The 112,709-nt window shown below is 40.9% G+C and overlaps 1 protein-coding gene, 1 long non-coding RNA gene and 1 pseudogene across 2 annotated transcripts; 1 reads left to right on the forward strand and 2 right to left on the reverse strand.

The window, feature by feature from the left end:
• Positions 1-1,764: 1,764 nt before the first annotated feature.
• On the reverse strand, positions 1,765-15,617 carry LOC113903502. The gene is made up of 2 exons (XR_003514144.1): positions 14,757-15,617; positions 1,765-2,478 (listed from the first exon to the last, which is right to left on the reverse strand). It is a non-coding gene; the product is annotated as an uncharacterized LOC113903502 (long non-coding RNA).
• Positions 15,618-17,639: 2,022 nt separating this feature from the next.
• On the forward strand, positions 17,640-46,528 carry RAB18 (RAB18, member RAS oncogene family). Its single transcript, XM_027559703.1, has 7 exons — positions 17,640-17,893; positions 23,123-23,178; positions 35,567-35,628; positions 39,617-39,689; positions 41,330-41,448; positions 41,523-41,589; positions 44,626-46,528. The coding sequence occupies exons 1-7, from the start codon at positions 17,742-17,744 to the stop codon at positions 44,799-44,801; spliced, it is 705 nt and encodes a 234-aa protein (XP_027415504.1). The 5' UTR covers positions 17,640-17,741; the 3' UTR covers positions 44,802-46,528.
• Positions 46,529-57,569: 11,041 nt separating this feature from the next.
• LOC113902728 lies at positions 57,570-59,026 on the reverse strand (annotated as a pseudogene).
• Positions 59,027-112,709: the final 53,683 nt, after the last annotated feature.

The following is a 112,709-nucleotide window of genomic DNA, read 5'->3' on the forward strand; positions in this document are numbered from 1 at the left end:
AACTGGGGGGAAAAAAAAAAAGCACAACCTAAAAATTGAGTTATGTTTTATTCAGCAGATACCCTGAGGACTTCAAGCCTGGGAGACAGGACTCTCAGATCACTCAGTGAACACTCCGAGGAGGTGAGGAGACAGCCAGGATAGACAGCAGTTTTTGCAACAAAGACCAGGTAGTTGGAACTTCAAGAGATTACTGGTAACTAAAGAAAATCAGACAACTTAAGGTAAATAATTTAGCTCTTTTTTTTTGTATGCTATGCTATGCTAAGTCACTTCGTGTCCAACTCTGTGCAACCCCATAGACAGCAGCCCACCAGGCTCCCCCATCCCTGGGATTCTCCAGGCAAGAACACTGGAGTGGGCTGCCATTTCCTTCTCCAATGCATGAAAGTGAAAAGTGAAAGTGAAGTCCCTGGGATTTTCCAAGCAAGAGTACTGGAGTGGGGTGCCATTTTTTGTATGGGAAGATGCAAGAGTTTGGGCTCGCTGAAATCACTGCTTTGATCTGCACCTTAGCTAATGGGGCCAATATCCTATGGTTTCTCATCCTGAGTCTCCTTGGGATACGTTGTTGAGGTGGGGGACAGGGGGTGGCTGCTGCAGTTGACCACTAGATGGCAGGCATCCTTTTTCCAATTGAGTTCCCTCAGGGTTCATTGTCATTGGCGGTATTATGATGACTTGATGACTTCAATATCCTTTGTTCACTGATATGGCAGGCGACATTTTTTCCATGGACAAAGTAGATGAAATGAGAACAAAATAGTTTTATTTTTTCCCCAGCTGAAGCTCTCCTATTACAGGAGGTAGTGAATGAATCCTATGTCTTTGAAGCTATGAGTTTACAAAGTACAGTAGCAAAAAGGAGTAACAGGATAACTCTTGAGTTGTGTTTCTAGAAGTTGTTGTTGTTTAGTTGCTAAGTCATGTCCAATTCTTTGCCACCCTATGGACTATAGCCACCAGGCTCCTTTTTCCATGGAATTTTCCAGGCAAGAATACTAGAGTGGGTTGCCATTTCCGTGTCCAGGGGCTCTTCCCAACCCAGGGATGGAACCTGTGTCTCTTGTGTCGCTTGCATTGGCAGGCAGATTCTTTACCACTGAGCCACCAGGGAAACCCATTTTTAGAAGTTAGACGGTGCATATTTTTATTTCAGCAGCTCTCCACTGCTGTGGAAATACTACATTCTTGGTTTTGTTCTTCACACTTATAAAGCTAAACTGTAATTTTGTAACTATATATTTAAAAAAACTGTAACTTTAAATAGCACTAAGAGTTCACTGTGAAACTTAACTCCCATGAAAACAAACAAAAATAAAACTAAAACTACCTTCAAACACATGAACACAATAAAACCCTCATCAAAATGACTTCCTGTAACTGGAACAAATATGACTCTACATTCTAAGAAAGTAAAAAAGATCTGTATGTTCTGTTGAAAATAATCACATTGAACATTTGAGTAAGAGGAAGTTAAGGGAACTACAAATCCTTTCAGGGGAGAATAAATAGCTAAGAGAGTTAATGAAGGGTAAGTTTATGCATTCAGGCCAGGATATTGCTAACTTAGAACAAGCTGTCTTCAAATGTTTAAAATAATCATCCTGGAAAAAATAAATTAAATCACTGTAATATGGTTTAAATTAGAGTAGTAGAGTAAAATTAGGCAAAAACAAAATTATATATTATTTTAAGGTTAATTGAAAAAAATCCTTCCAGGATGATTGATTACAGTATGAAAATGACTTTTTAGGAAACAAATAATTTTCTCAAAGATTTTTATAAGACTGCTCCTTTCTCGGCTTGGAGAACACCAATGAGTTAAAGTCTGTTTGTTCTGGTGAAGGATTTTTTCCCCTTTTTTGCATCCCTACTATGCCAGGCTGGAACCTCCAGTTCTTTGCCACTGAGATGAGGAACTCAAATGAAGAGAACTTGAAGGAAAGGACCGTAAGGTAAACTTTACATGTTTGTGTACAGAACTCCAAGAACTTCAATCTGGATCCTAAGCTCTTAATAGCCACATAATTTAGAACAAGACACTCAAACTTTATAGGTCTGTTGCTTTGATCTGTAAGCTAGGGATAAAATTACTTATCTTGCCTACATCATTGGGTTGTTAAAAGGATTCAATAAATAATGTGCTATGAAAATACAAAGTTAAGGAGAGGATCATTATTACTTCAGGACAACTCCAGGCTGCCTGTTTCACCCCACTTTCTCAGCATCCTTTGTCCTGATCCAGCTCTGGTCTTGCTGTTGGAGCTCCAAGCTCTATCACTTGAGCCAGTCATAGGACAGCAGCAGTAGTAGTCTTGAAGCCACACTCCTTGGATGGGATTCAAACCTGCTGCACCTCAGATGAGACTTGAACTCACAATCCCTGGGCTTAAGAGAGCACTTGAACCAACAGTCTTCTGATTGAAACTGCATACCTGGTCTCAGGACTTACTGAAGCTCAGATTCTTTATGTTTCTGCAAAGAAAGAATTCATTCAGAGGCAAAGTGACAGGTAAGAAGTGCACTTAACAGTATAGGATGCTTGTGAGAAATACAAGAGGGCAGGCAAGTGGGTAACGCACCAAGAGCTGAGTGGACTATAGTTTTATAATCAAGGGAAAGTGGAGAGGGTGAGAGTCTTTCATCATTTTTGGAGTCTTTCATCATTAATTCCTTCTTCCTCATTCTTGGAGTCTTTCATCATTAACTCCTCCTACACATTGGGCAAGGGAGTTTTTGACCCTGTTTGGCCCAACCAGGACTGTTTTGGGGCTCTAGAAATGAGCAAAAGGGCGGTAACATATACTAAAACATGATAAGTTATCTCAGGGTTCAGGTATAATGCCACCTTTGCCCTATGTTTCTGCTCTTAATACATGCAAAAGAAGCCTCTTCCCAAGGATCATTAGCATGCAGACTTCAATGGGCTAGATGTAAGTCTCATTCCATCATTGTTTTATTGTTTGGGGTCATGTCTCCTGCTTCTGCTGCATGATTTTGTTGCTAAGCAAACCTGCTTTCTTGAGTGATCATTATACAGATTCTCCCATACTTTTCTCTCTACTTGTGATTTCTTAGTGGGGTTAACTATTTAATCACCCCCTTTGTCCATTTAATCTGTCCCTATCAGTCTGGACAATTGGAGATGAAGAAGCTGAACAGAGCAGTCCTAATAGCTAATAGCTAATAGCAGTCCTAATAGTTCCTTGTAGCTCAGACAATGAAGAATCCGCCTGCAGTGCAGGAGACCCAGGTTTGATCCCCGGGTCGAGAAGATCCTCTGGAGAAGGAAATGGCCCACTACATTATTCTTGCCTGGAGAATCCCATGGACAAAGGAACCTGGCAGGCTACAGTCCTTGGGGGGTCACAGAGAGTCGGACATGACTGAACAACTAACACTACACTACTGAATGACTCAGTTACCACCGGTTACCAGCTATGCTCTGTTAGATTCACAACCAGAAAGAACATTCCTGACAATTATTCTCTAATAGTAGAAATGTTTCTGAAGAATTTTTTTTCTAGCTTGGAGTCCTCTCATTCTGATCTCTAAAAATGAAGACCTGGGATTTTTGTTATCAAGCGCAACTCTTCACTCTGGTAGAGAAGCCATCACCTTCTCTACCAGAAAGAGCTCCATCCTCATAGTTGAATCATGAAATGAGTAGGGGATGGTGGAATTTGGTCTACTGAGTATTGTTAGAGATAGGCAGCGCTGTTCAGGCCTACGAAATGGTGACATGTTACAAAATAAAATATATCCTCTAGTGGGTTGTGGAAGAGTGTCTAATGGCAGTGTTTTCTAGACTTTTCTGGGCAGAACACAAGCTTTGTATTGGTATTACAGGTAAAGAATTTATATGCCTAAATATATAATTACAGGGGTCAATTTAGAAAGGAATTTTCCCATTCATTATGAGAGTTCACAGGCCTAGGAAGGAATACATTAAGGTTCAGGAATGTTAATAGGTACTTGGGCATCAACAAAGTTGAAATCAAGACTAACCAGACTAACTTGCCTTACTGTTAAAACAAGATTTCTCAACAGTGGTGCTGTCCACATTTTGAACTGAATAATTCTTTGCTGTAGGTCTGTGTCCTGTGTATTGTAGGATGTTCAGCAGCATCCCTAGCCTCTGCTCATTAGATGCCAAAAGCATCTCCTACTTGTGACAACCAGAAATGCCTCCAGATATTGCAAAGTCCACTGGGAAGCAAAATCAATCCTGGTAGAACACCACTAGACCATTAATTTCACTTACTGCATAAAAATACTGTTTTTACTTCTGGAAGTTTTCTCTCCTAAAGTAATATACTTTACAAATAATCAGCAAATGTTAGTTCTCACTAATTTAACCAACAATGTTTATGACTTTCTCTCTCTGTAATTGCTAAATCGTGTCTGACTCTTTGTAACCCCAGGGACTGTAGCCCACCAGGCTCCTCTGTCTGTGAAATTCTCCAGGCAAGAATACTGCAATGGGTAGTCATTTCCTCCTTCAGGGGATCTTCCCAACCCAGGAATCAAACCCAGGTCTTTTGCAGGGCAGGCAGATTCTTTACTGTCTGAGCCACCTTTATGACTTTACAAGTTACAAAATACTTGTAAAAAATACTTCTACATACAATATTATGAGGTGAAAGAAGGAAAGGAGGTAATGTTTCCTGGGTATTTACTATGTGCCATTTGCTACAAATACATTTTGCTACAAATACATGTGCAATTTGCCATTGTTTCAAATACATTCATCTACTTCAGTTCAGTCAGTTCAGTTGCTCAGTCATGTCCGACTCTTTGCGACCCCATGAATCGCAGCACACCAGGCCTCCCTGTCCATCACCAACTCCCAGAATTTACCCAAACTCATGTCCATCGAGTCGGTGATGCCCTCCAGCCATCTCATCTTCTGTCGTCCCCTTCTCCTCCTGCCCCCAATCCCTCCCAGCATCAGGGTCTTTTCCAATGAGCCAGCTCTTCGCATGAAGTGGCCAAAGTATTGGAGTTTCAGCTTCAGCATCAGTCCTTCCAATGATCACCCAGGACTGATCTCCTTTAGGATGGACTGGTTGGATCTCCTTGCAGTCCAAGGGACTCTCAAGAGTTTTCTCCAACACCACAGTTCAAAGGCATCAATTCTTCAGTGCTCAGCCTTCTTCACAGTCCAACTCTCACATCCATACATGACCACTGGTAAAACCATAGCCTTGACTAGATGGACCTTTGTTGGCAAAGTAACGTCTCTGCTTTTGAATATGCTATCTAGGTTGGTCATAACTTTCCTTCCAAGGAGTAAGCGTCTTTTAATTTCATGGCTGTAATCACCAATCACCATCTACAGTGATTTGGGGGCCCCCCCAAATAAAGTCTGACACTGTTTCCACTGTTTCCCTATCTATTTCCCATGAAGTGACGGGACCAGATGCCATGATCTTCGTTTTCTGAATGTTGAACTTTAAGCCAACTTTTTCATTCTCCTCTTTCACTTTCGTCAAGAGGCTTTTTAGTTCCTCTTCACTTTCTGCCATAAGGGTGGTGTCATATGCATATCTGAGGTTATTGATATTTCTCCCGGCAATCTTGATTCCAGCTTGTGCTTCTTCCAGCCCAGCGTTTCTCATGATGTACTCTGCATATAAATTAAATAAGCAGGGTGACAATATACAGCCTTGACGTACTCCTTTTCCTATCTGGAACCAGTCTGTTGTTCCATGTCCAGTTCTAACTGTTGCTTCCTGACCTGCATATAGGTTTCTCAAGAGGCAGGTCAGGTGGTCTGGTATTCCCATCTCTTTCAGAATTTTCCACAGTTTATTGTGATCCACACAGTCAAAGGCTTTGGCATAGTCAATAAAGCAGAAATAAATGTTTTTCTGGAACTCTCTTGCTTTTTCGATGATCCAGATCTTGGATAATTTCTATAGGAGAGTTATTTCCCTACATTTGTAGATCAGGAAACAAGCTTACAGATGTTAATCTTTTCCTAGAACTCTAACTTAGCATCTTGACTTCAACTTTTACTTATCCCACATAACAGCTGCCAGTGAGACACTGATCTCTTATACTTGAGGGTGAAAATAGCAGTTATAATCCATGTGTTAGAATTAACTGTCACGTTAAGGGCTCACTTCATTTTTTTATGGTGGTGTCACATGGAGAAGGAAATGGCAACCCACTCCGGTGTTCTTGCCTGGAGAATCCCAGGGACAGAGAAGCCTGGTGGGCTGCCGTCTATGGGCTTGCACAGAGTCGGACGAGACTGATGCGACTTAGCAGCAGCACACTTTTACAGCGTAAGAGTCTGGCCTCAAATCACCAAGTTGCAGGCATGTAGCACCCCACTCTAGTACTTTTGCCTAGAAAATCCCATGAACGGAGGAGCCTGGTGGGCTGCAGTCCATGGGGTTGCTGGAGTCAGACATAACTGAGCGACTTCACTTTCACTTTTCACTTTCATGCATTGGAGAAGGAAATGGCAACCCACTCCAGTGTTCTTGCCTGGGGAATCCCAGGGACAGGGAAGCCTGGTGGGCTGCCGTCTATGGGGTTGCACAGAGTCGGACATGACTGAAGCGACTTAGCAGCAGCAGCAGCAGCATTAAAAGAAAATTCAATTCAGTGTCCTGCAACAGGCCAGTTAACCAAATCATCCCACACTCCCCCTGGATCAGTTTGTAACACTAGAGGGCAAGTGTAACTAGGGTAGCAGATGTTACTGGGGATTTGCAACAATGGAAGGGGTTTTCATTGCAGCCACATGAACAATTGAGCATTAAATACTAGATGCCTCTTTTCTCAAAATTCCTTTGGCTGATGCATCTCAGAGTTCATCCCATTCTTCCTGGTCATCCTTTCCCCGGTCTTCAATCTGCCATCACACAGGTTAATCAGTCCTGTCCCTTGGGTATCCCCTCGTATTCTCCGATTCTCCAGATCCTTTCACCTTTGGCTCTCTCCTAAATTAGATTTCCTTCATTTGCAGAGCAATTAGCTTTCCACTTCCTTCTCAGGTTGGGGGCCACCTTCCTGGTGGCTCAGATGGTAAAGAATCTGCCTGCAGTGCAGGATATCCAGGTTCGATCTCTGGGTTAGGAAGATCCTCTGGAGAAAGGAATGGCTTCCTACCTAGTATTCTTGCCTGGAGAGTCCCAGGAACAGAGAAGACTGGCAGGCTACAGTCCATAGGGTCACAAAGAGTTGTACAAGATTGAGTGGCTAATACTTTCACTTTTTTACTTTTCTGCATATTCAAAGATGCATCTGTCACTCTGCCAAATGGAAACCCGTCTCCTCAGGAGCTCACCCTGTGCAGCTCTGAAGGACTCGAAGTCCTTGCACTGTCCGTGTGTCCTGTGTCCCCAAACCACCCCCATTTTCCTCCTCCCAAGCTCTGTGAGCCGAAGAGTTCAACACAGACATTTGTTTTCCCATCGATAAGAATTATCTAGCCACCCCCATGCACATAATGAAAGGAAGCAACGGTCATTTGGTTTTCATTTTTTTAAATACTTTGTTTTGAAGTATAAAATACAAACTGAAAACAGTGCACACTTTATACATATATATCCCAATTAATTTTTATAAACTGAACACACTTGTGTAATCAACACCTAAAACAAGAAACAGAACATCACAAGCTTTCCAGAACCTCTTTGTTCCCTCTACCAATTTTTGTAAATGACAGGGTTTGTATATGCCAGCATGTGCTTTCTATCCAAGAGCATTGCAGTGAGGAACTTGGTTTTATTGCTGTGTTGCATTTGATCAGAAGTTTACCATATGAAGCAGAAAGGTTCACATTATTTGCACACAAGTTACTGAGCATGTAGTGACTGTGTTAATATTGTGGTTTAGGGGTTCAAGAGGACAGAAAGACCTCCTAGGTCTTCTTCCTGGGGTCTCCTAGAGCCTCAGTCTTCCCTTGGTGGGGTTCTCTCCTAGTTACCCAAGAACTCCCCAATGTCTTTGAGTTCTATGAGTGTTATCTCTTCTGATAAGTGATTACAGCTCTTCCAGCAGAGCTCACACTAATTCCATGTGAAACTATTGCTCCCAGAATCACCACCACCACCACTTTACACTGTCTCAATGCACACGAGACCCTGAACTTGTAGAATTCTCTCCCCCACATGAATCTCATCCCTGGAAGCCTATGAGAATTATCTGAAGAATTACTACCCTCCCCCAGCTTCCTTTGTGGCCCAGCTGGTAAAGAATCCGCTTGCAATGCACGAGACCTGGGTTCGATCCCTGGGTTGGGAAGATCCCCTGGAGAAGGGAAAAGCTACCCATTCCAGTATTCTAGCCTGGAGAATTCCATGGACTGTATAGTCCATGGGGTCACAAAGAGCAACTATCATTTTTCCCAACCCCCAAAACAAAAATCATGGCCACCCCAAACCAATGATATCAGCATCTCTTGAGGGATAGGGTCCAGCATCAATAGTGTAAAAATTCCAGGTTTCTGGAGGGTTGGAAAGCATTGCAGCTTCTCTACTGGAGAAGTTGGAGCTCCCTTCCATTTCAGTTTGAGGCATCTCAGAAACTACACTAATGTTCTGAAGGTGACTAAACATGCAGACTAAACTTGATTCCCTAGCCACCTTTCAAACATAGGGTAGGGCATTTTTTTTTTGAAAGCAAGGGTTTATTTAATACTTAAGTTATCAGAAATTGGCAAAATATCTCCATTATCTCCCTATGGAAGGATGAGCTTAAAACTGTTTGCCTTGGGCCCAGTTTCAAGGCTGGGGCTTAAAGGTAAATTTATCAAGTGGTATACACTTACTTCCAGCAAAAACATCTCTTTGATCATTCTGAGCAGATCACTCAATGTATTCTCCTAGCGTTCAACAGAGAAAAATATTAGATTAAAAGGAACATGAAGGGCAACTGAAATGAGGGGGAAAAGAAAAGCAGCATGTAGAGACGAGGACAGAAAGAAAAGGTGGGGATTTCCAATTCCTTTCTTTGAAACTTGTGAAGAAAGATGTAACAGGGGTCAGAGGTATTTGGGGCTAAGTTCTTATCTGTATATGAGCCCCAGGCCAGAGTGACAAATCACCTCTGAGATGCTTTCCCACCACTGCCCATCCTTCAGTTACTGCATCACTCAAGTGGTGGAGGCAGGATACAGTTCCAAGAACATCTTCTGGACCCAACATGTCCTATGGTAGAGAAAGCCTCCAGAGAAAGCAGGCGCATGATGACATCAACCGAAACAAGGACTGATTGTTTTCTGTGAATGATGTCCTCCATGACCCTGTCAGTGCTCACACCTCTCTCTGGATGCTCTGAGCTGAACTTCCGGGATGAGCTCTTTCCAGCCAGCCACCTGCAGCAAACCCAGTCTCCTCACTTCGCTGTCCCCCTCCCATCACCACTGACCGCTCACAAGCTACCAAAATGAAGCTGGTGAGTGACTGATACTTGTTGACAGTAAAATCGCCTTCAGAGACAAAAGAGAGCCACTTGTTTCCTGAATGGGTCAATTAAGGACTTTCTGGTTGACAAGTAAGGGAAACTCAAACTCACCCTGACTTGAGAGAAAAAAGACACACTAGCAAAATACCAGAAACACCAGAGCGAGAACGATAACTACAGTATTTGAAGTGAGCTACAGCTCATCTCACCACGTAGTTAAATCTCCAAAACATAACACTGAACATAACTGAACGTAAATATAACTTGATAGGGTCAAGAGGAAGAACTGTCTATACAATTTGATAAAATTATACAGTTATAAAAAATATGTTAAAAAAAAGAAGCTTAAGGATAGATAGGTAGTAAAAAATATAATATCATGTGTGGGCATGATGAAGCCTGAATTTATGACAGAAACTGTCTCTGGGCTGAGAGGTGGGATCAGAGTATCTCAAATCTGTCTTTAATCCTTTATTTTTAAGACATCTAAAGTATGGATGCTTAACAGATTTGATTAAGCTGGCTTTCATCATACAATTCTCTACTCATATCTCTATGTTTAAAGTATTTCATGATTTTCTTTAAAAGGAGGAACTACTGGCTTACATGGCTTCCCTGAAAGGTCAGTTGGTAAAGAATCCATCTGCAATTGACCCTTGGTTGATTCCTGGGTCAGGAAGATCCCCTAGAGAAGGGATAGGCTACCCACTCTAGTATTCTTGGGCTTCCCTGGTGGCTCAATGGTAAAGAATCCACCTGCAATGCAGGAGACCTGGGTTGGATCCCTGGGTTGGGAAGATCCCCTGGAGAAGGGAAAGGCTACTCACTCTAGTATTCTGGCCTGGAGAATGCCACAGACTGTATAGTCCGTGGGGTTGCAAAGGATCGGACACGGACACCACTTAGTGACCTTCACTGGCTTATGTAACAGAAGTAATTGGCTCAATCATCTTGCTCAGGAGCTTTTTGTTTCCATATCTTGGTTCTGCTTTCTTCTTCTGGGTTCTATTTCTTATTCAAATTCCTTATTCCTTATTCAAGCTGCCAGTAGCTGCACCCCCATGTCCTAACCTTTCAGCATCTCTTGTAAAATGGATTTCTCTCTTCTGAAAATTTCAATAAGAGTCCTAGAATTTCATCCCACTGAATCGTGACTGGCCATGAACTAACTCACTTTGACTAGGGGAGTGAGCTGATTAGCTCAGCTTTGGTTGTGTGCCTCCTCCTAGAACTGGTGATTTGGAGATCAGCTTTTCCCAAATGACATTAAGGGAGGCACTTCATTAGAGTTTGAGCTTCCCTGGTGACTCGGTGGTAAAGAATCCATCTGCCAATGCAGGAGACGCAGGTTCAATCCCTGGATTGTAAAGATCTCCTGGAGAAGGAAATGGAAACCCACTCCAGTATTCTTGGCCTGGGAAATCCCTTGGACAGAGGAGCCTGGCAGGTTATAGTCCATGGGCTTGCAAAAGAGTCAGACATGAGTTAGCAACTAAACAACAACTTTCTGGAGGAAATTAGGAAAGTGCTAACAAGAAGGGGAAATTGTTTAGGGGTAGTCAGAAACAGCATATGTCTACCACGATAAATCTGCCACAAAAAATTGCCTGCATGTGTGCTATTAATATATCTATGATTATCTTAGGACAATGTGTCGTGCTCCTTCATCTCTAAGTGAAAGTGACTTACAGGAAAAGATAAATCAGTCTCACTTAGGGATATATTTATATGTGCAAACTCACAGATGAAGTGCCAGAAAATATAATTGAACAGAAATAGAGGAATAATTTACCAAAATCAGTTAACATTTACCATGGCATAGAATAATATAACAAAATCCATTATTGCATCACATTGATAAGCTATGGTGAATAATAAACAGTAGGTAAAACTCTATAGATAGTCCTATTAAAATTGTTTAGTTGCAAAGTCGTGTCCAACTGTTTGTGACCACATGGACTGTAGGCTGCCACACTCCTCTGTCCATGGGATTTCTCAAGCAAGAATACTGGAGTGCATTGCCAATTCCTTCTTCAGGGGATCTTTCCAACCTAGGGATCAAACCTGAGTGTCCTGCATTGGCAGGCAGATTCTTTACCACTGACCAACCAGGAAAGCCCCCTATCAAAATGAGGAACTAGAAAAAGTAACCCACATTATTATCATTATTATTTTTTTTCTGAAATGCTACTCAGTGCATTAAGCACATATAAAAAGTATCATAGATAGAAGGTGGGAGAATTTTTATAGCAATAAAAGACCAAAACTAACAAAAGGGAACATATTCAGTCCAGTTTATCAACAAGGAGAACCTGATCTAAAGGACAAGGATACAAGCTTGCTTTGGCACGAGGACAGTGGGAGTACAGATACAGAGTCAGGTTGTTCTCAGAATTATCTCAGAACTAGAGAGGAAGAACAACCAGACTCAGTCTCCTGGAAATGGGGTTGGCGGGGATGAAGCAGGAAGCAGGTCCAGCCAGCTGGCTAGATAGCCAGAAGACACTAACACCCTAGCATTGACAGTAGGAAAAGCCTGAGCCCTCAGGCCTTTCAGGTCAAAGAGAGTCAGGTTGGGGCCTAGTCCTGCCACGTTCTCTGTGTGTCAATGACTCTGGTGTACTAGAACTGTAGATACACCTAACATAAGCATGCTCAAGTGAAAGCAAAGGGCAAGAGGTTTTGATGTGGTGCTGGGCTGGCAGCCTACTCCTAAATGGACGCTCCTTTGACAATATAACTGGACTGAGAAGTTTTCTTCTCGTGAGACGAGTTTGGACAATGTCCTCCATGTGTATCAAAAATGTGAATTACATATTATAAACTCAATCTATTTATGAAAGACATTCTGTTGAAGTTTGAGCTTTTGACAAAGGTGGTCCTCCTCTTACTCAATAGTGCTAGCCCTGTGAATAGAGAGCCAGAGATTCCAAACTCCAAAGGTCAAGGGATCCAGTTTCAGGTAAGAGGGAGTAAGTATATTCTACCGTTTCCCTCCCACTGAATGAAGTTATAAAACTTGGAATGTATATTTGGAGCAGCTATTTGAGGACTCTGAAAAGTAAATAGTTCCCAGGTGCTGCAGTGGTAAAGAATCCACCTGTCGGTGCAGGAGATGCAAGAGACCCAGGTTCGATCCCTGGGTTGGGAAGATCCCGTGGAGTAGGAAATGGCAACCTGCTCCAGTATGCATGCCTAGAGAATCCCATGGACAGAGGAGGAGCCTGGCGGGCTGCAGTTCGAGGGTCACAGAGCCGGACACGACTGAGCACGTGACACACACGGCATATGGCTTGGGGAAGACCTCAGGTCAAAGGGCCATGAAGTAAATATGTCAGCTCTCACACCACTGAGGTAAAGGTGAGTTCCTTCTCTGGACTTCATTTCTTCCCCTTCTCCCTAGATAGGAAGCAACAGCAACAGAAATGGATCCAGAATTGGAAACTGTAACTTGGTATTGGTCAATCAACCCTACAGCTTGGGTCTGACTTGCTATCTGGAATACAGCCATCTGCCCCCACCCCTACACCCCTATTACCCAGGTCTCTTTGAACTATTAAGTAGGAAAGAAATTAACATCTTTCTTATCTGAACTACTGTATTCTGAGGTCTCTTTATTATAGCAGCTTAGACTGTACTCCCTATGGGCTTCCCTGATAACTCAGTTCATAAAGAATCCGCCTGCAATGCAGGAGACCCTGGTTCGATTCCTGGGTTGGGAAGATCTGCTGGAGAAGGGATAAGCTACCCACTCCAGTATCCTTGTGCTTCCCTTGTGGCTCAGCTGGTAAAGAATCCACCTGCAATGCAGGAGACTGGGGTTCAATCCCTGGGTTGGGAAGACCCCTGGAGAGGGGAAAGGCTACCCACTCCAGTATTCTGGCCTGGAGAATTCCATGGACTATAAAAGTTGGATACAACTGAGCAACTTTCACTTTCTTTCACTTTAGCCTGTACTCCAGCTTACATATTCCTAACATGATCAATGGATTCTTCAAGGAGTAGGTGCTTGTTATGTTTTGCTCTTCAACTCAGTTACCAAGATTAATAAAATGCTGAGTTGGAAGGGACGTAGGAGAGTTTACTGTAAGCTACTTGTTCTTTTGAGGCTAGGCTTAAGGACTGAAAAGCACAGTCTTGTGGCAGTAAGCCATTTTAAGACCCTGGAAACAACCCCTTAGTATTGGTTAAGATTCCTCCTTAACCTGCCCTTCTCTTCACCTATGCCAGTTCTCTGATCTACTCTGGTTGTCACCATTTCAGTGTCCTGCTCCCTCCCACCCACTCATGTGGCCTCTCAATGCCTTTGTGCTTCACTTTCTCTTTTATTTCTTTGGCTGTGCTGTAACCCTCCTCTTCTAATACAGCGTTGATGTGCACTGTCCTTTTATTGATTAACTTCTGGGCTCGATGCTGAGAATCTTTAAATCAGAAACTATAAATACTCTTTCTAGTGACCAGTCCCAACCTTAAGCCATCCAGGAGCCTACAGAGTATTGCCTCATTAGAACAAAAGACGTGCCTATTGCCTAGGAAATCCCACAGGGTTGGGTGACTCTCTGTAAGGGGCTCGTATTGGTCTCACCACTCAGGAAGTTACAAGCGGTTTAAGAGCTCTGTATCAGGAACTGTGGGTGGAGACCAAGCATGTATTTCTTATTATGTCACCTTCCCAAGTCTTTACTTTTACATGAGGAAACATGTCAGAAAGACTAAGTGACTTGTCAGTAGTTACAGAGTCAATGTGTAGCAAAGCCAGGACTAGAATTCAAGTATCTTCACAGGACAAGAGTTTGGCCACTCTGTAATTTTGCTTCCAGGTATATCCATACTAGTTTATCTCAATTTTAGATTCTCCTATTACATTGATTAAAAAGTCACAATTAAGTTTACATTAAAAAAACAAACTCACCTCTAATACTATATTCTCTGTTGAAATACTTTGCTAGCTTATCTTTAGTTGGCTTTTTGTACTCTGAGTTATTAGCCATGGGCACCACGGTTGTCTTACTATTCAGTCTGAATTTTAACTATTCATTTAGTATGACTTCAAGAAAATCTACTGCCTGCCTTGAATCGTGGTCCATCTATTCTGCCCCATGTTCACATATCAGACAGCTCACACAGCATTTTGAACTGAAAATATTATCAACATGAAATATCTAAGAAGCTCTAGTCAGTGGTAAAAAATGAACATAATGCAAGTATCTGCATAGCCCAGAACTCATACCCATTGAATCAGTATTCTCCAAAGTCAAATTCTCTTCCTTTCTGGATTGTTGATGGTTAAAGGATGAAACTAGAAAATAACCAGAGGAGTTAGGACTTACCTTCCTATAATCAGGAACGGGTGAAATAAATTCTTCCAGTTCAGCTGAAGTGTGCACAGCGATGATGCTAATAGGCGTAATGGAGCCTATTAGGACAGCTGCACTCCGTTCTCAGCCCCCAGTCTTCTGACCCAAGGGAAACCACTTCAACCCTGTGAGGCTCTGTCTCTTTAATTGTAAAGTGGGATTATTAGGTGTTCAGTTCACAGTGAAGATGTAAAGAGACTGGCGGTATCAGTCAGGGTCCCAGCAAGGAACAATCCAGTTCAGATGTCTCAAGACACTATCATTAAGGGGGCTATTTACAGCATTGTGGTCAAGGGAGGGCAACCAGCAAAGGATAAACTCAGAGATGAACAGAGTAGGAAGTCTTCCCCACTCTAGACCTGAAGGGGAAGAGGCAGGAAATAGTGCTACCAGAGCCCAGACAGATCAGGGGCCATGGTGGGAGCCACATAGGAGGAACAAGTAACCAGACCTGGGAAGTCAGATGCTCCCCGTGGACTATGAGCCTGTTAGGAAAGCAGAAGCATCATTGGTAGGCTGCATTCTGTAGGAGAGCACCCCAATCTCACCAGATACCATCAGGATATAGTGCCTGCTGGCACTACAATGGAGCCTGCATTAGGCCCTTCCAGTCTTACCAGCCCAGCTGCTTCTGGGTGGTGGGCTATGGTGGCAACATGGGTGAAGTCCAAGAGTGCACATGAGCACACCTTTTGTTGAAGAATGAATCCCTGAGTAGGAAGTGATATTGTGTGTGTTGTAACAGATATAGGGTCAAATGAGAATGAGATGGTTGGATAGTATCATCGACTATTCAGTAGACATGAACTTGAGCAAACTCTGGGAGATGATGAAGGACAGGGAAGCCTGGCATGTTGCAGTCCACAGGGTTGCTAAGAGTCAGACATGACTGACTGAACAAGGGTCAAATGTAGAATTAAAACACAAGACCATCTTCCCAGGCTCAGGTATACTGTCCCGTGGGCCTTGAAACAGCACTGTCTGCATCAAATAACAAAGCCTCATCTGGCTCCTCCAGCTCTTGATCCTGACCTCTCGTCCTAAGGGCTGGAATCTCATCCAAGGGGCCAAAGGGGCAGGCCAGCTCCCCACTCCTCAGACTCTCCCTCTCACCCATCTCTCCCAAGACCCCAAGTGTTAGTTGATCAGTCATGTCCAACTCTTTGCGACTCCATGGACTGAAGGGCACCAGGATCCTCTGTCCATGGAATTCTCCAGGCCAGAATATTGGAGTGGGTTGCTGTTCCCTTCTCCAGGGGTTCTTCCCAACTCAGGGATCGAACTCAAGTCTTCTGCACTGCAGGCAGATTCTTTCACAACTGAGCCACCAAGGAAGCCCCCAAGTCCCCAGGACCTTATCAATACAACTAACAAAGGAACAATCTCCTCCTTCACTGCAAACCAAAGTTCCCGTGCACAACAATGGAGGTAGGAAGATACCCGGAAGGTAGGGTGTTGTTCTGGAATCTCTGCTTAGCCAGGGGCCAATGGAGTTTATGGGGAGGGGAGGGGAGGAATGCTGTAGGACTCTTTCTCACCAGTAGCACCTGAGCTGTAGCCACAAAGGCCTCTCATACTTGGGTAGGAGCACCCCTGGACAAGCTGTGACTCACAATGCTCATGCTGCCACCTGTTCAGAGCATGCGAATTCTGCAAGCAGCATTTCTAAGTCTTCTCTTCCCTGATGCTGAGAGGAACAGAAAAAGAGGCAGAAGAGGCAATGGTCCAAATTTGATCATTTTTTCCCCTTTGCTGACCTGGCCCCTTCTGAACCTGCTGCTGCTGTGGGAATGTTTGCAGACAGCACAGATTTAGGGCGCCCTCCCGTCACACTTCTAAGTCGTTTCATAATTACAATCCCTTCCTCCAAACTAGGCTTGCTCATGCTGCTGCTATGCTGCTAAGTCACTTCAGTCGTGTCCGACTCTGTGTGACCCCATAAACGGCAGCCCACCAGGCTCTCCTGCCCCTGGGATTCTCCAGGCAAGAACACTGGAGTGGGTTGCCATTTCCTTCTCCAATGAATGAAAGTGAAAAGTGAAAGTGAAGTTGCTCAGTCGTGTCCCACTCTTAGCGACCCCATGGACTGCAGCCTACCAGGCTCCTCCACCCATGCGATTTTCCAGGCAAGAGTACTGGAGTGGGGTGCCATTGCCTTCTCCGAGGCTTGCTCATAGGTCATCCCAAACTTCAAGTCTTAAAAATGTTCTCTTATGACTATGAGCTTCCTTGATGGTTCAGGCAGTGAAGACTCCGCCTGCAATGCAGGAGACTTCGGTTAGATTCCTGGGTGGGAAGAATCCTCTGGAGAAGGGAGAGGCTACCCACTTCAGTATTCTTGGGATTTCCTGATGTTTAGACGGTGTAGTAAAAAAAAAAAAAAAAAAAATCCGCCTGCAATGTGGGAGACCTGGGTTCGATCCCTGGGTGGGGAAGATCCGCTGGAGGGAGGAGGGCACGACAACCCACTCCAGTATTCTTCCCTGGAGAATCCCCACGGACAGAGGAGCCTGGCGGGCTACAGTCCACGGGGTCGCAAAGAGTCGGACACGACTGAGCGACTAAGCACACAGCATACACGGTGGTTGGAACTAAAATTAAGATAATCATGCCTTCACGCACAAAACTTCCCACTGCAGTGCAGCTGTTCTGAGAAGCTACTGAAATAAAAGAGCACTATACGCCCCTAACTCACACCTCTTCCAAGCACCAGGAAAGGACGGTTACGTTAACTTGAGGCAGGAGAAATACTCTTCAGAATTGCGTGAAACCGAACCAGGGCTCTCTTCCTCTGCGCTTGCGCAGGGGAAGACGGTCCCTCCCCGGAAGGAAGCCCGGTCCTCCGGGTTTTACGCAGACGCAGAGCTCTACCTCCGGGCGGAACTGGGGCGTCCCGGGCCCCTGCAAAAGCTAAACACCCGGTGTGAAAGGAAGGTGGCCCCGGGCGGGGCGGGACGCATGCGCGGCAGCACGCCCCGGGGGGGGGAAGGGCTGAGGAGCGGAAGGGGCGGCCGGCTGCTCGCGGTGCGGAGCAGGGTCAGGATGGACGAGGACGTGCTGACCACCCTGAAGATCCTCATCATCGGCGAGAGCGGCGTGGGCAAGTCCAGGTGAGACGGGTCTGCGAGCCGTGACGACAGTGGCGGGCTCTCCTCCTCCGTGGCGGCTTGTTTCTTGGGGCCCCGGCGGGAACGGTAAACGGCGGCGGGCCGGGCCGGGCCGGGCCTGGCCGGGGCGAACTCGGCTCGCGGCCCCGCGGCCTCGGCCCGGCCTGGTTCCCTGGATCGCGTCCCCTGCTGTCGCACCGGGAGAAGAGCGATTCCGAGGGCGCCGCTGGGCCGGCCGGGTCGCCGCCGCAGAGGCGCCTAGGGCGTGGCGGGCGGGTCGGGGCCCGAGTCCCGCGGAGGGAAGAGGCCTCCCAGCCCCAGGGATCGAGCTGCCTGTCACCCCGCGAGCGGAGAGCTTGTGACTTGACCATCGTGGGATTTCTGTCGGGCTTTCTCTAAATACGTGAAGTTCTGCACAGGAAGTTTCGTGACGCCATAGGTCACATTCCTGGCCTATTTGGGTGCACCCCGTAGCCAATTATTCTTTTTTTTTTTTAATGAGTCAGCTGTGAAAGAACTCGTAAGTCTTCTGACTGCTTAAATAATTCACTTTGGTCTAAGATGCAGGAGCTTAAGCTATGGGCCACTTTTGAGAATCCAGTGTAATTGTTGTTTCTTGCTCTGCCACGTCATATAGAGGTAACGAAACACGTTAGTATGTGTCTTTTCTTTTTGACGGTTTTTGCTGGGGGCGGGGGGCGGGTAATAATGTTGACAGTAGTTAAAGTTGAGTATTAGGGAAGACGTGGAGCCTGCTGGGTGTTGGGCAAGAGCTCTGATTTCATCCAGGTCTTAGAGCAAAGTTCTCCAGGTGATGTTATCCTTGTCATCCGATTGTGAGTAGGGTTAGTAGGGTGTGTCCCAGGCTGCTTTGATCTTTAAATGAGATCCAAATTCCAGAAGCTGTAAACAATTTCATATTTTAGCTATGCCTCCTTATAAGCTTATCTTTCAAATTACTTCGTGAGATCTTATTTTTTTTAAGATATTTAAGCATTTGAAATCTGTAATGTGTTCTGCAGCTTTATGTACTTTTAAAGCATGACAGTATATTTTCATAGTTTCCCTCTTTTGATGTACTTTGTGTATTGGAATGAGGAATTTGTACGTAACAAGGAATAAAGAAATGAAACACTGCAGACTAAAAAAAAATAGTATGTGTGTGTGTATGTCTTATTTAAAGGGCTGAGTAATATTTTCATTATCACTATCTAGTATATGTGAGAGTTAAAAAGTTAAGTAATACGTAAACATTGTCTTAGGAATTCCCTGGCCACGTGATCTTTTTTTCTTCTTGAGATGTGACTCTCGTTTAGGTTAAGGCATATGAAATTGCTGATTTTGAAGTCAGGAGTGGTTGGATGTTGTTTTGTGTGGTTCAGCCCAAAACATGATTGGTTGGTGCCTATTCTAAGTGTATTGGAGGGATGATTGAGTGAAGCTCGCTTTGTCATGCCCCACTCTTTGCAACCCCATGGACTATACAGTCCATGGAATTCTCCAGGCCAGAAGACGAGTGGGTAGCCCTTCCCTTCTCCAGGTGATCTTCCCAACCGAAGGATTGAACCCATGTCTCCTGCTTTGCAGGTGGATTCTTTGCCGTCTGAGCCACCAGGGAAGCCCAAAGTAAACACTCCTATTGTTGTTATTGTTCTGTAGTTGCTAAGTCACAGTGAAAGTTGATATTCTTTCTCTGGAGTAAAATCTGTTAAGTGGATTTATTGGTTTCCTTGGTCCCCTCCTGGCAAACAAATTTATTTGGAGCTTATCTGCTCCAATTTTAACACCCTTACCTCTTTGAAGAAAGGATTACATTTAGGGAGAAAGTTACCTTATCTTTCCAGCTGGATATACATTACTGGTGGACATGATATGCTCTGGAAAAAAACTTGGAACGCTTATCTTCCTAGATAAAATGAGAATAAATGACTCTTTAGAAGCCTGGGCTTCCCTCATAGATCAGTCAGTAAAGAATCTGCGTGCAACGCAGGAGACCCAGGTTCAATTCCTGGGTTAGGAAGATCCCCTGGAGAAGGAAATGGCAACCCACTCCAGTATTCTTGCCTGGAGAATCCCATAGACAGGGGAGCCTGGCGGGCTACAGTCCATGGGGTCGCCAAGAGTCGGACGTGACTTAGCAACTGAACTACTACTTAGAAGCCTATGCTTTTTAAGGGGCTTCCCAGGTAGTGCGAGTGGTAAAGAAACCTGCCTGCCAGAGCAGGAGACACAGGAGACTTGGGTTCCATCACTGGGTCGGGAAGATCCCTATTCCAGTATTCTTGCCTGAAGAATTCCGTGGACAGAGGAGCCTGGTGGGCTACAGTCCATAGGGTTGCAAAGAGTTGGACATGACTGAAGCCATTTAGTGTAGCATGCTTTTTAAGGTGAGTTAGTACAAAAACATTTGACATCAATACAATTCTACAGGATTGTTCTAACCAATAGTTTCTATTTCTCTGTAAATCTAGAATTAATGAAAGTGAGGCATCACGTATGTTGTTGAGAAATCATTGCGCAACAAAGGAGATCTTAACTCACTCAAACTAGTGGGTTATTTTTCCAGTTTATTTTATACTTAGAGTTAATCAAACATGTGAGAGCAGCCAGGAGACCAGAATGATGAAGCTGGTGCTGCCACTTGTGTGACCTTGTGTGTGACACTCAGACACTCTAGGCCTTCATCTCTTTGTTTCAAAAGTGAGGTTGGAGTAGAAATCTCTCAAACCTATCTAGTGTTAAATGTGCAGTATTCTTTGAGTCCATGGCTAGCGCATAGTGAAGTAAAGAAGTAGCAAGGTGTTTCAGAACTGGAAGGGATTATAGAGACCTGCTGTTATTTACTTTGCTGTCCCTTCTGTGTCTCTTACATCCCTGTCCTTTTTGACCAGTTTCATTTGTAAACTGAGAAATGCACCTTAGTGATAATCACACTGATTAATTATAGATTTGGTCTCCTCCAAGTGGAATGGCAGGAGTTATTCCTTCCATCTACAGCTCAGTATTTTGCTCCTTAACTGTTGAAAATGAAGGCTTAACCATACATGCTTTAGAACGGTGTTGCTTAATCATTTTCGGGTTGTGGATTCCTTTCAAAATCTAGGAGAGAAGTAGACTCCCTACCTAGAAAAATGCACATGTAGAATTTAGGATACATTTTCATCTGACAGTGTACCCATGGCTAAGATCTGCTCCCTTATCCTCAGAGCCTATATTAAAATTTGTTGTTTTACCTCCTTGCCTTTCCTGACAAAATACCGTTAATGACAAGTGATGTTTTAAGGATTAGTAATTATATAAGAAAACCCCCTGGCTCAGTATCTGGCTCGTTGTCCAAGTTCAATGAATAATAGCCCATACTGTTCTTATCAATTATGTTATTGTTATGGTATCATTACCACTAGTGCTAGGTAAGGGTCTACATTTTTGTAATATTTTCTTTGGTGACATGAGTATAAATACACAACTTTTCTATTCTTAAATTATGAGTAACTGAAATTTTTTGGCTTCCATAATTTGAAGTTTAATGTTGGGGAGAGAAGAAAATTTTTATGAGTAGTCTTTTAAGATTCTTATTAGTGCTGTCACCTAATTCATGTTGGAATTAAATAAAATTAGTTATAGTTCAATGTTAAGTAGAAAAAGCTCCAATTTGATTCTTTTGTCTTACTTTGCTTTTGTCGTGCTGGTTTTGTGATCACCAGAAAGCAAAACTGGGAAAGGGAGAGTTAGTCCTTCAAATTGAATTAATGACACTGGGTTTGGAAAGTGCCAGGAGGCCATTATGTTTTGCAATATACCCTGTGGACAAAAAAAAAAAAAAAAAATCTTTAGCAGCAGTAATTACAGTCTATAGAAATAGTCATACATTTTTTTGTCCCCTGAAATTCAGACATAAGATAGTTATTGTCTTGATTTTATTAATACAATTAAGTCAATAGAATGGTGTCATCCTACTTAGGGATAATGTGAGGGGAGATTTATTAATTTTATAAATCTAAAAGCAAGGAGATCAGACCAGTCCATCCTAAAGGAGATCAGTCCTGGGTGTTCTTTGAAAGGACTGTTGCTAAAGCTGAAACTCCAATACTTTGGCCACCTCATGCGAAGAGTTGACTCATTGGAAAAGACCCTGATGCTGGGAGGGATTGGGGGCAGGAGGAGAAGGGGACGACAGAGGATGAGATGGCTGGATGGCATCACCGACTCGATGGACGTGAGTTTGGGTGAACTCTGGGAGTTGGTGATGGACAGGGAGGCCTGGTGTGCTGCGGTTCATGGGGTTGCAAAGAGTCGGACACGACTGAGCAACTGAACTGAAAGGGCTTTAATAAAAACTTAGGTTTTATTTTTGAAGAACTTCTAATAACTGACATTTCTGCCTTATATTAAATAAAATAATTCTGGAAGATAAAATCTTGGAATACTTTTGTGATTATCTTTTCCTTTCATTTCATGCCTTCCTTCCTTTCTTTACCATTTCCTAGGTGTACTCCTTCATTATCCCTTACTATAATCATGGCAGTTGTCTTCTGTTGATTTTCTTAGGGTTTTTTTTTTTTTTTTTTTTTTTGCTGGCGTTAACTTTTCAAAATATAGAGCAGTTCCTGCCATTCCTTTCTTTGACAGCCTTTGGTAGCTGCATATTGCCGACTTGTTTCATGTGCCTTACCCAGCATTGCCAGAGGAAACCTACTTCAGCCAGCATGTGACCTTCAGCCCTTACTTTTATTGTATCTCTTCTTCCCACTTGGTAATAGACTACTTGTTTCAGAATGCTTGATTTCACACCTTTCTGTTTTTACCTGAATTCGGAGTGGATGAAGCATTAGATTTCTTAAAAATTTAATTTGTTGCATTCCAAGAGACTTCCTCTTCCCCTTTTGTCCATGTCGGTTAAAGCATTACATGTTTGCTAATACCATTTTCTCAGAAGAGCATACCAGTAGTTATATAAAAAAAAAACAAAAACCTCTTTTCACACTTAGGAAATGGAGCATAGGAGATAAGTTTTCTAGTAAACTACTTTGCTTTGGGGATTCTTTAATTGCCTTTCCAATAATATAATTCCTCTGAATATACCTGCAATGAGGCCATGTTTCTGGAAGCTGACTACATTAGCTCTTTGAAGTTGTGTCTAACTTGTGACAAAATAGAGCAGTCAGGAAGATTTATCAAATGTTGAGAAAGAAAAGTTGAATTACTAATCTGTCTTTTTGACATCTCTTTTAGCCTGCTCTTGAGGTTCACAGATGATACTTTTGATCCAGAACTTGCAGCAACAATAGGTAAGCCCATGTTTAAAATTTTAGTAGAAATGCCAAATACTTTGTTGCCTTCAGGCTGTTTTATCTAACTCCCCCTACCCATCCTCTCACTACCCCACTGCTTCCATGTCTGTCAAAATCTTACTTGTCTTTCTAGTGTTACCTTTGGTAGTCATTCAGTTTCCAAAGTCTTTGTAGATCTAATCAAGCAAAAATGTAACTTCCATTGCTGTTGTCTTATGGTTCTTTGTTAACACTGAGGATGTTATGATTATCTTTATACACATTCTTGTGCTGTGGGACGTCTTTTATTTAGCAGCATACAGTCATTTGAATGTTTATTGTATGCCAGGCACTGTCCTAAGAGGTGGGTTATGGTGATCAATAATACAAACGTGGTGTCTGTCATAATGGACCTAGCAGTGTCACTCACAGTAGAGTGTGTTGGTTTTGTATTTTTAGCATTTCATATAGTATCCAACATGTTTCTGGCAACATATTTATTGATATTAGTTATTAAAGACTGTGTGCATAAATACCTTTTAAAAACTGAAGTTTAGATTGCCTGAAAGTGGTTTGCCATACCAGCTTACTAGAATATATGAGAAGATAGAGCTAGATAATTTGGTATCACATGTTTAGGGAGTAGATGACAATGTAAAGGTTCAAGAGACAACTTGTAGTAGTAGAAAGAGCTGAGTCAGAGCAGTATGATCATCTTGGCTCTGCCTCAAACGTTGTCATCTTGAGGGAGTCATTAACTTCCTTGTCCTCATCTGTAAGTTGGAAGTAATTTGGGCGAGAGAATACATTTTTCTTCCAGCTCTAAAATTTGATGATCTGATGAGTAGAATGTAGTAAGGATCTGATCTTGTATTACAATTAGGGAAAGTGTCTTTATCAGATTCCCGAAATGTTCACATTTATAACATATGCTTTAGCATTCTCTCCACATACACATGCACAGTATTCTTGCTTTTTTCGAATTGTTTGAGAGAAAATTGCATTCAGTATCTTCAGTGTCTTTAAGTACTTTAACGTATATTTCCTTGATGAGCATGGATACAGTTCTCCTGTATGCAGATAGATTTTTATCAGTTGTCCCGCTAATATCGTATATACCAAAGGAAAGAATTCTTTCTGGTCCAGAGTCCAGTCCAGGATCCTACATTGAATTTTGCTGTCATTTTTCCTTAGTCTCTTTTAATCTGAACATTCTTCATTCTTTCTGTGTCTCTGTGGCCTTGGCATTTTTGAAGAGCGTGTGCAGGCCAGTCATTCTGTAGAATATCCTTCCACTGCAGCTGTCCATGTGTCCTCATGGTTAGATTCAGGTTGTGCATTTTGGGCAGGAATTCTCAGCAGTGCTTCTCAGAGCGTGGTGTGTATCAGTGCCCTTAGTGGTGACTGGCCTCCGTTACTTGGATGAAGTGCACCATGTCTCTTCATGTCCACTGTCATTCCAGCTCCGGTGGTTGTTGAACTGTGGTTTTTCAAATCCCATCTTTCCATTTCCATTTCTTACTTAGAATTCTGTAAGGAAGAGCTTTGGACGTGAGTCTGAGCAAACTCCCAAGAGATGGTGGAGGACAGAGAAGCCTGACGGGCTACAGTCCTCGAGGTCACAAAGAGTCGGACAGGACTTAGGGACTAAACAACAACAACAGAGGAAAGGCTCTTCTTCGTTTCTATCAACATGATCTCATGGTGCCTCTGAATTTAATACATTATATCAGGCATTACTTCTCTTTTGTATGACATGTTAGCATTGACAGATACACTGTTATGTATGAAAATGGAATCATTTAAAACACTACTAGTTCAAAATCTGTTTAATTTGGTTTTGGTATATTATTTGCTTCTTTAAAAAGTGAGCTATTAGTAAAACTTGATTTTACTCAGAACATCCCTGGTATTGGATAAGCAAAGAGTAGAAGAATAGTAACTGGCAGGAAAAAAAATGTACCTAGAGTTAAATACTGGCTTCCCTGGTGGCTCAGACAGTAAAGTGTCTGTCTACAATGCAGGAGACCCGGGTTCAATCCCTGGGTTGGGAAGATCCCCTGGAGAAGGAAATGGCAATCCACTCCAGTACTATTGCCTGGAAAATCGCATGGACAGAGGAGCCTGGTAGGCTAAAGTCCATGGGGTCGCAAAGAGTCGGACACAACTGAGCAACTTCACTTTCACTTTCAGAGTTAAATACTAAGGGAATGATCCTATATATAATATAAACTTGTTCTTTAAGCTCTAAGTCTTGTCTGACTCTGAGACCCCATGGACGATAGCCTGTCCTCTGCTTGGGATTTCCCAGGCAAGAATACTGGAGTGGGTTGCTATTCTTTCTCCAGAGATTGTTCCTGTTCCAGGGATCGAATCCTCAATTCCTGCATTGGCAGGCAGATTTTTTTATCACTGCCAGGGAAGCCCATAGTATAAATTGTCTTCATTTCAAACCCAAATGTCATTGGGTTCTTAAAGATTGACAGATGACTTGTTGTCTTTATTACTAAAAAGGTTCTGCTTTAAAAACAAATACTAAGATTAGCATACTGAAAGAACATTCATAATTTGTTCCCCCAGTCGACCCTGGGTCTTGAAAAGAATCTTTAACATTTTGGCATCAGATAATTTTCTGCTCTAGGTTATAACCAATATACACATGAGGTTTTGAAATAAAAATAATTATCTTAGTTGTTAATGGCCATATGAAAAATAGTATTTTGTGGAAAGTTAGTATTTTACCTCACAATGTAATAGTAAGTAAAGCATACCTTGATCTTTCAGTAATGTAGTGAGACATTCAAGTTTCTATCATGTATAAAATACTAAGGTTAATTGTTGGACTCTGGGTTTGAAGATGGTACTGTTAAGTTGGCATTTTCTTCTGCTTTCTGGGAATTGGCTATTAACAACAAAGAGGGAAAAACTAAAATACAAAGCACATGGTCTGCTAAGCCACAAAACTGGAATGGCTGCCTGAAGCAGTGGAGACCAGGCAGGCCACCTATGAGAGAAAGTGGACGATGCCATGGCTGCAGAGCTTGGAGCCAGCAGGAGATGCTTCATGAGTTTGAGAGGCCCACCGTGAGGTGCAAAACCTGTTAGCCTTTGTAAAAGCAGAATGGCTTCTCAAGCCAACGGCAGGAGTTTCCCTGTCTCTGGTTTGATTTTGAGAAGTTGGGAAATGAAACCAAACAAGGAGTCACACAGACAAGGGGAGGTGATGCCTTTGACTAATGTTAAGGCCTTCCGTCTGCTCTGGATGTTGAGAAGTAAATAGCTAACTGATTCTCATGTAAAACCCTGAATCAAAACAAAATTTTGCTGGTACAGAACTCATCCCACTGTGGCCTTCTGTATTAGCTTCCTGTAGACAGCTTGTCTAGGAAAACCTCATCACTTTCAGTGATGAGTTGGCAGAAAGAATCCAGCTCAAGGCCGCTACTGCCATTCGAGAATTGAAAAAGGAGAAAGGAATGGAAAAACAAAGGACAGGTGAAGAATATTCATCAGAGGAAAATATTGCTGTAAAGAAGATGAAAATAATGATCCAACATCTTCCATGAATTTAAGACCCTTAATGGAAATATTTATCAGTGAGAACACAAAACAGTGGTATGAGGTCAGGGAAGAGACAGTGTGACCACATGAGAAAGTGCAGTGTAAGCTGACTGAGTGGAAAGAAAAATAAGATAAAGCTATGGCTGAAGTGAAGATGAAATTGGAGGGCTCACAAGGGACAGTAGAGACTGTGGAAAACACAGTAAAGAACAAAAGCTAGAAATGGATGAGTGGTAGAATTTACCCAAATGAATAAGAATGTTAAAACAAATTAGAGTGAGAAAACATGGGAATCACAAAAGAAGATTGTTACATAGTCTGTTTTCATCTTAAAGAAGAAACATAATGAAACAGCCAATATTCAATGATATAATCCAAGGTAACATTTCTGACATAAAAATAAACACACACACAGACAAAACTGTAAGAATATTTGACCAGGCTTTTGTTACATGGGAATGTTTTCGGGGGGGGGGGAAACATTAGATTTTTCTTTTTTCCATGGCCAGGCCATAAGATGATGCTTAATCATGTCTTTATCTGAAGTACTTAATCAGCTGCATTAGATACAGTTGGTTGAATTTAAGCGTGGATGTTAGATCTAGTCTGAGTAAATAGCCACAATTTTCTTCATGTATTCTGTTTGTTTTTTTAATTTACCCTTCCTAAAGAAACCTTTGAATACAAAAAGTGCTTTAAGTAAAACCTTTCAAATAAAGAGAAAATTTAGAACGCCTTCTCTACTTAAGACAGGTTCACAAACTACTTCTTAATTTGTAAGACTTAAAGTTGTTACAAATGCTAAATTATTTTGTGAGGGTTGATGCATTTCAGCTAAAGTTACACGAATTCTGGTTGTTGTTGGTTGACTTAGGTCAGTGATTCTTATTACCTCCTTAGTAGGTTTTTAAAAATACCCATTTTGGCTTCTCAGTAAAGCGTCTGCCTATAATGCGGGAGACCCAGGTTCAATCCCTAGGTCGGGAAGATGTCCTGGAGAAGGAGATGGCAACCCACTCCAGTATTCTTGCCTGGAAAATCCCATGGACGAAGGAGCCTGGTAGACTACAGTCCATGGGGTCGCAAAGAGTCCGACATGACTGAGCGACTTCCCTTTCACATTTTGGCTTCTAAGGGCAGATATAAGATCTCCATCCACATGTTACTTTATCGTTTGAGCTTACGTAACAGAAAGATGACTTAATGAAAATAGAAAGCAGCTAATACATCTTATTTAATGCCATAACATAAACTTGTTAAAATACTTGGAAATGTAATATAACCTAAAGAAAAAAAGAACTATTCTATTTCATATAATTTAATTTAGGTAAACATTTTAAATGGAGTAAAGCAATAAATACGGCTCTGACATTTCATTATTTCAAATAATGTCAAATGGTCTTCATCATATATAAATTGTTTCTTTTTTCCAGTCTACTTAGAGGCTTTAGTAGGAAAGGTTGTGATTTTTTTTTTCCCATGTGCTTTTCAGCTCTAACTTAAGGTTGATAGACCTTTTTATACTGAAATGTCCTTGCTTTCCTAGTTAAGTCTTTACTTTCTTTGTTTGATGTATTTCTGGATTTGGTATATTGCTTTGGGTGGTGTAGTCATTTCCCCAGCACTGATTCTCCCAGTCCACGAACATGGTATGTCTCTGCACTTGTGTCACCTTTGATTTCTTTCATCCAGTTTCTTACAGTTTTCTGTGTGCAGGTCTTTTGTCTCCCTGGGGAGGTTTCAGTTCAGTTCAGTCACTCAGTCGTGTCCGAGTCTTTGCGACCCCATGAACTGCAGCACGCCAGGCCTCCCTGTCCATCACCAACTCCTGGAGTTCACCCAAACTCATGTCCATTGAGTCGGTGATGCCATCCAACCATCTCATCCTGTCGTCCCCTTCTCCTCCTGCCCTCAATCTTTCCCAGCATCAGGTCTTCTCAAATGAGTCAACTCTTCGCATGAGGTGACCAAAGTATTGGAGTTTCATCTTTAACATCAGTCCTTCCAGTGAACACCCAGGACTGATCTCCTTTCGGATGAACTGGTTGGATCTCCTTGCAGTCCAAGGGACTCTCGAGTCTTCTCCAACACCACAGTTCAAAAGCATCAATTCTTTGGCACTCAGCTTTCTTTATAGTCCAGTTCTCACATCCATACATGACTACTGGAGAAACCATAGCCTTGACTAGACAGATCTTTGTTGGGGAGGTTTATTCCTAGGTTATTTTCTTTTTGTTTTGGTGGTAAATGGGATTGTTTCTTCAATCTGTCCTTCTTATCTTTCATTGTTAGTGTATAGGAAGCTAGCAATTTCTGTGTACGTATCCTGGAATTTTACTAAATTCACTGATGGTCTCTAGTAGTTTTCTGGTAGCATCTTTATAAGGTTGAGGAAATGTCCTTCTATTTCTAGTTTGCTATTTCTACCTTCTGTCTCTATGAACCTTTCCTGCCTTCTGTCTCTATGAACTTGCCTAGTCTATAGAATCCTTGTATTAGACTCATATAATATTTTTGTAGACTCATACAGTATTTGTCAATATTTGTAGACTCATACAATATTTGCCCTTTTGTAATTGGCTTATTTCACTTAGCATAGTGTGTTTAAATTTCATATGTGTTGTAGCATATATCAGAATTTCATTCCATTTCATAGCTGTGTATATCAGAATTTCATTTCATTTTATGACTAATAATATTACATCGTATGTACATGCCACATTTTGTTTATCCTTTCATCTCTCCGTGGATACTTGAATTGCTTCCACTTTTTGCCTTTTGTGAATAACAACTGCTGTGAACATTGTACAAGTATCTGTTGAGTTCCTATTGTCAGTTCTTTGGGTCTGTACCTAAGAGTAGAATTGCTATGTTATATGGTAATTCTATTTTTAGCTTCCTGAGGACCCACCAAGCTATTTTTTACAGTGGCTGAACCATTTTACATTCCTACCAGCAATGCACAAGCATTCTAATTATGTCCTTGTCAATGCTTATTATTTTTTGTTTTTTAATAATAGTTTTTAATCCATTATGATAGTGTCTCAGTGTGGTTTTAATTTGCATTTCCTTAATGGATAATGATGTTGAGCATCTTATGTGCTTGTTGGCCATTTGTGTTTATTATTTGAAGGATTGTCTGTTCAGATCCTTTACCCATTTTTGAATCATGTTTTCTGTTGTTGAGTTATAGTCATTCTTCATATTAGAAAGCTTTCAAATATTTTTTCTCTCTCTCTTTTTTGAATTTTTGGCTGCACTGGGTCTTCGTTGCGTCGTGTGGGCCTCTCTTGTTGTGGAGCATGGGCTCTGAGGACGCAGGCTCAGTGTTGTGGTGCGCTGGCTTCTCGAGTTGCAGCACAGGCTCTCCAGTTGTGGCCGCTCCCATTTTGTGAGATTTTTTTTTCATACCCCTTTGATGTTGTCCTTCAATGCACATAAGTTTTTAATTTTGATGAAATCCAGTTTATCTACTTTTCTTTTGTTGCCTGTGTTCCTGGTGTAATAGCCAAAAAAATCATCACCAAATCCCATGTCATGAAAATTTTTTTCCTATGTTTTCTAAGAGTTTTTAAGATCTGGGTGTTACAGTTAAGTCTGATACATTTTGTGCTAATTGTATATGGTGTAAGGTAAGGGTCCAACTTCATTCTTCTGTTTGTGAACATCTAATTTTCTGAGCACCATTTATAGAAAAAACTGTCCTTTCCCTACTGCATGTTCTTGGGTTCCTTGTTTACAAAGTCAGTTGGCTGTATATGTGATGGTTTATTTCTGGCCTCTGCCATTGGTTTAAATGTCCTTTATGCTGGCACTGTTGATTTTAGTTATTGTAGTTTTGAGTCAGTTTTGAAGTTGTAAAGTTCAAGTCCTCAATTTTTTTCAGTACTGTTCTGGTATTTAATGCCTCTTGTAATTCTGTATGAATTTGAATGTCAGCTTTTCCATTCTGCAAAAATGCTGTTAGAATTTTTATTGGATTGCATTGGATCTGTAGATTACTTTGGGTAATATTGTTATCTTAACAATATTAAGCCTTCCAACTCATGAACAGAACATGTCTTTCACTTACTTGTGTCTTCTTTAATTTCTTTCATCAGTGTTTGGAAGTTTTCAGTGTATAAATATTTAAGCTCCTTGGTTAGCTTTATTCCTGAGTAGTAGTATTGTCATCATCTATTTTTAAAATATTTTATTTTTTTGATGCTATTGTAAATGAAATGATTTTTTTTTTTTTTTTGGATTGTTTATTACTAGGATATAGAAGGAGAAGGCGAGAAGGCAATGGCACCCCACTCCAGTACTCTTGCCTGGAAAATCCCATGGGCGGAGGAGCCTGGTGGGCTGCAGTCTGTGGGGTTGCAAAGAGTCGGTTACGGCTGAGTGACTTCACTTTCACTTTTCACGTTCACGTATTGGAGAAGGAAATGACAACCCACTCCAGCGTTCTTGCCTGGAGAATCCCAGGGACAGGGGAGCCTGGTGGGCTGCTGTCTATGGGGTCGCACAGAGTTGGACATGACTGAAGTGACTTAGCGGAAGGAGAAGGCAGTGGCACCCCACTCCAGTACTCTTGCCTGGAAAATCCCATAAACAGAGGAGCCTGGCAGGCTTCAGTCCATGGGGTCGCTGGGAGTCGGACACGACTGAGCGATTTCACTTTCGCTTTTCACTTCATGCATTGGAGAAGGAAATGGCAACCCACTCCAGTGTTCTTGCCTGGAGAATCCCAGGGATGGGGGAGCCTGGTGGGCTGCCATCTCTGGGGTCGCACAGAGTCGGACACAACTGAAGTGACTTAGCAGTAGCAGCAGGATACAGAAATGCAGTAGATTTTTGCATGTTGGTTTTATATCCTGTAACTTTGCTAAATTCACTTAATAGTTCTAACAGTATTTTTGTATGTGTGTGGAATAGAGTCATTAGGATTTTCTACATATAAGAAATGTTGTCTACATGTGGTCTGTGAACAGAGATAATTTTACTTCTTCGTTCCCAATTTGGATACCTTTTATTTCCTTTTCTTGCCTGATTGCTCTGGCTAGGACTTCCAGTACTCTTGATAATAGAAGTGGTAAGAGTAGACATTCTTATCTTGTTCTGATCTGAGAGGGAAAGCTTTCAGTTCTTTATCAATGAGTATGATGTTAGCTATGGGGTTTTCTTATATATTCAGTTGTGTTTTTTTCTGCATGTCTTAATCTGCTGTTAATCTCATCCTGTGTATTTTCTTTTAATCTCAGATGTTGTCATTTTCATCTCTAGATGTTTGTTTTGGGTTTTTTTAATCTAGCTCATGTCTGCTTAACTTTCTGAACATGTGGTATATGGTTAGAATTGTTTTTAATATTTGCTAGTTTTCACATCTCTGCTAGTTCTGAGTCAGCTTCTCTTGATTGCTTTTTCGTCTTTGGTAAGGCAGATGCTTCCATTGTTGTGTTCTGGTTTCCCATTCATTGGTATTTCTTTATGGTGCAGTTAATAATGCCTTTGGTAAATTTTCATGTCTCACTTATTGCTTATTTCAAAGGCTTTGTTGATTATATTACCTCATTTTAGCCAATTTAACCTTCATAAAATAGGCCTGTGCCTAAGGAAAGATTCCTGCAAAGGAACAGAATTGAATATTGTATCAAAAATGCAAGCCCAAATGAACAATTAAAGAAAAGCTGAAGCAACAGTTCTGTGATTTTATAGTTTATGTTACGAAATATATGTTTGATTCTTGCCACAGAACTCCTAAACTACTGGATTTTCTTTTTTATTATCATTTTTTACAATTTAAATCTATTTTGAATTGGAGAATAATTAATTCACAATGTTGTGTTGCTTTCTGCTATACCCTTGGATTTTCTTAAGTAATAAGAATCATTAAAGATGTCTTTTGTTTATCTGTTCTTTCTTTCCTTTTTTTGGCTGCACCGCACAGTTTATAGGATCTTAGTTCCCCAACCAGAAAGTGAACCCAGGCCCCGGTAGTGAAAGCACCGCATCCTAATCTCTGCACTGCTAGGGAATTCCCAGGATGTTTTTTGTATTTTCAGGCTTTTTTCAACTACACCTGAATTTATATTACTGTTGTGACTTCTAGAAAGCCTCTAAGCCTGGAGGAGAACCAACCATGTGATTAAAGCACTGGAACTTTAGCTCTAGTTTATCTTCCTTACTCCCAGGGTGGGGAAAGGAGCTGGAGATTTTGTTTGTTTAATCATCAAAGGCAAAAGATTTAACCAGCCAAGCCTCCATAAGAAAGCCCATGGATTCAGAGAGCTCTGTGTTGGAGAACACATGGAGATACTGGGAGGATGACATGCGTGGAGAGGGCGTGAGAGCTCTGCCAGTTCCCCACACGGTGCCCTGTGCATCTCTGCCATCTGGCTGTTCCTGGGTTGTGCCCTTTTCTAATAGAATGATTATCTAGTAAGTCACTAGACTGTTTTCCTAGGTTCTTTGAGCCACTATCTCAAATTAAGTGGGAACCTCTAGTGTATAGCCAGTTGGTCAGAAGCACAGGTAATAACCTGGACATGAGACTGAAATCTGACGTGGGGTGTGGCAGTCTTGTGGGACTGCACTTTTATCTTGTGGGATCTACCTTTTAACGTCAGGAAGATGATGTCAGAACTGAACTGAACTGTGGGACACACATCTGGTGTCCCCGGAAAGTCAAAGAATTGGTTATTAGTGTGTTCAGTGCTGTAGAGGAGGAGAGACGGGAAGGGGTATTTTTTCTAAATAGTCTGCTTCTTTTATGACCTCCTTGTTTGTCATCCACATGAGGTTGAAAAGATAGTTTAATCAAATACAGTGAGAAGTTGGCAAAATCAAATTTATCAGAAAGATTCCCACTGCTGCCACCAATAAAGGCAAATTAATAGCCACTTGCAAAATACAAGATCCAGACATGGAGAAGAAGCAGATTGAGCATGTAAGAGCTAAAGGGGTCAATGTCTGCACACGAGATTCAGCGGAGGAACCAAGGGAGGATAAATGGAAACTGAAGGTTCTGAGTGTAGATGAAGTACCTTTTCAGGCTGCTTGTCTCTTAACTTGGATAGTGGGACTCCAAGGGGAGTGTTTCCTGTGGGTGTTATCTGTAGGTTTCAAATCTGTCAGAAGAGTAATTTAGAGACAGTTATTCAGAGACAGTCATTAGACTGCCAAGAAATACACGCAAGAAAGTATAAAAGAGAAAGAGGAAGTGGGAAGGGAGGAGAACAAAAGCACACTGGAACATAGAGTTTCTTTTCCTGGGTAGACTGCGTAGCTGGAGGCTAGCAGAACGGCCAGTCTGCCCTTGGGCATGTTGTCTTAGGTGTTTAAGGGAAAATAAGTTCTTTGTATTTTCTCTGAAGAACCTTGAGAATTTAACTATAGAGTATATATGACAGGCTGTCTCTATGAAATGTCTACCAATTGCCTTCATTTAGTACCTTGACCAAGTCAAAACCATTCTCATTTGCATTTTTCACGTTTTTTTTTTAAGCAAATATAAGTAGAATGTAAAAATTCCATATTTTTAATATAGATGGTGTGGCATATTTCTTTATATAGGCCTGGTGGACACAAGATTTTTTAACATAAAATTTTTTTTGTTTGGCTACAAAGAAACTACATTTAGGCTACATCCTTGGACTTTTGCAGTCAGCACTGTCCTTTAACTCATGGTTGCCTGACATTCTAAACATGTCTTTATGAACTTCCTTATCACCTTAGCCCAAAACACCACAAACTGTTGTTTTAAAATCCTTGGCATACAGAAAGACCTGGTGTAATGCATGTTTTGAAATGCATTGTATTACCTTATTTGTGTATATAATGGATTACCAGAAGTCATCCAAGAATTGCTAATATATTTCCATATTGATGATAGATGTTCTAGGAAGCATTTAGTATATGAGCATGTATATATATCATGTTAGTTGTGGCTGTCCTGAATTAATTGCAACAAGCTAAAATCTTTTGCAAGTTTCTTTCCAAGTGTCTGGAGTTAATGTTTTCTCTGGCCAGTGAGAGAGACTGCTTATTATTTTTGATACTGTTAAGACACTGGGCAGTCACTGCTCATTTAAGCCAGATGGCATGTGTCAGCTCCTTTTTCTGGAAAGGGAGAGGTTTTGCAGGGCTGCTGTAGTAAACCCTTATGACTTCTTAAGGAATTCGTCTTCTCTTTACATAAATCAGTGCTTATAGAGTCTCACTGCTCCTTGAGCACGCCTCTTCACTTACGAATATTCTTAAAGGATTGGGCATAAATGTTTTTGTGTATAAATTCTCTTTTTGCAGTCATACAGTAGCAAGTGATTATTGATAAAGTTACGTAAAGCGAATACTTTTCTTTAGGACAAAAAGAAAGACAAAGAATTCATAAGGCAAGGAGAGAGTGGCTCTTTTGTAATTTTACCAATCTTCCAAGATGCCCACAGTCAGAATCTGATTTAGGGTGTTGGCCAGCTATGGACAACACTCTTTAATGATAGCTTAGAGCACCTCTGGTAAAGTGCCCTCATCCAGAGATCTTCTCTGCATTAGCACTGTGAATTCTAGCTCTTGACTTTTAATGCGCAGTCACCACCTTACACTGAATTTCTTTTTTTTTTTTTTAAGTTTTTCAAGAAGTACTGGTGGATGAATGAATTCTACAAGCATTTGGTTTTCATTTCCCTGATTAAATCCTAAGCTGCTAAACTTTAGTGACACTTTTCCTTTCATCTTCACATCCATAACTAAGAATTTGGATGTGAATTTGGGCGTTTAATAAAGTGGCTTTTTTCTTTCTTGGTTTTCTTGATAATTGATTTTTAAAGTTTATTGGAATTCTTATAAAATTTTTCATTTTTTCAAGGTGTTGATTTTAAGGTGAAAACAATTTCAGTGGACGGAAATAAGGCAAAACTTGCAATATGGGTAAGAATTTTTAAAATGTATTTTGTATAAATATTAAACTTGTACTTTTTGAAGACGCAAAGATTGATGTGTATAGTGTCCTACAGGAGAATGAGCAATTTGTATTAAATAACTTGGGAGATTTGATGCTGATTACTGGATAGACAATAAGTAGTTATGTTTTATAATTCTGTAATTAGGCAGAGACCTGTTTCACCTGCTCAGATTTTTAAAATATGTAGTCTCTTCAGAATATTTGAAAGCAGTATTTTTTTAAAAAGTCATCTGCCGCAGAGAATCATTGTTATTGAATGTGTTTCTTTGAAGTTTTAAAAAAGACAAGTCACCCTGAACTAGTGCTGAAGGTGGTTGTTGCGGAGAAGGGAATGAAGTAATACTTAGAAAACATGATTTTTCATGTTTGTTAGTGTAAATATCTATAACACTTGAGTTTGCCAACTTTGGATTTTTTGAATACTGATGTCCAGTGTTTTTCCTTACTGGCTTCTTTTCATCTGCCTGTGAACCCAGCTGTTCTGGTCCACATTCTCTGCTAAGTCGACCCCTCCATGGCAGTGCTGAGTGTGGCAGCACTCGCTGTCAGAACCCCCAGGATGCCCAGTCTGTATCTGTTTGCTCCTTCCTCTCTCCGGCCTTCCTGTCTCTCAATCTAAATGTGATTGCTTATATAGTAAATGTGTTAAATATAAAATGTATAAAAATACACTCATCAAATCCCCACATCTGCTATAGTTAAATATCTCAGTATATTTTTATAACATGATAATCACATTAGAACTGGTCTGCAGTCAAGTTGAATTATACTTCATCATGGTGGTTAAAGAGTAAATGCTGGCTGGGTGTCAGTTACAGATTGAACCAGCAAGTGCTCATGCATTGTATGATGTCATTCATGTTAATGGCATTCTCTGAATGGCACTCTATTTCCAACACGCATTTTATTCCAAATGACTGTGTGTCTTACGGCTTTTTTTTCCCCCATTAATTTCTTTCTAAGATGCAATATTTTACATGATTGTATCTTGTTTGACCATTCCCCTAAATAAATACTATCAATCAGTACAGTAATGCCTAACAGAAAATAATTTGGAAAATGTTGGACTAGACCATAGTAAAATATATGTTGAGGAATGCTGCCTTCTTTTTGTCCTGAAGTGGAACCTGATTTTCCATGTTTTTCTTGCTTGATTTATAAACTCTTCTGCCCTTGCTCCTGCTTTGAGAAATAGTTTAGGGTGGGATCTGAGGTTTGATGGTTGCTGTGAGATCTTACTTTGATACAGGAGGTTTTTTGTTTGTTTTTAATTTACTTTCTAGTTCCTGCTCAATAAAAATACTAGCTGGCAAGTATTATTGTAGTGACATCTTTATCATAAGCTTATCCCTGTTTTTTAAATGAGAGGCTACTCCTGACTGTGAGGATAATATAGTCTCATTCTATTGATAAAAAAGGATAACCAAAGGATAATAGAGAAGACAGTTCCATCTTTAGTCAACGTGTGTATTTTAGTGAACATTCTATAAAATATGTTGAACGCATGCACATTGTCACATGTGTTCATATGCAGTTTTCCAAAAGGATTGTATTTTAATCCTTTCACCTGCTGTCCCTCCCACCGCCCCCCACCCCCACGCACACATTGTATACATTGTTCTGTGTCAGTACAGAAGTCCATCAGTTTAAATGACCATTTGTATAATGACCAATTATCTTATGACTATAATTTAGTCAACCCTCAGTGAAAGATATTTACAGTGTTAATAGTTTTTCACAAAGATCATCAGTGCCTTGGTAATCTCCTGATTTTTACATCTTTGTGCACTTGTCCAGTTACTTTATGATGTATACTTAGAAAGTGAATTATTGGCTGAAAGAATGTGAAGATTTAACATTAAGATTTAGGAAGAAGGTCTTCTGTACTATATATTGTTAATCTTTCTCATTTTTGCCTCTCTCTAATAGTTTTTCACTTATATGTGCATTTCTTTTGATTAGTGAGATTTTTTTCTTATATATGATTATATTTTAATGAATTTTTGTTAATATGCTTTGCCTTTTTATATTGTGCTCATTTTCTTCATGATTAAAGTCTTTATACAATAAAATTTCTAGCTTTTTGTCATACGCCACGTTTTTTCCACTCTGTCATTTGTCTTCAAAACCTTAAGATGAGTATTTGTTAATGTTCTTGTATGTGTAACACTCTGTTATATGCTGCAGATTTTTTCCCCCTAGTTTGTGATTTACCTTCAAATCTTGTTGAGGATGAGTGTCGGGGGCAAAAGGGGGGGTGAGTGTGGTGTTGGGGAGAGATTCTTAGGTCATACCAAGGTTTTAATCTTTACATGATTGAATTAGTCATTTTCTTCATGCTTCTGGGTGTCATGTCGTATATAGGAGGGCCTTCTCAGTCAGTGTTAGAAATATATGAATCTGTTGTTGCCTCTCATTTTTCTGTGGTTTTATTCATATATAAATAAAATCAATTCCTCTCCCTGTTGGATGCACGTCCTGGGATTACTCAAGTAGAATAGCTGGGCCTCACCCTGCTCCTCCTCCCCTGGTGGGGTGCAGCGTGTTCATCAGGACCTACGCGGTACCCACCTTCTCTGAATCCTCCTGCCCTTCCACTCCCCAGTTTCTGTTATTTAGCCTTTCCAGCTTTGTCCATTTCCTCTGTCCATTTCTGTCTTTAATATCCCTTCTGTCTTCTCCCATCAGAAAATAAAACCACAGATAATAAACTTTGCTTCTTTTATCTTACAAAGATGTTATACTCTTACTACAAATTCCTGTTTTGAAGGCAAGCAATGATCTAACTTCTGACTATTTATTGTATGGTTATCATAAGTCCTGACCCAGCTGAGCCTATGCTTGCCCCATAGCTAAACCCACACTCACAATCAGAGGACTGGTAGTTGTTGATGTTTGATGTGTCTTTATTTTTCTTCAGGTCATTTTACATTAGCAGACTGCAAATTTTTTCTTTGAAGGCAAGATAGTAAATGTTTAGTCCAGCCCCAAGGTGGACCATACGGCAGTCCATATGGCAGTACACAAGTGAATGGGCCTGGCTGTGTTCCAGTCAGACTTTGTTTAATAAAAGCTTATGTAATGAAACAGGTGGTGGGCTAAGGCAGCAGTTTGCAGACTGCATATTTGCATAATCTTAGGTAGACTTGAAGCCACAGTCCAAGGATGGTAGAAGGAAGACAGAAGGAACCAGGCCCAGAAGAGACTTGTTTCTAGTTTTCGTTCTTTTTTTTTTTTTCTCCCAACAAAATTTGAGCAACTGTCCTATGGCAAGAATTCCTCAGGCTCTGGGATTAAACTGGTCATTGAGCAGAAAAATTCCCTTCCATATGAAATTTACATTTCCTAGCTAGGGTACTTCTTATATTATACCCCAGGTATGAGTCAGAAACATAATAAGGAGTGGTTTGGTTTTCATGCGTTTTTCTGGAAGAAGAGACCTAGAAAATATTTTTAAAAGTACAACCTAAACACTGCTTGCCTGAAATAAAACAGCCCTGTAATTTTCTTTAACAGTAGTTCTCAACCTTTGACTTTATGTTAGAATCACCTGAGAAGCTTATTAAAGCTTCTCTCATGCCCATATTAAATCAGAATCTTTATGGGTTGAACCTCAGTATCTGTATTTTTCATTTCCCAGGGAATTTTATTGTGCCACCAGAGTTGAGAACAATGGCTTCCTATGAATGGGTTTCATATGTGATAAAAATCTTGAGTCCAAGTGGTAGAAAATCTGAACTTTGTTACATTTTTTTCCTAGAGATGAGGCAGTACTTGTTAATTTAATTTTTATGTAGCATTTGTCAGTAAAAGAACATGTCTTATTTAAATTTTAAGTTTTAAATAAGCTTGATGTTTTAATCATGCTATTAACTTTCTACTCTTAAATTAATATTTTGAAGATCTGTTATTTATCCAATGTTTTGTTTAATAATAATTGATTGTCACTTTTAGGATACTGCTGGTCAAGAAAGATTCAGAACATTAACTCCCAGCTATTATAGAGGTGCACAGGGTGTTATATTAGGTAAGGTTTTACTTTACTGTTTAAAATATATTGTTATTGTATTACTGGAATTTCTGATTTTCCTGTTTGTGAAGGTCAGTAATTTTTTGCTTTATTTTTCTTTACGGCTGCTTTTATGTGACTTTATATTAACTTTATGTAATATTAGGAAATATTTAAACTTTTAAAATTTTGTTTCAGCCCTTTGTCTAGCAATTAAAAAATAAAGATCAGAAACATGTAATAAGAAGTGGTTTGGTTTTAATGCATTTTCCCAAAAGAAAATACATAGAAAACATTTTTTAAAGTACAGCCTAAAAATTGCTTACCTTTATTAAAACCCCTCTATTATTTACTTGGTTTAAAAGCACGTGTTGATGAGTACATAACTGAGGACCTGTCCTTGTGTCATTGATCTGTCTTAGAGTATTACCAGGAACTGATCTTCAGTTAGCAGCTTACTGATATTTACTGCCAGATTATATGGAAGGAGTGTTGGTTGCTTAGTGGAATCTTTTTTATTAGTCTTGAAAAATAGCACAAAGCACTTAATGTTATTGGTTTATAATCGCACAGAACTTAAAAACCAAGTGTGGATTTTCGGTATAATTTGTTGAAAAGTGCTTGTTCTTAATATTGCTGGGAAACTGTCTAAAATGAATACTGTTCAACTGTAGGGCGAGACCTCATTTTATATCACAACTTGTGAGGCTTTGGTTTCATTTCTGTTAATTTGACAGTGACTCTCGGTTTTGGTTCAGTACCTCCTAAGTTTAGAAAACACTTTAACAAATTATTTCCTATAATGCAGAATGATGAATATGTAAACAGAGGAAGATAATCAGGGTTCCACCCACTGACCTTTTTTTTTTTGTATTTTGTATTGAGATATAGTCAGTTAACAACGTTGCGATAGTTTCAGGTGGTCAAAAGGCTCGGCCATACATGCACATGTACCCACTCTCCCCCAAACGTGCCTCCTATCCAAGGCTGCCACATAACATTGAGCGGAGTTCCCCGTGCTATACAGTAGGTCCTCATTGCCCACCCTCTAACTTTACATGTGTTTTCAAATTTGCAAATTCTGGTCCTTGTAAGAAATAAGTTAACAGGTTCATAAATGTTTAAATTTATGTAAAACTTCTTTGTATTTTGCCACAGATTTGGGTCTAAACACCTTTTAGCTTTTAGACAAACCTTTTTTCTTATTGGGCTTCCCTTGTGGCTTAGCTGGTAAAGAATCCACCTGCAATGTGGGAGTGCAGACCTGGGTTTGATCCCTGGGTTGGGAAGATCCCCTGGAACAGGGAAAGGCTACCCACTCCAGTATTCTGGCCTGGAGAATTCCATGGACTATGGGTCGCAGAGTCGGACACGACTGAGCAGCTTTCACTTTCACTTTTTTTATTGTTATGAAGGCAGCTATTTCATTTCTGTAACAGCATATGTTAATTAAATTGAAGTGTGTATATAAATGCATTTTTTAAAAGTACACTTGTTTCTTCCATCTGGATCAGTGGACATTGATTTTTAAAGCATTAACAGCTTAGAAAAACAGACTTGCCTGTATATTAATGTCAGTTCCTAGTACATATCAGAAATATAATGTCATTGCTTCTTGCTTTTGATATTTATTTAATAAATGATTCTTTTTATTTTAGTTTATGATGTCACAAGAAGAGACACCTTTGTAAAACTGGATAATTGGTTAAATGAGTTGGAAACATACTGCACGAGAAATGACATAGTAAACATGCTAGTTGGAAATAAAATTGATAAGGTGAGAAGTCAGACACTTGGCAGTTTGGTTGTATATTTTGATAGCTTTTCTTAATCTTTGCATTTATCTTTTAGGAAAATCGTGAAGTTGATAGAAATGAAGGCCTGAAATTTGCACGAAAGCATTCCATGTTATTTATAGGTAAGTGTGTGAATATTTATCTTTTCATTATTAATGAAGAGTTTTTAAATGGAGTTTCTATTACATTCTTCTCTTTATGAACCATAAAAAATATGTATTTAGTTCATAGCTGCACTGTAAAACTAGCTAACTGTAGAAGTAGGTTCCTTATTTTTCCCACTGTAAAAAAGAACAGGATCACTGTGAGGCCGTATGGAGCGCAGCACACCGTTCTCTCCTCCCATGACCCAGTGCTGTAGGCGTGCGTGCCTGCTGGGCCGTGTCTGGCAGCACCACTGTTGTCAGAAATGCTTCATTTGAGGCCTAAGCCATAGGTTCTGAATTAAAATCTGCATTCTAACAAGATGTGATTTGTATCATGCTAATATTTGAGAAGCACTGTAGAGCAAGGGTTGGCAAGCTACAGCCTGGACCAGATCTGGCCCCACCATTTGTAAGGAAGCACACCGTGCCCGTGCCCTGCCATCTGCATTATTGTCTGTGGCTGCCCTTGTGCTTCATGCCAGAGTTCAGTCATTACATGGAAACAATATGGCATCACCACCCAAAATATTTACTCTCACAGAAAAAGTTGATTGACCCCTTGTCCGGCAAAGTGGACTGGCAGTATCACTTGGGGAGCTTTAAAAAATTACAACTCTCTGGGCTTTACTTACGACAAGTCTGAAACAGAGCCTTGAAAGCAGTTTATAAGAAACACCCTAGCTGGTTGTGATGTCAAGCCAGCTTTAGGAATCAGTTTGAACCTAGTAGGAATCAGGAAGTGGAAATGGGAGAACATCATATATGGATAGAAGTGGGGTGGTACAAATGGAAAGTATAGGGAATTTTAGAATGGGCTTGAGTAGCACTGCTGCTGCTTACTTGCTAGGTGTCTTCCATTTCCATATATTAGTTTGTTCAATTAATATTTATTGAACACAGAATAGAACAATGAACAAAATGGTCCAACTCTCTGCCCTCAGGGAGCTTACAATTCCAGTATGGGAAGCAGACTCAAATTCATAACTAGTGCTCTGCGTGAAATAAAATGTTATAAGGGGAGAGAGAATGATGAGGGTGGGAGGAAATAAGGAAAAGTTCTTTGAGAGAGCACCATTTGAGCAAGAATTCATGGTATGAAGATCTAGATAGAGAGCATCTTATTCCTGAGGCAGGAAGCAGTGTACTGTGTCCAAGAAACAGGAGAAAGCTTGTGGGCTGGAACAGAGTGTCGGAGGAAAGGTTGGTGATGATGGAAGTTAGTGTTGGACTTCCTGGGATATGGTGAAGAAATGAATTGTATTTTAAGTGTGGTAGAAAGCATGGGAGTAGTGCTGTGGTTTGATATTCTTTTAAGATTCATTTGGCCATAAGAAGCAGAAGAAAAAGTGTGGCAGTAGTAGTGGTGGAAAGTTGGTAGATCCAGGAGACACTTCAAAGGTAAAGCTGTCAGGTGGATAGGTTGGGTGTGCAGGGTAAGGAAAGAGCAATCAAGGATGGGTTCAAGTCTTATCGTGAGCAGCTAGGTGAATGGTGGTGCCGTAAGTAAGATGTGGAAGGTCGAGACAAGAACAGGTTTATGCAGAGGAGCAGGGACCCAAGGTTTCTGCTTAGACATAAGAATGAACTGTCTTTGAGACGGTGAGTAAACATCATGGTCATTGACATTTAGGTGGGTTTGTTTGACATTTAGGTGGGTTTAGATTGTCAATGTCAATCACATTGACATTCATGAGATTGGAACAGTCACTATAAGAAAAGCTGGATAGAAAAGGACGAAGATTGAACCCTGAGGTACTCCGACAGTTAGAAGTCAGCAGAAAGAGGAGGTGCCAGGGAGTAAGGTTGTGAACGGTGTGCCAGTGAGAGAGGAGCACCAGGAGTGTTCAGCTGTCTTGGAAGTCAAGTGGACAAAGTATTTAAAGGAGGAAAGTGACCAGCTGTATCAAATGCTGCAAGATGTCAAATAAGAAAAGGATATTGGATTTGACAAGCTAGCGGGTGTTGGTCACCTTTAAAAGAACAGTTTCCATGGAGTGGTGGAATCAGATTAGTTTGAAGAAAAATTGGAGATAAAGTGGTAACAACTTATATAGATATCTCTTTATCACCATTTTGTTTTGGAAGAGAGTGGGGAAAGTAGGTGGCTACTAGAGGATAAGTCGGCTGGAGGGCAGGTTGGTTAGTCGGGGGGTAAGTGATTAATAAGATGGACAGTAATTTTGGTGGGCTTTCAAGCTGGTTGGTGTATAATCCAGTAGAGCGGGTACACGGTCCTTCAGTGAATGAGGAGGGTTGGGATCCCGGGAAGTAGACAAAAGGATGGCCCCAGCCGGCAGCCAGGAGGGTTCCCCCATTGTAACAGGAGTGAAGGCAAAGCCTAAAGACAATGCAGGTGGGTTAGTCAATCTATTAGTGGGGTGATCAGTAGTTCTTGCCAGATTGTTTCTGCTTTTCCCAGGGTGGAGCTGGATCATCAGCTGAGGTAGAGGAGCTTTAAGATGAAGACATAAAATAGTCATCAGACTGGGAAAAAGTCAGTGGGGAAACACAAGATGAGAGAGCAGTCCTGCATATCCACATGGGTCTCCTGAGCATAAATTGAAAATGGAACTAGTGTTCACAGTTTGTACATCACTTATCCAACCACCTATGGCTGTTCATTGCAGGCACAGAATAACCTGATTTATTGTTTAACTTGGAGTTTAAATTTCCTTATTCTAAAATGGGAATGATGTCTGCTTCAGAGGCTAATTTAACAAGTAACCAAAAAGTTAAGAACTTTGGCACACGTACGGATATTTGAGTAGGGCGTTAAAATGTACAATTCTACCACAAGATGTTGAGCTTACATACCACTAGTCTTATGGATAGAATTTAAATAGCTCAACTTTCAGAGTTGCAGGAGATTCATTTATATTAAACCTGTGGGGAGAAATCATATATATAAAAATATATTGTCCGCTGATATTTCTGCTATAATAGTTTTCCAGGAAAACATAGAACTATGACTAGAAGAGAATATACTTCTTGACGTTTTTCCTTGAATTTCAGAGGCAAGTGCAAAAACCTGTGATGGTGTACAGTGTGCTTTTGAGGAACTTGTTGAAAAGATCATTCAGACCCCTGGACTGTGGGAAAGTGAGAACCAGAATAAAGGAGTCAAGCTGACACACAGGGAAGAAGGCCAAGGAGGCGGAGCGTGTGGTGGTTACTGTTCTGTGTTATAAACTCTGGGAAACGCCATCTCTTGCGTATTTGATCAGATAATGTCATCTTTCTGTATATAAACTCTCTTAACTGCTATTTTAGGGACCTTGCAGTTTGCACATATTTGTTTTGTATCATGGCAGTAAATATTTGTGAGAAAGCCCACTCATTGACTTTTCCAGGTAAAACGTAAGCATGCAAAGTTTGCAATCTGCAGTTTTTTATGTAACATAAAATAGGTGTACCTTTATAAGTACATTTGATTTTATGATTTACATTCATCATGTGATTTTTTAAAAATCCACCTCTCTAGTATATGTTGATACAAGGTCTGGTTTTGGTCTCTTTTTCGCTTAAATACTTATCAATTACTGAATTAATTGGTATCGTAGAACTCCCAGGACTACTGGGAGATAAACAGATGTCATCAAACCTGGCAGATTTCCCTTCAGGAATAACAAAGAGCATGATATTCCACAGCTTTCCTAGGATGTTCGCTGACGGATTCTCTTTAGTACTAAGCAAAATCCTCTTTGCAGGATGTGGTCGAGGCCAATTTATAATTAAATCCCCGTTTGTTCTGACGATACTTCAGAAGTAGCATTAATATGTTAAAGAAGTTTGGTCTTCCTTGACTTGAGGAGCAGCTCATTGCTTAGCTGGAGTTTTAATTCTGTGATGTGTACATGGCTTCATCAGCCTCTGTGCAGCGTTTTGGGTTGTGTGGTATTTGACAGAATCGCAATAAGATTCCCCCATTTTGGTTTCAGAAAGACAGGAGTAGTATGTTTGTGTAACTCATGTAGCACTTATCACCTTTAAAACCAACACCTTTTCCCATAAATGTTGGTGGTGTTTGTTCCGGTACTTCAATTATAGCTTGTGTAATGTTAATGAATATCTGTATCTTATGACTTCCATAAATGACTAGTTGATATTCAAAAACATATTTCTGTGTTTTGAGGGTTGGGGGAAAAAACACTAAACTATAATTTGAAAAAGGCATATTGCTTCCAGATTTCGATGTGTATGGAAAAATACTGTTGCAGTGAAAATCTTGGTACAAACTTGTACAGACTAATAAATCTTTTACACAGTATTCAGTTTTGTAACCTCCTGCTATTGTACATTGTATATTTTTTTCACTCATGTATTATTTAATATACATTGATCTCTGCTATTTTAAGCTTGCAGATAAGTGATTTGCCCTTTCAGGCAGGCCACTTTAATACCACTCAGTAAGATTAATAAGAAATACTAATTTCTGGGCGGTTTGTTCTCTATATACAGTTGCAAACGATAAACATTTTTGTGGGTCACCTTTACAATGCTTGTGATAATAGACTGAAATGTATATCTTCACATAAGAAAACCTTAACATACTACATGGTTCACACTTCTTAGACTATATTACATGGGATTAAAGGTTTTATGCATTACGTATGTTTTTACAGAAAATGAAACATATACTACTACTTTAATGTTAGAGAAAGATAGCTAACACATGTACTTATGATTTGTTGTTACATTAAAACTGTAGATTTGTATATGTGGTTTCTGTATTGACATTTCTGTTTATTGCTATTTGCTCCTTGAGCCATAGAATATTCTTCCTATGCATTGGATTGTCTTTATTTGGTCAGAATTTGGATACATATGAGTCAGTTAACTTTTAACAACTAATTTTGTTTGATTTATATTGTAACCTTTTATAGTTTTTTAATAAATCTAGCCTGCTTTCCCTAGATGCATTTGTGCAGGAAGTATTATACATTTCCTTGTTGCTCTCATCAGCTGAGGAAGTCCTGAATGTTACACTACTTCCTATATTCTGTAGGAATATAGAATATATATTATATATATATAACTCTTGTTGCAAGAGTTATTCTTGTTGCAAGCTTCTTGTTTCATAGTGTAGGTTTTCTAAATGAAGTAGTTGTAATAGCTAAAAATTGTCACTTAAATAACAAGATTTTGTCAGTTCTTCATTTCTGAAATCATTTGAAGTTGAGTGCCTTTTGCAGATGGAGCAAATTAGAACGATTAGAAGTTAGGCTACCACTCCAGTATTCTTGGGCTTCCCTTGTGATTCAGCTGGTAAAGAATCTGCCTGCAGTACGGGAGACCGGGGTTTGATCCCTGGGTTGGGAAGATCCCCTGGAGAAGGGAAAGACTACCCACTCCAGTATTCTGGCCTGGAGAATTCCATGGACTATATATAGTCCATGAGGTTTCAAAGAGTTGGACATGACTGAGCAGCTTTCACTTCACTTCATTCTGAGTTCTGGGAATATTCATATAGAGCTAAACAAACAAATTCGGTTTATATTAAGAGGGATAGTTAACATTTATTGAAGCTTCCTTGATGTCAAGCCCTGTTCTAAGTGCTGGTTTATCTCATTAAACCTCACAGCAACCTTGAGAGATTGGTTGGTACTGCTATTAGGCCCATTTTAAAGGTGAAAATAATAAAATACAAATATTTTAAGGAACTTCCCAAAGATCACAAAGCAAATCAGTGAGAGTTGGATTCCAGTCAAGGCATCTTCACTCCTGAGTCCATGCTCTTAACCACTGCTCCCTTTGCTATGGCTAGTCACTAGCTTTCTGTTTTAAAATAGCAGGGTTATCATTCTTTTGTTATGTGTAATAGGTGTATTTCAGATTTTTTGGTTATAGAGTAAATCCCATTGATGTAAACCAACTGTGTAAGTCATTTTACCTAAAAGTTAAGGTAGAAGAGTAGGTGGTCTCCTAGTTCTTTTACCTCCTCATGGTGGAATGAAAATCTTTGACCTAGAAAAGTCAGAACTTATGGCACCTTAATTTCCTGTTTATAATTGGACATGAGAAAAGTTATTAAATCTGGGAATGGCCTTTTGCTCAAAATTAAAATCTAGGGGATGTTTTCATTTCAGGTACTCAGCTGCCATGTTCAAATTCACACTTGGCTTTCTAATTGAACACAGTGGAATTGGTCTTGATTTTGATTCATTGTGACTCGTGTACTCAAATACACATGATTACATGATTCTGTTCCAAGTGTGGAATAGCACAGACCTACCTCATATCTATAATATATTTAAATACAATTTAATGTGTCTTTTTTCTGATTTTCAAATGAAGTGGGATAATCCTCTTGATCCTATAGGTTGTAGATCTTTGCAGTATTCAATCCTTATGCTTCTATATTTTGAGGTTCATCTCACCAGTCATACTTAGGAGATTTTTATGTCCTTCATTTATTTTCCCAAGTTAGAGATGGGAATAAGATAATTTAATAAGTTTTAGATGATTTTATACTAGTTCTGACCCCAGCTATGCTGAGGGTAATCAACTATAGATTTCATCTTGGATTTTGTCTAGAAATGTTGAAGGAACAGAACGGAAAGAATAAGCCAAGTCAAGATTTGGAGATAAGGAATATAGGTTTACCCAGAAATCTCTGGGGTTTTTTTGTTGTTGTTTGTTTTTAATAGTAACATCTGTCAGGTTGGAGGAAAGGAAACATGACTCAAGTTCTGTTACATTCTGGCCTTTAAGTTTTCCTATTTGTTGCTAGCCTTTTGTTTCATATTTATGAATCAGTAGTGTTTCTAGGGATGGTATAAGCTTGTTTCATTGCCTCTTGGAGTTAGAGCTGTTTTGTCACAGACGTTTCCAGTAGTGGTTGAGCTTTTAGTTTTCGTGGGGCCTGCTTCCTCACCATCTCTCTCACACACAGCAGTGTCTTTTTCTTTCACTAACCTGATAAATAACAAAAGTATGCAATTTTATTGTATTTCTTGGATTACTCGTGTGGTTGAGCACTTCTAGTATTTCATCGGATATTTGTATTATTTTCTTTTATTCCCTTTTCATGTTATGTTGTGTTCGCCCATCCACCTCCTCAGAATACCATCCCCCTTTTCTTTGGATAGTGGCGGCCCATCACACAACGCAGTTTGAATGGGACTGTCACACCGTCGGCTCCAGAGCTGACCTGGTTCTCTTAAACCAGTGCCACTTGCCCCCTCCCCCCAGGACATGGTTCAGGGATGGGTGACAGACCCGGATCAGGCCACTTAGTTACAGCATGTTTGCTAAGCCTCCCTCGGGAACTGCAGAAGGTGACACTTCGTTGGAGATAACGTGGTGTGATAACTCTGAACTTTTTGTAGCCAGTTTTTCTGATTTAAAGGAGCCAGCTTGAGGGCTGTACTAAGAAAAGGAAAGGGAGTCGGAGTTGGAGCTTTGATGAAGTCTGGAGCGTCTGGATCAAACTGCACCTGAAGTTAGCGTTACTTCTGGACTTCTCACTCACGTGAGCCAATAAATTCTCTTTTTGTTTAAGCCAGTTTGAGTTGGATTTTTTTTTCTTGTAATCAAAGCTTTGCTGTGGTGTATGTGGTCTTTGTGGGGACTCTTCCTACATGGAGTTCAGTGTGTTGATCACTATCACTTGAAAAGCCATTATTCTTAAATAACTTGATATTTTAGTGGGGTTACTTTCATATATTTTTTTGTGGGTATATACAAGTATCTATTTAAGGCAAAGAAGAAGAGGGTGGCAGAGGATGAGATGATTAGAGAGCATGACCGACTCAATGGACATGAACTTGAACAAACTCCGGGAGATAGTGGAGGACAGGAAAGCCTGGCTTGCTGCAGTCCGTGGGATCACAAAGAGTTGGACACGACTCAGCAACTGAACAACAGCAATATAATTTTGAGGGCTTGCTTCATAGGGTCTCGTGGTTTTTTTTTTTTTTTTTGGTTTAATTTCCTCTGTCATCCTAACACTCACTGTCCCCCTTTCCTCCCTGAGATAATCATTGTTACAATCTGGCATGTGTATCCTTTCTGCTATATATATGCATTATTTTACTCTTGCTATTTTACAAAAATGAGATTATCTGTATATTCTTCTCTGCATATTGGTGTTCTTACCTAACAGTAGATTCTGAAAATCCCTTCAAGCCAATTTGGATGCATCTAGCATCTATTTCCGGAGAAGGCAATGGCACCCCACTCCAGTACTCTTGCCTGGAAAATCCCATGGACGGAGGAGCCAGGTAGGCTGCAATCCATGGGGTCGCTAAGAGTCGGACACAACTGAGAGACTTCACTTTCACTTTTCACTTTCATGCATTGGAGAAGGAAATGGCAACCCACTCCAGTGTTCTTGCCTGGAGAATCCCAGGAATGGTGGAGCCTGGTGGCCTGCCATCTATGGGGTTGCACAGTCAGACACAACTGAAGCGACTTAGCAGCAGCAGCATCTATTTTGGCTCCCCAGGTAGCACTAGTGGTAAAGAATCTGCCAATGCAGGAGACACAGATTCATGGTTTGATCCCTGGGTTGGGAAGATACTCTGGAGGAGTGCATGACAATCCACTCCAATATTGTTGCCTAAGAAATTCCATGGACAGAGGAGCCTGGTGGACTACAGTCCATGGGGCTGCAAAGAGACACAATTGAGCATACACGGCATCTGTTTCAATGATTTCACAATATTAATATTCGATGCTGTGGCTTATCACAGTTTACTTAACCATTCCTCTAGTATTGGGCATTTATGGTGTTTCCATTTTTGCCTTTGCAGATGGTGCTGCAATAAATAGCCCTGTATGTATATACCTTTTTGTTTCTGTGGGATCCAACTTCAAAGAGTTGGATCCATCGGCCAAAGAAAATTTATTTTTTCATTTTGATGTGTCTTGTAAATTGCTTTCAAAAATCTGTAACAATTTACATTTCTATTAGCAGTATGTAAAGATACCTCCACCTGCATTCACCATCAGGAGCAGGAGGTGTCCTCAAGTTTTAAATTTTGCCACTTCGGTATTTCTAAGATATTCGCTTACGTTAGTTTGCATTTTCTGTAGAGCATTTTTTCATGTTTGTAGGCTATTTGGAGTTGCTCTTTTTTGGAATGATTATTCATATCCTTTGCCAATTTTTCTATTCAGTTTTTTTTTTTCTGATTTTATGATGTTATATGAGCTCTTTATATAGTACAGATGGGATTCTCCAGGCAAGAATACTGGAGTGGGTTACCGTTTCCTTCTCCAGGGGATCTTCCCACCCAGGGATTGAACCCTGGTCTCCCACATTGGAGGCAGACGCTTTAACCTCTGAGCCACAGGGAAGCCCTAGTACAGATACTAACCCATATGTTTAAGTTTTGAGCATTTGTTTCTACCCCAGTGTTTGCTTTTCAGTTTGTTTATGCTGTGTTTTTTCTTACAACTTTTAAAAATATTTTATTATACCTGGTGGCTCAGACGGTCTGCGTACAATGCCTACCATGTGGGAGACCCGGGTTCAATCCCTGGGTCAGGAAGATCTCCTGGAGAAGGAAATGGCAACGCACTCCAATATTCTTGCCTGGAAAATCCCATGGATGGTGGAACCTGGTAGGGTACAGTCCATGGGGTCGCAAAGAGTTGGACACGACTGAGCGACTTCACTTTCACTTTCGGGTTCCTCAGCTCTTAGACTGTACATGCAAATCTCCTTAACCTCTTCTGAGACTGTTGTTTTAGTTTTTTCTTTTTAAACCCTTAATAACTTAGAGTTCACTTTTGCTTATGACACAAGGTAGGGAACCATCTTCTTTCTCATATGGGAGCCAGCACTTCCCCACTGAGCTGAAATAATCATTTTGCCCTTGATAAAATTCCTGTAAGTAGTGGAGTCTACTCTGGCTTTCTATTTTTATTTTAGTGTCTCTTCACCATGGAAAGTTATGGATTTTAGTGTGTCTAGATTTCTTTAATCCTGTGTGTTTGATTTATGCTTTAAAAGCATTCTAAGAAGGGCTTTGCAGGTTTCATCAGACAACTCCAGAGGCCCGACAAAACCAAGGTTTTCATGGTAGTGGCTCTATAATATGTTCATGACTGATAAGGCAAGTTCTTTCCCATTCTTTTTCAATTTGTTTTTTTACATATGATCCTTCATTTTATTATCCTTTGCCCATTTTTCCTTTTCGTGGTCTCTTTTTTTTAACAGAGGAGTTCTTTATAAAATGTGATATGAGTACTAGTCTTTTGTCACTGATATATATTGCTGGTCTCAAAATAGCAGTTTGTCTTTTGAATTTGTTTGAAAAGTGCAAAGTTAAAAAAAATTTTCAGTAAAAATTTAATTATAAAAACTAGAATGCTTATTGAAATCACTTGATAAATATTTCTGTGTTAATTGTGAGAAAACTGATAATCTAATGGTAAGACTTGCCATTAGGAAACAAGATATCTTTCTATTCAGAGTTTATGCTCTTTTTATATTTATACTTTTGTTTACATAGGTTCTGAACCTTCTTTTTAAAAACTATTCCTAAAAACTTTTTTTTAGTGTGAGTAGATTTGGTCTTCTAATTTTGGAATCTATGTAGTTGATGCTAATAAGGAAAAGCTATTCTATCCAGCTGACTAATCAATGGTACTTTGTTTTAAAATAAGATTTCTTTCGTTTTCTAGGTAAAAGGGAGAAAATATAATTGTAATTTTGTCATCGTTCAGTCGCTAAGCCATGTCTGACTCTTTCCAACCCCATGGACTGCAGCACACCAGGCTTCCCTGCCCTCCACTATCTCCTGGAGTTTGCTCAAGTTTATGTCCATTGAGTTGGTGATGCTCTCTATCTCACCTCTGCCATTCTCTTCTCCTTTTGCCTTCAAAATTGCCTTAAAATTGTAATTTTAATACACATAAATGTTTATTTAGAGGAAATTAACAGCCATCTGTTTCATTTCTTTTTTTTTGTTTGTTTCATTTCTAATACCATTTTGAATTTGTTTTCTGACAAAGTGGAGGAAACCTCCCGTTTCACAACCGCTGCTAAGGTCTGCAACCTTCCATTCAGTTCCTCGGTAAGCCCTCCCAGGCCAGGGCTCTTAAGCAGGCCAAGCTCTCAGGGCCACCATTTTCTGCTTTTTACATATGCAATCATAGACTGGGCTGTCATTTCTATTGATGCTAGCTTCATGTCTTGCAAGATTGATAAACTTGAGGATTCTTTTTCTACATGCTGGAATACTTAATTTTAAAAATGGGTATTGCCTATTTTTTTAAATTATTTTAATTGGAGGCTAATTACTTTACAGTATTGTAGTGGTTTTTGTCATACATCAACATGAATCAGCCATGGGTGTACATGTGTTCCCCATCCTGAACCCCCCTCCCACCTCCCTCCCCATCCCATCCCTCTGGGTCATCCCAGTGCACCAGCCCTGAGCACCCTGTCTCATGCATCGAACCTGGACTAGCAATCTGTTTCACATATGATAATATACATGTTTCAATGCTATTCTCTCAAATCATCCCACCCTTGCCTTCTCCCACAGAGTCCAAAAGACTGTTGTATACATCTGTGTCTCTTTTGCTGTCTCGCATATAGGGTCGTTGTTATTGTACGTTTCCTAGACTTGGGTCTCAGTTTGTTCAAATTGAAAATGAGATAATAATAGTCTCAACACTTTCTAGGGTTGTTCTGAGCACTAAATGAATTAAGACAGTATAAAGCTCGACAGTACACTTCAGTACGTTCGTGAAGGTGAAAGTCGCTCAGTCGTGTCTGACTCTTTGCGACCTGATACAGTCCATGGAATTCTCCAGGCCAGAATATTGGAGTGGGTAGCCTTTTCCTTCTCCAGGGGATCGTTCCAACCCAGGGATCGAACCCAGGTCTCTCACATTGCAGGCAGATTCTTTACCAGCTGAGCAACAGTACGTTTAGCTGTTATTAATAATAGCATGGTTGGTCATGGACAGGGAAGCCTGGTGTGCTACAGTCCTTGGGATCACAGAGTAAGACACAACTGAGTGACTGAACTGAATGATAACATATCGTGGTTATTGGTCTCAGTTTTTCTATTCCTAAGTCCGTTTTTATACTTAATGTAGAGGAAACAAAGTTGTTTGGTTTTATTTTTCCTTTGGAGGTTTAAAATTTTTCTGGAACAAAAGTGGATATACTCATTTGAAAATTAGTTTTGTAAAAGATTATAGTTTCTCATTCCACACATGTATATGTATATTTTCCTTTTTTCTTCAGCAAGTGCTTTTTCTCTCTGGTCTTTTTAACAAGCAGAAAGGTAGTGTAGAACAGTGAACTGAAAGTGAATGATAGAGTGATTTCCAAGGAGAGCCATTAAGTGCAAATGAGGTATCTGTTGAAAATGCTGCCAGGTTCCTTGCATTGTGAAGTCCCGGATGTTGTCAGCCAGCCTCACATCAGGCTCTAAGGCATCTCGTGTGTCCCAGCCTCTGAAGTTCAGACCTGCCACCACATCAGGAAGTGGTCCAGACTCCTGGCCATGAGGCAGTTGTCCTTTTGAGATTCATGTATCTTCAGCCATATTTTCTTCACTAGGAATTTTAAGCTACTTAAATATTCCTGTGTGTCACACTCATACCACCTCTTTTTTTAAGTCAGAAAACACAAGCAACATCTAAGTTTTCTCTAAAACAACACTACTAAATCTTGCAGTGCTGGGTAGAGACGATAACCATGTACATTAATAAACATGCCTGTAACCAGTCCATTCTGAAGATCAGCCCTGGGATTTCTTTGGAAGGAATGATGCTAAAGCTGAAACTCCAGTACTTTGGCCACCTCATACAAAGAGTTGACTCACTGGAAAAGACTCTGATGCTGGGTGGGATTGGGGGCAGGAGGAGAAGGGGACGACAGAGGATGAGATGGCTAGATGGCATCACTGACTCGATGGATATGAGTCTCAGTGAACTCCGGGAATTGGTGTTGGACAGGGAGGCCTGGCGTGCTGCGATTCATGGGGCCACAAAGAGTCGGACATGACTGATCTGATCTGATCTGATCTGAACATGTACCTCTTGCACAGTTCACTGTTCATTAATAGAAGTACAAATAAACGATTCTTACAGAATGACTTCAGAGTTGTAATACCAAGGGAACTACCAAGCATGAACCTGCTAAGAAAATGTCAAGATTCACTTACATTCTTTTTTGACCTTAAGGTGTTTATCTCACCACGGATATACCATCAAGTTGTTCAAATTACTTAGTTCATTTGTTCCTGCTTATATTCAGTTTTGGCTGTGGTAAAGAATCTGCTTGCCAAGCAGGAGACGCAGTTTCGATCCCTGGGTGGGGAAGATCCCCTTAAGAAGGAAATGGCAATTCACTGCAGTATCCTTGCCTGGGAAATCCTATTTACAGAGAAGCCTGGCAGTCTACAGTCCCTGGGGTCACAAACAGTTGGACATGACTTAGCGACTAAGAGCAGCAACATAGTTGCAAGAATCTTCCTGCCAGTTCAGGAAAAGGAGACCTGGGTTCAATCCCAGGGTCAGAAAGATCCCCTGGAATAGGAAATGGCAATCCACTCCAATATTCTTGCCAGGGAAATCCACTGGACAGAAGAGCCTGGTGGGCTATGGTTCATGGGGCTGCAAAAGAGTCAGACACCACTGAGCATGCATGTGTTATCCACACTATAGTTGCTGTACAATTTTTACATACATTACAGTTGTCTTGAGAGTCCCTTGGACAGGAAGGTGATCAAACCAGTCAATCCTAGAAGGAAAGCAACCCTGGATATTCATTGGAAGGACTGATACTGAAGTTCCAATACTTTGGCCACCTAATAAAAAGAGCCGACTCATTGGAAAAGACGTTGATGCTGGGAAAGATCGAAGGCCGAAGGAGAAGGGGACAACAGGATGAAACGGTTGGAGGCATCACTGACTCAATGGACATGAGTTTGAGCAAGCTCTGGGAGATAGTGAAGGACAGTGAAGCCTGGCATCTTGCAGTTCATGGGGTTGCAAAGAGTTGGACACAACTTAGTGACTGAACAACAACACAGTTATACAATACAATCACAATTTTAAAAAGTTTTACTGCACTCACAGTTATTATTAAATAATGGCCATATTCCCTGTATTGTCAAGTACATTTTGTGCGTGCATTCTCAGTCACTCAGTCGTATAGCATGCATTTTGTAATCCCCTGCCACTGTACTGCTCCTCTCCCCTTTTCTTGCCCCAAGGGTAACCACCAGTTTCTTCGTGTATCTGTGAGTCTGCTTCTTTTTTGTTATATTCACTAGTTGTATGATTAAATTCCACACATAAGTGAACAGTCATTGTTAACTAGTGGGGTCAATAGGAAATTGATTGGGGGAAAATGGTAGAATCGAAAAATGAGTGTTCCCCTTAGGCCAAATATTTCAGAATCAATATATTAAAGCTAGTGAGCTGGAAAGACAGGCAATAGTGGAGAGATGCTTGATAATGAGATTCTGGGAGTAAATCATGATTATAAACGTGTGATTCCTGACATGGGTAAAATTTGGAAGTGAAGGGACCAAACTGGTCCTGGATGTTTTTTCAATCAATAGATAGGCAATTAAATAAGTTCTCAATTCTGTCCTGTTCAGCAAATGTATCCTGTGCCGAACCACGATTTGTAGTGTGTTTATAAAGCAAGCTTTCCCCCCTCCGTCACTACTTTTTTTTTTTTTAACAACTTATCTTGGCAGTCATTTTATCCAATTAGAAAATAAAGTTCTTTGAAATTCTGACAGGAGCCTCATTACATTTGTGTATTAATTTATAAGCTGACATTTTAAGAAATCTTCTCATCCAGAAACATGGCATATCTTTCCATTTCTTGAGTTCTTATTTTATGTCTTCCAATAAAATTTCAGAATCTTCTTGATACACACCCCCTATAATGTATTCCTGGGCTTCCCTGGTGGCTCAGACAGTAAAGAATCCACCTGCAATACAGGAGACCCCAGTTCAATTCCTGGGTTGTGAAGATCCCCTGGAGGAGGGCAGGGCAACCCCTCCAGTATTCTTGCCTGGAGAATCCCATAGACAGAGAAGCCTGGCAGGCTATAGTCCATGAGATTGCAAAGAGTCAGACATGACTGAGCAACTAAGCTCAGCGCAGCATAATGTAGTCCTAGGCATTTTATTGTTACTCTCACTGTGTTTTTTATTTTTCTCTGTAATTTAGCTTATATGTTTCTTATAATCCTACTGAAATTTGTTAATACTAATCTCTTTAGTGTTTTTTACTTTCTGGGTTCATAATATTCTTTTTTTTTTTTTTAGGTTTATTTATTAATTTTTGGCTGCGCTGGGTCTTCATCGCTGTGTTTGGGCTTTCTCTAGCTGTGGCGAGCAAGGGCTACTTTCTGTTTCCATGTGCGGGCTTCTCATTTCAGTGGCTTCTCTTTTTGTGGAGCCTGCACTCTAGGGCATGTGGGCTCAGCAGTTGTGGCTCACTGGCTTAGTGGCCCTGTGGCATGTGGGATCTTCCTGGATGAGGGACCAAACCTGTGTCCCCTGCATTGGCAGGCAAATTCTTTACCACTGGGCCACCAGGGAAGTGCAGGTGTGACAATTTTTATTTTACAGAAAAGGAAATAGAAAAATTAAGTAACTTTTTCAAGGTCACACAGCCAATAGAGTTGAAATTCTGATTCATTAAAAAAAATGTTTCATGGATATCAGAGGTTTAATATATATCATTATAGAGAATAAAGTTTTATACATTGTTATTTTGTGTATTTGAGCCATCAAATTCTGAAAGAGTTGTATTAATGGGTATTAGCATGATAGATGATTTTATCAAGTTCCTATAGAGCTGTAAGATTTAGCTTTATGTTATTTAGTCCATAAAGAAACAGAACATATATATTCTTTATGATTGTATCTTTTATCATTACATAAACTCCCTCTTGTTAAATCTATTTGCATTTTTAATTTTGTTTAATAATATAACAACCATGTATTTTGTTTTTATTTCATTAATTTTTTCATCTTTATAAGAGAATATGGATAATGTAGATATGTTATTAAGAATAATATGATGAACACCCATTGAGGTCCTGCTGTGAATGTGTCTGTATAAAATTTATTTTGGGAAATTTATTCAATTTCTATACAAATCAGACTTGGTAATAAAATTAAAAATAGACTTTTACCTTTAGATTTTCTCTTCCAACTTTGGAAAAATTTGAAGAATGTTCAAAATACAGGAATCCAGATTTGTTCTCAAATCATGTTAATATCTAAGTGGGAGCTCAAAACAGTTATAATAGGGCTGAAGTAGGGTCAAAAGTAGGTGAACAAAGTTATAAAAGTCTTAGTTTTTACACAGATTTGATGGAGAAGAGGTCCTTATTGAAGCATTCAAAGAAGATATGGAAATACCAAAACTCACTTAGTTTCTAAGAATTAAGATGCAGCTATTGGGAACCCCATTTCAAGCTCCAGTGATGAATATAATTTGTATAAATTGCATCTTAGATGCATCAATTAACTAGATGGGGGAATGCTTTCACAATCCATATTTATATCAAATCATCATGATATGCACTTTAAATATCCTACAGTATTTATTATGCTTCCAGTAAAGCTGGATACAAGGAGCTTTTCTTTTTTTCAAGAATGAGTCTTGACTTACAAGGCATAAGCATTAGGTTAGTATTTGAAAATAGAGATCGAAGTAAATTCAGTAGTTTCTCAAAGTTCATCCTCTTTGAATTTTTTTTTCCTAGAAAGTTGTTTATTCTCATTCCACTATCAACCAGCCGGCAGCCTCCTGTTGGGACTTCCAGAGCCCTAACAAGGGCCCGAGGGGCAGCCCCATTCTGAAGAAAAGTCACTCAGCCATACACAGAGCAAGTCCAGGCGGGCAGCCAGTGCCCCCTGCTGGCCAGTGGGGGTTGCTGCAGCTGCCCATGCTGGTCCTCTCTTCCAGGTGGCTTGGGGCTAGGGTCACTTATACTGCAGGAGGGAGAAGAAGGGCACAGCCCCCCCAGCTTCTCCCTGCCCTTCATTGAGCTCAGCTCCACCAGGCTTACACACTTCAGCAACCTCAGCCCGCAAGTGGCCCTGCAGCTCACAGGCGGCGTGCATGTTTCCACCAGTGGCGAGCAGAACAGTCCACAACCACCACCTTCAGCTGGTCCCAGGGCATGTCTCTGGATTTCCAGTTCAGCCTTCCAGTATTCCAGCGCATATGATGCATGCACGGTGGTGGGCGGCAGCTTCCCTTGCTTTCGGATGAGAACGTAGTCCGAGCCCAGCTCCTGGGCCAGGGACAGACCAAACAAGGAAATCGCGGGAGTCTAGGCCCGGCGGTGTAGTCGATCCTGCCACTGTGGGTCTTTTTCAGGTGATTCACCAGGAGGCTGATGGAGGCTCGGAAAGAGTTGGGGTCCTTCAGGACTGGCGAGATGTCCCTGAACAAGACCCACCTTTGTCACTTCCGCACGTGTCATGGGCACGAGGGGCCGGCTCCTGTTTTAATTTTAACTTAAGAGAAAACTTACCTAGTTTTGTGGATAGATTTCTGTCCATATGACATCAGGTGCTTTGAAAAAACTTAGAAATGCAGCCAAGATACAGGTGCTAGTGGGAAAAAAAGTGATGATTGTCACTGTGTAAACACCAACGTTAATTTTTGCATTGACACGGAAGTGTTTTAAATTGCCTATGATCTAGAACGAGATAGACAAGTTCCCTATTTTCCTGGAATTTATATTCTAGTAGGATGAGACAGGCAATTAAAAGATTAGATTTTGAGGTCACTTTTTGCCTGGATCAAAATTCACACTACAGAATACTATTCTCCCCTGAAAAAGAAAAAGGCATGCAGCTTTGCTTTGCTATAAGATATGAAAATTTCTTGCAAGTGAATTTATTGAGCTTGCCCATTTCTATTGCTGGGATCACAGGGCTTGACATAAGACATGAAATTGGAAAGACAATACATAAGACAAGAAGGAAAGATTTTTGATTTTTCAGTCAGGTTGTTTCAGGAAAGGTGGACATGAGGCCATAACATCACTTTCAACTTTACTATTCTCTGCTGCTCCTGCTGCTAAGTCGCTAAACTTTGCAATCTCACTGTTAGATTTGTAGAGTGTGTGTTCAGGGAAGAATTGTAACACATAACATCAGACTGTTCTCCCCACAGTCATGCTTGGGAAAAAAGAGTTTAACATCTTAATCCAAGTAAAAACTTACAGTGAATTTCTATATTTTATTCCTTTACTATGCATGTGCTATATAATACCACAGTCATCAAAAATTAAATCAGTTATTTTTAATTATATGTCAAGAATAGTGGGTGTTTTCTATAGAAAATGTTTGTGGCTCTTTAGGGAAAAAAAAAAAGTCCCGAAAAAGAGAAGTCAGGATATATTAATAAATGTGTGAGTGCAGAATCAGTGCTTCTAAATGAGATCTTTCAGTTTACCATGAGGGGGCAGCAGCGCTTCAGTTATCTGAGATTTCCGGCAGTGACGGTCACAATCAAAGCCGTGACACTGTCCAATATTTTTGAGAATTTTTACAGCCTGTGGGGTTGTTTTTGTTGCCTTTGTTTTGTTTTGTTTTGTCTTGCCATCTTCCTCCTCCCTCTCTCCTGCCTTCTCTCTCTTTCTCGCTCTCACTATCTCTTGTTTTTGTTTTCTTTTTCCTTTCTGGCAAAGTTCAGGCACAGATCACCTTTTTATTAGACCTGAGGCTTTCTGTTCTGAAATGACCTACTTATACCAAAGTCAACGGATAGACTTTATAACAGTCCTTACGGTTGTCTTGGCTGGAGGTGGAGAAAATGGAAGCATAATTGACTAGCGTTTTGGAAGAGGACTGCTTCCTTCCTCTCGTGTGCCTTTATATCTTTTTAAAGAGAAGTTTTGGGGGATTGAATAGAGACTTTCCAGATAAGATGAGGATGCCACAAATATTCTGTGAAACTGCATTCATTTAAGGCTTTAAAATTATTGACTTTTTTTATTTTAAATCATTTTAGAGCTCAGAGAGGAGATTATATTAGGCTTCAAAAAGTGGGGACCGAGAACTTTTCTGGAAACACTCAGTTAAAGGATTTAAAATTGCACTTCATTTTCCACCAAACTTTTAAAACTAAATTGTTCGATGATTTTGACTCCAGTATACTGAATGCACTTAATTCTCATAGGCTATTTTTCTACAAATGTTTTGAATTATAAGACAATTCTGTCATTGTATTCTTCATCAGAATCTGGCAGGACCTCTCTTTCTCTGCTTACTTTGCTTAAATGGCACTGTTTCTGGACTGAGTAATGGCAGACATGCTTGGTATAAATATATGTTTATAATGTTAGTCATTTTTAGAAGGTTCAGAAGTCTTTTTTCAGTTAATGTTCTTGATCACCCTTGCCACTTTTAAACTGTTGGTTTTATTGATAATGTCTATACTTTTACTGGTAATGTTTCAATTTTGATTAATTCTTCCCTCTACTTAAGGAAACAGACTTTATTTTTTTTAATAGTAGTTCACAGTAAAAACTGAGCAAAAAGCAGAGTTTCCATATACCCCTTGCCCTACATATGCACGTGTGTGCATGCTAAGTCACTTCAGTCATGTCTGACTCTCTGCAATGCTATGGACTCTAGCCCACCAGGCTCCTCTGTCCATGGGACTCTCCAGGCAAGAATACTGGGCTGGGTTGCTGTGCCCTCTTCCAGGGGATCTGCCTCCCCAGGGATCAAACCCACATCTCTTGTGTCTCCTGGATTGGCAGGTGGGTTCTTTACCACTAGCACCACCTGGAAAGCCCCTACTAGCAATAAATTCCCTCAATTTTTGTTTGCCTGAAAAAGTCTTTATCTCTCACTTTTGAAGGATAATTTTGCAGAATACAGAATTCTGAAGTATTCGCTTTTTTTTTTTCCTCTCAATATTTAAAGTATTTCACTCCACTTTCTTCTTGCTTGCATGGTGCTGAGGAGCTTTTTGATATAATTCATATCTTTCTTTCTTAATAGGTAAGTTTTTTTTTTTTTTCCTGAAGACTTCCTTAATATTTTTTCTTTATCTTTGACTTTGTGCACTTTGAAAATGATATGACCAGGTGTAGAGTTTGGGGGGCTTTGTTTTGTTGCATTTATTCTGCTTGGTGTTTCTGAGCTTCCTGGTCTGTGGTTTGGTGTTGGACTTTAATTTGGGAAAAATTCTCAGTCATTTTTTTAAGTTTATTTATTATTTATTTGGCTGCATTGGGTCTTAATTGCAACATGGGGGATCTTTCCTGAGCATCATCTGGGATCTTTTGTTGAAGCACTTGGACTCTAGTTGCAGAGCATGGGCTTCAGTACTTGTGACTTGCAGGCTCTGGAGTGTGGGCTCAGTAGCTGTGGTGTGTGGGCCCAGTTGCCCTGCCACATGTGGGACCCTAGTTCTCCCACAAGCATCCTCTGCGCTGTAAGGCAGATTCTCAAACACTGCACCACCAGGGAAGTCCCCTTAGTCATTATCGATGGAAATATTTTGTATTTTCTATCTCTCTTTTCCTTCTGGTATTTCTGTTACGTGTATGTTATACCTTGTGTATTTGTTTCGCAGTTTTTGGACAGTCTGTTACTTTTTTTTATTCTTTTTTCTCTTGAAAGTTTCTATTGACGTCTCCTCAAGCTCAGCGATTCTTCTCTCAGCCATATACAGTCTACTAACTAGCACATTCGAGACATTATTCATTTCTGTTGCAGTGTTTTTGATCTCTACCTTTTTTATTGTTTTAATTTTTAATTAATTATAAAGGAAGTTCATCTCTTTTTTATAATTTTTTTCATTGTGGCAAAATAGACATAAAATTCACCATCTTAATCATTTTAAAGTATACAACTTAGTGATATTATATGTATATTCTTAATGTTGTGCAACTGTCCGTCTCCATAACTCTTTTCATCTTGTAAGACTGGAATCCTATACCCACTAAACAGTGACTCCCCATTTATTTCCTGCCAGTTCCTGGCAACCATAATTTTAATTTCTGTCTCTATGATTTTGACTCTCTTCAGTATTTCTTGTTTTTTTGTGACTAGATTATTTCACTTAGCATAATGTCCATGGGGTTCATCCATATTAGAGCATGTTGCAGAATTTCCTCCCTTTTTAAGGCTGCATGATGTTTCATGGTTATACCACATTGTACATCCCCATTCATTCATTGATGGACGCTTGGGTTGAAGCCAGGTTTCAGTTGTTGTGAATAATGTTGCTACTGAGCTGTGCAAATATCTCTTCAAGACCATGCTTTCAATTATTTTGTGTGTATACCAAGAACAAATTGCTGAAAATGTGGCAGTATTATTTTTAATGTTTTTGAGGAGCTGCCATAATGCTTTTCACAGTAGCTTTATGACTTGACGTTCCCACCAACAATGCACAGTGTTCCCTTGCCAACACTTCTTATTTTCTGGACTTTTTGATTTGAAATGGGTGTGAAATGCTATCTCATTTTAGTATTGATATTTCATTTTCCTAATGATGAGTGATATTGATCATATTTTCATGTTTTTATTGACCATTTGTATATCTTTGGAGAAATGTCTCTTCTAAGTCCTTTGCCCAGTTTTGAAAGAGATTGTTTTTATACTGTTTAAATTTATGCTGTTGTTCTCTATATTTGGGTTTTACTCCCTTATCAGATATATGATTTGCAAATACTTCCTTTCTGTGGGTTACCTTTCTACTCTGTTGAGATTGTCTTTTGATGTACAAAATTTTTAATTTCTCATAAAATCCAATTAAAAATTTTTATTCTATTGCCTGTGCTTTTGATGTCATATCCAAGAAATCATATTGATGTCATTCCATAGAAATCAATGCCAAAATCTAGTTTGTGAAACTTTTGTTCTGTGCCTTTTCCTAAGAGTTTTAAAGTATTACGTCTTACATTTGGGTTTTATTTTTGTATATGTTGTTAGGTAAGGATCTATCTTCATTCTTTTGCATGTGGATATCCAGTCTTCCCAACACAATTTATTGGTAAGACTATCCTTTCCCCATCTAGTGACTGAATTGAAGCCTTTGACTGGGTGGATCACAATAAACTGTGGAAAATTCTGAAAGAGATGGGCATACCAGACCACCTGACTTGCCTCTTGAGAAACCTATATGCAGGTCAGGAAGCAACAGTTAGAACTGGACATGGAACAACAGACTGGTTCCAAATAGGGAAAGGAGTACATCAAGGCTGTATATTGTCACGCTGCTTATTTAACTTATATGCAGAGTACATCATGAGAAATGCTGGGCTGGATGAAGCACAGGCTGGAATCAAGATTGCTGGGAGAAATATCAATAACCTCAGATATGCAGATGACACCACCCTTATGGCAGAAAGTGAAGAACTAAAAAGCCCCTTGGTGAAAGTGAAAGAGGAGAGTGAAAAAGTTGTTTTAAAACTCAACAGTCAGAAAACTAAGATCATGGTATCTAGTCCCATCACTTCATGGGAAATAGATGGGGAAACAGTGGAAATAGCGGCTGACTATATTTTTCTGGACTCCAAAATCACTGCAGATGGTGACTGAAGCCATGAAATTAAAACATGCTTACTCCTTGGAAAGAAAGTTATCACCAACCTAGATAGCACATTCAAAAGCAGAGACATTACATTGCCTACAAAGGTCCATCTAGTCAAGGATACGGTTTTTCCAATGGTCATGTATGGATGTGAGAGTTGGACTATGAAGAAAGCTGAGCGCCAAAGAACTGATGCTTTTGAACTGTGGTGTTGGAGAAGACTCTTGAGAGTTCCTTGGACTGCAAGGAGATCCAACCAGTCCATTCTTAAGATCAGTCATAGGTGTTCTTTGGAAGGAATGATGCTAAAGCTGAAACTCCAATACTTTGGCCACCTGATGCGAAGAGTTGACTCATTGGAAAAGACTCTGATGCTGGGAGGGATTGGAGGCAGGAGGAGAAGGGGACAACAGAGGATGAGATGGCTGGATGGCATCACGGACTTGATGGGCGTGAGTCTGAGTGAACTCCGGGAGTTGGTGATGGACAGGGAGGCCTGGCGTGCTGCCATTCATGGGGTCGCAAAGAGTTGGACACGACTGAGCAACTGAACTGAACTGAACTGAACTGATCCTTTCCCCATTGAATGGTCTAGGCAGCCATGTCAAAAATAATTTGATCATTTATACAAGGGTTTATTTCTGTGCTCTCTATTCTATTTCCTTTGTCTATGTCTGTGGCAGTAACACACTGTTTTGAGTTTTGATTATTGTAACTTTGTAGTAAGTTTTGAAATCAGGATTGTTCTTCCTATAAAAAATTGTTTTGGCTATACAAGGTTACTTGAGATTCCATAGAAACTTTCAGTTCAATTCAGTTTAGTCGCTCAGTTATGACTCTTTGAGACCCCATGGGCTGCAGCACGCCAGGCCTCCCTGTCCATCACCAACTCCTGGAGTCCACCCAAACCCATGTCCATTGAGTTGGTGATGCCATCCAACCATCTCATCCTCTGACATCCCCTTCTCCTGCCTTCAATCTTTTCCAGCATCAGGGTCTTTTCCAATGAATCAGTTTTTTGCATCAGGTGGCCAAGGTATTGGAGTTTCAGCTTCAGCATCCAGTCCTTCCAATGAATATTCAGGACTGATTTCCTTTAGGATGGACTGATTGGATCTCTTTGCTGTCCAAAGGACTCTCAAAGTCTTCTCAAAGTCCAACTCTCACATTCATACATGACTGCTGGAAAAACTTGACTTGATGGACCTTTGTTGGCAAAGTAGTGTCTCTGCTTTTGAATATGGTGTCTAGGTTGCTCATAACTTTTCTTTCAAGGGGCAAACATCTTTTAATTTCATGGTTTCAGTCACCATCTGCAGTGATTTTGGAGCCCCCAAAAATAAAGTCTGTCACTGTTTCCACTGTTTCCCTATCTATTTCCCATGAAGTGGTGGGACTAGATACCATGATCTTAGTTTTCTGACTGTTGAGTTTTAAAACAACTTTTTCACTCTCCTCTTTCACTTTCACCAAGAGGCTTTTTAGTTCTTCTTCACTTTCTGCCATAAGGGTGGTATCATCTGCATATCTGAGGTTATTGATATTTCTCTCAGCAATCTTGATTCCAGCCTGTGCTTCATCCAGCCCAGCATTTCTCATGATGTACTCTGCATGTAAGTTAAATAAGCAGGGTGACAATATACAGCTTTGACATACTCCTTTTCTTGGAACCAGTCTGTTGTTCCATGTGCAGTTCTAACTGTTGCTTCCTGACCTGCGTATACATTTCTAAAGAGGCAGGTCAGGTGGTCTGGTATTCTCATCTCTTAAAGAATTTTCCACAGTTTATTATGATCCACACAGTCAAAGACTTTGGTGTAGTCAATAAAGCAGAAATAGATGTTTTTCTGGAACTCTCTTGCTTTTTCAGTGATTCAACGGATGTTGGCAATGTGATCTCTGGTTCCTCTGCCTTTTCTAAATCCAGCTTGAACATCTGGAAGTTCATTGTTCACGTACTGTTGAAGGCTGGCTTGGAGAATTTTGAGCACTACTTTACTAGCGTGTGAGATGAGTGCAATTGTGTGGTAATTTGAGCATTCTTTGGCATTGCCTTTCTTTGGGATTGGAATGAAAACTGACCTTTTCCAGTCCTGTGGCCACTGCTGAGTTTTCCAAATTTGCTGGCATATTGAGTGCAGCACTTTCACAGCATCATCTTTTAAGATTTGAAATAGCTCAGCTGGAATTCCATCACTTCCACTAGCTTTTTTTGTTTGTAATGATGCTTCCTAAGGCCCACTTGACTTCGCATTCCAGGATGTCTAGGTCTAGGTGAGTGATCACACCATTGTGATTATCTGGGTCGTGAAGATCTTTTTTGTATAGAAATTTTAGAATGAATTTTTCTATTTCTGCAAACAATGATGTTGGGATTTTGATAAGGATTGTGTTGAAACTGTAGATTGCTTTGAGTACTGTCATTTTATACTGAGTTTTCAGTCAATAAATATGGGATGTGTTTCCATTTACTATATCTTGTTTAATTTCTTTCACTAATTTTTTTTTTAGTTTTCATTGTACAAGTCTTTTACCTTCCTAGTTAACTTAATTTCCAAGTATTTTTTTTTTGATGCTGTTGTAAATGGAATAGTTTTTGTAATTTCCTTTTCAGATTATTTATTGCTAGTGTATTGAAATGCAGCCAATTTTTGTGTATTGACTTTATATCCTGCTGCTTGCTCAATTCATTGATTAGTTCTAGCAGTGTGTGTGTGTGTGTGTGCATGTGTGTGTGTGAGCTTTATGTTTTTCTACATAGAAGATCATATCATAGGCTGCTGCTGCTGCTGCTAAGTCGCTTCAGTTATGTCCAAATCTGTGCGACCCCATAGACAGCAGCCCACCGGGCTCCCCATCCCTGGGATTCTCCAGGCAAGAACACTGGAGTGGGTTGCCATTTCCTTCTCCAATGCATGAAAATGAAAAGTGAAAGTGAAGACGCTCAGTCGTGTCCGACTCTTAGCGACCCCATGGACTGCAGCTTACCAGGCTCCCCTGTCCCTGGGATTTTCCAGGCAAGAGTACTGGAGTGGGGTGCCATTGCCTTCTCCGGCAGACAGAGATAATTTTACTTCTTCTTTTCCAGTTTGGATGCATTTTATTTATTTATTTTTGCCTAATTTCTCTGGCTAGAACTTACTACTATGTAGAATAGAAATGATGAAAATGGACATTCTTGTCTTGTTGCTGATTGTAGAGGAAGAGCTTTCAGTCTTATCACTGAGTATAATGTTCACTCTGAGCTTTTCACATATGGCTTTTATTATGTTGAGATAGTTTCCTTCTATTCCTACTCTGTTGAATGTTGTGTTTGTTTTTTTTTGTTTTTTTAATCATGAAAGGGTGTTGAATTTTATTAAATACTTTTTCAGTATCAATTGAGATAATGTACTGGTTTCATCCTTCATTCTGTAACTGTGCTGTATGTATTATATTGATCAAATTTTGCTTTTTTAACCATTCTTACATTCCTCTTTCTTCCTGTTCCACGAAAGGTACTTCTCTTATTTGTGTCTTTTTAACAAAATATGTTTTCTGCTTTGGTTATGTTTTGGCTGACGTTAATAGTGCCAAAGTGCTAACATTTACTTAGTTTATCTATTTCTATCCCATTATTTTCCACTTTTGTAGCATTTTGGTTTATGTGTGTATTCTGTAGACAGTGATTTATGTGTGTGTTCTTAAGTTGTTTATGCTTTCTATTTGGGTTCCGTCTAAGAATCCCCCTGCCCTCCCAGACACACTGGATTTAACCCATTTATTTTTACTACATTAATTGAAATATTTAGCATTATACTTCCTACCTTGGTTTATATTTCCCATTTATTTTACTTTCATTTTAAACTAATGTGTTCTTATTTCTTTTCCTGTTTCCTTTCCTCCTTCTCCCTCATCCTTTCATCCCTTCTGTCCTTCCTTTTTCAATATTTTTGTGGTTTGAAAGTTATACATCTTATTATTATTCTCCAAATTGGTAACCTTATGTTTTTCTATAAAAAAACATCTTCTTTACTGTCTTCTCTCAACAGCTGAACAGTCAGCAATTTGGCACTTCAATCCCTCTTTTTGTCTACCCATTGGACTGACTTTCTGAAAAGCATGTGGAATTAATATTTGCAGATTTTTATTATTTTAAGACCTTGATTCCTCTACTTTTCAAGTAATGGTTTCTTAAGTTGTATTGTGCGTCAAAGCCATATAGAATAAAAATGTCGTGATTTTACTGGTTTCATTACTTTGCATTATTTGTTGAACTTCATGATGGCTTTTCCCCAACTTTATTGTTATTTTGTGAAGTACGCCATCTAGTAATTCCATAGGAATAGGTTCCAGGAGAGGTCAACTTTCTATAGAATCTTCCTATTTGAAAATATCTTTTCTTTTTCTGCCTTTAAAATTATATGAAGTTTTGGTTCTGCATTTGAGTCCCAAGCTTAAAATTCTTTTGCTGTGGATATAACATTGCTCTATGGACTCCCTGCAGACGTGGAGCCATATGCTAGTCTACTTAAAAACTTTAGGTAACCTGTTTCGCACTTTGCCCTGTCCCCTCCCTCCCTCCCTTCCTTTGTTTCTTCCCTCTCTCCATTTCTTCCTTGTTTCATTCCTCATTTCTTCCCTCCTTCTCCCCCTTTCTTCCTTCCTTTCTTCCTTGGCACCTAAATAACTCTATCCTTACCAAGAATTTCAATTAGATGTATCTGATATGACTTTCCCCCAACAAGTCATGCTAGACTTTCAGTGGACTGTTTACCTATTTTTCCTTGCCTCTTTTTCCTTATAATTCATTACTGTTTATTTTTCACTCTATTCCTGAAGAATCCCTCAGCCCTTGTTTTCAGGTTCAATTTAATCTTCACATTTCCATTATGTAATTCAGCTTCAGTTCAGTTCAGTCACTCAGTCGTGTCTGACTCTTTGCGACCCCATGAACTGCAGCACGCCAGGCCTCCCTGTCCATTACCAACTCCCGGAGTTCACCCAAACCCATGTCCACTGAGTCGGTGATGCCATCCAACCATCTCATCCTCTGTCGTCCCCTTCTCCTCCTGCCCTCAATCTTTCCCAGCATCAGATCTTTTCAAATGAGTCTCACGTAGTGAAATTTGTTTGTGGAGTTGGGGAATAATGATTGTTTCTATTTTCCAACTACTCTGATCACCTTTGTAATACCCTTATTTTTCTTGTTGGGATAACCTCTCATCTCTCTAAGGATACTAATGACTATTTTCCTCTGGTCTACTATGAAAATCATGTTTCCTTAAGTGTCAGCTCTTTTTTCATGTTTTCTCAGGCATCTGTGGTTCTTGGAAATATCCTTATGTTTATGAGGAGAGATTTTTGTTTCAGTGCTTTTAGCTGAAAAGTATTCCTTCAGCAAATTGGGAACTTTTGTTTTCCTGGAAGTTAATATTCCCAAGATTGTGTCAGAAAGACAAGGCGGATGTTCATGCTGGTGGGTTTTTCTTACTGCCAGTAGCTACCTTGTCCTGTGAGTATGGGGCTCCCACGTTTCTTGTCAGTTGACATATAAGTGGAATAGTACCCGTTTCTGTGGCCCCAGTGAGAGTCTTTCACATTAGGTTCATAATTTGTTTAGAGGAAAGTATGTGCAGCATATTAAAACACAACAGGTTTTCCTCATAGTCAGTAATGACACAAACTTTGAAGCCTGGAGAGGCGATCAACATTTGGAAGAGTGGAGCTATCCAACTCTTCGGTGAGTGGAGAGACATACTAGTTTCCTACTGTTGCTTCAACAACTTGTCACAGATTTGGTGGCTTAAACAACAGTTGCATTATCTCGCAGCACTAAAAGTCAGAAGTCTTAAAATCCATGTCGACAGGGCCTGATTCCTTCTGGAGGTTGTAGGGGAGAATCAATTCCCTGGCTTTGCTCTTGGCCTCTTAGAGGCACCTCCACTCCTTGGCTCATGGCCCCTCCTCCATCTTCAGAACCAGGATCTTTGATCTGCCTGTTTGTCTCTGAATCTTCCTCTGATCTCTGTTTTCCTCACCACATCTCCTTCAGTGAGTTGGATCCTTCTCCGTTTCTCCTATAAGGACCCATGTGATTACACTGGGCCCCTTCAGGTGATAGACTAACCTCCCAATCCCAACATCCTTAAGTAAGTCGGTTCTGCAAAGTCTCTTTTGCGATAGAAGAGAACATATTCACTGGTTCTGGGAGTTAGAATGTGGACATCTTTGGGGAACCATCATTCTGTATCCTCGGCGCCTATAGAGATAGGCTGTTGATGCAGAGCAGGGGATGGTCTCTGAAGCAGGTGAGGAGGAGGCCTCCTAGGTTTGGGTGGATCCTCTGATTGTGCCTCTGCCCTTTCCCTGTCAGTTTCCCCACTCCCCCCTCACCCACCCTGCTATCGCTTCACTGCCCCCATGGAGCCCACTTATTCCTTTCCTCTCCCCTTCTTGCTCCTCAACACTAAAATCTCAAAGTCATCCTACAAGGACACAGAAGCCATACCACCCAATTAACACAAGCCAAAGGATAAATGTCAACGATTTACACAGAGTATTGTCAGAATATAAAATGTAGGAGGGTTCTTTATGGATTCTGTAAGGGCCTGTAAAAATCCAATTTATGTACCAGAAATGACTACATATGTTATACCATCGAAATACCTCTACCAAGCCCTGAAATGTATGTGTGTCAGGCCTGCATTTAATCTAGCGTCGTCTCTTTAGATTATGATGTGAAATGCACTTTTGAGGGCTTTGATGAGAACCACATGGCAGAGCTCTGCGGTCGGCTGTAGAGTGGGGCAGGCCCGCCCCAGCACACTGATTCCTGTGTAGGCTTCATGTGTGATGGATGGCTTGCTTTTCTGTGCGTGGAGCACATGCATCTCTCTGACCCAGTGAAATCTGAGGATAGAGCCTGTAGTTAATATATTTTAACCTGAGCTGTTGATAGAGTCAAACACTTACTCGTTGGGGTTGCCATTCTTCCTTTGCATTGGAAACAGACTGTTATTTGTTATTCAGGCTTCTTTGTTACTGTGTTTTCCCTGTTGATCTGGCCAGTGTTTTTTCCAGAGTACTGTGCTCCCAAGAAGGGGCAGACAAGCCAAAGACCAATAAAGAACAGAGAGGTAGGAAGTAGTGTCAGGTCCCAGCTAGCTCATTTGCCACGTATTTTGGATGGCAGCCAGCTAAATTTTAATTTCGTCATATTGAAGAAGACAGTGTGTGATAAACAATTTAATAAAATAAACATAATTTCACAATCATATTTGGTTAAAATGCAATGCTCTTGATTAAAACGAAATGTTTTATTTTATAAAATAATATTTTTTTAATTACAAAATACTTCTAACAGAAAATCAACGGCAAAACATCTATGTGTTTAAGAACAGATTTAGCAAATATTAATGTGTGCTTTGCTGGGGCTTCCCAGGTGGCACAGTAGTAAAGAATCCACCTATAAAGCTGCAGATGAAAGAGTCAAAGGTTCCATCCCTGGGTCACGAAGATCCCATAGATGAGGAACTGGCAACCCATTTTGGTATTCTTGCCTGGGAAATCCCATGGACAGAGGAGCCTGACAGGCTACAGTCCATGGGTCATAAAAGAGTCGGCCATGACTAAGCATATATGTATGCACAGCTTGTTGACTTTAGATTTTTTTTTTTTTTAATAGAAGGTACAGTGTGTGTGCTATGCTCAGTCATATCTGACTCTTTGCAATCCTATGGACTGAAATCTGCCAGGCTCCTCAGTCCATGGGATTCTCCAGGCAAGAATACTGGAGTGGGTTGCCATGCCTTCCTCCAGCAGATCTTCCCAACTCAGGAACTGAACCCAGGTCTCCTGCATTGGCTGCAAATTCTTTACCATCAGAGCCACCAGGGAAGCCCTAGTGTCCTAACGTTCCTTCCAAAAAATGCTAACTGTTGATTACAGTATTTTTGGTTCCAGTAGCAAAAGACACTCCACAGTATTTCCTTTGAGATCAAACTGAGCACTATTTTACACACCCAGGAGTTGGCTCCCTTTGTTGACAGAATATTTCTCTAGATATGAGTGTGGCATCCCAGGAACAAGAGCAAGACTCTGCAATCTTGCTCTCAATTTTTCATCCCATCAGTGATGAAGGCTGAGTTTAATTTGGGATTTTCTTCACAAGCTAAAAGGGAATATTAGTTTAAAAGATATGCACATCTGGTCGCATTACCAAGGGATTAACTATCCTGGGCTTTCAGGCAGAAACACAGAGTTTATGCTCAAATTCAGTGGTAGAAGCAGGGTGGGTACCATGTCTAGAGATGAGGATCTTGGGCTGAAAGGTCCATGTCCTCCCTTATCCCTGTATTAACTCACATCAGAGGAACAGCTCTGAGTCATTCTGCAAAGATGAAGTGGCTAGAAGTATCTGCGGTAGAATTTTTAAATTAGTTTATTTCACACACTGATTGTTCTTGTTCACCTACTCCATCACCTGGGTTCCAAAGAAGAATTTTGAGACATTCTTCCTTTGATGCTCTTCCAGGAGTCCACATATTTGAAAACAGGTATATACTCACATATCCTAAAGTATAGTTGCTGTACCATATTATATGTTACAGGTGTACATTACAGTGACTCATAATTTTTAAAGGTTATATTCCATTTATAGTTATTATAAAGTGTTGGTTATGTCACCTGTTATACAAAATATTCTTGTAGCTTCTTTAATTTGTGTCTCTTAATCCCTTAACCCTGTATTGACCTTCCCCCTCTCTCCTCACTGGTAACCACTAGTTTTGATACCGACCAGAATTCTTGGTCTTCCCCAAGCAACAGAAACTGACTAGCGGCCAGACAAGAAATTCAGAGAAGGCTTTACTGGGGCTCCTATGCCTGCTGCAGGAGGCAGCAAGAACAAGTAACAGGCCCCCTTGCCCACTCTCTGAGGGAACAGGAGCTTGTTCATTAAATGTGGTGTAGGGATGTGTCCAGGGGTCAGGCTGGAGGGGTGGCTTAGGTGGTTTGCTCACGCTTTGTGGCGTTGAGTGCAGGGGGCTTTACCCTGCTTTTGCTTCCGGCTCTTCAGAAATCCGGCAGTTGGGTGGTGGTTTTTTTTGGCTTTGTATCTTTTGGTCCAGAATTTGCCCCAATTGTGCGTGTACAGTTATTTTTAGTCTCATGCAGTTCCTTTGTATTTTGTAGCTGGAGGAGAGATGTGTCCAGGTGCAAGCTTTGCCTCATTCAGCAAAAGGTCCCGGGTCCCAGACCTGTCTCAGTCTGTTCCCTATAAATCTGTGAGTCTCTTTAAATAAAATATGGTTCAACCATACATTGCGACAAATAAGACATCTTTAAATATACAAATTATAGAAATACATCTTTAAATATACTAATTTTAGAAAGACTTCATTTGTTAAATGAAGGAAACACAGTGCAACATAGTGTATGCTGGCTGTCATTTGCATAATGAAGAATATATATATATATTTATTTGAAAATACAATCTCCAGAAGAATATGTGAGAAATTGGCAACAGTGCTTATCTCATAAAGAAGAACCATGTGACAATCAGAGGACAAAAGGGTGCTTATACATTCCATATATTATTCAGATGTTTATTAATTTCCAAATATCTGGAGACATTTTAGATATATTTTTGTAATTAATTTTTAATTTAATTCTATTGCGGACAGAATATTTTGTGTAAAATTTCAGTCCTTTGGAATTTATTGAACATTTTTATGTACCAGCACATATGATCTATTTTAGCAAACATTCCATGTATTGGAAATTGAACTCTGTAAATATCTATTGAGGTAAAAGTGATTAATAGCATAGTTTAGTTAAGATTTTTTGTTTAGTTGTTCTATCAGTCACTGAGACTGCAGTTAAATTCTTCAATTTCAATTGTGAGTTTCTCTATTTCTCCTTTCAGTTCTCTCAACTTTTGCTTTGATCAATTAGGGAGATAAAATTATAAATGTTTATTTTGAAATTAAGTCCATGCACACTTAGAATTTTGCCTTCCTAATTAATCAGCTCTTTTATCACTATAAAATGATAAAATTCTCTTTTTCTTGAAGTCTACATTGATACCATAGACACAGCAGCTTTTTACAGCATGAAACACTATTTTGATCCTTTTACTTTCAGTCTAACAGTGTCTTCAAATTTAAGTGCCTCTCTTGTAGGCAGCATATAATTGGATTTGGCTTTTTAAAAAAATCTGGCGATCTCTGTAGTTTTAGTTAGAATATGTTGTATAGGCTTCCCTCTTGGCTCAGATGGTGAAGGATCTGCCTGCAATGCAGGTGACCCAGGTCCAATCCTCGATCCCTAGGTTGGGAGGGTCCCCTGGTGAAGGGAACTCACTCCAGGATCCTTGCCTGGAGAATTCCATGAACAGAGAAGCCTGGCGGGCCACAGTCAATGGGTTCGCCAAGAGTCAGACACAACTGAGCAACTTTCATTCACTTATTAAACAGTTATTGAAACAGTTGTACACATATCTACCATTTGGTGATTTGTTTTCTACTTGCACCATCGCTGCTTTGAGTTTTGTGTTTTTGATGTTGTTGTTCCTCTCTTCTTTCCACCTCTAAAATCTAAGATAATCTCAGTTTCAAAACACTTTCTGAGGAATGTTTCTATTACCTTGCTACAGAACCACCTCGTGAACATTTTATTGCAAATATGACTGTCTCAACTTTCCAGGATGCCCAGTTTTAGTACATAGTGACTTCCACTTCCACTTCCTTTTCTTCATTTATACTATATGAATTTAATTATTGGTATCATATCTTGATACTGTGGTTTATTTCTCCTGTCACTGCTGCTATTATTTTTATCAGAACAGGACTAATTCCACGATATTTTTTGAGTCTCTAGGAGTTTGAAGGTTTTTGGTCTGAATCATGTGTGGGATCTTAAGATAAAAATTGATCATTTTTGAAATGATGAAGTTCCACCTTGGCTTTCTGAGATATCTTGCTATGGTGACAGGTGGGCTGTGCCTCCAGTCCCTCAAAAAGCAGAAAAGTGAGAAAAAACTAGCATCTTAGGTTCATGTAGCTCTTAAGTGACTTCGGTCTTTCTACATTTCAAGGGGAAGTAAACTAGCAGTATTTACTTGCTTTTATCTTTTGAAACTTTTCCTCCAAGAGTCACTGACCTTCCTCCAGTTTTGTGAACTTTAAAAGATAACTATTGCTTGAGTACAGATTTTTAATAAAGCAAAATAAAAAGTTTCAGAATAAGTGCCACCATATTTTTCAGTTCTGAATCCCAAAACACAAAATCGTCATTTAAGAAACACAAGTAAGGGATTTTCTCTGGAAACCAATAACAATAACAACAAAAATCCCTTAAACAGCAAAAAGAAAAAAAGTAAATACATTATAATTAAGGAAATGTTTTAAACAATCTTGTTATTAATCTAAATGCTGATGTTTTTATCCTGTTTACGAGAGTTTAGGATTGAAACTCAAAAAGAATGCTTCAGAAGAAAATTAAAACATTAATTGTATCATTTTTGCCTATGTTCTCCTGAGTAGAGGTGCCCTCTGATCTGCTCATATAATTGTCATACTAATAGTAACAGGAACAAAAATGGTTCTATTTAAACAAGTTCAACTTAGCCGATGTCATCCTAAAACATTTTGTAAACTCAAATATTTGTTTCAAGATTTAATTGATTGGTTAGAAAACACTAGGATAAAACTTAATGACATTCATTTAAAATGAATCTAGATGAAATTCATTTTTTAATTATGCAAACAATATAAGGTCATTTTAGGAAAATTAGAAAATTTAGACAGCCAGGGAATATGAACATAGAAGAGTGAACTTACATATTACTGATTCCCATTCTTGACCCAAAAACCACTCTCAAAAAAGACTAAAGAAACAAAATTTGGGGGGCGGTAAGAGTAGATAAATATTGAACTTAGGAAAATGCCAACTACCTGTACAAAAATCATGGAATTCCTGCTGCATAAATTACAGTTTGGACCAGGTGAAGGGAGTGTCACTTGGAAGCGAGTGTCACAAAAAAGGTTTCTTCCTTTTCTGAGAAAGCAGTATTGTGTTTCTGGAAGTGAAAAAGGACATTCTGGAAGCAGTGGTGTGGTTGGGATGAGGGGGACAACATTGTAAGGGCTGGATCTGAAGCAATGGCAATATCCTAGTCTTCAGGGGCTGAGTTGTCAAGATAAAAAAAAAAGAACAAAGAAGGAACTGGGTCAAATTTATCTGGGGATATTTCCACAGTTTTGTACCAAAACTAGGAAAGGGAAGAGAAGCTATGAATACCCTCATCACACAGAAAGCTGATGCTCACTAAGGTTTGTTGGGTGTTTTTGTTTGTTTTTTGTCATCATTAAAGTTCTTGGCAATATGGCTGGTTAACACTGCTGCAGAAAGACACACTGAAATCCCAGCCCTGTCTCCCTGATAAGCCATTTATGCACCTCTCAGGTGCTATACTTCCACCAGGAACATGGTTCAAGGAAACCAAACAAATAAACAGTAATATAAAAAAACAGAAATGAAGTTGCTGAAGACAAAGTTCCTGGGCCCATGACACCCACAATCCTCCATAGTATATGTCAGACTGTTATGTAGGCATGGATAACGACATAAACCTGCATCCTTCTACTTATTTTTAATGTAAATATTTTAGTTTTGAACATATAATACATATACATGTTAATTCACAGGATGCAAAGTTCATTTTAGTAATCAGAAATAATCCTTTTTTGTTTTTTTATTTTATAATTACAAAAATTGATGTCTGCTTCTCATAACAAGTGTACAGGAATCACTGACATGAAAAGGGAAAGCTGAGCTGTATTAGTTTCCTATTGCTGCTATAACAAACTGCCATAAACTAGGTGACTGAAGCTGAAACTCCCATCCTTTGGCCACCTGATATGAAGAGCTGACCCATCTGAAAAGACGCTGATGCTGGGAAAGACTGAAGGTGGGAGGAGAAGGGGACGACAGAGGATGAGATGGTTGGATGGCATCACTGACTCGATGGATATGAGTTTGAGCAAGCTCCAGGAGTTGGTGATGGACAGGGAATCCTGGAATACCGCAGTCCATGGGGTCTCAATGAGTCGGACACGACTGAGCTACTGAACTGAACTGAAGGTGGCTTAAAACAACACAAATTTATTCTTTTATTGTTCTGGTGCTAGAAGTCTAAAATGGATTCATTTCCTAATCTCCATTTGTGGTGTCAGAGCTTAATGAAACAATCTCAGACATACAAGGCTTCAAAAGGATCATTACACAAAGATCACAAACATTCTTCAGGAAAGTCTTCAAATATGAGGAGGAATGAATCTAGGAGATGCTACAAATAATTTGGAAAGTTAGAAGGATCAAATAACTATGCAGATAACACAATATGTTAAAACAGAATAAAAGTGAACATAAATGAAATGAGGGAGAAATTGTATATATCACAACTGAGAATTTAAATTTTAGAAAATATCACAAGACCCAGGTGACAAGGCAGGTAGGGAAAGGAAGGAACTTGAAAATGTGTGTATTTATTTATTATTTTTTTAGTTTTTAAACTTTGTATTTTGTATTGGGGTATAGCCAATTAACAATTTGAGGTTGTTTCAGGTGAACAGTGAAGAGACTCAGCCATACATATACAAAGTTCTAACCTTGGAAGGAGAATGTCGTGGGCTGAGTTTGTCCCCAGAAAGGTGGTTCAAGTCCTCATTCACATTACCTGTGAATGTGACCTTATTCAGAAATAGGGTCTTTGCAGGTGTGCTCCAGTTAAGATGAGCATCACACTAGATTAGGATGGGCCCCAGATGGGCCCCAGTATCTCGTGTCCTTATTATGAAGAAAACATTTGGGAAATTTCCTAGTGGTCCAGTGATTAGGATGCTGCACTTTCCTGGCCAAAGGCCCGGGTTCAATGCCTGGTCCGGGAAGTAAGATCCTCCAAGCCCCACAGTATGGCCAAATTAGAAAACAACAATAAAAATAAAATAAACAGAGAGAAAGGAAGCATTTGGATGCAGAGAGATGCAAACACGCAGTGGGGAAGGCCATGTGAAAACGAGGCACAGATGGGAGTGTTGTAGCTGCAAACAGGAACTTCAAGGCTTATTGGCAATCGCCAGAGGCAGGAGAGAGGCAACTGATTTTATCCCACCGAGTCCCAGGAGAGGGCAGGGCCCTGCCAGCACCTTGCTTTCAGACTTCTAGCCTCTGGAAGGGCTTCCCTGGTGGCTCAAATGGTAAGGAAGCACAAAGAGTTGGACATGACTGAAGTGACTGAGAGTGCACACACGTGCGTTATGTATCACATTTTGCTGGTTCGTTCCCATCAGTGGACACTTGGACTGCTTTCGCCTCTTGGCTCACAACTCTCAAGTTGTACATCTTTTTTTAGTCAACAGTTACGGTGACCGACGAAGCAACCCAGAGTGGACTTCCTTCCTTCGACTGGACTCCACAAGGAACTGGAGCTTTGGTACCAGCAGCGGCCCCTTGCGCCCATCTGCCTCCTCGAGGAGTGCAGACGAATTTGGGTAAGTCTCTCCTGGTTCTTGGGCTTCCCTGGTGGCTCAGCTGGTAAAGAATCTGCCTGCAATGTGGGAGACCTGGGTTTGATCACTGGGTTGGGAAGATCTGGAGAAGGGAAAGGCTACCCATGCCAGTATTCTGGCCTGGAGAATTCCATGGACTATATAGTCCATGGAGTCACAAAGAGTTGGACACGACTGACTTTTTCTTCACTTCACTTCACCTCTTGGCTATTGTGAATAGTACTGCTATAAGCATAATACTCTTTCTTTTTTGAAGTTCAAAAACACACTTAGAATAAACATCTTTTTTTTTAAGTCATGTTAGATAAAAATATTCTAAGATATCAAGAGAATGCTAGATAGAAAGTTCAGAGTGGTTGGTAATTTGAAGCAGGGTTGAAAGGCCAGGGAAAGAAATGGGTAGAAAGATGATCAGAATTATAGTCCTGCAGCTGACCAGACACTTGTGACTCCTCATAACATTATGATAAATGCATAAGCAAAGAAATAAAATAAATAAAAGACAATGCATGAATCTTTTTATTTATTCAGTTGTGTTCACCTGAGTTTCACTAGCAAAACAATTGAGACAACTCCCCTCTGTGGCATGCATCCATTTGCAGGTGCTGAGGCAGATGGCAAATAATTTGATATGTTTTAATTCATAAAATTCAGAGTAAACTGCTTTCTATTGTATTTTGAATGGCTTTACTAAGGTATAATTGTTATACAATTTTTGGAAGCAATGCACTAAGGTATAACGGTTATACAATTAACTGCACATGTATAAAATAAATAATTTGATGTTTCAATATATTTATACACCCATGAAACCATCACCACAATCAAGCTAACTAACACAGCTCTAATCCGTAAAAGTTTGTGACCCTTCCCTTCTGATTCTAACCATCGCCCTAAGCAACCATTCTGCTTCCTATTCCAAGAGATTTGTTTCTGTTTTCTAGAGTTCTGTATGCATGGAATCATACCACGGACTTCTGTTGGCTGGCTTCTTGCATTCAGAATAATTGTTTAGAGAATCATGCATGATTTCTTTTTATTGGCAGATAGCATTCAACTGTATAGTTCTACCACAGTTCCTTTACCCATTCATCTTTTTAATTTTAGTCATTTTTGTAGGTGAATAATGTTGTCTTGTAGTTTTAATTGGCAGTTGCCTAATAACTAATGAGAGTGAGCATCTTTCCATGTATCTTTGCCATGTATATATTGTCTTTGTTGAGGGGTCTATTGAAATCTTTTGTCATGTTTTTCAGTCAAGGTTTTTTTTTAAATTATTGAGTTTTGATAGTTCTTTAAGTATTCTAGGTATAAGTTTTTCATCAGATATACAAACTGCAAATATTTTCTCCCAGTCTGTAGTATGTGTGTTTTTCCTAAGAGTGTATTTTGAAGTGCAGGTATTTTCAATTTTTATGCAGACTGTGTTTTGGGTGTCATATTTAAGAAATGTCTGCCTATCCTAAGGCCACGTACATTTCCTCATGTAGTTTTTCTAAAAGTTTGATCATTTTAGGCCTTAAATTTAGATCTTTGACCCATTTTGAGTTAATTTTTGTATATTGTTCAAGGTATGGGTGAAAGTTGATTTTGTTTATTGCATGTGGAATCCAATTGTTCTAGCACCATTTGTTGAAAACGGTCCTTTACCACTAAATTGCATCTGTATCTTTTTTTTTATTTTTTGGCCACGCTGCATGGCATATGGTATCTTAGTTCCTTGACGAGGGATTGAACCCAGGTCCCTTGCAGTGGAAGCATGGAGTCTTAACAACTGGACTGCCAGGGAAGTCTCTGTGTCTGCATCTTTATTGAAAATTGGTTGTTGGTCTTTCTACGGATTTATTTCTGGACACTTTAATCTGTTCTAGTGGTTTGTTTGTTTTTTTCCAGTACCACTGTCTTGGTCAATATACACAGAGAGAAATAACATACTGAACACCAATAAACGCAACTTAACTGTCAGTTGACTTCCTACTTCCTAAGAGCTACATCGAAAGCCAAAGGCAGTGGTAAGATATATTTAATGCAATAAGAAAAAAAAAAAAAAACTAAGAGTTGTATACCTACAAAAATTATCTTTGAAGAATAAGGGTCAAAAAAGAATTTTCAGTCAAACCAACATAAAACTGTTGGGTAACAGTAGAGGGGCCTCCACTATAAGAAATTCTAATGCCTGTTTTTCAGGAAAAATGAAAACGATCCAAGGTGGGTGATCTAAAATATAAGAAAAAATAAACAGAAAAATTGGTGGTAAAGAAGCAAACATTAGTCAATGTGAACATTAATAATAATGTCTAAGTTGAGTGTTCAAAATAAAGTAGTATCAAAATTGAAAGAAAAAGATGATCAAAGTAATGTTTCAGTGTTCTTATATTACTCAGGAAGAGAGGAAGGATATTAATGAGTTGTTAAATATGCTTATTAAAATATCTAGAGAAACCTATAAAGATTGATTAAAAAAATAAACATTAACTGAGTGGAGAGGAGAACTGTTTCATTCCAAAAGACAAGACTAGAGGTAGAAAATCATTGAAAAGGCTGGAGAAGGGAATGTATAAAATAATACAGGAGGACTAGCTATAAATGCTATATACTTAAACAATAAATGTAAAGATACTATATACTATCTAGAAAAAATAAAGATGAGACTTTTTAAAAAATTCAGCTGTATTCAATTTTTAAAGATATACCTAAAGCATAAGAACTCAGAAAAATTAGAAGTTCAAGATAAAAAATGGTATACTCACTAAGATAAAACTGGTGTTGCTATATTTATACCAGATACAAAATATTTTAATGCAAAACTCATTACTGATAATAAAGAGGGTTCCTGCATAACATTAAAAGATTCAGTTAACTAAGAAATAGGACACTCTCTATGCTTCTATGCCCTTATTACCATAGCCTCAAAATAAGTGAAGCATATATTGAGAAGTATGAACCTAGCATCACAGTGGGAGATTAGAGCACTTATTTCTCAATATTTCACAATAAATGTCTTTATTCTTTCAGCAAATATTTATTGAGCACCTACTATGTACCAGCCCTGGAGGATGAAATGGCAACCCACTCCAGTGTTCTAGCCTGAATGTTCTGGCAGAGGAGCCTGGGAGGCTGCAGTCCATGGGGTTGCAAAGAGTCGGACATGACTGAGCGACTGAGCACGCACTGTGTACTAGCACTGAGAATACAATAGTGGATAAAATAAGCAAAAATCCTTACCTTCAAGAAACTTTGATTCTAAGGTTAGATAGAGCAACAAAAAAATTAGTAAGGACAGAGAACATTTGAACAGCACAATAAAAAATCTTTATCTGATGGACATGTGTGGAACATGCAAAACACTTAATAAAACTGATTTTTTGCTAGGTTATAAAGTCAACATACACACAAAATCTAAGAATATTATACAGACCATGTTTTCTGACCACTATATATTAAGCTAGAAATCAAAACTAAAACTTGAAGTAAAGATTTTTCTGCCCTTCTGTAAAGCTAAAGATGTGCATATTCACTGACCCCATAATTACACTCTTAGGTTTCTACCTTTGAGAAAATCTGACACATGTAAGCCAGGACGTATGCACAAAAATGCCAAGGAAATTTTTATTGTTGTTGTTTAGTCACTAAGTCATGTCTGACTCTTGTGACCCCATGGACTGTAACCCACCATGGGATGTCCCAGGCAAGAATTTGGAGTGGGTTGCATTTCTTTCTCCAGGTGATCTTCCCAACCCAGGAATTGAATCTGTGTATCCTGCATTGGCAGGCAGATGTTTTTTACCCCTGAGCCACCAGAGAAGCCCCCCATAGATGCTATACCTGTTTTTTAAAAAGACAATTGGCGATAGTTTGTCCGGAAACAAGTGTTTACCTGCAAAAGATAGATTAAAAATAACTGTGGTCTATTCTTATAATCAGTAATAGACATTTATGAATGACACCTGCTTGGATCCATATAGATGCAAAACTCAAAAGGTTATTTTCATGTTATTTCAGCTAGACTAGTTTGAAGTTATGTACTTACTATGGAATGGCATGACTTCATGTTGTGTGCAAGTGTGATGAGGGGCAAAGAAAAGTAAGGGCAGGCGAAACCCCAAATTCAAGATTGTAGGAAGGGGTAAGATCAGGGAGGTACTCACAGATGATGAACAATGTTTCCATCTTTCTACCTAGGTACTGGCTACAAAGTGTGGCATGAATGATGGCCTCAATGATCTCTGTCCCCTGGTGTTCCACCTGTGATTATGTCACTTAATATTGCAAAAGGATTTTATAGTTGTAATTAAGGTGACTTGTCAGTTGATTCCGAGTTAATCAAAAGGAGATTGTCTGGCTGGTCTAACCTGATCACTTAAACTCTTTAAAAGCAAAGCATTTTCTCGAGCTAGTTGCAGAACAAGAAGTCAGAGAGTCAACACATGAGAAGAGTTTGATTGACATGTCATTGCTTTCTTGATGACAGAGGGGGCCACACGTCAAAGAAGTGAGGACTTAAATCCTACAGTTGCAAGGAACTGAATTCTGCCAAGAATAAGCTTGGAAAATGACTCTTCCCCAGGGCCTCCAATGAGAATTCAGCTGGGCCATAACCCTGATTGCATCCTTGTGGTAACTTCAGCAGAGCCCTGTCCAGCCATGCTGGGCCTCCATACAGAACTGAGAAAAGGCTGCTGCTTGTGGTGATGATCAATGGGGGACCGATGTACATGGACATTTATATTGTTGGACTTGCACCTTTTACTTATGCTGTAAATAATCTTTTATTTATAGCATAACAGTGTGATTTCATTCTTTAATAATGTTTTTAATTTCTAGAATTAAAAAATTTATTTTTATGGAGACAGTTGAAAGATAGCACTGTGTGAGTGTAAAGTGTTCAAAGTGTTGATTTGATACATTTATATCTTAAAGAGAAAGCTAGCAACTGACTTCATATATTATACAATATATTGTATATTGTATAATTGTATATTGTATATTGTATACAATATATTGTATATTGTATAATATATGATACTATATTATATATATAATATATAATATATGTATATTGTATAATATATGTATAATATATTGTATACATATATTATACAATATATTGTATATTATATAATTGTATATTGTATACAATATATTGTATATTGTATAATATATGATATATTATATATAATATATCATATATGATATATTATATATAATATATATGATATATTATATATAACATATAATATATGTATATTGTATAATATATGTATAATATATTGTATACATATATTATACAATATATTGTATATTATATATTGTATACAATATATTGTATATTGTATAATATATGAAGTCAATTGCTAGCTTTCTCTTTAATATAATACATATTATATTATATCTTATATATTATATAATAATTTATATATTAAAGAGAAAACTGCCTCTTGACCATACGGGAGCTTCTGAACAATGCAGGTGATGGGGCTAGTTGTGCATGAAAAGAATTTAAAGTTGTGACCTACCCAATAATGACAAAGTGTCTTCAAGACAAATCATGAATTATGAGCCATGCCCAAGACCATTTTTATGATAAGTCTTTTATTAGATTGCATAGTTACAATGCAAAGATTATAACACTAAGCCAAGAATGCAGACTGCTGTTTATGGAGGCCCAGAATTTGGGAAATGGTTCAGTCCTGTTTATTCTATGTAATGATGTTATCGTTGCACTAAACATAGGGGTTGTAAAGCGATTCTCTATGTTAGTTTAAGTGTGTAAATATTTCTGTTATGGCATCCTTATGTACACTGACCATGAATATTTTATTTTATAGTGTGCTTGAATTAAATCCGTTATAACCAAAGAAGGGATTTGAACATGGAGTAAAGTTGGCTTGACTGCCTGTATCCTGACCCCATCAAGCATGGAATCACTACTAACAAAATACGTGAAACATGATCAAAAACCCTGGAGGCTTAAGACAGCAACTCCATTGACTCCAACAGGCACTTCAACAGATTTTAACAGATGTGAGATGAATGACACAAAATAAATAAAACCTAATGTGAACAATCAGCCACAAGATGGCATTTGAATACTAATGTATTTAAAGTTTGGGGCAGTAACTTAAACACATGGCTATTTTAATCTTTTCCCTTCCCCGGTCACTTTTTCTCATATTGCCATGTAAGAAGATCACAACTTTATTTTCCCTGTAGCCTAAGTCTTAAACATTTATTTATCAGCTTACTTTTAATCTCTTGTGATGGTTGATTTTATATGTCAATTTCACTGGGTCATGAGGTGCTCATTTTCTGTGTGTTTCTGTGGGGGTATTTTTGGATGAAATTAACATTAAATTGGTAGACTGAATAAAGCAGATTGCTCTTTATAACATGGGTGGGCCTCATCCAATCAGTTGAAGACCCTAACAAGGTTGATCCTTCATTACTTAAGAGAGAATTCTCCTCTTTGATGACCTCAAAACTGGAACAGAAGTTCTTCCTGGTTCTAGAACTGCCTATTGGTCTTCAGATTCAAACGAGCACATTGGCTCTGCAGATTTCGGACTTGCAGTCTCCATAATTCCATAAGCCAATACTTAATTATCTATCTATCAGCTACCATATTGGTTCTGCTTTTCTGGAGAGAACTACTGTATCCCTATATTTATTGTTAATTAACTGCCCACTATAGTAGAAGTTCCATAAAGGCAAGAACTTTGTCTTGTGCTATTACATTTCTAATGTCCAGACCAGCTCATAAAAATTATGCAGGCAATCATTTGTTGAGTGAAAGCATCGTGGCAGGGGAGCAATGATGCAGGTAGATGTTTTGAGGGTGGCACTGAAGGGGTACAGATACGTCAGCTTTAGAAAGTGGTATCTTTGGGTGGATGTTGAAATCATGCCACAGTGATATGAAAAATAAAATGGAGGAAAATTTTAAGAGAGTCAAGGCATGTTGCTACTAAATGGGGAAGTTTATGTAAACACTGCTCAAAGGAAGAGATCATCTATTCCTGAGTCTTAAACGTTGTTTACAGGCATTTGGAAATTATATACGTTGGTAACAAAATTTGAGGCTGTTCTACTGAAATTTTGGCCAGCACCAAAGTCTGCAATTGCACGTTTCTGTTACCCTAGAGACCCTTAGTCTCACCCACGTCATTCAGCTGAAAGCAAATCATAGAGAAATCAGCGTCGATTATGATTACAAATTTTGGTTGCCATTCTTAGAAAAAGATGGAGGGGACGGGAATCAAGGGAGTGAACAAAAGGGAACTTTGTAAATGTTTTGTTCATGGTGATCAAGACCGTGAATGTGAGTTGAGGGGATCACATGTCATGCTTGGGAGCTGCAAATTCTATTGCAAACCACCATGTCCTAGTACAGTGTTACCATGATAAAGTAGGTAAATTCTCTATTGTAACCAGTCTTACAAAGATTTTTTTTTTAATTGAATGAGAACTCTATCCTGTGTAACTGACTGCCTTAGTGGGCTGAACAAAGTGAGGGTACAGTCGGGAAACAGAGCTATTTCTTTTCTCACCACTGCCTTTAAACGAAGTCTCCATCACCTCCCTTTTCTCTGCTCGTCGATGACAACTCAATCCCATGCTTTTCAGTTCACTTGCAGCTGTGAGAACTATCACATTTCCAGACACTAGAAGTCCAGTCCAGTATAACACAAAACTCAACCTCGCCTCCAGTTCTAGCCTCCTCTCTCCTTGCTTTCCAGCCCCCAAGGGTTGGTTCAGGAGTGCACAGCAGGGTGGGGGTGGAGGGCTGTGCTTTCATTAATGCTCCACCTTGATCTGGCACTCTCTTCCCCTCACTAACATTTTCCTAAGTGGAGGTGGGACAGGGAAGGAGGAGAAGGAGTTGGAGGAAGAGGGGCAGAGTTCTCTTCACATAGAGGGTACTGTTTATAGCTACAGTTCTCTGCACTGTCCAGTTGCCCTCTGTCATGTGCTCAATTGCTCAGTTGTGTCCGACTCTTTGTGACCCCATGGACTGTAGTCCACCAGGCTCCTCTGTCCATGGGATTCTCCAGGCAAGAACACTGGAGTGAGTTGCCATCCTGTCCTCAGGGGATCTTCCCGACCCAGGGATCAAACCCCTGTCTCCTGCATTGGCAGGCGAATTCTTTACCACTGAGCCACCAGGGAAGGCCATAAATCTTTTAACTTTTGCCAAGCATATAGGCCTCAAACTGTATCTCCTTCCTCTAGTTTGAAAAAAATTATAAATGAAATCAAGCATTTTTTATGGCTAGCTCAGTCGATAGAGCATGAGACTCTTAATCTCAGCTTCATGGGTTTGAGCCTCACGTTGGACGATGTTTCTGGCTTCCCTGGTGGCTCAGATGGTAAAGAATCTGCCTGCAATGCAGGAAACCTGGATTTGATCCCTGGGTTGGGAAGATCCCCTGGAGAAGGGCATGGCTACCTGCTCCAGTATTCTTGTCTGGAGAATTCCATGTAGAGAAGAGCCTGGCGGGCTACAGTCCATGGGGTCACAAAGAGTCAGACACAACTGAGCAAATTTCACTTTCTATATTGCATTCGAACTTCTATTTCTTCTAGAGTGAAGGTTCTTGCCTGGAGAATCCCAGGGACGGGGGAGCCTGGTGGGCTGCCGTCTCTGAGGTCACACAGAGTCGGACACGACTGAAGCGACTTAGCAGCAGCAGCAGGGATACTTTTTCCTTTCTTACCTTTCTGTTCTCACTCTGGAAGTCCCACTAGGTCAGAGTTAGTACAGACTGACTGAGATGTTTAATACTCAAGTTTTTCAAGAGCCTGTCAAGTGGCATTACCTCGTGGCAGCTTACTGCACTTAGCGTGGTTTTACCCACACACAGGGGACGCTTTTTGTGCAGACAAGCAATTGTACACTGTCAGTCAGGCTAAGATTACCTAGTGCAGTTGGTGTGTGGGCTGGTGGGCCTGAGCCAGGCAGAGCTGTGGAGGCTGCTGTGTGGGGAGGGGTTTCAGGCTGAGGCTGGGGCAGCATATCCTTGGTTCTCACTGGAATAGCGTCTTCAGGAAAGACTGAAGTGGGGTTAGACCTCCTCAAGCACTGGCGATGAAAACAATGTTTGCGTGCGTGCATACTGTTGCTTGTTATGTCTGATTCTTTTGCAACCCTGTGGACAGTTGCCTGCCAGGCTCCTCTGTCCATGAGATGCTCCAGGCAAGAAAACTGGAGTGGGTTGCCATGCCTTCCTCCAGGGGATCTTCTCAATCCAGGGATCAAACCTGCATCTCATTGTATTTCCTGCATTGGCAGGTGGGTTTTTTACCATTAGCACCACCGGGGAACAATGTTCAGTGCTATTAAACTGCAAAGGAGCTGCATTCTACCTGTGCCATAGGGCACTAGGCAGACTCCAGGCTGACGTGGTTACTGGGCCCAGGTAAGCAGCACTGGACCAGTTTGCTCCAAAAGGCAACTCCCATTAAGGCCAAGGGAGGGAGTGTCTGTCCTCAGGCTGAAGAGTCACCCCCACCACGTGATGTCCATTTAGCTGTAGATTGGAGTTGCCAGATTGAGCAAAATGGAGATACAGAATGCCCAATTAAATCTGAATTTCAAATAAACAAAAAAAAAAATTGAGTTTCTGAGTATATCCCACACAGCATGTGGCATATGCTAGAAAGTATGTGTTGTTTATCTGAAATTCATATTTAACTGAGGATACTATCGTATTTGACTACTGTATATTAGATCTATCAATTATACATACTTTTAACATAGCTGTAGATGCCCAGGACTGAAACTGCACAGCTTATTGTATGAAGGAGCAGACTAAATAGAAGCATGATTTTCACTAGGGCTCTAGGAATCCAAACACAGTTAGCAACGGCAGTCTTGATCTTCTGGCTGAAACAGAAATGGAGAATGAAACCCATTTCATTCAAACCCATAGAGAAACCACCCCTGGAGGCGAGTTTGGAGGGCTTCCACACAAGAGTCCCTGTAGCACAGCATTGAAGATGCCTCTTCATGCCAACAGAGAGACAAATGAAATGTTTCTTGTACTTATTCTCCAACACATTCTTCTTTTCTCAGAGAACATTCTAGGAAATGGGCTTATGTAAATTTTGTATAAGTCTTCCTAGCAAAATTCTTGTTAGCTTACTTTCCAGTTACCTTCCTGAAAGAATAAATTCTGGAGTCTGGAAAAAAGAAAGAAAGGAAAGGACGAGAGGAAGAAAGAAAAGATGCTCAATATCAGTAATTATTAGAGGAATGCAAATCAGAACTACAATGAGGTATAACTCAAGTTGGTCACAATGACCATCATCAAAATATCTACAAACAATAAATGCTAAAGAAGGTGTAGAGAAAAGGAAACCCTCTTACACTGTTGGTGGGAATGCAAATTGGCAGAGCCACTCTGGAGAACAGAATGGAGGTTTCTCAAAAAAATAAAAATAGAGCTATCATATGATCCAGCAATCCAACTCCTAGGCGTATATCCAGAGAAAACCAGAATTCAAAAGGATACATGCACTCTATGTTCACTGTAGCACTATTAACAATATCCAGGGCATGGAAGCAACCTAAATGTCCATCGACAGAGTAATAAAGATGTGAAACACGTATACAACTACTCCTCAGCCATGAAAAGGAGTGAACCAGTGCCATTCACAGAGACGTGGATGGACCTAGATACTGTTATACAGAATGAAGTATGTCAGAAAGAGAAAAACAAATTATTGTATAATATCTCTTATATGTGGAATATAGAAAAATAGTACAAATGAACTTATTTGCAAAGCAGAAATAGAGTTACAGATATAAAGAACAAACTTATGGTTACCAAGGCTGGAAGGGTGGGGTAGGATCAATTGGGAGATGAGGGTTGACATATATACATTACTATGTATAAAGTAGATAACTAATGAGAACCTACTGTATAGCTCAAGGAATTCTACTCAGTGCTCTGTGGTGACCTAAATGGGAAGGAAATCTAAAGAAGAGGGGACACATGTATAAGCATAGCTGATTCACTTCTCTATACAGTAGAAACTAACACAACATTGTAAAGCAACTATACTGGAATAAAAATTAATTAAAAATAAAACAAATGTTGAGATAGTTTTACCTTTCTTTGAACACACTGGACTTTTTAAAGACAGGCTAGTTTAACCTGAGTTCAAGATGAACCACATCTTTCAGAGGACCCCCAGGCTGCGGGTGCTGACCAATGCTCACTCTACCCAAGCACTGAGGACCGTCCAGTGATGGCAAAACCGTCTAGTTAACACAAAACGGCAAATGCTTTTGGATATTATCTTTTTGGACTGTAACTTAAGAATTTTGGATTTTTATCTCTTTAGGATTTAATCTTCAAATTTTAATTTCTCAGGATGAAATTCATAATAGGGTAAGGTTCCTATTCAAACTGGAAGTAGCACTATATTATTGGGAATTTACCATTTAACTTAAATAATAAGGGATTTAATACAAACACATAATGGATTATCTCCATTTCATTGAAAAACCTCTAACAGCATGGGTGGATATAATTGGGTTGGAAAATATAGAAGAGGAAGTGAGTATTCAGCTTTGAATACAAATTGCCATAAAGAAAAGAATTTATCTATTTAAACTATTCTAGACTGTATTAAGGGCTTCCATGGTGGCTCAGCAGTAAAGAATCTGCCTGCAATGCAGGAACCTCAGGAGAAGCAGGTTCAGTCCCTGGGTCAGAAAGATCCCCTGGAGGAGGACACGGTGATCCACACCAGCATTCTTGCCTGGAGACTCCCATGGACAGAGGAGCCTGGCAGGTTGCAGTCCACAGGGTCGCAAAGACTCAAACAAGACTGAAGCAACTGAGCACACACACGGACCATATTAAAGGCTGCAAAGCTCGCTAATTAATTTTATGATGCTGGCATAATCTTAACATCAAACTCTGATATAAAAATAACAGATAAAGCTATACAGCCAGTTCTTGTTATTTGCAGTACTTATGTTCTATAAAGTTGTCATTAACACTGAATTAGTGAATACTGATCCACCACTTCAGGGAGAAATATATGGTTAGGCTTCTGTGAGCCTCTTGTCATAAAATTTTCTCAACTTACAGGTGCATAACCTTGTTTTATGTGTGTTTATGTTTAGAGAAACCTTGTTTAATACATACTGTTGGCTCATTGGGCTTCCCAGGTGGTTCAGTGGTGAAGAATCTGTCTGCAGTGCAAGAATTGTAGGAGACTTGGGTTCGATCCCTGGGTCGGGAAGATCCCCTGGAAGAGGAAATGGCAACCCACTCCAGTATTTTTGCCTGGGAAATCTCGTAGACAGAGGAGCCTGGCAGGTTACCATCCCTGGGGTCGCAAAGAGTCAGACACAACTGAGCAACTGAGCATGCACACACGTTAGTTCGTTAACACTGAACTCACAGCCAACTCAGACCTATAACTCATGCCTGCAGAAAGCTTTTCTAATATACAAATTTTCTCTCTAAGGCACGTCACAGCTTTATTGCACCTTGGCACGTTGGATGACACTTCAGCACCATGCTCAGGTGGCATTTTAAATAGCAAAACCACCAATAAAAAGCACAAAAATGCAAAAGTATGGCACTAAATACACCATGAGAAGGATACGTTTATGGAATAAGCTGACACAGAAAGGCTGAGTGTTGCCTTGTTCAGCCTCAGCTGCTTGAACAAGTTCCCAGTCCTCAGCTGGGAACTTGCATATCAAGTGATTCCAATTTTTTGCCTGTGACTGTGAATGACGGAGAAGCACAGCCATACTGACTTGAGATTACAGGTACATTCTAGTGAGTAGGTGAGTTTACACATATGGGATTTGTGAATAAGGAAGATTGTTATTAACTACATGGCAAAGCTTCATTCATATTAGCAGCAAAGTTCTCTTTGTGGACAAATAACTCAAGTGAAGATAATCATAAAACAGTATTAGAGGGCATTAGACAAGATCTAGATACATGGAAAGGTCTTAATCTCAGATATTTCTGGATGGGAAGACTTAATCACACAAGATGTAATTCCAACCAGAATTTCAGTGGGCAGTTTTTTAGTGCACAAAGTATTTTTTAAGTTTTTATGTAAAAATCGATATGTTAGAGTTGCCCCCAAATATTTAGAAAAAAATAGACTATTAAATTTTACTATGAAAGTATTATAAAGAAAACGGTGTAGCATAGGCACAGGAATTTAATAAAAGAAGTTTAGAAACAGATCCATGGGACTTAATATATGACCCAATGGTATCCCAGCTCACTGGAGACTAATGTGTTGTGTTATAGATGGCATTGTCGTGATGGACTTCACAGAGAAGAAGAAATAAACAAGACCCGAACCTCACATAATACACACAACAATAGATTTAAGATGGATGGGTTAAAGTTCTTGATCTTTTTAACTAAGTATTTTTAAAGAAAATTTAAGATACATATTTTATAAACTTGAGTGGCGAAGGCCAGAATCCATTAAGAACTGACTCCCTAAAAATTAAAAAAATCTCTCTGTGTCAAAGGACAAGATTAAGAGCAAAAGTAAAAGACAAACAAGTCTGTGGGGAAAAAAATTACTAACACATGTGAAAGACCCAAGTGTTAATGTTATTCAGCTTTTGCAGATTCATAAGGAAAAGAACATAATATGGGTGAGAACAGGCATTCACAAAACCAGAAGTCATATGCAGATATGGTCAACCTGACATAAAAATGCAGACAAGAAGAATAAGATCATTTTATAATGGACACATGTATATATATGGCTGAGTTCTTTCTCTGAAACTGTCACAATGTTGTTAATCGGCTGCACTCCAATACAAAATAAAAAGGTTTTTAATTAAAAAGATCTTTTCATGCTCATCAGAGTGGGGAAGGGGAGGAGAACTAACCTGTGATCACAGAAATGTGGGAAAACAGATGCTTGTATCTACTCCTGGTGGAAGGAAGACTTGTTATTGTAAGTTTTGAAAATAACATGACAATATTTACTGAAATATCAAATGTCCATGCTTGTTAACACTCTTAACCCATTCTCAGTGACTGGAGGAATCCACCCTCTGGAAATTGAAGCAGCATTTTAATTTATATTAACATATATTTACTTATCCCTTGCTACATTGTTTATAACAGGAAAAGAGCCTGGAAACCCTGCCCACAGTAAACAGTGCAGTGGTGCCATGGAATAGTCTGCATCTGTGAAAAAGAATGTCCGTAGGCTTTTTCTTTTAATGCAGGGGCTCTTTCCCAAGATTATGCCTTTAAGACCTTGTGAGATCTTGCTCTAAATTTCTTTAGAAATTTCCTTTGCTTTCACTGCTGGCTGAGCCCCAGACAGGATAGTATTATGGAAAAATTGTGTTTGTGATCCTGCATTTAGTAGCAAAACAGGTGTCCCTCTCTGGGGCCACCCACACGATCCTGCTTATGTACTTAATGGGTTCATGGCTTCCCCCCAGACCCCAGGAGGCAGAGGAAATAACATCATCCTTCTACCAAAGCATTTGGGTTTCACTGGCCCTGGTGTACCCTGCTCCATATCCTTAGCAACATGACCACTTGGGTGGAACCATGTTAAAAGGTTTTTCTCTTTTTCTCAAATGATTTAAGAAAACTCTGGGGGAGAGAGTAGGTGGGGATAAAAAAACACAATATGGGTTTTTCAATAACATCTTGAACTTATAACTCTGTGAAATACTGTCTTTGAGCCAGTAATGAAACCCACATTGCACCAGTGGCCTTGATGTTGAACAAAGAATGGGAGGACCACGCATTACTGTCCCTCGGAGCTCTGGGCTCCTCGTTATGTTCTTGTTCCTTTTTGAACCTGAAGATGCTTTCTGGAGCTCCCATTGCTTTTGTGACATTTCTCCTGCAAAGACCTGGTTTAGAAGTTCAAATAGTGCTTGACTGTATGTCCCATGCCTGCCACCTGTGCAGCGTGAATAACTTTTGGGGACCACTGTCCCTGGCCTGCACTCCCCAGTTTGGGTTGATGAGAATTCTCCCAGAGCCTAAACCTTTACAATCAGCCCAGTGCAGTAGCAGTCTTAAAAAATAGTAGGGGTCACAGGCCCTAAAGGAAATTGGAAATCTTAGAAATCAGAGATTTTTAGGCTGATAGAGACTTTGAGTTGTTTTTTTTTTTAATTTATATTTTTTAATCTGCCCCCATTTACAGACAGAAAGGAAATATGAATTCAAGAAAGGAAGACCTAGTTTAAATGTCAGATGGGAACTCTGGACCTGGCTGCCCATTATGCTGTGCCTTTCCAGTGTGGTCTGTGGACCAGTTGCTACAAATCGTGGGAGCTTGTTAAAAATGCAGATTTCACAGGGACTCCGGTTTGGTAGGTCTGGAATGGGACCCAGAAATCAGATTTTTAAGTCTGCCAGGCGATTTATACATTCTCCAGACTGCAAGGACCAATGCACTAGTGGTACCTAGAGATGCTTCTTTTCCACTCAGCTGCATCTGAGATTGTTAGACAGCTGAGATTTAGAAGTTGAGCCCATAAGCCACCCAAGACATGTTCATTGAAAGGCAGAGCTGTTCTTCCCGATCATTGAAAAGATTGTGACTTCCGGTATAACTAAAACGGAAGCTGACATTTTGTCTTAGTTCTGTGTCTACACAAGCAAATCAGTGATGCTGCCCATTTAGGGAGGTTGCCATTATCCTTGGGCCAAGGTGATTTGATGCCTTGTCCACCTGGGCTTCCTTCTGCCTGCAGAGGGTGCGCGAGATGCTGGCATCCGGCAAGGTTGGATGAAAACAGGCAAGAATGGCTGATGCTTTTTTTGTGCAGAAACATAGATCTTTTGAATCTGATAGAAACCAGGGACATCCTCCCAGAAACATGTATATACACAAACTTTTGCATAAATTTCTGAAGGCTCCTGAATTCAAATTTAAGGGCCTAAGAGATCCTAAGAGAGGGTCTTTCCTACTTTAACTGAGTCTAGGGACTCACCCAAGGTATACTGTAGTGGATTTGGAATTTAAAAGAGCTAATTTTCAAGAAAACAATGAGTTGGGGAGCAGCAACAAACCTTGTAAAATGCTGGTCATTGTTGAGGCTGGGTGATGGTTGTATGAGGGCTTATTGCTCCCTTTGGGATATAATCATTTCTGTAGCAAAAATGGGGGGAAATGAAATATCTAATCTCCTTCTATCCAATTTATCTATTTGGTATCTCAGCTGCGGAGGGAATCTTGGGTGTCAATTGAATGTCAGTGAGGACCAGTCACCCACATTGATAAGATATAATTCCCAACTTTTGCTGCTGTAAATATCCTATTCAGTTCAGTTCAGTTCAGTTCAGTCACTCATTCATGCGACCCCATGAATCACAGCACGCCAGGCCTCTCTGTCCATCACCAACTCCCGGAGTTCACTCAGCCTCACGTCCATCGAGTCAGTGATGCCATCCAGCCATCTCATCCTCTGTCGTCCCCTTCTCCTCCTGCCCACAATCCCTCCCAGCATCAGAGTCTTTTCCAATGAGTCAACTCTTCGCATGAGGTAGCCAAAGTACTGGAGTTTCAGCTTTAGCATCATTCCTTCCAAGGAAATCCCAGGGCTGATCTCCTTCAGAATGGACTGGTTGGATCTCCTTGCAGTCCAAGGGACTCTCAAGAGTCTTCTCCAACACCAAAGTTCAAAAGCATCAATTCTTCAGCACTCAGCTTTCTTCACAGTCCAACTCTCACATCCATACATGACCACTGGAAAAACCATATCCTTGACTAGATGGACCTTTGTTGGTCATGTTGCTAATATTCTGTGGACAACACAAGTCATGTGGCAGAGCCCAAAGTCAAAGGAAAAAGAACTTTTCACCTAGAAGGAAGAACTAAAATCACATGGCAAAGGGACTAGGTACAGAGGTACCAATAATTTCTTTACTGTAGGGCCAGACTTCCAATATAAGGAAATGGGAAGTGACCTCAACCTCTTTTTCAGGAAAGAGGGATCACAGGAAACTCTCTCCCTAGACCAGATTTCCCTAGGCTTTGGAAAGACCATTTTCAATCCTGGCTCTCCGATCTCCTAAAATTATTACATCGCTGAGTAGATGGTTATACTATGCAAAATCCAAAGGCTTTTGAATTGGATCTAGCCACCTAAGGGATGGGGGCTTCCCAGGTAGCTCAAATGGTAAAGAATCTGCCTGCAATCTGAGAGACCTGAGTTTGATCCTTGGGTCGGGAAGATCCCCTGGAGGAGGGCATGGCAACTCACTCCAGTATTCTTGCTTGGAGAATCCCATGCACAGAGGAGGCTTGATGGGCTACAGTCCATGGAGTCGAAAAGAGTTGGATATGACTGAGCAACTAACACTTTCACTTTCACCTAAGGGACAAATAGCACATTAACAGAGTGGGTGCATATGTGAACCCACCAGGGTGCCGAAGTGATGTCTCTGCTTTTTAATATGCTTTCTGGGTTTGCAGTAGCTTTTCTTCCAAGAAGCAAGCATCTGTTAATTTTGTTGCTTCATTCACTGTCCTCAGTGATTCTGGAGCCCAAGAAAATAAAAGCTGCCACTGTTTCCACTTCTTTCCCCAGCTGAAATCAGCCATTCCTGCCCAGATCAGCAAAGCTGCCTGGTGGACCCAGAGAACTTGAGCAAAGGATAAATGTCTATTGTTCAATGCCCCCTAAGGTTTTGTGGTAAGCAATAAAGGGTATAAGAGGACTGAGGGAGGCCAATAAGAAGGGAACCTGCTGAACAGAGGGGGATGGAAGTAAAAGACCATGGAGACCAGCCCAAAGGGGTGGACATTGGCAGAAAGAAGTGAATTTGTTAATGTTATTATGCCCCCAGGTTGGTTAATGATTACCGGAATAGCAGATTTTTATTCCACAATATCTTCCAAACATTGAAGAGTTGGATTCTCAGATAAAATAAGACTTTTAAGCAGAAGGATGCTTAAAAGCTAGTTTAGGGAGAGATTGAGTGTAGGGGAAGGGTGGTGAAATAGGGAAGACTGGCCAAAACCTCAGCCCATATTGCTTGCAGATGCCCACTTCCTTCTCCACGAGATGTGTCAGGAGAGTTCAAGAGAGTCCTTTCAACTGACTTTTGGATCTTGAGAGACTCTTCATGAGAGCCACAACTTAGCATGGCCAAGGAATTTTACAAGTGCCCTGTTCTTTATGGCACTGGCATTCTCTGGGTAGGTTTTAGATAAACTGGTGGGCTTTGTCTCCTGAAATGATGAAATCTAGTGTAAGATCAGGTATTTTCCTCTCCAAAGAATAATTCCCAAAGCTAGTTAACTCCTCAGTTCTTCTTGACGATGGAAGACAGATGCGTTAAAAAAGTGAGGCTGTGATTTTAGCAAGTCAGGCTTCCTCTGTGTCTCCTACATGGAAGAGGCAGGATTTCTCAAGCAAGCCCATGGCTGTCCAAGAGCTCCCAACCTGCCAGTCCAGCTGCCTGCATGCAAGTCTAGCGCAGAGTCACCCTGGAACTACCTTCCACCCCACACTGGCCACCATGAGAGACTAGTGATGCCTTCTCACCCACATGGTACTGAACTGTACTCTCTGCCCTGTACTTTCAATCTGGGAGCAATACATTTCTTGTATGTTTAAGGCACTTCATACTTTAAAAGTGCTTTCAGTCTCTTAACTCATTTTATCATAAACATTAAAATGATTCACAAGGACAGAAGGGTCTCCTTATTTTATAGATAAGTGAGAACTGAGAAACCTGTATATAGGTCAGGAAGCAACAGTTAGAACTGGACATGGAACAATAGACTGGTTCCAAATAGGAAAAGGAGTACGTCAAGGCTGTATATTGTCACTCTGCTTATTTAACTTATATGCAGAGTACATCATGAGAAATGCTGGGCTGGAGGAAGCACACACTGGGATTAAGATTGCCGGGAGAAATATCAATAACCTCAGATATGCAGATGACACCACCCTTATGGAAGAAAGTGAAGAGGAACTAAAGAGCCTCTTGACGAAAGTGAAAGAGGAGAGTGAAAAAGTTGGCTTAAAGCTCAACATTCAGAAAACTAAGATCATGGCATCTGGTCCCATCACTTCATGGCAGATAGATGAGGAAACAGTGGAAACAGTGTCTGACTTTATTTTTCTGGGCTCCAAAATCACTGTGGATGGTGATTGCAGCCATGAAATTAAAAGACATTTGCTCCTTGAAAGGAAAGTTATGATCAACCTAGACAGCATATTAAAAAGCAGAGACATTACTTTGCCAACAAAGGTCCGTCTAGTCAAGGCTATGGTTTTTCCACTATGTATGGATGTGAGAGTTGGACTATAAAGAAAGCTGAGCACCGAAGAATTGATGCTTTTGAACCGTGGTGTTGGAGAAGATTCTTGAGAGTCTCTTGGACTGCAAGGAGATCCAACCAGTCCATCCTAAATGTGATCAGTCCTGGGTGTTCATTGGAGGGACTGATGTTGAAGCTGAAACTCCAATACTTTGGCCACCTGATGCAGAGAGCTGACTCATTTGAAAAGACCCTGATGCTGGGAAAGATTGAGGGCAGGAGGAGAAGGGGACCACAGAGGATGAGATGGTTGGATGGCATCCTGACGCAATGGACGTGGGTTTGGGTGGACTGCAGGAGTTGGTGATGGACAGGGAGGCCTGGCATGCTGTGGTTCACGGGGTCGCAAAGAGTTGGACACGACTGAGCAACTGAACTGACTGACTGACTGAGACACAAAAGCTCAGGGGTGACCCAGGAGTCTGGAAGCTTCCTGTGTGGTATTGACTCAGCTCATACACTTGTTAGCATAGCTCTCATTTTGGAAGGACGCTGCAGGAGACCTCTTCCCAGAGAACTTCTGGAATCTTCCTGGAGTGGCTCTTTTACTTTGCTCACGTGAAGCTTTCCATTTTGATGCCTTCGAGTGAGTGACAGCAGAAGGGAGGGAACGAGTGTGTTTTCATGCTGCTGAGTCTGATGACAAGTAATTAGCTCCACAGGTACTGTTTTCCTAGACCTTTCTTCACGTGGAGTCTCAGGAAATTCCATTACTATCGATCCCTTCCAATTTTAATGCTGTAATGACATCGTTTCCCCTCACAAAGGAAATGATTATGTGCACTCTGCATTGTGTAAATACATATGTACATATTTATGTACAGATCTCTGTTGTCTTGGCAGAGCTCTCAATGCTGTTAAAATGGTCTGTGAATGCCTTTCCAAAGCCCCCTCCAGGTACGTCCAACAGCATACTTAAACCAGACTTTCCTTTTTTTGTTTGTTTGTTGGTATCTGGTTTTAACGTGCTGAGCATTTTAAATTATACAAAAGAGATTCCTAGCAAAAAGTTTTCTTCTCTTTCTCAATTTCTCTCTCCCAACCCCTCACCTCCCAAAGTGCTCTTTTTCAATGTAAAAAGTCAAACACTTCCTGTGTTATTCTTTGCATGTCTCCCCACAACATTCAAACCTTTGTCTGGGCCAGAAGAAGAGTTTGAGGAGGCTCCCTTCAGACTGGCAGCCAGCTTTCAATGTTTCCCCTTTCCAAGTAGAGAAATAAATTAAAGCTGACACTGGGAGTGTGTGGACGCCCGCTGCCTTTCGATCTGTGCTCTTGCGTGCTTATTTATTTTTGTTCCATTGCAAAAAGATTTATGACCCCTAATTATGAATTCTGACACTCCTGTGCTACATGGATGCACTTAGATTAATTTTCACTTTCTGATGGCTTTGAAAAGCTTTTCTTTTCAGTTCTAAACCCTCAAGGGCAACAAGGGTCCCTTTTGAAAGAAGGTCTGGCTGGTGCCACTGCCTTCAAACGTGTGTTTTCCTGGCTTGGGCTTAATCTGGGCTCAGGGATTGACTGATGGGTAGTAACCTCAGCTTCTGCTTTATTTACTCTCCTGGCCTTTTTCTCTTTCAGAGAATCGAATATATTAAAAATGTGCTTCTAAATAAAAGCTGGCAAGCAGAGTGTCAGTGTGGAAATAACTTTTTCAAGACATTTCAGGAAAACAAGAATACTTAACAATTTGAAATTTTAAAAAGACAACCACTGATGGCTGGTTTGCCTGGGAGTGTGATGGTTTTGCAAAATAGGAAGATGCATGCAGACTTCATGAACAATGCTTCTAAGCCAACATAGGATGAGGCAGGCCTCTGTTTTTCTTCTGTGAATGCACAGGTCATGGCTTTTCTTCAAAAGTTAGCAAGAAGAGAGGTTGATCTGAGGGCTGGAGCAATAGCTGTTGGACTTGGAGTCAGCCTAGGTCTCAAGGATTGCAGGAAAAATAGGGGTTCACCCCAGAGGAGGGGGTGCAGTGAAGCAGCGGTGCCCAACTGGGCACCTCACAGGAGGTGGGTGGTGGGCAAGCAAGTGAAGCTTCATTTGTATTTGCAGCCGCTCCCCATCACTCGAATTACCACCTGAGCTCTGTCTCCTGTTAGATCAGCGCTGGCATGAGATTCTCACAGGGTCTGGAACCCTAATGTGTTTGACTCATCCTGAAACCATCCCCACCCCATCCATGGAAAAATTGTTTTCCACAAAATCAGTTCCAGGTGCCAAAAATGTTGGGGACTGCTACAGTAAAGGACTTGCGTGCATGCATGCTAAGTCGCTTCTGTCTTGTCTGACTCTCTGCGATCATGTGGACTGCAGCCGACCAGGCTCCTCTGTCCATGGAATTCTCTAGGCAAGAATACTGGAGTGGGTTGCCATGCCCTCCTCCAGGGGATCTTCCTCACCCAGGGACTGATCCTGCATCTCTTACGTCTCCTGCATTGGCAGGTGGGTTCTTTACCATTAGTGTCACCTGGGAAGCCCAAAGGACTTGAGCACCGTCTAAAATTCCAGGCGTATCGTGGAACCCGGGCAGGGTTCTCAGCCCCTCCTTTCCTACCTTCCTCCCTAAGGCAGTGTGCTGACCTGATTCTTGGGGCATGGGGTGGGGGGAGGGGGGCACTAACGGCCCTAGAACGTCACCTCTCACACTGGAAAGTGCAGCACCCTGGGGGGCTCTCAGGGGGTTGGAATTTTTTTATCAGAGCATTTTGAGGGAAAAACCAAATAGCTCAATTGATTAAATATTTCAAACTTTATAATTTTAAATTTCATTTTAATTAACTAATTAAACAACAGAATCTTATTTCTGGAGACTGGAAGAAATTTCAGTTCTGGAAGCTGGAAGGCTGAGGTCAGGGCACCAGCGCTATTGCAGACTTGTGTCCTCACGTGATGGAATGGGCTGGGGACCTCCCTGGAGCCCCCTTTATAAAAGCACTGACCCCACTCATAAGGGCTCCACCCTCATGATTTAAGCATCTCTCAAAGCTCCCCCAACTAATGCCAGTCCCTTTAGGGGTCAGCATTATAACACATGAATTTTGAGGAGACACAAGCAGTTCCAACCACAGCACCCACCTGAATCGCACTCATTCTTCAAGCCCTCCTCCATGACATCCTTGCAAACTGATGCTGGTCACCAAGGGCTCCCTCCACTGAGCTGTGAGCACATGGAATTCCGTCAGAAGAGCAGGACGTTAGTGGGAGCCATGAAGACGTTTCTTTTCAAACTTTCCATATTTCTCCTCTTAAAAGCTCCATAGGCAGCCAATCCTGTCATTACCTGAGAACCTTCCAGGCTGCACCGCCCCCTCCCCCCCCCAGGAGGGACAGAGTGCCCAGCCCCAGGATGTGGGACATCTACCTCTGGATGGCTCCACTGTTCCCACAAACCCGACGGCATGACACATAACAGTCTCAGCTTCCAGGGAACAGGCTGCTTTCCCAGGGGCCACCCTCCCTCACTCCTAGGTGTTTGAGTGCTTTTATTTTCTGAAAAGTGATCGTCTGTGACTCTTGCTATGGCTGCCCCCAACCCTGCCAGGTGAACAGGGTTGAAATAAATTTCCTTGCTGAAGAAGATAGCTAAATTTCATTGGTAAATCCAGCCTTGTGGGAACTAGAGAAGCCACCCTGGCCTCCTCTTTCTCCCCCATATCCTCTGTCCAAAGTTTTACTGTTAAGCCTCAGAGGAGATGGCATGTGCCAGAGTCACCAAGTTTGGGTGTCTGGGTTCCTAAAAGGTTGCTTTAACCACAGGGAACAACGAAAAAATCACTGCAGATGGTGACTGTAGCCATGAAATTAAAAGACACTTGTTCCTTGAAAGAAAAGCTATGACAAACCCAGACAGCATATTAAAAAGCAGAGACATTACTTTGCCACAGTCTTTGCAGTAGTCATGTGTGGATGTGAGAGTTGAACTATAAAGAAAGCTGAGCACCGAAGAATTGATGCTTTTGAACTGTGGTGTTGGAGAAGACTCTTGAGAGTCCCTTGGACTGCAAGGAGATCAAACCAGTGAATCTTAAAGGAAATCAGTCTTGAATATTCATTGGAAGGACTGATGCTGAAGCTGAAGCTCCAATACTCTGGCCACCAAATATGAAGAGCCGACTCACTGGAAAAGACCCTGATGCTGGGAAAGATTGAAGGGAGGAGGAGAAGGGAATGACAGAGGATGAGATGGTTGGATGGCATCACCAACTCGATGGACAAGAGTTTGAGCCTGTTCCAGAAGATGGTGAAGGACAGGGAAGCCTGGTGTGCTACAGTCCGTAGTAGGTTGCATAGAGTCAGACACAACTGAGCGACTGAGCAACAACACTGGCCTCGCTTCTGCCGCCCGCATCCCTAGTGCCTGCCCGTGTCCTGTAAGGAGAAGGAGCGCAGGAAACATCTGTTGATGAATAACTGAGCACACGAATGAGTGGACGTCTCAGGTACTTGCTGGTGGCTGAGGATCAACAGCAAGAATCAACACCTACCAACCTCCATGGAGAGGAGACAAACCGTCAGATGCTCACTCCCCCACCTTGGTTCCGTGGCAAGGCTGTGAAGGGAAATCTCGGGGTGCAGGATGGATTGTGACAGGAGGCTGGCCTTATGGAGGGGCCCAGGGAGTGCTTCCCTGGAAGAGCAATATAATCTGAAGCACCAGGGGATTTTTCCGCTTGATAACCTGGTGTTAACTTAGTCATTCGCTTGACTCTAAGCAGATTACACATGAGAGAAGGAAATCGTGTGTGTGTGTGTGGTGGGGGGCAGTGGCCACTCCGCGGAGCCCAGTGGAGTTCGCTGCACAAGGCTTTTTACACTTGAATTCACTGACTTTCTCCCTTTCCTTTCCTTCTTTTCTGTTTTTCTTTCTGTTTTTTTGAAAAGCATTAAGAAATTCTCCTCAACAAATACACTGATTTTTTTCAACCCACATTTGCATCCCCCCGGTTGTTTATATTTCCAACACAGGTATTTCAAATGCCTAGTCCTACATGTTTTTATCTTTTCTACTTGTCAGATGGTGACAATTTCATGTGTGTGTGATTGGAGCGAAGCTGCTCCTCCTCCTTCCAAAGTCAGCTCAACACTACATGGTAGCTTCCCCATGCATGTCAGACATGCACGCATACACACACACACACACGCACACACAAAGTCAGAGTGCTGCGGCACAGGGGCCCCGGCATCTGTCATGGGCAGGTAGACTGTGTGCCTGAGTCACTCACTTCTCAAAAGGATGATATAGGCAAATAAGACGTCAGCCAGGCTCTGCCAGGTACGTTTTTGTTTCTCCTTAAATTCTGTGCAGGTCAAAGGAGACTTCTTCTGTGCATTTCCTCTTCATTTAAATCAGCTTCTGAAGATGGTGGTGGAAAGAGCCATCTGGAGCACGATAAGTTTCGCTGTCCCTTTTCACCTTTCCCAAAGCACTGAAAGCCAAGTTAAGTACAGGCTAGGGACTTAAGAGCTGCCTGAGGTTTTAAATGCTCTTCGCTAGGAAAATCAGTTGTTCCACTGCTTGTCGTTAGGGCTCTGCTTTTGTAGGGTGGTTCATCTTTTCAGCTGTCTCAACTTCAAGGTGAATGAAGCACTGAAGTGACCCAATCCTGCCCTCTGCAGAAAAACAGAACTCAGTGGAGTAAATTTTCGAGATCTCATTGCCTTTGTTCAATGATTCAATGAATCAGGCAGCATCCATCTAGCAGATAGAAATGAAAGATTTTTTTAAAAAAACTGAAATATAGTTGATTTTCAGGGCTTTCCAGGTGGCTCAGTGGTAAAGAACCTGCCTGCCAATTGCCAATGCAGGAGACGTAAGAGATGAGGGTTCAATCTCTGGGTTGGGAAGATCCCTTGGAGGAGGGCATAGCAACCCACTCCAGTATTCATGCCTAGAGAATCCCATGGACAGAGGAGCCTGGCGGGCTACGGTCCATAGGGTCACAAAGAGTTGGACATGACTGAAGTGACTTAGCACGCATGCACGCAGTTGATTTTCAATATTGTGTTAGTTTCAGGTACACAGCATCGTGATTCAATATTTTTGCAGATTATATTCCATGGTAGGTTATTAGAAGATAGTGGGTATGCTTCTGTATGGATCCGGTACATATTCTAGTTGCTTATCTATTTTATACCTAGCAGTTTGTGTCTCTTAATCCCATACCACTAATTCGTCCCTCCTCACTTCCCTTTCTCCTTTGGCAACCACGAGTTCATTTTCTTTGTCTGTGAGTCTGTTTCTGTTTTGCATGTGCATTCAAGGTTAAAGACTCTTATAGCCAGAAGGGAGTGGGAAGAGAGAGGCAAAACAGTGGGCTGGTTTTGACAAGGTCACATTCCTTTAGGGGAAGAGGCTACCAGGCCTAGTGCTCATCATGTGATTCCTGATTGGACTAGTTTAAGATTCCATTTCTCGGGGGGGGGGGGGTGGGGAGGGTGGTCAAAACTGTAAATAAGTCTGATTCAGTGATGTGAAGTTTAGCCTAAGTGGCTCTATTTGGGGTTGTTGTCTTTAACACCTCCATGCCTTGACTACTTGTACACTTTGAGAAAAGGAATTCCTGTCTCAGAGAAAGACTTCAGTTATGCCCAGTTAGAAAACACTATTTTTCTGGACCAAGAGTTCAAGTTCCAGCAGTTAGACTGATGCATGAGCTCCTCTTTAGCCAACTGCCACCCTCCAGAGGACAGTGTGTTGGAATCCAGCACCTGGAATGTGCTGTATGGCATGAACAGATGGTTCCAAACTCTCAGGAAAGTAAGTTCTCCACGTGCCTCCTAAATACAAGGAGCACATGAATCTTTTAGGAGACCTAAGGTCTCCTGTCTGGAGAAGGCAATGGCACCCCACTCCAGTACTCTTGCCTGGAAAATCCCATGGATGGAGGGGCCTGGTAGGCTGCAGTCCATGCGGTCGCTAAGAGTCGGACACAACTGAGCGACTTCACTTTCACTTTTCACTTTCATGCATTGGAGAAGGAAATGGCAACCCACTCCAGTGTTCTTGCCTGGAGAATCCCAGGGACGGGGAGCCTGGTGGGCTGCCGTCTATGGGGTCGCACAGAGTCGGATAGGACTGAAACGACTTAGCAGCAGCAGCAGCAGCAGAGGTCTCCTGTTGTGCGCGTACACCTCTGTGGCTACAATGGAAAGATGAAGACGACTGTTGAAAGCCTGTGAACTTTGAACAACTGATTGAATGCAAAGTTGATGTTAATCCAAAAAACACACATTTTCACAAGGATCAGATCTTTGCAGGCAGTAATTATCACAAACAACAACAACAAAAGGAAGTCCTTCTTTGAGGGTAGGGATGCTTAGAAATCAACAAAAAAAAGTACTCTCATGAAAAAATTTTCTGAGATATTCCTCTAAGTCAATCTCAGTCCTCACTTTAGGTAAAAGTTAAGATGGGAAGAAAAACATATTCAGGGGAATGAAAAAGCTTACAACAGGGTTGTGGAAACGGTCTTTTTAGACAGATGGATGTAGTTTTAGAATTGTTTTTTGGAAATTGTTTCTTAACTCTTTGACCTGAAATTGTGCTTAACATTTTGCAGAATAAAGAATGCTTTCGGTGTTGGTTATATAATGTCTTGTTAAGAATTCAGCATTTATTTTTATCAAGAGATATTTTTATCTAATAAGATACGAATATATTTTTTCTCTGCCAGTTTCTTCAGACTGAGGGAATGAATGAAAACTATGGAGTTAATCTTTTAGGGGCTGGCTGGCTAGTTAACAATGGGATCTCAATTCAAGAACCTAGAAAGCAGGAAGGTAGGGAGAAAGGAATGGCCCAGGCTCTCTGCACTTCTGGTTCATTTGAGATGAAGTAATATTCATTGAATTGCATGTCTTCCAGAATGTATTGTTGTTGTTCTTTAGTTGCTAAGCCGTGTCCAACTCTTAGGGACCCTATAGACTACAGCCCACCAGGCTCCTCTGTCTATGGGATTTCCCAGGCAAGAATACTGGAGTGGGTTGCCATATCCTTCTCTGAGAGATTTTCCCAACCCAGGGATCAAACCCACATCTCCTGCACTGACAGGCGTATTCTTTACTGCTGAGCCACCAAGGAAATCCATTCCAGAACATACAAGACACTGGTAATCAGGTACTTCTGAGTGTTCAGTTCCCATTTTTGCTGACTTTTCAAAATTCTGCTGAAGTTCTCCCACATGCTAGATTTCTCAATATATGTTTCTTGTTAGATGGACTCATGGTTTAGCTTTTGCTTGTTAAAGTTATTTACATGGCCTGAGGTCAGATGGTGTTTTTTTCACATTTTGCTTGATGGAAACCTTACTGGACCCCATTGTTTTTATAGCAAAAGATCGGTTTCAATGAAGTGGTAGAGAACTTCAGTTCTAATGTGTCTGTTTAGCAATACATTTACCAGGCACTCAAATCTCCTGGAGAAGATATAAAATCTTGAGGTCTGTATCTGGAGTTTTGATGTGGTGGTTCCTGATCTGAGCCGGGTGGATTCGCACATTGTCAGCCTCGCACACCAGCAAGGGAGAAGGTCAAGCATCACATTCTTTCCAACAGAGGCAATGGCGAGGTGGCTTCGCTTTCTGGAGGATTATGTAAGAAACTGTGATGTCTGGAGGTCATCGGTGGTAACTGGAGGAGAAAATTGAACTGAACAGGCTGCTTCCACTTAGCCAGGCTTCTCCAGAAGATTATTTACAAGTCTGGGTCCAGCTCTGGTGGAGCTCAGTTTCAAGGAGTCAGAGAAAGACTGTAAAATAATCCTAAATCAGGCCATCCAACATTCTGAAAAAAAGCGAGGAGGGAGGGGGGACACTAAGGAAAGGAAGCAAGAGGACTCATTTCCAAATCTGCCCAAATTTATTCCTTTCCTCTTTGTCTTCGTCTCCTTGGCTCTCATCTCTTTCAAGAAATCTGCAAGCAGAGCAAACAGAGGTGAATAGCCAAAATGGTAGCCCACTCTGCTGCTCTGGTAGGAAAGCCTCCGGACTTAGGCAGCCATTTTCCCTTGGATCATGGATGTCCAAAGTCACATTCTATTAGCTCAGCAGCACATGCAAAATAATAACCATAAACCCAGAAATGTGCTGTGGAATTTTCTCCAGCTCTCTTAACGAGCTCTGCAAAGCTCCTCTGTCAAGGAGAGTGGGGAATGTGTAATTTCAAACACATTTTTAATAGTTTCTCTTGGCTCCCTCCGAAGAAGAGGGAGGCACGCTGACGCGGCCCTAGGAGAGGCAGCAACTTTACAAGAGTAATGTGAAACAAATCACCCAGGTGCTAGTAGCACTTGGAAAGCACAGGGAGCTGCCTGGGGATCGGTGTCTCATCAGCAAAGAGCGATGCTGGGGTCGAATGTGTGGCTCTGGAAGTCAAACCAGTGTGGCATACGGTGAGTGCAGAGGAAGCAAGGCACCCTCGAAGCTCTGACCAAATCAAGACCCTTTCCCTTTATAACCAAGCGGGATTTTGTAAAAACAGAGGAGAGAGGTAACTACAGTGGAAATGGTAGCAGGTGCCAGACCACCAAGGAGCATCCGTTAGGATGCCCAGAGCTCTTGGCTCTTGGCTGTAGCAACAGATGGACACCTGGTGTAGCTCAGTGTCTTAGGCACATTGAAGAGGACTCACAGCTGGAGACCAGGAAGCAGGAGGAGGAGGTGTGTCTCTCCTTGGCTTCTCTGGCTCAAGAATCCAAAAAAACAATGTATTGGAAAGGATATGGGGTCTTCCCTGGTGGCTCGGTGGTAAAGAGTCTGCCTGCCAATGCAGGAGACAGGGGTTCGACCCCTGGTCCTGGAAGATCCCACATGCCACGGAGCAACTGAGCCAGTGCACCATAACTGTTGAGCCTGTGCTCTAGAGCCCAGGAACCATAACTCCTGAGCCTGTGCCCCCCAACTATTGAAGTCCAGGCATCCTAGAACCTGTGTTCTGAACAGGAGAAGCCACTGCAATGAGAAGCCCACACATGGCAACTAGTTTCACTAGCCAAAACTAGGAAAAAAGCCCACCCAGCAATGAAGACCCAGCATAGTCAAAAATAAATAAATCAGTAAATTATTTAAAACAGTCACATGAAACATGAACTCTAGGCTCTTCTGTCTTTCTCCATTTTCCCACCAGTATTGTGAAATACCTGACCATGGTTCCTTGACTGAAAATCAGAACCCATGGTGAGACAGCAGGTCAGAATATTTGAAATCCTGACAATTTTGAAAAACCTATGACTGTGGTTGGTCACCACACTATAGGCTTGATTCATAAATGTACTTAAGTGATTTGCTCTTCAAATTAGGAAATAATGCTTTTGTTGAAATAAAACCTTTTCTTTTATCTGATAACTGATCTTGGAGAAGTTATTTCCTCAAGATCAATTTCAATGTATCACCTGTTGTGAAGGAAGAGAGGAAATGGACATTTACTGAATCCAGGGAACAGAAAGTTATCTGTTCCCAGCCCCTCCTCGTTTCATAGAAAATGAACCTGGGGCTCAAGTGAACAACCAAAACAGTGGCTGACTACCCAGAGCCCCTGTTTTTAAGCTCAGTGTTATTTCTCTGCATTCTGCAGCCCACTCTGTATCTGACTCAATGTGGGCTGATTCTGCCTTGAGAGGTCTGCTCCCAGCCACCTCCCCGCCCGCTCTCCGTGTCTGCAGTGGAAGATGGTGGGCTGAGACTTCAGCTCCTAGCCTCGCGTTGGGCAGCTCTGCAGCCCCAGTGGGAAGGGAAATGCTGAGTGGGGTCTGGCTTTGGTACAAGTAGGCTAATCATGGTGAGTGGCTGGTAGGAGCTGTGAGAAAGACATGAGCTCCCTGCGGTCCCATTTTCTTCCCCAAGCCCTGAGTTTATCCTCCTGGCCTCCTTTAGGTCATCTATTTCTTTCCTGACAAAAACATCTGGTTGTTTCAAAACTGAAATTTTCATGCATCTCAGCTCATGTAGGAATGTCGAAAAGCTGTTCTGAAAAACATAGCTCCTCCGGGTGCCAAACCAGTTGGGCTGGATTGAACAACTGTTGTGATAAATCTCTGCTCTGCCGCTTCAACAGCCCCAGAAGGTACAAAACAGAATGTTTCATGAGACCAGCCAGTCGAATTGAATAAGACCTGCCTAGAGGAGCCCTGTGCCTTAAGAGTGTGGAGCCACCCCTTTCTCTCCTCCCTCCTCAGGCTCTCTTCTTCTTTTAGACAATTTCTGGGACTGCTGGAAAGAGGACAGCGTGTCAGGATTCTCTGTGTTCACAACAAATTCTTTTGTATCCTTAAGTGGAAAAATATTTTATGACATGGCAGAGTAACTGCTTGTTCTATGAGTGATTCACAAGGAAAACTCAGCGACCTAATGATGTGTGTCCTTGCCAAGACTGAGGCAAGGAAAAGGATTAAAAAAAAAAAAAGTGACCCAGAATCAAAAGTCTGAGAGGAACTTCTAAGATGTTAGACCACCTTTCCACTAAGCAGTTCCCACCATGGGCTATGGAACTTCCACTTTTGCTGTCCTTTATTTCAAACCCACCCTTGTCCACAAGGTGAAACATCCACCCCCACAAAGTCCATGCACAAAACCTCCTGACCACTCGGGCTTTGTTTTAGTGTTTTGTTCTCTGTTCCCTATTTCCTAAGATGTGCATTCTTATCAAAATGGTCTGTTGTAATGCTTGGAGCGTGCATGCGTGCTAAGTCTCTTCAGTCATGTCTGTCTCTGTGTGACCCATGGACTGTAGCCCACCAGGCTCCTCTGTCCATGGGATTCTCCAGGCAAGAATACTAGAGTGGGTTGCCATTTCTTACTGCAGAGGCTCTTCCCAACCCAGGGATAGAATCTGTGTCTCCTGTGTCTCCTGCATTGGCAGGCAGGTTCTTTACCACTAGAACCACCTGGGAAGCCCATGCTGCTGCTGCTAAGTCGCTTCAGTCGTGTCCGACTCTGTGCGACCCCATAGGCGGCAGCCCACCAGGCTCCGCTGTCCCTGGGATTCTCCAGGCAAGAACACTGGAGTGGGGTGCCATGTCCATACTTCTGTATAATTCAGTACTGTAACTAAAAGCTTCCTTGGTGCTCCTGGAATCAGAGGACATACAGCTTGTATTTCACCACATTTTCTACAAAAATATTGTTGGATGTTTTGTCACATATTTTGCGGAAATCATTGCACAGCGTGTCCACTCAGTTTCCCCATCTATCAACCTGCAGATGCTATAAAACTGGAACTAAATCTAGAATAGAAAACTGTGTTGGTCGTGTGGGCAGAAAATTTCTATTCTAAGTAACCACATGAACTTATTTGCTTCACTGCCTTTGCTGCTGGCATCCTTCTTGGTTTCCCTTTGGGATCCCCTTGCTTCCTTGTTCCAAGGACCAAGATACCTTTCATGTACCATGAAAGAATTTGCGTAATTTGTTCCCTGAGCTCCTGTTAGCTTGTCCTCTGAGATAACGCCTGCATTTTAACAGCAATCCTCTGTGCCTCAACCCAAAGGCATGGGGCTGGAGAATTTGTGGCAACACCAAGGACCAGGGTCGTCACATCTCATGGGATCTGCTGCTTATTCCATAGAGGTGACCTCTTCTCAATCTGCTTGTTTCTATGTCTGGCAACTCTTGCTGTGCCAACAACTCCCCAAACCTACCCCCACCCCCAGCATGGCAGACAGGCGCTCTGGTTACACAGTGGGACCCCTCCATGGGTCCTCAGCCAGGCTTATTTTAGCCAGTATTGGAAATGGCCTCAAGGGATTTTTCCCTTCAAAGCTCTTGCCTAAACTGTGCTAAACCAACTTAGACCAGCCAGAGGTGAAAAATCCCATCTCTTTTTTTTTTTCTTACCTCCCTTCCCAACATGCTCCTTCATTACCAACAAGCAAGAGGGTTCATTCATTCAGCAAAGAGTTGTTAAGCATATTCTGTGCACCAGTCTGAGGTGGTACTGGGGATTCAGAGGTGAGCCACACAGCATAGTTCTGCTCTTGAGAAGTCACTGGGTCAACTAGGAAGACAGTTTTTAAACATATAAAAATGGCTGTGTGAGAAGAGGGTTATGGGGAGGACAAGCTCTTACCTTGCTCCAGAGGGTCAGGGCAATGATGTGGGAGGTGACATGGACAACTTGAGCCTGAGAGAGGCCAGCTGTCCCTGGGGACGGTGCCCAGAGTCCTGTCCACCCAAATTCTTCTGAATGCCCCTGTGGTTGAGGGCTCCCTCGTTGTCTTGGGAAGGTGATCTAATAAGATCTCACTTCACAGCTCATCTCAATTTAAATTCTGGGCTTGTCCCAGACTTTGTTTATCTGCAGAATATTTACCAGCCTGCAGGGTGATTTATTTTTGCAGAAGAAATGCCTGCAGGATTTCTAGCGCATTTCTAAAGTGGCCAGCTCTTCCCCTTCCTCTTTGAAACTCCAGCTACCGCTCAGAAGTGCCTCAAACTAACCAGTTAGAATCAGAATTCCTGACTGTTCTGTCCCAAGTGAAAGTCGCTCAGCCATGTCTTACTCTTTGTGACCCTATGGGCTGTAGCCCCGCCAGGCTCCTCTGTCCATGGGATTCCCCAGGCAAGAATACTAGAGTGGGTTGCCATTTCCATCTCCAGGGGATCTTCCCAACCCTGGGATCGAACTCTGGTCTCCTGCATTGCAGGCAGATTCTTGACCATCTGAGCTACCAGGGAGATATTAGATTTCAGAACTAGCGCTGGGACCTGGGTTTCTGACGACTCTAACCATAGCTCCGTGTATGTAGCCCAGTGGGATCAGCGGAGGGCACTGTCAGCTAACACCCTCTTCTGAGGGGGGCTTCTAGATCTTCTGACACACAAACCCCCTAGACCTGCAGAATCTACGCAGCCAGAAGAAAAGCGCAAGTTGATGAGAAGCGTTTGCTCAGCCTTGGCCATCTTGGGAAGGGGCTGCTTCACCCCTGGACGGCCCCCACCCCTCACCCCCTACTTGCTTGTCTTGTTCCTACCTCGGTCCCCTCCCCCTAACACCCCACGAGGCTGCACAGGCCCTTTGTCGCCTTGCTGGGCGACATTCCCGTTCCCGGACCAACCCGCGCTCTTTCCCTGCAGAATCTCCTTTGCACTGAGCCTGGGGGTTGGAGCGCCGCGAAAAGCATCTGCAAACGTGGAAAGTTTCCCTTGTGCGTTCTCCTTAAACATTTGACAAGAATTAAAGTTTCCCCCAGGGGAACCAATTTCACATATTAAAACCAAACTTTTTTCCTGCTTACAGTCTCTCTCCCTCTCCCAGTCGCAGACCCCGGAGGAATGATTTCCTGTGAAGTCCGGGCGCTCGCCGCCCCTGCGCAGCGGTGAGCGCGCCGCCGGCGGTCGGACCCAGGGCTGCGCGCGGCGCGATCTGCATCCTCCATAGCCACGCCAGGCTGGGGCGGGCACCGCTTTCGCTGGAAAAATAATAAAATGTGGGGTCAGTTTCTTTAAAGCTGGCTTTCTGTTTCACAATTCAAGTTTTCTGTCAGGAAATGAGTACCGGCTAGCCCTTTAGGGTGGGGGAAGGCGGAGGGGAGGGGACGGGGTGGAGGAGGGGAGGGGGCTGCGCCCTCTGTCCGCAGCGAGGCCGCCTCCGGCTGCACTGGGGGGCGTCAGGCCCTCCGTTTGTCCCTCAAAACCCGCCCGCATGGACCCTTCCATCTGCGCGGGGGTCTTTTGTGCGGCTCCAGGAGGGGCCCCCTTTAGAAGGGACAGAGTCCA

Source organism: Bos indicus x Bos taurus, chromosome 13, assembly GCF_003369695.1.
Source record: "Bos indicus x Bos taurus breed Angus x Brahman F1 hybrid chromosome 13, Bos_hybrid_MaternalHap_v2.0, whole genome shotgun sequence".
Classification (NCBI taxonomy): domain Eukaryota; kingdom Metazoa; phylum Chordata; class Mammalia; order Artiodactyla; family Bovidae; genus Bos; species Bos indicus x Bos taurus.

Bases quoted from the DNA above. Each gene is read 5' to 3' on its own strand.
- RAB18 (XM_027559703.1), top strand. From the start codon at position 17,742: ATGCGCGGCAGCACGCCCCGGGGGGGGGAAGGGCTGAGGAGCGGAAGG. The intron at 17,894-23,122 runs GTGAGACGGGTC...CATCTCTTTTAG, and splicing joins AGCGGCGTGGGCAAGTCCAG to CCTGCTCTTGAGGTTCACAG. The intron at 39,690-41,329 runs GTAAGGTTTTAC...TTTTTATTTTAG, and splicing joins TGCACAGGGTGTTATATTAG to TTTATGATGTCACAAGAAGA.